At 45.0% G+C, this 144,179-nt stretch overlaps 2 protein-coding genes and 1 long non-coding RNA gene across 3 annotated transcripts in view; 1 reads left to right on the top strand and 2 right to left on the bottom strand.

Annotated features, from left to right (window-relative positions):
- Positions 1-377: 377 nt before the first annotated feature.
- Positions 378-102,264, bottom strand: LOC140733157 (CSC1-like protein 2; the record flags this gene model as incomplete). The annotated part of the gene is given in 21 exon segments (XM_073056088.1): positions 378-1,438; positions 14,800-14,862; positions 15,920-16,032; positions 21,774-21,941; positions 28,787-28,892; positions 31,392-31,554; positions 34,328-34,393; positions 42,089-42,175; positions 75,838-75,944; positions 78,357-78,510; positions 80,308-80,445; positions 82,395-82,528; positions 87,522-87,645; positions 93,113-93,193; positions 94,072-94,106; positions 94,108-94,143; positions 95,480-95,588; positions 95,968-96,019; positions 97,365-97,507; positions 100,191-100,228; positions 102,196-102,264. Coding segments are annotated over 21 exon segments (2,184 nt in total), but the record flags the coding sequence as incomplete, so codon positions are not given.
- A 23,758-nt stretch (positions 102,265-126,022) lies between these two features.
- On the top strand, positions 126,023-127,758 carry LOC140733162 (uncharacterized). Its single transcript, XR_012100235.1, has 2 exons — positions 126,023-126,592; positions 127,675-127,758. It is a non-coding gene; the product is annotated as an uncharacterized lncRNA (long non-coding RNA).
- Positions 127,759-140,303: 12,545 nt separating this feature from the next.
- LOC140733164 (left-right determination factor 2-like) overlaps positions 140,304-144,179 on the bottom strand; it is a 17,627-nt gene continuing 13,751 nt past the window's right edge. Inside the window, exons 3-4 of the mRNA XM_073056102.1 lie at positions 143,735-143,971; positions 140,304-142,089 (exon numbers count right to left, since the gene is read on the bottom strand). Coding sequence (XP_072912203.1) covers positions 141,759-142,089; positions 143,735-143,971 — 568 coding nt within the window. The 3' untranslated portion in view covers positions 140,304-141,758. The remainder of the gene's footprint in view (positions 142,090-143,734; positions 143,972-144,179) is intronic.

The following is a 144,179-nucleotide window of genomic DNA, read 5'->3' on the forward strand; positions in this document are numbered from 1 at the left end:
TATTTCCCATCCACCGATCTTTTAAAAGTTGTTATTGTACCCACCCCTACCATTTCCTCTGGCAACTTGTCCACATACCCACCACCATCTGTGTGGAAAAATTTGCTTCTCAGGTCCTCCATGTGTTGAATTCCTGTTTTCATTCCTGTTGAATGAAACTCAGTTGGATACCAAAAGGTATATTTAGTTACTCCCAGCAAAGTTAGTTCATTGGGATAACTGACTACTCCATACAAACAAAATGGAGTATTTACTTCAGTGCCATGAAGCAAAACACACTTCAGATATGGTTTGTTGCACTATGAATATTTTTGTTAATTTGTTGGATAGAGCAAGTAACTCAATTTCCAGAACTCCAAGAAGGCTTCACTCATGGATCTCTGCTAACCTGCATTTATTTCTGTCGCAGTGTCGGTCAGCAATGGCCTGGAATTATGACACGTTACACAACTAGTGGACAGCTAAATGTAACCCAGGAAATGACAGGTAAGGGGCATCAAGCCAAAAATTGTCCCAGATAAATATCAACATCATCAGAATTAAATTTACTCACATTTTTTTACTACTCCTTTGGAAGACAAGAATTAAACAGTCCAACCTTTATGTTAACCACTCATGATTAGTGACAAAATTGTTATGTTATTGTTGATTTCCCCTCTCCCTTGCACTCAGCACTAAATGAACTCAAGCAGCACTTGTTTTCTACCACAGGTTCCCCAGGATTATGCTCCTTTATTTCCAAAGTTAGTGCCCAAAATTGAACATATTTGGGGTTTTACACTGAGGAACACACCAGGGCTGCATCACAATCCCGCCTTAACAATACAATTTTAACTCCTCTCTGCAAACTGAGAGAGACACCACTTGCCCATGCATTTGGTTGCCATCTTTTGACTCTCATACACTGCACAAAAATAGGAAAATGTGCAAAATTCTGAAACCTTCTTAAGGATCCTTCCCAAATGGATTAACTGCATACGTTAACAGTCACTAATGCTAATCCTCAGGGCAGCCATGAAGTAAGAGTTGAATTACCTTTTTAAATAACATGGAAATTATGTGTATGTTGAGAAAACCATAGCAACAAAATCTCCATTGGCACTGGATGCTTGTGGTAACGTTGTTCAAGTAAATGAGCAGTCTAATACATCAGTACTTCTTGTGCCACAACCAACAGAACAGTATTGTAGGTGGGCAGTTGAAGTTGGATTTAGTTCATTTTCAAAACAGCTGTATTTTTTTATCTCTCTCCATTTCCACTATCTACTAGATATATTTGATCATTATCAACATTGTCCAGAGGAGTAACATCATCTGGAGATGGGGAGTGGGTCTCTTCCTGACTGCCATCTCCAATGGTACCGTATGTTGGATAGATTTCTGAGTTGAGGTGGCTCTGCTCTGTCTTAGTTGCTCGCAGGACTTTTGGGACGTAGGCCTGTCATGGAACAGAATGGGGAGAAAGAAGATCAAAGTTTAAATGTTGGTCTTTACAAAGTGCATTGCCCTTTCTCCAGCTGCAGGTGTTGCTCATGATAAATGCACCCAGTCTTGTCCTTTAGCCTCTGTAGAATGTAGACAAATTCCATCACCTCCTAAGTGTGTAAGATCAACAAAACCCCTTCATTTCTGGTTCTCCTGTGATCAGCACTGGAATGTTCTGGGCTGCCAATGACTCCCCCCGCCCCCCCCATCCCCAGATCATCCACTGAACAAGAAGCAAAGCAAAAAGTAAATGCTATTATTGAGTCAGTGAGCTGGGTCATCCACAGTCCTGTAATTGAGGGCCTGCTTGCCCAATGATCTGGCATTTGTTCCAGCCTGACCCTGCTATGGCTCCAGCACAAGGGCTGTCTTTGAATGGTTTTGGCATCCAATGAGGCCTATTGCTTGTTCTGGGCAGTCACAGTTGTCAGTGTGAGGGTAGCCACTGAATGTTTGTGAACATTGTGACATTTACAAGTACTGTATACAGCAAAGCAACTGAACCCAAGTTATTGTCTAAGTGTCTTGAAAATAGTTATTGTTCATGGAGTCATAGAACTGAAGACAGAAACAGGTCAATAGACAATAGGTGCAGAAGTAGACCATTCGGCCCTTCGAGCCTGCACCGCCATTTTGAGATCATGGCTGATCAATTCCTTATCAATACCCAGTTCCTGCCTTGTCCCCATATCCCTTGATTCCCCTATCCATAAGATACCTATCTAGCTCCTTCTTGAAAGCATCCAGAGGATTGGCCTCCACTACCTTCCGAGGCAGTGCATTCCAGACCCCCACAACTCTCTGAGAGAAGAAGTTTTTCCTTAACTCTGTCCTAAATGACCTACCCCTTATTCTCAAACCATGCCCTCTGGTACTGGACTCTCCCAGCATCTGGAACATATTTCCTGCCTCTATCTTGTCCAATCCCTTAATAATCTTATATGTTTCAATCAGATCCCCTCTCAATCTCCTTAATTCCAGCGTGTACAAGCCCAGTCTCTCTAACCTCTCTGCGTAAGACAGTCCAGACATCCCAGGAATTAACCTCGTGAATCTACGCTGCACTTCCTCTACAGACAGGATGTCCTTCCTTAACCCTGGAGACCAAAACTGTACACAATACTCCAGGTGTGGTCTCACCAGGGCCCTGTACAAATGCAAAAGGATTTCCTTGCTCTTGTACTCAATTCCCTTTGTAATAAAGGCCAACATTCCATTAGCCTTCTTCACTGCCTGCTGCACTTGCTCATTCACCTTCAGTGACTGATGAACAAGGACTCCGAGATCTCTTTGTATTACTCCCTTACCCAACTCTATGCCGTTCAGATAATAATCTGCCTTCCTGTTCTTACTCCCAAAGTGGATAACTTCACACTTATTCACATTAAACGCCATCTGCCAAGTATCTGCCCACTCACCCAGCCTATCCAAGTCACCCTGAATTCTCCTAACATCCTCATCACGTCACACTGCCACCCAGCTTAGTATCATCAGCAAATTTGCTGATGTTATTTTCTATGCCTTCATCCAAATCGTTAACGTAAATGGTAAACAGCTGTGGTCCCAATACCGAGCCCTGTGGCACCCCACTAGTCACCACCTGCCATTCTGAGAAACACCCATTCACCTTGGTAAATACCCTTGGTAAATCCATGCTAGCTCGGCCCAATCCTATCACTGCTATCTAGATATGCCACTATTTCATCCTTAATAATGGACTCCAGCATCTTTCCCACCACCGATGTCAGGCTGACAGGTCGATAGTTCTCTGTTTTCTCCCTCCCTCCTTTCTTAAAAAGTGGGATAACATTAGCCATTCTCCAACCCTCAGGAACTGATCCTGAATCTAAGGAACATTGGAAAATGATTACCAATGCATCCGCAATTTCCAGAGCCACCTCCTTTAGTACCCTAGGGTGCAGACCATCTGGACCTGGGGATTTGTCAGCCTTCAGTCCCATCAGTCTTCTCATCACCGTTTCCTTCCGAATGTCAATCTGTTTCATTTCCTCTGTTACCCTATGTCCTTGGCCCATCCATACATCTGGGAGATTGCTTGTGTCTTCCTTAGTGAAAACAGATCTAAAGTACTCATTAAATTCTTCTGCCATTTCTCTGTTTCCCATAACAATTTCACCCAATTCATTCTTCAAGGGCCCAACATTGTTCTTAACTATCATCTTTCTCTTCACATACCTAAAAAAGCTTTTGCTATCTTCCTTTATATTCCTGGCTAGGTTGCGTTCGTACCTCATTTTTTCTCCCCGTATTGTCTTTTTAGTTAAGTTCTGTTGTTCCTTAAAAACTTCCCAATCATCTGTCCTCCCACTCACCTTAGCTCTGTCATATTTCCTTTTTATTAATGCTATGCTGTCTCTGACTTCCTTTGTCAACCACTGAGGCACCTTTCCCCCCTTTGAATCCTTCCTTCTCTGGGGGATGAACTGATTTTGCACCTTGTACATTATTCCCAAGAATACCTGCCATTGCTGTTCCACTGTCCTTCAGCCCAACTCATCCATGCTGATCAAGTCTCCTTGAGCTAGCTGCATTTCCCTGCATTTGGCCCATGTCTCTCTAAGCCTCTGCCATCCATGTACTGTACTTGTCTAAATGTATTTTAAACATCATAATTGTATCTGCCTCCACCATTTTCTCCTGGCAGTTCATTCCATATTACCATTACCCTTGGGGTGTGCGGGGCATGAGTAAAAAGTTGCCCCACAGGTTCCTTTTTAAATCCTTCCCCTTCTTTGGGCTTGGAGGAATAATGAGAGAGAGAGAATGCTGTAACCAGGACTGAATTTAGATGATCCAATTACGTATTTAAAGTGGGAACAGGCTTGAAAGCATAAAGTATATTAAATAATACCTGGTCAGGTGTCATATCTCTCAGTGGGAGAGCATTTTGGAGATAGTGATCATAATGCTATCTCCTTTACAATAGCATTGGGGAGAGATAAGAACAGACAAGTTAGAAAAGCGTTTAATTGGAGTAAGGGGAATTATGAGGCTATCAGGCAGGAAATTGGAGGCTTAAATTGGAAACAGATGTTCTCAGGGAAAAGTACGGAAGAAATGTGGCAAATATTCAGGGGATATTTGTGTAGAGTTCTGTATAGGTACGTTCCAATGAGACAGGGAAGTTATGGTAGGGTACAGGAACTGTGGTGTACAAAGGTTGTAATAAATCTAGTTGAAAAGAAAGGTTTACAAAAGGTTCAGAGAGCTAGGTAATGTTAGAGATCTAGAAGATTATATGGCTAGTAGGAAGGAGCTTAAGAAGGAAATTAGGAGAGCCAGAAGGGGCCATGAGAAGGCCTTGTCAGGCAGAATTAAGGAAAAACCCCAAAGCATTCTACAAGTATGTGAAGAGCAAGAGGATAAGATGTGAAAGAATAGGACCTATCAAATGTGACAGTGAGAAAGTGTGTATGGAACCAGAGGAAATAGCAGAGGTACTTAATGAATATTTCAGTACCTATTCATATTTAAGATCTTATGGAAAAGGATCTTAGTGATTGTAGTGATGACTTACAGCAGACTGAAAAGCCTGAGCATGTAGATATTAAGAAAGAGGATGTGCTGGAGCTTTTAGAAAGCATCAAGTTGGATAAGTCACCGGGACCGGACAAAATGTACCCCAGGCTACTGTGGGAGGCGAGGGAGGAGATTGCTGAGCCTCTGGCGATGATCTTTGCATCATCAATGGGGATGGGAGAGGTTCTGGAGGATTGGAGGGTTGCGGATGTTGTTCCTTTATTCAAGAAAGGGAGTAGAAATAGCCCAGGAAATTATAGACCAGTGAGTCTTACCCCAGTGGTTGGTAAGCTGATGGAGAAGATCTTGAAAGGCAGGATTTATGAACATTTGGAGAAGTATAATATAATTAGGAGTAGTCAGCATGGCTTTGTAAAGGGAAGGTCGTGACTAAACACATTGATGAAAGAAGAGTAGTAGATGTATATGGATTTCAGCAAGGCATTTGATAAAGGTACCCCATGCATGGCTTATTGAGAAAGTAAGGAGGCATGGGATCCAAGGGGACATTGCTTTGTGGATCCAGAAAGCAAAGAGTGGTTGTAGACAGGTCATATTCTGCATGGAGGTCGGTCACCAGTGGTGTGCCTCAGGGATCTGTTCTGGGACCCTTACTCTTCGTGATTTTTATAAATGACCTGGATGAGGAAGTGGAGGGATGGGTTAGTAAGTTTCCTGATGACACAAAGTTGGAGGTGTTGTGGATAGTGTGGAAGGCTGTCAGAGGAGTTCAATCCAGTTAAGTGTGAAGTGGTTCATTTTGGTAGGTCAAATATGATGGCAGTTATATAGCATTAATGATAAGATTCTTGGTAGTGTGGAGGATCAGAGGGATCTTGTGGTCTGAGTCCATAGGACATTCAAAGCAGCTGCGCAGGTTGACTCTGTGGTTAAGAAGGCATTTGGCATATTGGCCTTCATTAATTATGGAATTGAACTTAGGAGCCGAGAGGTAATGTTGCAGCTACATAGGACCCTGGTCAGACCCCACTTGGAGTACTGTGCTCAGTTCTGGTTGCCTCACTACAGGAAGGATGTGGAAGCCATAGAAAGGGTGCAGAGGAGATTTACAAGGATGTTGCCTGAATTGGGGAGCATGCCTTATGAGAATAGGTTGAGTGAACTCAGCCTTTTCTCCTTGGACCAAAGGAGGATGAGAGGTGACCTGATAGAGGTGTACAAGATGATGAGAGGCATTGATCATGTGGATAGTCAGAGGCTTTCTCCCAGGACTGAAATGGTTGCCACAAGAGGACACAGGTTTAAGGTGCTGGGGAGTAGGTACAGAGGAGATGTCAGGGGTAAGTTTTATACACAGAGTGGTGAATGCGTGGAATGGACTGCTGGCACCGGTGCTGGAGGCAGATATGATAGGGTCTTTTAAGAGACTTTTGGATAGGTACATGGAGCTTAGTAAAATAGAGGGCTACAGGTTAGCCTAGTGATTTCTAAGGTAGGGACGTGTTCGGCACAACTTTGTGGGCCAAAGGGTCTGCATTGTGCTGTAGGTTTTCTATGTTTCTATGTTTTTTTCTAAGTGAACTTATAGTGGTTACAGAGTTACTGTTTTGGGTAACACTGTGGGAGCTCCTTCAATATAAAGACTGGTGAGGCTCACCACTTCTAGGGCAAGTAATAAATACTGGCCTTGTCAAGTGACACCCACATTCCAGGATATGGGGAGAGAGTATCCTAGGAGCCAATGTCTGCCATTCTTTGCATGTGGGTTGCCAAGCATGCATCAGATTTAATTTAACCTAGCCTAGCCTAGCCAGATTTAGTGGCTGGAAGGCCTGCAGAAGTTCACATTACTTCATGAACTCGAGGAGGAGCCCACAGGACAGGACAGTCAGCCACAGCTGATGGGGACTGGGCAAAGGCGGCTGGTTGCAAAGGGAAGGGAAGGGAAAAGTCGAAAGGTGTCATTAAGCTGGACAGAGTGCAGAAGAGATTTAGGTGGATGTTGCTAGGATATGAGGATGAGTTACAGAGAGCGGTTGAGCAGACCAGGACTTTATCCCTTGGGATGTAAAATACTAACAGGTGACCTTACAGAGGTGTATAAAATCATGAGGGGCATTGACAGGGTAATTGCACATACTCTTTGAACGAGCTGCCAGAGCTATTGTTTGAGGTGGGTATAACAACATTTAAGGAAAACATTTGGATAAATACATGGGTAGATAGAGACCTGGGGCAAATACAGGCAGATGGGACTAACTGAGGTAGGGACCTTGATCAGAAGGACAAGTTTAGAGATACAGTACCTTATCAGGCCTTTCTGCCCAATTTCATCCATGTGACCAATTACCCTGTGAACACAAGTCTGGAGTGTGGGAGGAAACCCAGACAGTCACAGGACAAGCATACAAATTTGTTATGAACAGCGGTAGAATTGAACTCACTGGTGCTGTAATGGTATTATGCTAACTACTTCGCCACTGCGCCAACCCCAAAATACATACATTTTAAAATGGATAAGTTAGTTTGAAGAGCTTGTTTCCATGTTATATTGTGCAGAGAGAAGAGGACTGATGGTTGGAGATGCAGAGAAATGAGAAAGTTGCAGTGGAAATACATGCACGTATATATTTCTTTACAACAAAGGCCCATGGAGTCACTGCACACCTATCAAATCTCTACCCCAATTAGTTCCCTGTGAAATATTCTGTCTTAACTGCAGCTAGACTCTCCTTCCACACATCTGCACTAGACGCAATTTACAGTGGGTGCAAATGGAAGCAACTGGTTGCAAACCCAGAGAGAATGTCAACACTCCTAACAGCACCAGAAGTCAGGATTGAACCTGGACCATGACAGCTTTGAGGTGGTGGCCCTAACTACTGCTATATCGTGTGCCCCTTTGACCTTCTAGAAGATGGTTGGGGAAGAACGTCTGAATCCTGTTAGAAATTAAGGATAATCAGTAGACTTCACAAACTAGAGCATATAGTTATTAAGGTTGGAGATGAAAAGCTTAGTAAGAACCTAAGGGGCATTTTATTTTATATAGCAGGTGGTAAATATATGGAACCACGTCTAGAGGAAATAATTGAGGTGGGAAAATTAGAACATTATGTGGACAGGTATATTGATGACGAGTTTAGAGAGATATGGGTCAAGTTCTGGGAAATCTTGAAGAAGGAAGTCGGAGGATCAGAACGGGAGTGCGGCGGGAGCCATTTTGATTTTTTTTCTTCTTCTCATCGGAGTTAAGAGAGTCGGGACTGCGCAAGCACGTAACGTCGGGCAGTGAAGCAGGGAAGATTTTAAAAGGACACAGCCTTAAACAGCGGGCAGTGGAGTGAGCCGGGAGCAGAGTGTAGGCTTAAGGACTTTGGCTCAACGGGCTTAGGCAGAAGCAGGCGAGGCAAGACAGGTTTAGTTTTCAGTTTTTCTTGTTATTTGAGGAAAGGGGAAGTATGAGCGTGAGGGCAGCTTGTTGTTCTCGGTGTCGGATGTGGGAGGTTCTGGAGTCTCCTAGCCTCCCGGACGTCCACATCTGCGCCAGGTGCGCCGAGCTGCAGCTCCTAAGGAACCGTGTTAGGGAACTGGAGCTGCAGTTCGATGACCTTTGTCTGGTCAGGGAGAGTGAGTAGTTGATAGAGAGGAGTTGCAGACAGGTGGGTCACGGTTAGGAGGGGGAAGGGGAAGAGTCAGGTACTAGAGTGCACCCCAGTGGCTGTACCCCTTGACAATAAGCACTCCTGTTTGAGTACTGTTGGGGACAGCCTACCTGGGGGAAGCAACAGTGGCCATGCCTCCGGCACAGAGCTCAGAAGGGTAGGGAAAGGAAGAGGAAGGCAGTAGTAATAGGGCACTCGATAGTTAGGGGGTCAGATAGGCGATTCTGTGGATGCGATCAGGAGACCCAGATGGTAGTTTGCCTCCCTGGTGCCAGGGTCCGGGATGTTTCTGATCACGTCCACGATATCCTGAAGTGGTACATATAGGTACCAATGACATAGGTAGGAAAAGAGAAGAAGTCCTGAAAGGAGAATATAGGGAGTTAGGAAGGCAGTTGAGAAGAAGGACTGCAAAGGTAGTAATCTCGGGATTACTGCCTGTGCCACGCGACAGTGAGGGTAGGAATGGAATGAGGTGGAGGATAAATGTATGGCTGAAGGATTGGAGCAGGGGGCAGGGATTCAAGTTTCTGGATCATTGGGACCTCTTTTGGGGCAGGTGTGACCTGTACAAAAAGGACGGGTTACACTTGAATCCTAAGGGGACCAATATCCTGGCGGGAGGGTTTAAACTAATTTGGCCGGGGATGGGAACTGGAATGATGGAGCGGAGGAGAGGGAAAACATAAATCGATCTAAGGTAGTGAGCAATAAGGATGTCAGGAAGGACAGGCAGGTGATGGAGCAAATTTGCAGCCATTGGGATGAGTTGCAATGCAATAAAGTTGCAGTGCAATCAATGAAAAAAGTACCAAATACTGGATTTAAGGTGTTATACTTAAATGCACGCAGCATAAGGAATAAGGTGGATGATCTTGTTGTACAGTTACAGATTGGCAGGTATGATATCGTGGCCATCACTGAGACGTGGCTAAAGGATGCATGTCTCTGGGAGCTGAACGTCCAAGAATACACAGTGTATCGGAAGGATAGGCAGGTAGGTAGAGGGGGTGGCGTGGCTTTAATAGTAAGAAAGATATTAAATCATTAGAAAAAGTTGACATAGGATCGGAAGGTACAGAATCTTTATGGGTTGAGCTAAGAAACCGCAGGGGTAAAAGGACCCTGGTGGCCTCCAAACAGCTGCCGTGATGTGGACCACAAATTACAACAGGAAATAGAAAAGGCTTGCCAAAAGGGCAGTGTTATGATAATTGTAGGGGATTTTAACATGCAAGTGGATTGGGAAAATCAGGCGGGCACTGGATCTCAAGAGAGAGAATTTGTAGAATGTCTACAAGATGGCTTTTTAGAACAGCTTGTTGCTGAGCCCACTAGGGGATCGGCTGTACTGGATTGGGTACTGTGTAATGAACCAGACGTGATCACAGAGATGGAAGTGAATGAACCCTTAGGAGGCAGTGATCATAACATGATTGAGTTCACTGTGAAATTTGAGAAAGAGAAGCTGAAATCCGATGCATCGGTATTTCAGTGGAGTAAAGGAAATTACAGTGGCATGAGAGAGGAACTGGCCAAGGTTGACTGGAAAGGGACACTAGTGGGAAGGACGGCAGAGCAGCAGTGGCTGGAGTTTATGCGAGATGTGAGGAAGGTGCAAGACAGGATATTCCAAACAAGAAGAAATTTTCGAATGGAAAAAGGATGCAACCATGGCTGACAAGTCAAAGCCAAAGTAAAAGCAAAGCAGAGGGCATACAAGGGAGCAAAAATTAGTGGGAAGACAGAGGATTGGGAAGTTTTTAAAAGCTTACAAAAGGAAACTAAGGTCATTAAGAGGGAAAAGATGAACTATGAAAGGAAGCTAGCAAATAACATCAAAGAGGATACTAAAAGCTTTTTCAAGTATATAAAAAGACAGTAGATATAGAACCGATAGAAAATGATGCTGGAAAAATTGTAATGGGAGATAAGGAGATGGCGGAGGAACTGAACGAGTATTTTGCATCAGTCTTCACTGGAAGACATCAGCAATATACTGGACATTCAAGGGTGTCAGGGAAGAGGAATATGCGCAGTCACAATTACGACAGAGAAAGTACTCAGGACGCTGAATAGTCTAAGGGTAGATAAATCTCCTGGACCAGATGGAATGCACCCTCGTGTTCTGAAGGAAGTAGCAGTGGAGATTGCGGAGGCATTAGCAATGATCTTTCAAAAATCGATAGATTCTGGCCTGGTTCCGGAGGACTGGAAGATTGCAAATGTCATTCCACTATTTAAGAAGGGGGCAAGGAAGCAAAAAGGAAATTATAGACCCGTTAGCTTGACATCGCTGGTTGGGAAGTTGTTGGAGTCGATTGTCAAGGATAAGGTTACGGAGTACCTGGAGGCATATGACAAGATAGGCAGAACTCAGCATGGTTTCCTTAAAGGAAAATCCTGCCTGACAAACCTAGTGCAATTTTTTGAGGAAATTACAAGTAGGCTAGACAAGGGAGATGCAGTGGACGTTGTGTATTTGGATTTTCAGAAGGCCTTTGACAAGGTGCCGCACATGAGGCTGCTAAACAAGAGCCCATGGAATTACAGGAAAGTTACATACATACATAGAGCGTTGGTTGATTGGCAGGAAACAGAGAGTGGGAATAAAGGAATCCCATTCTGCTTGGCTGCCGGTTACCAGTGGTGTTCCACAGGGGTCCGTGTTGGGGCCGCTTCTTTTTATGTTGTATATCAACGATTTAGATTATGGAATAGATGGCTTTGTGGCTAAGTTTGCTGATGATACAAAGATAGATGGAGGGGCCAGTAGTGCTGAGGAAACAGAGTCTGCAGAGAGACTTGGATAGATTGGGGGAATGGGCAAAGGAGTGGCAAATGAATTACAGTATCAGAAAGTGTATGGGTCATGCACTTTGGTAGAAGAAATAAACAGGCAGACTACTATTTAAATGGGGAGAGAATTCAAAGTTCTGAGATGCAATGGGACTTGGGAGTCCTTGTGCAGGATACCCTTAAGGTTAACCTCCAGGTTGAGTCGGTGGTGATGAAGGTGAATGCAATGTTGGCATTCATTTCTAGAGGAATAGAGTATAGGAGCAGGGATGTGATGTTGAGGCTCTATAAGGTACTGGTAAGTCCTCACTTGGAATACTGTGTGCAGTTTTGGGCTCCTTATTTAAGAAAGGATGTGCTGACATTGGAGAGGGTTCAGAGAAGATTCACTAGAATGATTCCTGGAATGAGAGGGTTAACATATGAGGAACGTTTGACCACTCTTGGACTGTACTCCTTGGAGTTTAGAAGAATGAGGGGGGACCTCATAGAAACATTTCGAATGTTGAAAGGCATGGACAGAGTGGATGTGGCAAAGTTGTTTCCCATGGTGGGGGTGACTAGTACAAGTGGACATGATTTGAGGATTGCAGGGCGCCCATTCAGAACAGAGATGAGAAGAAATATTTTGAGCCAGAGGGTGGTGAATCTATGGAATTTGTTGCCATGGGCAGCAGTGGAGGCCAAGTCATTGGGTGTATTTAAGGCAGAGATTGATAAGTATCTCAGTAGTCAGGGCATCAAAGGTTATGGTGAGAAGGCGGGGAATGAGACAAAAGGGGAGATTGGATCAGCTCATGATGAAATGGCAGAGCAGACTCGATGGGCTGAATGGCCAACTTCTGCTCCTTTGTCTTATGGTCTAAATGCATTAGCTGGAATATACATCTTGGTCAGCACAAATGTGAATGTGCTGAAGGACATCTTTCCCATGCTGTATAACTGACTTTGGGGTCTGTTGGAGTCGAAGGTGAGATGAGAGAAAGTCTCTTCTTAGTATGAGTGAGCAATAAGGGAATGTGGCTAAGAGTCCTGTTATTGATGATAAAAGGAGACATGGAACAATACTGCAAGAATACAGGCCCTTCAGCCCAACAAATCCATGCCAATCTTAGTGCCCACTAACTAATCCCAATTTCCTATATTTGACCCATATCCCTCCAAGCCCTACCACTCTATACACCTATCAAAGTGCTTTTTAGATGACACTACGTAACTCCAAACACTTCTTCTGGCAGCTCATGGTTTAATACTAAGGAAAACATTTTAAAGGATTTGGTGTGGAAAATCTTGTCATCAGGGCAGATACAACAGAGAAACAGATTGGATGAGGCACACTATCACAGGCATTGTTTGCTTTCTACCTCTTCCCTTCTCTGTAACATAATTTTTCCCACTTTCCCAGTGTTTGCAGTGACTTGTTGAATGTTCTGAAGCTTGTGGAATTATTTTGAAAATTTAAATCAAAATTTAAATTAGTTTTTAAAGCAGCAAATGTTTCCGCATCAACTGTGGCATGTTAATTGATGTAGACCCTGACAAAATTTGAAGGTCCAGGATTGATAAATCTTAAACAAACAAAAAATCTAAGTTAGGCTGTCAAACACATACTGCCACACAGTTTCCTGCTTTTCATCTTTGGATTAGCTTGCTGTGCTTTAGAAGTGATCAGAACAGAACAGAAATTTTAGCACTGTCTTCAAAGATGCCAGTGCCTTCAATCAACATAGTTAATGGCCCTTAAAAATGATTTGGATCGTCAATCTCTATCTCACCCCATCAATTTGCCCATTTTCCAAACTTCTCTCCACACATAAACCAACTCAACCAATATCCATCCTCTGTAAACGCACCAAGTAGACCACATCTTGCACATTTCCCTGTAAAGGAGCTATTCTGGCATTGATGGTGACTTGACTAGCAACTGGAGGCTGGAGAATTGATCTGGAGAAGGGTTCACAATTATAACTAATCTAGTTCTTGAGTGGGAATATTACAAATCCCCATTCCAAAATTCTGTTAAACTTTGCAATGTAGAGCATAGAAACAGATTAATAATCCATCTACTAGAGTAACTTGGGTCAAGCAGCATGTGTGTGGGGAGGGGGCAAAATTACCAATGTTGCAGATCGAAGCCCTGCAACAGTCCTTCCCCCACACCCCAAACAAATGCTTCTTGATCCACTGAGCAGCTCCTGCATATTGTTGCACCAGATGCTAACATGTGCAGTCTCATGAATCAGAGAAACATTATTTATGCTCTATGTGAGCATTCTCCCATCCTGAGCGCAATCAGTCAACACAATCTTCTATTTTCTTGTTCTTTACATCTTACCTCTTGTTTAAAAAGCTTCTAACACTATTCACCAGAACTGTTTTTCATGCCACTGGGTTCTTTCTGAATTCACTCTTGGATTTTTTCTAACTGCTTTGTATTGATGGTCTCACAAATGGAAGTATTGGGACTCATGAAAGCTTTCATGATCTTAAACACGCCATTAGACCATGCTTAAAGAAAAAGCAGCTTGCACTTCCACATAGAAGTGCCTTCCAGATTTTGTGATCATCCCTGATATTTTTTGTACATTCTCTGGTTCCTTTTTGCTTTTAATATGAAGGGATATGGATCAAAGATTGTTTAATCTGGTATTGTGTCGGCACAATTGGGGCAGAAAGGCCTGTTCCTGTGCTGTACTGTTCTATTTCAACCAGAGTTTGACAACAGTTTAGTAGAACCTCTCTGTTTTGAAGTAGAACTTGGTCATCAGTGCTTAGTCTAGTTATTACCTTTATGCACTGCTGCTTGATATTGAGAATAGGTTTTTTTTGCACTAATTAAATGGATTATCCTATACCCAGTTAAGTATTACAATGTCATAGAATCATTGGTGCTTATAGCATGTGAGGCCATTCAACATAAATGCATCTCTTGGTCCTTTTTAGCTTTTTGCAGTGTGTTATAATTGGTCCCAAATTCTCTCCCAGTAGACTAAATCTTGCAATTTTGTTTTAGGTGTATTGAAGGGCTAGGAGACACACAAATAGCTGTGCCACAAATCTAAGTCATGAAGTTCAGTAAACCCTGTCGGTATCATAGTTGGGTACTTTCCAATCACCAGTTCAGTACATGAGTGTTGGCTTAACTCAGTGTTGCTGTTTATAGCCATGATTATCTTCACCAATATCTTCTTAATGACACACATCTTGCATTTGTCAATTGGACTAACCATTTTTCTTAGTCATCAAAATGGTGACACTCCTCCCAGGTTATTACAAAGGATCTCAGTAGGCTGTTAGTGCCCACTGGTGACCTGCCTGCTGTCTATCGCTGACCTGTTACTGTACTTACTCGAGATTGCCAGGCATATGCTGTTCCTTCTGTTTCCGTCTCCTCAGTCAGCAGCTTCATTGCCTGGAAAAGGACAGATGCTGGTTACGAGCACTCTGCAAAAACACCCTACATGAGAGTGGGACTGTTTTCAGATCCCATGACCCTGTCCACCCCTCTTTCCTTTGCCAGTGATGCGTCTTCCAGTGTCCATATGTTGTCATAATGTTGCATATGTTGCATAATGGACACTGCAAGTGTAATCAGCTGGTTAACCACATCACAGCTGAAATTATGGACAGATTCACTGGTGAACATCCAAGGCTGAGATTTCCATGGATTTTTTTCAGTGCGGTGGTCATACTGCAGATTGTCTATGCAGGAATAGGTAATTTCAGTTGAAAAGGCAGGTAGTGCAGGAATCCACTGTGATTATTCATCTCTGATGGGGAAAGATAGCTTCTCAGGAAAAGGTAGCAGTAGGCATGTGTGTAGTGCACGGATGGTTTTGCTGTACAGTAAGGAAAAGGAATCGAAGGGCTATAGTAATGGATTCAATCAAAAAGGGAAGAGATAGGGTTTTATGCTGCCACAAAAGTCTCTTGATTGGTATCTTGCCTCCTTAAGGTCCAAGGATGTCTCATTGCAGCTGCTAGATTTTCTGGAGGAAACAGGTGAACAATTTATGGTTGTAGTACCTGTGAATAGAAAAAGCAATTGAGATCTGCAAACTGAAATATATGGAGGGAGATCAAAAGGTAGGACTTCAAAGGTAGTAGTCCAGGATTCCAGCAGGTGCAGATTTTCCCTTGTTTGTGACAAGACTAGCTGTATGCTGGTCAGAGGGGAAGGTAAGGGCTTGCATTCACACTGCAATAGTCTGCTTTATGGTGCACCTGTAATTTTAGGTGACTTTGACCTTATCAAATTAGCAACAGTATTTGATGGGTTTCTGCAGTGTATACATGATGGGCCTTTTTAGACCAATATGTCCAGGCTGACTGAGAAAGAAATATGTTATATATCCTGTTATGTGTGTGTCTGACCAAGATATTTGACACTACCCCCACCACCATAGTCAGAGTGCCCCATGGAGCACAGCACCTCTGCTGCCTTCTCACCCAGAGACCCATCAGCTTACCATCACGTTAATGGCGAAGTATTTAAGATAGTCTGTGCAGTTCAGAACGATGCAGATAACAATGGTGAGGATCACCACGGTGAAGGTGAAGATAGATGTTGGTGCACTCAGTCCTGGGGGAGCAAGAGAGAGGGGACTTAGGCACGGACTGAAATTCTATAGAAATAACATCCTTTGATCAGTCGCACCAACCATTCAAGTCTGTGAAGATAGTTATAGAAACATAGAAAACATTGAAAAACTACAGCACAATACAGGCCCTTTGGCCCACAAAGTTGTGCCGAACATGTCCCTACCTCGGAAATTACTAGGCTTACCTATAGCCCTCTATTTTACTAAGCTCCGTGTACCTATCTAAAAGTCTCTTAAAAGACCCTATCATATCCACCTCCACCACCGTTACTGGCAGCCCATTCCACGCACTCACCACTCTCCGAGTAAAAAATTTACCCGACATCTCCTCTGTACTTACTCCCCGACACCTTAAACCTGTGTCCTCTATCCACACGATCAATGCCTCTCATCATCTTATACACCTCCCATCCTCCTTCGCTCCAAGGAGAAAAGGCCGAGTTCACTCAACCTATTCTCATAAGGTATGCTCCCCAATCCGGGCAACATCCCTGTAAATCCCCTCTGCACCCTTTCTATGGCTTCCACATCCTTCCTTAGTGAGTGACCAGAACTGAGCACAGTACTCCAAAGTGGGATCTGACTAGGGTCCGATATAGCTGCAACATTACCTCTCAGCTCCTAAATTCAATTCCATGATTGATGAAGGCCAATACACCATACACCTTCTTAACCACAGAGTCAACCTGCGCAGCTGCTTTGAGTGTCCTATGGACTCGGACCACAAGATCCCTCCACACTCTTATCGTTAATACTATATTCTGCCATCATATTTGACCTACCAAAATGAACCACTTCACACTTATCTGGGTTGAACTCCATCTGCCGCTTCTCAGCCCAGTTTTGCATCCTATCAATGTCTCACTGTAACCTCTGACAGCTCTCCACACTATCCACAACACCTCCAACCTTTGTGTCATCAGCAAACATACTAACCCATCCCTCCACTTCCTCATCCAGGTCATTTATAAAAATCACGAAGGGTAAGAGTCCCAGACAGATCCCTGAGGCACTCCACTGGTGACCGACCTCCATGCAGAATATGACCCGTCTACAACCACTCTTTGCCTTCTGTGGACAAGCCAGTTCTAGATCCACAAAGCAATGTCCCCTTGGGTCCTATGTCTCCTTACTTTCTCAATTAAGCCTTGCTGAAATCCATATACACTACATCCACTACTCTTCTTTCATCAATGAGTTTAGTCACATCCTCAAAAAATTCAATCAGGCTCGTAAGGCCTGCCCTTGACAAAGCCATGCTGACTACTCCTAATTATATTGTACCTCTCCAAATGTTCATGAATCCTGCCTCTCAGGATCTTCTCCATCAACTTACCAACCACTGAGGTAAGACTCACTGGTCTATAATTTCCTGGGCTATCTCTACTCCCTTTCTTGAATAAAGGAACAACATCCGCAACCCTCCAATCCTCTGGAACCTCTCCTGTCCCCATTGGTGATGCAAAGATCTTCGCCAGAGGATCAGCAATCTCTTCCCTCACCTCCCACAGTAGCCTGGGGTACATTTCATCCAGTCCTGGCGACTTATCCAACTTGATGCTTTCCAAAAGCTCCAGCACATCCTCTTTCTTAATATCTGCATGCTCAAGCTTTTCAGTCTGCTGAAAATCATCACTACAATCACTAAGATCAGTGAATACTGAAGTATTCATTAAGTACCTCTGCTATTTCCTCCGGTTCCATACACACTTTCCCACTGTCACATTTGATAGGTCCTATTCTTTCACGTGTTATCCTCTTGCTCTTCACATACTTGTAGAATCCTGTGGGATTTTCCTTAATTCTGCCCACCAAGGTCTTCTTATAGCTCCACCTGGCTCTCCTGATTTCCTTCTTAAGCTCCTTCCTAGTAGCCTTATAATCTTCTAGATCTCTAATATTACCTAGTTCTCTGAACCTTTTGTAAGCTTTTCTTTTCTTCTTGACTAGATTTATTACAGCCTTTGTACACCACGGTTCCTGTACCCTACCATAACTTCCCTGTCTCATTAGAACGTACCTATACAGAACTCTACACAAATATCCCCTGAATATTTGCCACATTTCTTCCGTACTTTTCCATGAGAACATCTGTTTCCAATTTAAGCCTCCAATTTCCTGCCTGATAGCCTCATAATTCCCCTTACTCCAATTAAATGCTTTTCTAACTTGTCTGTTCCTATCCCTCTCCAATGCTATTGTAAAGGAGACAGAATTATGATCACTATCTCCAAAATGCTCTCCCACTGAGAGATCTGACACCTGACCAGGTTCATTTCCCAATACCAAATCAAGTACAGCCTCTCCTCTTGTAAACTTAACTACATATTGTGTCAAGAAACCTTCCTGAACACACCTAACAAACTCCGCCCCATCTAAACTCCTTGCTCTAGGGAGATGCCAATCGATATTTGGGAAATTAAAATCTCCCATCACAACAACTCTGCTATTATTACACCTTTCCAGGATCTGTTTCCCTATCTGCTCTTCGATATCCCTGTTACTATCGGGCGGCCTATAAAAAAACACCCAGTAAAGGTATTGACCCCTTCCTGTTCCTAACCTCCACCCACTCATAGGACAGCACATCACAGATATAGGTCCTTAGCAATAACCAGTCCATACCAACCATGGTGTCCATCCAGTTGGTCCCAGTTTCCTGCATTGGCCCATATCACTCTAAGTCCCACCCCTCCATGTACCTATCCAAGTGTTTCTTAAATTATACTATTGTACCTGATTCAATCACTTCTTCTGACAGCTCATTCCATATACCCACTTTAGATACTGGTGAAAAAGTTGCCCCTTGGGTCCCTTTTAACTCTTGTCCTAAACCTGCAATATTCCCCCTAGTTATGGGCTCTTCTATCTTGGGAAAAAGATGGCCACCATCCACCTTATCTATGCTCCCATAGTTTTAGACACTTTAAAAAAAAACTACCCCTCAATCTTCTGAGTTTCAAGAAATAAAGACCAAGCCTAGCCATCCTTCCCTAAACCATAGGCCCTCTACTCCTTGCAATATCTGGACTCTTTCTAGTTTAACATGATTGGTAGGATGCCTACCAATATACAAACAGACGTGGTGAGAGTTAACCTGTTCAGTTCAATTCAAGCTCCAATCCAAAGGTGTGGATAGGAATTTTCCCCCAGCCACCCTGTGAGGGGGAGATCTGATCCCATTGTTTGGAGGGCAGATTGTTGGATCAACACAGTCTTCCTTCCTCAAGGAGTGCCCCCTTATTTTGAGAGGACTGGCACACAAAAGCAAGAACATACTGCTTTACTATTGTAAGGCATTGGTCAGACCAGTTTTGGAATATTCTTAACAATTTTTGGGCCCATAGCTAAGGGTAGTGCTGGTACTAAAGAGGGTACAGTGGAGATTTTTGAGAACGATCCCAGGAATGAAAGGCTTAAATTGAGTGTTGGATGTCTTGGGGACCTGTACTTGTTGGAGTTCAGAAAGATGACGAGTGATCCTATTGAAACCTACCAGATACTGAAAGGATTGGGTAGACTGGATGTGGAGAAATATCCAGTAGCAGTAGGGTCTAGGATCTGAGGGCACAGCCTCAGATTAAAGGGACATCCCTTCCAGAACTAAGATAAGGAGGAATTTCTTTAGCCAGAAGGTAGTAAATCTGTGGAATTCATTACACAGAAGAGAGATTTGGAGGTAAAGTCATTGGGTGTACTTAAGGCAGAGAATGATAGATTCTTGAGTGGTGAGGGGTTGAAAGGTTTCAGGGAGAAGGTGGGAGGATGGGGTTGAAATTTTTTTTAAAATCAGTAATGATGCACCAACTCATCTAATTCTGCTCCTTCCACCTTGTGGTCTCATTGTATCTGGTCTTGATCCAGGAGTGACATGTCCAATGATCATCAGCTCTGAGAGAGCATGGAAACAGGTTCTACAGACAACTGGTCCATGCCAACCATAATTCACATATAAGCTAGTCCCATTTGCCTGTGTTTACCTATATTCCCTCTAAACCTTTCCTATCCATGTACTTATACAAGTACCTTTTAAATACTGTTAATGTCCCTGACTCAATGACATCTGTTGGCAGCTCAATCCATATACCGTACTGATCACCCTCTGGGTGGAAGATATTCCCTCTCCAGTTTCTATTGGATCTCTCCCCTTTCACCTTAAATCATGCCCCCTAGTTAAGTGGTTCTCAAAGTGGGCGATACTGCTCCACCCACCACCCCGGAGCCAATTGGGAGTTTCTAGAGGGCGATAAAAGATAATAGGAGAGGTGGGGCTGCTCAGTTACAAGGGGGCAGCTGAAGGATTACAAGATTAATTTAAGATTAATTACTTACAAGCATTTGATCTCCAGTAGCTCATAATTGATTACAATCATTACCTCATCTCTTGCGAATCCTCCGTTCTCTTCGATTTTGCTTGAAATGCATTATACTTATCAGAAAGCAATATACACTTCTGTATTTAGCATATCATGTGAAATCTTCTGTCAATCCAAGTTCAAGAGTGGGTAATCCACTCCTGAACACTGTAAGGAGTTGTTAACAGCAAGGATGGAGGAGAAACTGATCTCACTACGAAAAAGACTTTGAGCTGAGGCCGAGGTTCAAAAAAATCATATCAAGACTTTTGGTTGCAGAAAGAAACCTCTGAACGCTATCCTGCACTGTGCATCTTATTTAGTGGAGCAGTTTCAGTGCAGTCACCCACCTTCTTTCAAAGCAATGAAATATACTGAACAGGCGGATCTGACACTCCTGGGTGGCATTCAGCCCGATATCACTGCACCAAGCCCACACATCTCATTGAAAGGTGAAAAAACAATTAAATAATGAATAGTTGGACTACTGATGTATGCTCGACAATTGTTTTACTGTCATTAAAAAGTAACTTTATTTGTAGCTTTAAATAGATCTGAATATTTTGCCATTATTTGTCACTGATTTGAATTTTCAGTTCCTATTTGCATCATAAATCAAAATTCTTTATAGTTTTTATGTAATGGCCAGAAAAGGAGAGGGGTTACAGGAGATGTGGTTTGGGAGCCAAGGGAGCAGTAACCCGAAAAGGTTTGGGAACCACTGCTCTAGTTCTTGATTCCCCAACCATGAGATAAAAAAGATTATGTGCATTCCTGTATCTATACCCCTCGTGGTTTTATACAATTCTATAAGATCACTCCACATTCTCCAGTGCAACATTGAAAACACTACCAACCTGCCCAGTTCCTTGAGATGTAGCAACATCGTCATCAATCTCCTCTACCAGTGTTCTTGTCTATATTAATCCCCCTTTTCAGCATTCTTCATACTGCACAGAAGAAAATCTCTTCTGCCAAAACTGTCCACATCAAGCATCAAACACTCATTTATACTAAATCTGTGTTCTTCTTCTGCACCACCTCCCCTACCAGCCTTCACATCCAACCACCTGCACCGATTCTACCACTCGCCTACACGCTAGGACAATTAACCTACCACCCTACTTGTTGGTGGGATGTGAGTGGAAATCACAGCATCCAAATGAATCTGCATGGTCACGGGGAGAAGGTGCGCACTCCAAACAGCACCGCAGGTCAAGATTGAACCTGGGTCGCTGGAACTGTCAGGAGTGTCTCATCAATTTTTCTGTTACTCTCTTAACACTATCCGAGTGTTTTGGAAGTCTCTGCTCCAGGCAGTTTATTGGAATTACTGGTGAGGCACAAACAGGCAGAAGTGGACTTACCACCTCGGAGAATGGAGAAGAAGAAAAGCCAGAAGAGGCAGATGATGGGGGCCGCAGCAGCCTGTTTCACCACAGCAGTGTGCAGTCTCTGGCTCAGCTTGGCAGGCAGGTATGTGTAGTAGAGGTTGTACTTGTCCACCAGATACCGCAGCATTATGTAGATCAGTCCTAGTGAGGATCAAACGCATGACAGCAGCATTGGTATCCAAAACTATTTTGGAATACCCCCATCCCACCCCACACACCGCTTGTGTGCACACACACATACACACACACACACTTCATGCATGCACAAACTCATACCACACACCTCACAAGGAAGTTGCTGGAGTGGGCCTCTCAGCCCTTCAAGCCTACCCCCCGCCCCCCCATACGATATGATCATGGCTGATCCATGTTGGTCTTTTCTGTGTCAGTTCCCCATTTACCCCAATTCCTCAAATTTTCCAAATATTGATCTACCTTCACCTTAAATATATTTAATGATACGGCCTCCACCAGCATCAACGGAAGAGAATTCCAGGGATTCACCACCCTGTAGGTGAACAAAGTTGGCACACCTTGGAAGGGAATGGCCCCTGATATTGTCTCCATGTTCAAGATTCTCCCATGAGTAAAAACACCTCAACATCTGCCCTCTCTGGCTCGTGTAGGAATTTGTATGTTTGAACAAGGTCACCACTCATTCTCTTTTAAACATAAAGAGACAGATGTGCATACACTGTCCCAAAGGAATATTATAAGCAAGAGCACGTGCATTTCTGTTCCCACCATCCCCTAATCCAGCTCATCTGAGTTCCAGGAGTCCTGCAGCTGTGCCCTGGGACTCATCCTGTGACCTTTCTAGTTAGTGCAGATCAGCACACAGCAATGTGGGTGACAGGGTCAAGGAGAGCTGGGTTCCCTCACTGTAGACCCATGTCGGATAATCACTCCCCCACTTTCCCATGAGTGACCATGAGGGAAAAGTGCAGATTCTTCCACCTCCTGCCTAAGTGAAAAGGTAAAAGTACTCACTTGGCTGTAGGCACAGGCACCTCATACCGAGTCCCAGTCTGACACTGACTATAAGGCATACAAGCAGAATTAGGCCATTTGGCCCATCGAGTCTACTCCACCATTCCATCATGGCTGACTTACTATCCCTCTCAATGACACTTTCTTCCTTCTCCATGTAACCTTTGTGCCCTGACTAATCAAGAACCTATCAACTTTCACTTTAAATACATTCAATGACTTGGCCTCCCAAGCCATCTGTGGCAATGAATTCCATATAATTCTCAACCCTCTGGCTAAAGAAATTCCTCCTCACCTCTGTTCTAAAAGGACATCCCTCTATTCTGAGGTTGTGCCGTCAGTTCCTAGACTCACCTGCTACAGGGAACCACATCCACTCTATCTAGGCCTTTCAATATTCAATAGGTTTCAATGAGATCCCCTTTCATTCCTGGAATCATTCCCAGGAACCTCCACTGGACTCTCTCCAATTCCAGCACACCTTTCCTTAGATAAGGGCCTCAGAACTGCTCACAATACTCCAAGTACTGTCCGACCAATACCTTATAAAGCCTCAGCATTAAAACCTTGCTTTTATATTCTAGTCCTCTAGAAATGAATGCTAACATTGCATTTGCCTTTTTCACCACCAACTCAACTTAAAAACATAGAAAACCTACAGCACAATACAGGCCCTTCAGCCCACAAAGTTGTGCCGAACATGTCCCTACCTTGGAAAGTACTAGACTTATCTATAGCTCTCTATTTTACTAAGCTCCATGTACCTATCTAAAAGCCTCTTAAAAGACCCTATCGTATCCACCTCCACCACCGTTGCTGGCAGCCCATTCCACTCACTCACCACTCTCTTGAGTAAAAAAAAAACTTACCCTGACATCTCCTCTGTACCTACTCCCCAGCACCTTAAACCTGTGTCTGCTTGTGGCAACCATTTCAGCCCTGGGAAAAAGCCTCTGACTATCCACACGATCAATGCCTCTCATCATCTTATACACCTCCCATCCTCCTTTGCTCCAAGGGGAAAAGGCCAAATTCACTCAACCTATTCTTATAAGGCATGCTCCCCAATCCAGGCAACACCCTTGTAAGTTTCCTCTGCACCCTTTCTATGGCTTCCACATCCTTCCTGTAGTGAGGTGACCAGAACTGAACACAGTACTCCAAGTGGGGTCTGACCAGGGTCCTATATCGCTGCAACATTACCTCTCGGCTCCTAAATTCAATTCCATGATTGATGAAGGCCAATACACCGTACGCCTTCTTAAGCACAGAGTCAATGTGCGCAGCTGCTTTGAGCGTCCTATGGACTCGAACCCCAAGATCCCTCTGATCCTCCACACTGCCAAGAGTCTTGCCATTAATACTATATCCTGCCATCATATTTGACCTACCAAAATGAACCACTTCACACTTACCTGGGTTGAACTCCATCTGCCACTTCTCAGTCCAGTTTTGCAACCTATCAATGTCCTGCTGTAACCTCTGACAGCCTTCCACACTATCCACAACACCTCCAACCTTTGTGTCATCAGCAAACATACTAACCCATCCCTCCACTTCCTCATCCAGGTCATTTATAAAAATCACGAAGAGTAAGGGTCCCAGAACAGATCCCTGAGGCACCCCACTGGTGACCGACCCCCCATGTAGAATATGACCCAGCTACAACCACTCTTTGCCTTCTGTGGGCAAGCCAGTTCTGGATCCACAAAGCAATGTCTCCTTGGATCACATGCCTCCTCACTTTCTCAATAAGCCTTGCATGGGTTACCTTAACAAATGCCTTGCTGAAATCCATATACACTACATCTACTGCTCTTCCTTCATCAATGTGTTTAGTCACAACCTCAAAGAATTCAATCAGGCTTTTAAGGCACGACCTGCCCATGACAAAGTCATGCAGACTACTCCTAATCACATTATACCTCTCCAAATGTTCATAAATCCTGCCCTCTCAGGATCTTCTCCACCAACTTACCAACCACTGAGGTAAGACTCACTGGTCTATAATTTCCTGGGCTATATCTCTACTCCCTTTCTTGAATAAAGGAACAACATCCGCAACTCTCCAATTCTCCGAAACCTCACCCATCCCCATTGATGATGCAAAGATCATTGCCAGAGGCTCAGCAATCTCTTCCCTTACCTCCCACAGTAGCCTGGGGTCATTTTATCCAGTCCCGGCAACTTATCTAATTTGATGCTTTCCAAAAGCTCCAGCACATCCTCTTTCTTAATATCTACATGCTCAAGTTTTTCAGTCTGCTGCAAGTCATCACTACAATCACCAAGATCCTTTTCCATAGTGAATACTGAAGAAAAATATTCATTAAGTACCTCTGCTATTTCCTTCGGTTCCAACTTGCAAGTTAACCTTTAGGGAATCCAGCACAAGGACTCCCGAGTATCTTTATGCCTCTGATTTTTGAATTTTTCCCCTATTTAGAAAATAGTCTACACCTCTATTCCTTCTACCAAAGTGCATGACTATACACTTCCCTACAATACATTCCATCAGCCACTTACTCGCCCATCATCCCAATCTGTCTGTCCTTCTGCAAACTCCCTGCTTCCTCAACAATTCTTGCCCCTTCACCTATCTTGGCATCATCCGCAAACTTGGCCACTAAGCCATAAATCCCATCATCCAAATCATTGACATATAACAAAAAGGAGTCCTAAAACTGACTCCTGTGAACACCACTAGCACTGGCAGCCAACCAGAAAAGGCCCCCTTTATTCCCATTCTTTGCTTCCTGCCAGTCAACTAATCTTCTATCTTTCCTTAGTACCATGGGCTCTTATCATGGTAAGCAATCTCATGTGCGGCAACTTGCCAAAGGCCTGAAGGAAATCCAAGTAAACAATATCTACTAACTTTCCTGTGTCTGTCTTGCCTGTTACTTTCCTCAAAGAATTCCAACAGATTTGCCAGGCAAGATTTTCCCCTTAAAGAAATCATGCTAACTTTGGCCTACTTTATTATGTGCCTCCAAACACCCCAAAATCTCATCCTTATGATGAACTCCAACATCTTCCAAGCCACTGAAGTCAGGCTAACTAGTCTATAGTTTCCCTTCTTTTGCCTCTCTCCTTCTTAAAAAGTGGAGTGGCATTTGCAATTTTCCACTCCTATGAACCATTCCAGAATCTAGTCATTCTTTAAAAATTATCACTGTCTTGAGTCAACAGTGCATGACATTCTTGAGATGCATCAAGAGATGGGCAGGTAACAGTTTTGAAGAGCTTATTAGAACTTCTCAGATTAAGGACAGATGGAAGAGAAGATCATGATCACCCACATCATATGACACGGCACATAATGAATGACTTAGTGCCTCCAAAATCTCTTTAGATATCTCTTTCAGAACCTTGGGGTGTGATCCATGTAGTCCATGTGACTCATCTACCCTCAGACCATTCAGCTTCCCAAGCACTTTTTCCTTAGTAAGAGTAAGAGCAACTACACTCACTTCTGCCCCTGACTCTCAAATTTCTGGTATACTGCCAATATCTTCCACAGTGAAGACTGACACAGAACACTGAAGTTCTTCTGCCATTTCTTTGGCAAGTTGCCACACATGAGATTGCTTACCAAGGTAAGAGCCCATGGTACTACAGGAAAGATAGAAGATTAGCTGACTGGCAGGAAGCAAAGAGTGGGAATAAAGGGGGCCTTTTCTGGTTGGCTGCCAGTGCTAGAGGTGTTCACAAGAGTCAGTATTAGGACTCCTTTTTACTACCTTTCCAGTGTCATTTTCCAGCAGTCTGATACATAATGTCACCTCTCTTACACATTCTATATATCTGAAAAAACTTCTTTTACATCAATGGTTAGCTTACCTTTATATTTCATATTTTCTCTCCTTAGTTGGTTTTAAAAGCTTCCCAGTCCTCCCATTTCCCTCTGTTTTTTGGTCTCTTTTATGTCCCCTCTTTTCCTTCGACGCTATCTTTGATTTCCCTTGTCGGTCACAATTGTCTCATCCTCCCTTTCGGATGCTACAGATTCTATGGGATGTATCTATCCTGTGCCTACTGAATTGCCCACAGGAACTCCAGCCATTGCTGTTCTGCTGTCAGCCCTGATAGTATCCCCTTCCAATCAACTTTTGCCAAATCCTCTCTCATGCCTCTGGAATTCCCTTAATTCCACTGTAATATTGATAATCCAATTTCTCCCTCTCAAACTGCAGGGTGAATTATGTCATATTATGATCACTGCCTCTGAAGGGTTACTTTACCTTAAGCTCTCTAATCAAATCAGGGTCATTACATAACTAACACTCAATCCAGGCTCAACCACGAGCTGCTCTAAAGAGCATCTCATAGGCTTTCTACAAATTCCATCTCTTGGGATCCAGCACCAACCTGACTCTCCCAATCTACCTGCATATTGAAATCCCCCATGACTGTTGTAACATTGCCTTTTTAACATGCCTTTTCAATCCCCTGTAGTAATTTATATCTCGCATCCTGGCCGTTGGTCAGAGGCAAGTACGCAACTCCCATCAAGGTCTTTTTACCCTTGTAGTTTCTGAACTCTACCTACAAGGATTCTACATCATCCAATCCTATGTTGCCCCTTTTTAAGGATTTGATTTCTTTTTTTTTACCAACAAAGCCACCACATCCCCTCTGCCAACCTGCCTGCCCTTTTGAAACAATGTATATCCTTGGATGTTAAGCTCACAACTATGATATTCTTTCAGACATGATTCAGTAATACCTCCAATGTCATAACTGCCAATCTCTAACTGTGCTACAAGATCATTTACCTTATTTCTTATATTGCATGCATTCAGATATAACACCTTCAGTCCTGTATTCATCACCCTTTTTGATTTTGTTCCCATGTTATACTTCAACTGATCCCACTGACTGCACTTTTGCCCTCTCATCTGCCTGTCCTTCCTCACAGTCTCACTACACACTGCATCTACTTGTATATCATTTGCCCCATCGTCAGCCCTATCACTCCAGTTCCCATCCCCTGCCAATTTAAACCCTCCACAACAGCTCTCGCAAACCTGCCCACAAGGTCCTTTTTGTACAGGTCATACTTTCCCCAGAAGAGATCCCAATGATCCAGAAATCTGAAATACTGTCCCCTGTACCAATCCCTCAGCCATTCATTTGTACTATCAGCCTACTCCTGCCCTGTCTAGCATTTGGTACTGGGAATAATCTGGATATTTACTACCTTGGAGATCCTGCTCAGGACCTCGACCCCCTTTTCTACCTTTGCCATTGGTGTCAATGTGCACCAAGACCTCTGGCTGCTCACCTTCCCTCGTGAGAATATTCTGCAGCCACTCTGAGACATCCTCGACCTTGGGAGGCATCACACTATCCTGGCAACTCTTTCACAGCCACAGAATTTCCTGTTTGCCCCCCTAACTATCAAGTCTCCTATCACTATCGATCTACCTCTCTTTACCTTCTCCTGCTGAGCCTCACAGCCGGCCACAGTTCCAATGTCTTGACTGCTGCTGCCATGCGCTGACAGGTCATCTCCCTCAGCAGTATCCAAACGGGTATACTTGTTGCTGAGAAGAATGGCCACAGGGAAACCCTGCACTAACCACTTATTCCCCTTACTTCTCCTAGTGGTCATCCATCGACTATCTGAAGCCTGCACGCTGGGTGTGGCCACCTCAGTAAAAGTCTCATCTATGAGGTTTTCAGCCTCCCTGATGGTCCTGAGTGCATCCAGCTTCAGTTCCTTGACCTGGTCAGTCTGGAGCTGACACTCATCCCTTGGAGGAAGAGAGAACAGTAATGTGGACATCCTTTGAGGAGGGCTTCATGTGTTCTGACCAGGGACTGGAAACAGCTTCAAGAAAAAGCAGTAAGGCCTCTCATACCACAGCAGCAACAATGCTCCAAGAGTGCATCACTGGCTGGGTGTGCCGAGGCTGTGAATCAATGCAAGTCTGAATTTTCTATCAGAGAGGCCAAAACAAGCAGAGGTAGCACTGTGAGTGTGTCCTTACCAAAAGGAACGATGATAGGGCAGGTAATGCTGTATGCAGTCACCACCGTGAAGATGCACAGTATCCACGCGTAATTCAGTCCAAACTCAAACGGATACGCCTGATGCTATGGGACAAGGAAATATAGATGTTATGGAGAAACTACCTACCTTATCTGTACCAGTCCTAATTTCAGCCCTCTACCTTCTCTACTACAAGACAGACAAACCCAGGCTCTCCTTGTAATTGAGACTATCCAGCCCAGGCATCCTCCTCTGCCTCCATAGTACATCCGTATAAATTTGTGAGAGCCTTTGATGACATACAGAATCTCCTCGAACTCCTAATGAAATATAGCTGCTGCCATGCCTTCTTTCTATTTGCTTCAATATGTTGGGCCCGCCCAGGATAGATCAGAGATGTTGACACCCAGATCTTGAAACTGTTCACCCTTTCCACAACCGTCGTTGTGTGTGTGTGTTCTCCAGACTTCCCCTCCCTGAAGTCCACAATCAATTCTTTTGTCTTGCTGACATTGAGTGCAGGGTTGTTGCTGTTTCACCTCCTGACCAGCTGAGACTTTTCACTCATGTTTGACACCACATCTCCACCTGAGATTCTGCCAACAACAGTGGTGTTATACACTAATTTATAAATGATGTGTGAGCTGTGCCTAGCTAGTCATGAGTGTAGAGAGAGTAAGCAGAGGGCCAAGCACACATCCTTGAAATGCACCTGTGTTGATTGTCAGCAAGGAGGAGATATCATCACTAACCCATCGTGACTGTAGGCTTCAGATGAGGAAGTCAAGGATCCAGTTGCAGAGGGAGTTAAAGAGGGTCCAGTGTTGAGGTTTGTTGACTAATACTGAGGGATTGGCAGTGTTGAAAACTGTAACTGATAAACAGGAGGGAGGTACTGCTGTTGTCCAGATGCTCCAAAGCCCAGTGGAGAGCTTGTGAGATTGTATCTGCTGTAGATCGGTTGTGACAGTAGGCAAATTGCAGTGGGTCCAGTTCCTAGCTCAGGAAAAAAGTTAATTCTACCCAGAACCTCTCAAAGCACTTCATCACAGTAAATGTGAGTGCCACCAGGCGATAGTCACTGAGGAACCTCACACTGCTCTTCTTGGGCACTAGTATAACTGATGTCATTTTGAAGCAGGTGGGAATTTCAACTGCAGCAGTGAGAGACTGAAAATCTCCGCCAACACGCCAGCCAATTGGTTGGCCCAGCTTTTCAGCACCCGGCCATCTGAGGCATTGCAAGGGTTCACTCTCTTGAAAGATGTTCTGAAGTCAGTCTCCAAGACAGATCACAGAGTCGCTAGTTGCTGTGAAGATTCACAGTGATGAACGACCCTGTAGTTTTATTCTCCCTTTCAAAGCATGCATAGAAAGCATTAAGCACATCGGGGAGAGAAGCATCAGTACTATTTATGCTGTTAGGTTTTGCCTTATACTTTAAAACAATTCTTGGCAATAATGAAGCCTATACACTTTAATAATATTAACTCTTGTAATGACTTTGTGTCTGCAATTCCATACAGCAAGATAATTTAAGGATATATAATACAGATAATTACTACTTAAGGTACTTTATTACTTAGAATGAAGAAGATTGAGGGGAGATTTGATAGAGGTATACAAAATTATGAGGGATGTAGATAGGGTAAATGCAAGCAGGCCTTTTGCACTGAGAATGGGTGAGACTACAACCAGAGGTCATGGGGAAGGGTGAAAAGGTTAAGGGGAACATGAGGGAAAGCCTCTTCACCAGAGGATCATGAGACTGTGGAACGAGCTGCCAGCACAAATGCTGCATTCCAACTCAATTTCAACATTTAAGCAAAGTTTGGATAGGTATATGGATGTTAAGGGTATGGAGGGCTATGGGACCAGTGCTAGTCAATGGAAATAGGCAGTTTAAATGTTTTCAGCATGGACTAGAAGGGTCAAAGGCCCTGTTTCTGTGTTGTACTTTTCTCTGACTTGTAGGAAGTAATGGCCTGCAAACCCTGCCACAACAGTCTTGCATTTGTTCTTGTCTCTAACTTTACACGGAATTGCCTCTTGTGATGGCCTTCTGTTGATTGCACCTGGACTTCTTGTAGGGCTCTGGGTCACTGATCTCAAATGCCATGGATCTAGCCTTCAGCAGTCTGTGAATCTCCTGTTCACCAGCAAGTTCTGTTTTGGGTACACTCAGTATGTTTTTGAAGGCACACACTCCTCCAGACAGGTCTTGGTAAAATCTGTGACAACCGTTCACCCTGAATACGGATCAGAACACTGACTGAAAGCAGTCCTGTAAGTGCTCCTGTACCTCACCACTGGTGTTGCAGTTCTCAGTCTCTCCCTGTATACCAGGAGTAGAAGTACAGTGAAGTGATTGGTCTTGTTAAAGTGTGGACTTGATTGTGGTCCAGCAGTGATCAAGCGCATTCCACAGGTGTCATGTTGCTCACAGACTCCATTCAGCATTACTGTACCCCTTGTGGGAGATGAACACCAGCCCAGGTGTTGCCCTGTTTTTACAAAACCAGGGGCTCTGAATGCCTTCCCACCTCTCCTTTCCCTCAGCAGCTCATTCGAAAACCTGAGGCAAACACAGAACCAGTACTGACCTGTTTGACAACTTTCCTGTCAGCTGCTGATTTGGCCATCAGCATCCTGAAGGTGTAGAGCAGGAGCCCGGGCAGGCGCAGGAGTTCCATTGAGTTCCCAATGAAGGCTGCCGCGATGACATAGTTCACAAAGAAGGCACCCTGATCAGGGAGGAATACGCACCTGGGAACAAGGAAAGTGCTGGCATCAGCAACCCTGCATCCAAGCTCCACACCCCACAGAGGTTCCACAGGGAACTGAGGGCAATGGGGAACTGCCACAGAAGAGGAGTCACTAGCCTGCAGAAATCAGCCAAGAGGGGGGCAGGTCTGAGGGCCTGAGTGGTCTACGCCTGCTCCTGTTTTCATGTGATACCCTCCCCATCATCTCAGGGCAAACAGCTCTGGTAGATGTGCTCTGCTCAAACCCAGCTTCAGGCATCTCAGGCCTCTGCCCCACTCTGTCACAGATCCAAGGGCACAGCCTCAGCATAAAGGAAGACAGACCCTGTTAGAACAAGGTGAGAGGGAAGCTCTTCAGCCAGTGGGTTGTGAATCTGTGGAATGCATTGCCACAGAGGGCTGTGCAGGACAAGTCATTCATTGTATTTAAGGCAGAGATTGAATGGTAAGGCAGTTAAAGGTTTTGGGAAGGCAGTTAGGGAATGGGCTTGAGAAGAAAATTCAGCCATGACTGAATGGCACAATAAACTTGATGGCCTGAATGGTGTAATTCCACTGTTGCATCTTATGGGGTTGGACAGGATGTGAAGGAGTCCAGAATTAAGAGTGACCCATTAAATGTAAAGGGGTAATTCATTTAAGAGAGATGAGGTGAAGCTCTGAGTCTATTTATAATGTAAAGGGAGAAGTGTTCAAGATTAGCAACAAGATAAAACGTTAGCTGATGTAGGGTTGAGATTACAGTCAGATCAGCCAGAAACCTACCCAATGGCTGCCCAGCTCAGGCCCTATTTGCACATTTGTGAGCTCCTTGTTCATCGCTCAGAACACCACCCCTCATATGATTCCCACACAGTACAGAGAGCTGTACTTCTCCTTCCATTTCCACCTCTCAGCCACCCCACCATTCATAATCTCTCTCAGACATACCCTAAACATTTCCCCATTGCTCCTTCCCTTGTCCACACAAGCATCTGTGTACGAGCACCAGCTCAAGAAGGCAGCATCTATCAGCAAGGATGTCCAGCATCCTGCTCTGCCATCTTTTCTCTGCAGGACGTACAGAAACCCCAAGTACCACACCACCAGGTTCAGGAACAGCTGCTTTCTTACAGCCATTAGGTACTTGAACCGACCTGCGCAACCAGAACCCTACAGCAGCAACAGAACACCTCTTACACCATTCCTCCATCGTGAATCCACGTGTATGTTCCACCAGCAACCCATCTTGCAAGCTCTATTTTACATACACTTCCATTTTAAGACAGACATGTTGAAAGCAGGGAATGGAGGGGTATAGATAGACCACATGCACAGCATAAATTGACACCACAGTCAACACTGACATTGATGGCTGAAAGGCCTCTTCATGTGCTGGACTGTTCCACGAATGGGTTGATTGGTGTAGAAGCTAGGACAGTACAGCATAAGAACAGGCCCTTCAGCCCATCATGTCTGTGATAAACACAATGCCAAATTAAATTAAGTCCTATCTACTTGCACATGATCCATATCCTTCCATTCTTTGCATATTCACGTGCCTATCTAAGTACATGAGTCTGTCAAAGCCTCCTGAATGCCTCTGTTGTATCTGACTCTACCACCATTCCTAGCATCCACCACTACGTTTCAAAACAAAAGTGCACTACAGGAATAGCTCCTTTAAATTCCCCCCCCCCCCCTTAAAGCTGCCCTCCAGTATTTGGCATTTCTACCTGGGACCCTATTTATCCCTCTAATAATTTTAGAGAGTTCTATTAGTTTTCCTGTCGGTCTCTGACGGTCTGGGGAAAAAGCTATTTTGTCCCACAATATTGAAAAGACATTTGGGCAGGTATATGGATGGGAAAGGTTGGAGAGATATGGGCCCCATGTGGGCAATGGGAGTAGCTCAGGTAGACAACTTGGTCAGCATTGACAAGATGGATAACTCTCTGACTCCCCAGTGTGTAACTCAATGAGTCTTACCCAATTACCCATCCTTCAAGTACACTCTGTCCTACTCCATCCCATTAAACACAAGCATGTGACCTCTGAATGTATTCTCTTCAATGTAGGCTCCAAATCCTACAACTGTTGGATGTCATCCTTACTTCCAGTAAGATAGCGGCACGATTGGTCACATTGCCTTCTATGGGGTCAACAAAAGGTGTTATTATCTTTTTTTAAAATGTATTTTCATGATCACAAGACCATGCTGGACATCAGGAACTGAAAGTACTGCAAGTCTACCCCACGATCGAGTTGCTCGTTGGTGCGGACTGTGCAGCCGCCTGTGTCAGAGGAGTCGGTGGGTGAAGGAGGTGTGCAGTCTAACAGCAAGTGACGGTCTTAGTCACTTGTGATCGCCAGACCCTGTTGGACATTGTTAGTGTGGAAAGCTGCAATTCCGATTCACTGATTTATGGGTGGACGGCAGCCGAGCTGCGTGGCCTTGGTCGTAGCAAGGATAAGGCCTCGTGCCTGGGAGAGGGGCTTTGGAGTCGGCGTCCAAGCTGGAGGTGATGCTGCTCTCCGGTGTTCACTCAGTAGAAGACAAGCCATATTGTCTATGGCAGACTGCTGCAACTTTCATCTACTCAGGGTCTTGGACTATATTTTCTGTGTGATTATATTTTACTGATATCTCATATGTGCTCGCTACCTCATATGCACTATATGTGCTTTGTGCGTCGTGTGACTGTTGGTATTGTGTTTTGCACCTTGATCCCCGAGTAACGCTGTTTTGTTTATCGAATGACAAATAAACTTGAACTTGCAGACTGGTTACTCACTCAAATCTGATCTTGCCTTTCTCCAGAAAATGTTTGTCAAATAGCCAGCGGAAGAAGACGTCTAGGCTGCAACAGAAAGAGAAAGAAACAATGAGTTAGTTACTTTGTGTATGGTATTGAATAAAGATTGAATATTAAAAGGGCTCAGTCAGCACAGGCCAATGAGACTTGCTGAATGTCAGAAAAGAATGAATTGTTTCATTACAGAAAAACCAGGTGACTGCAATAAGACATCATTTTACAGAGAAAAGGAACAGGTCAAAGTAGTTGGAGAAAGACAGTAAATGCTGGAATCTGAAGCAACAATTGTGGTGGGAAAGGAATTGCAGATATTTTGGGCTGACAGTTTCTGATCCAGGTTTTGACCCCCCAATGACAACTTCTCCCCCTCCACAGTTGCTGCCCCACCTGCTAAATTCCTCCAGCAGATTGTTTCTTGAAGCCAAACTGGCTTAAGCGTTTCTTTCTTTTTCAATCTTTTTATCAATATCAACATGATAAGATTAGTACATAGATAATGGGATTACAAACTTACAAAATTAAAATGAACATAAAAGGATACATAAGCAATAAGTACATTATAGTTGTCTTCCCAAATCATGAATGATACAAATATCATATAAACAAAACAAAAAACTAAGTAATTCATGTTGAGAAAAAGAAACAAAAATATTAATACCCTAAGAAAAACTAAACTATTAAGAAAAAAAAGGAGAAAAAAATTTTTTTTTAAATTAAAAAAAATAAAAACAAATAAATGGGCTGTTTATAGTATCTATTAAAAAAATTACAAAATCATCAGTGTCCCCAACTCCAATCCTCTCAACATAAATATATATAATCAAAACCGGAAAAACAAATAGGATTGGAACAGGGTCAAATTACATCATGTGAAAATATTGAATAAATGGCCTCCAAATCTTTTCAAATATAATAGAAGGGTCATATACGACACTTCTAATTTTCTTCAAATTTAGACATAACATAGTTTGAGAAAACCAATGAAATACGGTAGGGGGATTAATTTATTTCGAATACAACAAAATAGATCTTCTAGCCATTAATGTAAGAAATGCAATCATCCGACAAGCAGAAGAAGATAAATGGATTGACCCCATCATTGGTAAACCAAAGACTGCAGTAATAGGATGTGGTTGTAAATCAATGTTCAATACCGTAGAAATAATATCGAAAATGTCTTTCCAATATTTTTTCAAAAGCGGACATGACCAAAACATATGAGTTAAAGAAGCTATCTCAGAATGACATCTGAAACATATAGGATTTATATGGGAATAAAAACGAGCCAATTTATCCTTGGACATATGAGCCCTGTGCACAACTTTAAACTGTATCAATGAATGTTTAGCACATATAGAGGATAAATTAACTAATTGAGGAATTTTATCCCAATTCTCAATAGGGGTAATAAAGTTAAGTTCTCTTTCCCAATGATTTTTAATCTTATAAAAGGCCTCTGAACGTATTTTCATAATTATATTGTAAACATTTGATATTACACCTTTCTGAAAAGGATTTGGTTCTAACAATTTCTCCAAAATACCCGAAGAATCAAGATTTGGAAAGGTAGGAAGTACAGTGTTTAAGAAATTCCTAATCTGTAAATATCTAAAAAAAAATGAGATCTGGGCAAATTATATTTATTAGATAATTGTTCAAAAGACATAAAACAATTATCCAAAAATAGATCAGAAAATCATAGTATTCCTTTAGTCTTCCAAGCTGAATAAGCTTGGTCCATAATAGAAGGATGAAAAAAGAAATTGGATACAATAGGAATAGTTAAAACAAATTGATTCAATCCAAAAAATTTCCGAAATTGAAACCATATACGTAAAGTGTGTTTGACTATCGGATTGTCAATTTGTTTATGCAATTTAGAAAGAACAAAGGGAAGAGAAGTCCCTAAAATAGAACCCAATGAAAATCCTTGTACAGATTTAGTTTCCAGATTTACCCAATGAGGGCTAGGAGATAAATCCCAATCCCTTAACCAATATTTCAAATATCGAATATTAATTGCCCAATAATAAAATCTAAAATTAGGCAATGCCAATCCACCTTCCTTCCTTGCCTTCTGTAAATATCTTTACCTAATCTAGGATTTTTGTTCTACCATATATATGAGGAAATTTTTGAATTGTCAAAAAAGGATTTTGGAATAAAAATTGGTACCGCTTGAAATATATATATAAGAACTTGGGTAAAATAATCATTTTAATAGCATTAATCCGACCTATCAGAGATAAAGACCATTTAGTGAACAAACATTTAATCTAATCAATTAAGGGTAAAAAATTAACCTTGAATAACTCCTTATGATTTTTTGTAATTTTAATCCCTAAGTATATTAAAAAAGTCATTAACTAATTTAAAAGGTAAATTTCCATAAATTGGAACCTGTCTATTTAAGGGGAACAATTCACTCTTACTAAGATTCAATTTATACCCGGAAAAATTACTAAACTGAGCCAACAATGATATAACTGCAGGAATGGATTTCTCAGGATCAGAAAAATATAACAACAAGTCATCTGCGTATAATGATAACTTATGTATATCCATCCCACGAGTGATGCCAAAAATGTTAGGTGATTCTCTGATAGCAACTGCCAAAGGTTCCAGAGCAATATCAAATAATAATGGACTAAGAGGTCAACCTTGCCTGGTACCCCGAAATAAACAAAAAAAGGGAGATCTTTGATTGTTAGTAAAAACCGAGGCTACTGGAGTATGATATATCAATTTAATCCAGGATATAAATGTCCTAATATTGAAAAAAGAATAGCGATTTTTAATAAAACCAGTTTGATCCTCCGAGCTAATTTGAGGTAATACCTGCTCCACCCTGGTCGCCAGTAACTTGGACAAGATCTTGGAATCTACATTCAATAAGGATATTGGTCTATAGGATGCACAATCAGTAGGATCTTTATCTTTTTTCAATATTAAAGAAATGGAAGCTCTATAAAAAGATTGTGGCAATTTACCTAGTCTAATTGCTTCTTCAAAAACCTTGCATAACCAAGGAGAAAGAGTAGAGGAAAATCACTTTAAAAATTCCACTGTATACCCATCTTGACCTGGTGCTTTCCCAGAATTCATAGAGGAAATAACACCTTTAATTTCTGCATCCGTTAGAGGAGTTTCTAATATTAAAAGTTCTTCTGATGATAATTTTGGAAAATTCAATTTCCCAAGAAAATCATGCATGGTATTAGGATCATGAGGAAATTCAGAATGATACAGAGAGGTATAAAAGTCTTGAAAAGATTTGTTTATCTCATCATGGTCAACTGTCAGTTCACCATTCTGTTGATGAATCTTAATAATCTGACGTTTAACCGAAGCATTTTTCAATTGGTTAGCAAACAGTTTACCCGATTTATCACTATGTATATAAAAATCAGTTCTGGTTTTCGTTAATTGATTTTCAATCGAAGATGTAAGTAACAAACTGTGTTCCATTTGAAGTTCAACCCTTTGTTTGTAAAGCTCTTTACTAGGAGCAATCGAATATTTCTTGTCAATTTCTCTAATCTTATCAACCAATAAAAGAGTTTCCTTCTTAATACGTTTTCTCAAACCAACAGAATAGGTGATAATCTGTCCACATATATATGCTTTAAAAGTGTCCCAAAGTATTCCGCAGGAAATTTCATCCATGAAATTAGTTGAAAAGAAGAAATCAATCTGTTCCTTCATAAATTTAATGAAATCCGGATCTTGCAGTAAGGTAGAATCAAATCGCCATTGCTTAGTACTAGAAGCATTATCCATTAATTTAATAGAAAGTTTCATTGGAGCATAATCAGAGATGGCTATAATGTCATAATTACAACCAGTTACAGATGGAATAAAATGAGAGTCAATAAAAAAAGTCAATTCTCGAGTAAGAATGATAAACGTGAGAAAAATGAAAACTCTTTGTCCTTAGGATGCAGAAATTTCCAAATATCGAAAATTCCATTATCAGTCAAAAAAGAATTGATGTAAGTGGCCGACTTATTTGGTAAAGTCTGAATGGATATAGATCTATCCAGCAAAGGATTTAAACAACAGTTGAAGTCACCGCCCATTATTAACATATATTCATTTAGATTAGGTAGAGAAGTAAATAAAGACTTAAAGAAATCAGGATAATCCACATTTGGAGCATAAACATTAACCATAGCAACCTTCTTATTAAAAAGTAACCTAGTAATTAACAAAAATCTACCACTTGGATCCGAAATAATATCGTGTTGAACAAAAGCAATAGAGGAGTCAATAAAAATTGGAACTCCCCGTACTTTAGCATTCGAATTCAAATGGTACTGTTGATCCTTCCAAAACCTAAAAAACATTGATTATCCTCTTTCCTCACGAGTTTCTTGTACAAAAATAATATGCGCATTCAGTCTTTGGAATACTTTAAAAATCTTTTTCCGTTTAATCGGATGGTTTAAGCCATTAGTATTCCAAGAAACAAAATTAATGGTCTGAGCCATATTTCTAAAATCAACCCTTTGGTATATAAAGAGTTAACCAAAGTATGAAGTCATGCACACGGAAGATGAACAAAAATAAGGGGAGGACCCAGAAATGACGACACGGCAGACATTTTAGTAGTTTGAAATCAGCCCAAATGAAAAAACTAGAAAAACTAATAAAAAAAGCAATAGAATTAAAAGGGAACCCCCCCCCCCCGCCCACCACCCACAGAAAAGAGACCCTCCTGAGCCTGAAAAAGGCCAGGAAAAAAAGAAATTGTGAGACTAAATCTACCCCCATGTCTCCAGAAGGCGACTCCAGATATATAAAGGAGGAAAAAAAAATCCACCCAAAAAGTAATTAACACTATACTAAAACAGACTTCTTAATATAATTGCTAGTAAAAAAAATATAAACACTGGTAACTTATAAATCGTGTTAAAACCCGAACAAATAAAAGTTAGGATGTGATAAGAAAGGCATTATAGGAAGAAGACGGCGAAATTTTAAAAAAAACAAGAAATATTTTAGAAAAGAAACCGCCATCTTAGTTACACAAAAAATGAAGATATCAAAACGTTAAAAAAATTCACCTTCAAAGGATTAATAATAATAACCAAAAATAAAATACAATGGTTAAAGTAAGTAAATTTAAAAGATCAGTATGTCGATAAAGAAAAACTTTAACTGGAATATAAAATGTAAAATAAACCTACACCAATAGTCAGAAACAAAATCTGGTTTTGGAAACAAAAACTATCTTGTAACGATCAAAACCATACATGAGAATCCAAAACAGTAGGATAGTTCTCATCCAGAAAGCTTCGAGCATCAGATGTGGAGAGAAAAACACGACGTGGTGCATTCAAAGGCGAGATTCTAAGTTTCGCAGGGTTTAAAAGCGCTGGTTTTAGGTTTTTCTCATAACATTCAGACATCAAAGGTTTAAAATCGAGCCGTGCCTTCATTACTTCTGGGCTGAAATCCTCCATGAGCCGAAAGTGGAATTCTCTCAATTTAATCATCCCTAAACGCCGAGCCAAACGAATAAGGTGCTCTTTAACATGCACATAATGAAATCGAACAATTACAACCGGTGGTTTAGATGAAGAACTTGGTGATCAGCGCATAATTCTATGGGCACAATCAAGTAACGGAGGACTGTCTGGGAATACAGAAGGGAACGCATCCTTTAAAAGTTGAGCAAAATACTTCGAGGGGTCCCCTTGTTCGATACCTTCCGGGAGACCAAGTATGCGTAAATTCTGTCTTCTAGACCGATTTTCAAAATCAACACTCTTGGCTTTAAGTATTTCCAACTGTTTAATCGCCGAATATAACTTCTGCTCCAGTTTCTCGATTTTCAAGTCTCGCTTCCGAGTGTCCTCTTGCAGAGTTGCGATTAGAGATTGATGCTGTTTAACTTCATGATCAATCTTATCCTGAGAATCCTGGAAAGCCTTTAAATCTGCTTTGAAAGTTTGTCATTGTTCTTCAAATTTTTCATTCAAGAGCTCCAATATCGTATCAGAAGTCAATTCAGTACGGTTAGGATCAGTCTTTTTTTTCTTTCCATTGCCGTTAGAATCTTCCCCAGGGTCTCGCCCTTTAGATCTTAAAGCCATTTCAGTACTCATTTCTTCAAAATTCAGAGTACCCTCTTAAAGATAAGTCCAAAAAGTAACAAGAATCTTCTGGTGTAGGTAAAAATAAGTTAAATAATGGTGATCATAGGTTAAAAAAGTAAAGGTTATGGAGCGAATCTAAAACAGTGCTCACTCCATGAGCGTCTCCTGGTGACTCGGCTGAAGGGTTTGAGGGTGGGTGGAGTTATGTTCCACGTAGATCGTCAGAGTGGTTCTAGGTGGCTGTGGACTCTGAGATGCCCCCTGAAAGGTCAGGGAACTACCTGATGGTACCAGAATCGTTACTGTACCTGCTCAGCAAACTATAGGAAGGATTCCCCCCCCCCACCCCCCACCCATATTCTCAAAGGCAGTCAGGGATTGGCAATAAATGCTGACTTTCCACAGATGACCAAAAAGAGTTGAAATCCTGGGAGAAAGAAAAGTCACATTTCTGCAATGCTCTTCATGACCTCAATATGCTCCACACAGTTCACACTGCAAAGAAGAAAGCTTGGAATTGCAGCCACTGCTGGATTATAGAAAATGTAGCAAATTGCTGCAGCAATAAGTGAACTGGTATGAAATACTCTTTGGTATAACTGGATAAAGTTACAGCACCAAAACAGGCCCTTCAGCCCACTGAGCTCATGCTTACCGTCAAGCACTGATCATATTTTATTCTCCCCAAGTTCCCACCAACTCCACCACTCACCCAAATATTCCTTCCCTAATGTGGCAATATGCCTGATGTCTGAATGGCTATAGAATTGAATGAGAGAAATTGTGAATAATTTAGTTCAGCTCTTAATTTATACTTCCGCAGAGTGGCACAGCGGGTGAAACCACTGCCTCACAACCTCAGGCTTGATGCTGACCTCCGGTGATGTCTGTGTGGAGTTTGCATGTTCTCTCTGTGACCATGTAGGTTTCCCTTGTGCTCCAGTTAAGTCCCACATGCCAAAAAGCATGCAGGTCTCTAGGTTAACTGGCAGCTATGAGATTAAAATGGGATTAGCATAGGATTGGTGCAAATGAGTGGTTGATGGTTGGGGTGCAGTTAGTGGATCAAAAAGCCTGCTTTCGTGCTGTTTATGACTTGTCAAACACAATGAACTATTTAATTATCAAGACAGACAGACAGTGGAATTGAGTTTCCAAAACTGAGCATTTAAAATTCCTCCACAAACCTGTCAAATTGTTATAAAAGCAGCTGCTCCATTAATGGAGGAGGCTTTGTCACCAGTCTAACCTACCTGCACCCCTTTCTTCAATGATGACAAGTACTGCCATCTGGTGACCACTCAAACCCCAAAGTGGAGTTTGTTGCCCTGTGCACAAGTACACAGGGAACAAGAACAATAAAAAAAAGTTTAACTTGCAGCAGCATCACAGGTACATAGCACATTATAAACAACATTCTCAAGAGAAAGCATAAAATAAACACAAATCAGAACCAAAAAAAAGTCCACTGCAGTTTGACATGGTCATGGTGATGGGTGGCAATTACAACTGTGCAGGTTCAAGAACTGAATGATTGAAGGGAGCCTCTCACTTCAACTAGAAATGAATGATGTGGGCTTTGGACTAATCACATATCCGGATTAAAATTCAAAATCCTTGGTGTTAATGGAGGCCTTACCTTGTTAGACCCAGCGATGGCAATATCAGCACCATTATAATGAGGAAGGTGTAGAGTTTGTGCATAGTGAGCCGGTTTTCAGCAGACCTGTTGGGGTGATGAATTTAGAAATGTGAGGAGAAAATTTCAGACAGTAATCAAATCTCTGAAAAAGCAATGATTATCCCTCTCTTCTCAGTTTAGCAAGAGGGCATTCAGTGGGGCAGTTAAAGCCTACACGTGTCCTTGAGAAAAGCTTACCATGCCTGTCCATTCTGATCACCCACTAATCTCCGCATAAAAAATTGTCCTGTACATCTCCCCCTCTCACCCTTAATGCATGCCCTCTAATATTAGACATTTCGACAGTGGGGAAAAGATACCAGCTGTCCGGTCTAACTATGGCTCATAGACGCTTATAAACTTCTATCAGGACTCCTGTCGGCCTCTGCCCCTCCAGAGAAAACAACACACATTTGTCCAACCTCTCCTTTATAGCTCATGCCTCTAATGATGACAGCATCCTGATTAACTCCTTCTGAAGCCTCTGCACAGCGTCCACATCCTTCCTATTATGGAGTAATCAAAAGTAAATTTATTACTTCAGATATTGCCTAACCAGAGTTTTGTGCAACTGCAACATCATTTCCTGACTCTTGAACTCAATACAAATAATAAAGGCGAATATGTTGTATGCCATTTTTATCATCCCATCAATCACTTTCAGGCTACATCCACACGAGATCGGATAATTTTGAAAACACCGGTTTTGCGTAAGAACGATAGGTTTTTGAAAACACTATGCGTTTTTGAAAATATCTCTATCCACACTGAAACAGAGATTTCAGCGTATCTCCTCCTCCTGCGCATTCGCAGGACACATCTACCGAAAACAAGCGACATACTTGGTGTCGAATCTCACTGTAAAAGCGCGTGTTTGTGTAGTTACAGACTAGAAAAACTTAAAACGACGGACAGCTGTTGGCTCTCGCGCAGGAGAACCTAAAACTAAAAAAAAAAACACAAATACTGGAGCGTACGGCGGCAACCAACAGGGAGTTCACAGACAGATTGACCCGGCTGACGACGAACATTGAAAAACTGACTAACTCTGTTATATTAATAAAGCACCTTGTTAAATGTATAAAACATGTCTGCATCAGTGTTATCTTGTATTTCCATACAATGTTACATTAGGCTGTTACACATCTATTGTCAAAGTACTTGCATAAATAGGTAAACCACCTTCATATGAGCAAGGACAGAAAACGGCAAAGTGAGTACAGTATACTTATTTATTCAGTAAGTTATGGGTCAAACTATTTGGTGAGTACATTTCTAACTCTTCTGGCTTCAGTCTCATTGCCGTCTGTTCTGAAATTGTTAGGTTGCGTTCAAGAAAACAATGAAATAGCACGCTGCCGTCTGATAGCGTTTTCAAAAGTCTCCAGTTACCCCATCTACACTGATCTGCCTGAACAGCGTTTTCAAAAATATCCAGCCTGGAAAGCGTTTCTGAAAAGATCCGGTTTCGGGGGATGAAAACGCCGTTTTAGAGTGGATGGAGTGTAAAAACGAAGAGAAAAAGCTTCGGTTACGGATTTATCCAGCATAGTGTGGATGTAGCCTCAGGGAGCTATGGGTCTTGGACCTATATGGCCCACACTGCTACGAGTCCTGTGATTAACTATACCATCTCAAAATGCAACACTTCACACTTTCTACATGTCCTGCATTTCAGCTTTCTACCTAGCTCTCTAAATTCTCTCTTTAGGACCTCCACTCTTCCAACAATGGAATCTCCTATCACCACTGCATTTCTTCTTTGTTCCTTCTCTTCTGAGCCACAACGCTAAAGATCCAGTTGCTGCAGCTCCCCTGGTATGTCGACCCTACCCCAACAGTATCCAAACGATATATTTGTTATTGAGGGTAATGGTCACAGGGTTACTCTGTACCAGCAGCCTATTTCCCTTCCCTTTCCCAACAGTCGTCCATTCACCTGCCCCCTGCAACCTAGGGGTGACTATCTCCCTGTAGCTCCTGTTTATCACCTTCACAGTTTTCCTTATGAGTCAAAGGTCAACGAGTTGCAGCTCCATTTCTTTAACACATTCTCCAAGGAGCTGCAGCTCGGTGCAGAAGCTAAAGGTCTCCCAGAATTCCTACATAACCATTTAACAATTACAGCACGGAAACAGGCCATCTCGGCCCTTCTAGTCCGTGCCTATGCTTACACTGACCTAGTCCCACTGGCCCGCACTCAGCCCATAACCCTCCATTCTTTTCCTGTCCATTTACCTATCCAATTTTACTTTAAATGACAATACCAAACCTGCCTCTACCACTTCTACTGGAAGCTCGTTCCACACAGCTACCACTCTCTGAGTAAAGAGATTCCCCCTTGTGTTACCCTGAAACTTTTGCCCCCTAACTCTCAAATCATGTCCTCTTGTTTGAATCTCCTCTACTCTCAATGGAAAAAGCCTATCCACGTCAACTCGATCTATCCCCCTCATTATTTTAAATACCTCTATCAAGTCCCCCCTCAACCTTCTACACTCCAAAGAATCAAGACCTGACTTGTTCAACCTTTCCCTGTAACTTAGGTGCTGAAACCCAGGTAACATTCTAGTAAATCTTCTCTGTACTCTTTCTATTTTGTTGATACTGTTCCTATAATTCAGTGACCAGAACTGTACACAATACTCCAAATTCAGCCTTGTACAATTTTAACATTACATCCCAACTCCTATACTCAATGCTCTGATTTATAAAGGCCAGCATACCAAAAGCTTTCTTCACCACCCTATCCACATGAGATTCCACCTTCAGGAAACTATGCACCATTATTCCTAGATCACTCTGGTCTACTGCATTCTTCAATGCCCTGCCATTTACTATGTATGTCCTATTTGGATTATTCCTACCAAAATGCAGCACCTCACACTTAACAGCATTAAACTCCATCTGCCATCGTTCAGCCCACTCCTCTAACTGGCCTAAATCTCTTGGCAAGCTTTGAAAACCTACTTCATTATCCACAAAGCCACCTACCTTAGTATCATCTGCATACTTACTAATCCAATTTACCACCCCATCATCCAGATCATTAATGAATATGACAAACAACATTGGACCCAATACAGATCCCTGAGGCGCACCACTAGTCACCGGCCTCCAACCTGACAAACAGTTATCCACCACTACTCTCTGGCATCTCCCATCCAGCCACTGTTGAATCCATTTTACTGCTTCAATATTAATACCTAACTATTGAACCTTCCTAACTAACCTTCCGTGCGGAACCTTGTCAAAGGCCTTACTGAAGTCCATATAGACAACATCCACTGCTTTACCCTCGTCAACTTTCCTCGCAACCTCTTCAAAAAATTCAATAAGATTTGTCAAACATGACCTTCCACGCACAAATCCATGCTGACTGTTCCTAATCAGACCCTGTCTATCCAGATAATTATATATACCATCTCTAAGAATACTTTCCATTAATTTACCTACCACTGACGTCAAACTTACAGGCCTATAATTGTTAGGTTTACTCTTAGAACCCTTTTTAAACAATGGAACCACATGAGCAATACGCCAATCCTCCGGCACCACCCCCGTTTCTAATGACATTTGAAATATTTCTGTCAGAGCCCCTGCTATTTCTACACTAACTTCCCTCAAGGTTCTAGGGAATATCCTGCCAGGACCCGGAGATTTATCCACTTTTATATTCCTTAAAAGCACCAGTACTTCCTCCTCTTTAATTGTCATAGTTTCCATAACTTCCCTACTTGTTTCCCTTACCTTACACAATTCAATATCCTTCTCCTTAGTGAATACCGAAGAAAAGAAATTGTTCAAAATCTCCCCCATCTCTTTCGGCTCCACACATAGCTGTCCACTCTGATTCTCTAAGGGACCAACTTTATCCCTCAGTATCCTTATGCTATTAATATAACTGTAGAAACCCTTCGGGTTTATTTTCACCTTACTTGTCAAAGCAACCTCATATCTTCTTTTAGCTTTTCTAATTTCTTTCTTAAGATTCTTTTTACATTCTTTATATTCCTCGAGCACCTCATTTACTCCATGCTGCCTATATTTATTGTAGATCTCCCTCTTTTTCTGAACCAAGTTTCCAATATCCCTTGAAAACCATGGCACTCTCAAACTTTTAACCTTTCCTTTCAACCTAACAGGAACATAAAGATCCTGTACCCTCAAAATTTCACCTTTAAATGACCTCCATTTCTCTATTACATCCTTCCCATAAAACAAATTGTCCCAATCCACTCCTTCTAAATCCTTTCACATCTCCTCAAAGTTAGCCTTTCTCCAATCAAAAATCTCAACCCTGGGTCCAGTCCTATCCTTCTCCATAATTACATTGAAACTAATGGTATTGTGATCACTGGACCCAAAGTGCTCCCCAACACATGCGTCCGTCACCTGACCTATCTCATTCCCTAACAGGAGATCCAACACTGCCCCTTCTCTAGTCAGTACCTCTATGTATTGCTGCAAAAAACTATCCTGCACACATTTTACAAACTCATCTCACACAAAGAACAAAACATAGCGTCTGGAGCCATTCTTACTGCCCTTAGTAACACTTACAGATGAAGAATGAGCAAGAAAAAGCTTAACAGCTACTTACATTGCCCACGCCTGTTATCATCCAAGCCTATTGTACCAAAGCCAAAAGTTGCCCCATTCTAACACAACCCCAACAATGAATTATCACAGATGATTATCACCACCTACACGGGTAAGGCAACAAACCAGATGTATAGTTGGGGATAATCCACAAGTCACAAGCGAGGGGCTGAATGACCTGGGTCTGCAGCAACATCCCTGTGATTCTAGGTCACGGAGTTTGTGGGGACGCTCTGTTCACAGACAGGCTGCCACATTTCCCATGTTACATCAGTGCCAGCACCTCAAAGTATCTCATTGTCACTTGAACTCAGAGCTCTCTCCCTGTGTTCTTATTTTTAAGTAATAAATATTCAGGGTCCTCCTGGCACAAGCTGTTCTAATATTTAACAGAAATCAGCAAACGCAAAGATGGGAAATGAAACAAATTCAGAAAGTCCTGAAACTGCACCATTTCAACTGAAAAGAGCAAAGTAAGGTTCACTCATTGGCTTCTTAAAAAAGAGAAAAGCAATTACAGTATTAGGAAAGTGCAAATGAGGAAGTGCCAGTAGCAGAATGATTTACACAAAGCAGTAAGCACAAAATGCTGGAGGAATTCAGCAGATCAGGCAGAATCAATGGACAGGAATAAACTGCTGACTTTTGTAGCGGAGGCCCGTCTTCAAAGCTGGAAAGGAAGGGGGAAGAAGCCAGAATAAAAAAGGTGGAAGTAAGGGGAAATAGTACAGTACATGATGGGAAGTGGTAGATGAAACCAGATGAGGGGGAAAGTCGGTGGCTAGGGGAGGATAAGAAATGAAAAGTTGGGGGTGATAGGTGGAAGAGGTAAGGTGCTGAAGGAAGAGGAATCTGATGGGAGAGGAGAGTGAGAGTCAGTTTAAACAAAACCAGAAGTAATTCAAAATAATGTCACTGATGTTGCTTGTGGGGATGTTATCATTGAAGTTACATTGCTTACAGTGAGGTTTGGTGTTAGGATGCAACGTTCTTGCTTACTAATCACTGATAACAAGCAACAGAACGCATCAGGCTCTGGGAAGTTGATGCAACGTTGTATCTCACTTTGAGAAAATATGAACACAGGAGCAAGCATGTCTTACTGCAGCTGTCAGGTTATGGTACAGAGGCATGAGAGCAGCAAGCACCAGATTCAAGGACAGCTTCTATCTCACTGTTATCAAACTCTTCAAGGGTCCTTGCATACACTACAGGTGAATTATTAATCTCACAATCTTCTTAATCAGAGCCCTTCAACTTTATTTGTTTATCTACACGTTCTCCATATCTGTTACACTATATTCTGCACCGTTATCTTTTTTCCTACCTCAATATACTTCTGTATGGTATGATCTGCCTGGATGCAATGGAAATGAAATGTTTTTTGCTGTATCTCCGTGCACGTGATAATAATAGACCAAGTTCAATTATCACCATCTTGTAATGAAAGATGACTTTGGCATGGAGCGTATGCAGTGAAGGTTTATTCCTGAGATGGTAGGACTGATGTACAATAGAGGATGACCTTGGCATGGAGTGTATGCAGTGAAGGTTTATTCCTGAGATGGCAGGACTGATGTACAAGGAGAGACTGGAATAGTTCAATAGATCTCAGAGAAACTTATGAAGTTCTATCCGGTCCAGACAGGCTAGATTCAGAGGAACTCAGTGGGCTGAGCAGCATCTGTGGAAGGAAAGGCGTTGTCGATATTTTGGGCCAAAAACATGCCTCAGGATCTACATTAATTCCATCTCTCAGCATTTGGCTCACGACATCCCATGACTAGGTAATTGAAGTGTTTGTCTACACACTTAGTAAATACTGTCAGCGATTACTTCCGCCACTCTTGCTGACAAGTGTGTTCCTGGTACTCTTCACTCAAATCCCCTCGAAATATTAGTGACCTCGGGTGGAGGAGCTGACTAGTGACCTCAGGAGCAGGAATTGATTAGAAACATAGAAAACCTACAGCACAATACAGACTCTTCGGCCCACAAAACTGTGCTGAACATGTCCTTACCTTAGAAATTACCTAGGGTTACCCATAGCCCTCTATTTTCCTAAGCTTCATGTACCTATCCAGGATTCTCTTAAAAGACCCTATCATTTCCACATCCACCACTGTTGCCGGCAGCCCATTCCACGCACTCACCACTCTCTGAGTAAAAAAACTTACCCCTGACATCTCCTCTGTAACTACTTCCAAGCACCTTAAACCTGTGCCTTCTCGTGTTAGCCATTTCAGCCCTGGGAAAAAGCCTGACTATCCACACGATCAATGCCTCTTATTACCTTGTACACCTCTATCAGATCACCTCTCATCCTCCGTCGCTTCCAGGAGAAAAGGCTGAGTTCACTCAACCTATTCTCATAAGGCATGCTCCCCAATCCAGGCAACATCCTTGCAAATCTCCTCTGCACCCTTTCTATAGTTTCCACGTCCTTCCTGTAGTGAGGCGACCAGAACTGAGCACAGTACTCCAAGTGGGGTCTGACCAGGGTCCATATAGCTGCAACATTACCTCTCGGCTCTTAAACTCAATCCCACGATTGATGAAAGCCAATACACCGTATGCCTTCTCAACCACAGAGTCAACCCGCACAGCTGCTTTGAGCGTCCTATGGACTCGAACCCCAAGATCCCTCTGATCCTCCACACTGCCAAGAGTCTTACCATTAATGCTATATTCTGCCATCATATTTGACCTACCAAAATGAACCACTTCACACTTACCTGGGTTGATTATTGACCTCGGAAGCAGGAACTGATTATTGACCTCAGGAGGAGGAAACCAGAGGTACATGAGCCAGTCCTCATCAGCGAATCAGAAATGGAGAGGTCAGCAACTTTAAATTCCCAGGTGTTATCATTTCAGAGGATCTGTCCTGGGCCAGTGCCAAAATGAAGAAAGCATGGCAATGTTTGACATTTTTAATCTCTCCTTCTCCCAATGTAGAGTGCCCTCCTGCTTCAAAACATCCACCATGTCCCTGCAGCTAAAAAGACCAAGGTAACATGTCTGAACAATTGGCGTCCTGTCGCACTCACCTCAATAATAAGCAAATGCTTTGAGAGATTGGTCAAGGACTACATCTGCAGCATGTTACCACACACACTGGACCCCCTAAAATTCATCCACCAACACAAGCGATTGACAGATAACACAATAGCCACAGCTCTACACACCGTCCTTAGAAGAAGGATGCTTATGTGGGAATGCTGTTCTTGGACGACAGTTCAGCATTCAACACCATAATTCCCTCCAGGCTCGATAAGAAGCTCAGAAACCTCGGCCTTCACCCTGCCTTGTGTAGCTGGATCCTAGACGTCCTGTCAGATTGCTGATAGGTGGTAAGAGGGGGCTCCCTCACCTCTGCCCCTCAACACAGGAGCCCCTCAGGGCTGTGTACTAAGCCCCAGCCTTTACTCTCTGTAAACCCATGACTGTGTCACCACCCACAGCTCCAGTCTGCTAATTATATTTGCTGATGACACTACATTGATTAGCCTAATCTCAGATAATAATGAGGCAGTTTACAGAGAAGAAGTCATCACCCTGACACAGTGGTGTCAAGAAAACAACCTCTCCCTCAATGTCGCAAAAACAAAGGAGCTAGTTGTGAACTACAGGAGGAATGGAGACAGGCTAGCCCCTATAGACATCAACTGATCTGGGGTTAAGAGGGTGAACAGCTTTAAGTTCCTCGGCATAAGCATCACCGAGGATTTCATGTGGTCTGTACATACCAGCTGTGTGGTGAAGAAAGCACAACAATGCCTCTTTAACCTCAGAGAGTTGAAGAAGTTTGGCGTGAGTCCCCAAATCCTAAGAACTTTCTGCAGGGGCACAATTGAGAGCATCCTGGCTAGCTGCATCACTGCCTGGTAAGGAACTGTACTTCCCTCAATCGCAGGACTCTGCAGAGAGTGGTGCGGACAGCCCAGCACATCTGTAGATATGACTTCCCACCATTCAGGACATTTACAAAGACAGGTGTGTAAAAAGGACCCGAAGGATCACTGGAGACCCGAGTCACCCCAACTACAAACTGTTCCAGCTGCTACCATCTGGGAAACAGTACCACAGCATAAAAGCCAGGACCAACAGGCTCCAGGACAGCTTCTTCCACCAGGACTTCAGACTGATTAATTCATGCTGACAACACTGTATTTCTATGTTATATTGACTATCCTGTTGTAAATTATATTTATCATAAATTACTATAAATTGCACATTTAGACGGAGACATAACGTAAAAATTCTTACTCATCATGTATATGAAGGATGTAAGTAATAAAGTCACTTCATTTCAATTCAGTTCAGTGCCTCCACTGTCTTAGACTTTTACAAAGTTTTGGCACGTCATCCAAACCTGTATCTAATTTCTATAGAGGTGTAATGGAGAGTACATTGACTGGCTGCATCGTGGCCCGATAGGAAAATATCAATTCCGTTGAATAGAAAATCCTACAAAAAATAGTGGATATGGCCCAGTCCATCATGGGTAAAGCCCTCCACACCACTGAGCACATCTACACAGAGCGTTGTCACAGGAAAGCAGAACCCATCATCGGGGACGCCACCACCCAGGTTGTTATCCCTTTTCACTGCTGCCAACAGGAAGGAGGTCAGATGCCTCAGGACCCGTGTCACCAGGTTCAGGAACAGTTATTTCCCCTCAACCAACAGGCTCAACAAGAGGGAATAACTTCACTCGCCCCATCACTGAACTGTTCCCACTCATTCAAGGACTCTTCATCTCATGTTCTCTATTTATTGCTTATTTATTATTACCTCTTCTCTCTATCCCTTTTGTATTTGCATAAATTGTTGACTTTAGTACATTGATTGTATGTCCGTCCTATTGGGTGCAGTCTTTCATTGATTCTATTGTGTTTCCTGTATTTACTGTGACTGCCCACAATAAAACGAATCTCAGGGTTATAGTAGTAGGCAGCCGTCAACCCCAGGGGATCATGGGTTTGTGCCTCTGCTGGACTGTGTCCTCTCCAGGGCGCAGGCCGGCAGTAACCCATGCAGCGGGTTCCAACTTTCCACGTCATTGATGTAGTCCGAGGGAAGGGCAAGTGCTGATACAGCTCGGCACCAGTGTCAACACAGAGGTTGCCAGAGTGAAGTTGTAAACAACATCAAACTGCCTTCAGGACACCATATACACACACACACACACACACACACACATTGGTAATAAATTTACTAAGAACTATGAAATATCTTACATTTATTCTATGTTCTCTAACGTTATCTGCCTTTGATACAGGTGAAAGCTGCCGTCTACTCCATCTGCAGCCCTCATAATGTTATATTCAGTTCCTCAATCGCTCCAGGGGAAAGAAACTTCTGCAGCCTTTTTCCACTTCCTCTTTTCAGTCTGACCTTGTAATCTTGAGCATCTTCTGATTTCACTTTTAGAACTCCAGACTTTGTAGCTTTTATTCCTTCTATGTCTTTAGCTGTTAAAATGGCTTAGTTAGACAGAGGTTCTAAACATGTATTAAAAGTAAAGCTTAGCAGGGGCAGAGCTCTGAAGGACACTAACTTAGTTTAGAATGGCCACAGCACTGAAGTACCCCATTCTGTGCCGGCTCTTTACTAGAACCACTCAGTTGTCCCATCGTCGATCTCATCTCTTGTACACTTTGCTCCACTACATATTTATCCAATTCCCTCTCAAAGGCCACTACGGAAATACCATAATGTACCTGCATTCCAGACTGCAACCCCATACGGCATAAAAAGCTTTTCCTTGTGCCACTCCTGACATTCCTCTTGCCACATGATGTCCACAACCCCTCCTTCAACGTGACCAATATCCTTTATTCCACATTGTTTCTCCTCTTTATTTCCGATCAAAAAGTATCATCCCACACTTCTCCAGAGTAAACTTCATCTGCCCGTTCCACTGGACAGGTTAGGGGCTGCAACAATCGCTTCAGTATCCTCTTCGCAGTTCACAACACCGCTAGGTTTTGTGTCATCCATAAATTTATACGTTGGGGCTTGAACTTCCAATTCTTTGTCATTAATACAGGTTTTTTTTTTAAAAACAATTTGGGAAACAATCCTCTGGGAAATAGAAGTATTCGCCTCTCTCCAGTCTAAAAAAGCAACCATTCTTCACAACAACCCTTTGTTATCTGTTACTCAGCCAATTTCAGAAAGGTAAAGTTTGTTCAGATGAGGCAAAGACTTCAGAAAGTAAACTGGAAGGAGGTGCTTGGTGTCAGTTAGTTGAGGAACAATGCAGTTGATTGAAAGAGGTAGTATACACAGTGCAGGAAATGTTCACATCCAAGGTCAGGAGAAGCAATAAAAACAACAGATCAACTACATGGATGAATAAAGATATACATTAAAAATATCACTGAAGAAAAGACAGCTATATGAGGAATACAGAAAAAATAGTAATGATGTTAACCATAGGGTATATGAAGATATAAGAGCTATAGTCAACAGGGAAATTCAGATTGCCAAAAGGCAGGTTGAGAAGGATATTGCTGATAATGCTGAGATTGACCCCAAGAGATTTTTCAATACTTTAGTAGTTAAAAAAAAAATCAAGGAGGAAGTTAAGTGTACAGGTTTCCCCCACTGGCAGAGCGTTCCTATGAAACGGTTCGTAAGCCAGAATGTCGTAAAGTGAAGAAGCAATTACCATTTATTTAAATGGGAAAAATTTGTGAGCATTCCCAGACCCAAAAAATATCTACCAAATCAGTTCAGTTCAGTTTCAGTTTATTGTCATTTAGAAACCACAAATGCAATGCAGTTAAAAAATGAGACATTCTCCAGAATGATATCACAAAAGCACACAACAAAACAGACTACACCAGAAAATCCACATAACGTTTGGTAATCCCCAATCCAGAGTCCGGACAGGCTGCTGCATATTGATATCGCGCTACCATCATAGCGCGTTCCCCGGAAAGGAGCTCCAAACCCATCAGACAAGACTGCCCAGACACACCGTCAGGAGACCAACTCTACCACCCAAAATCATGCCAAATAACACATAAAACCTAAAATAACAGTAACATATAGTAAAAGCAGGAATGATCTGATAAATACACAGCCTATATAAAGTAGAAATACGTTTCTGCAATCATTGCAGCACTGTCCACCGCAGCAAAAATCTCACGCGAGCGCTCTCGGCAGAAGCACTCTCTCCAGTAACCTTTAAGCTATGAAGCTGCCGAATCATACCAAATAACACATAAAAATACACAGCCTATATAAAGTAGGAATAATGTATGTACAGTGTAGTTTCACTTACCAGAATCGGGAAGACAGCGAGCACACTGATGATGGTGTGTTAGGCTGAGTCATTGGAGGTTGGGGTGGTGGGACACTGGGGTGTCATCTCATCGTCCTCTGTTTCCATCAGGGTAGGCAGGTCATCTTCTTCTATGTCTGCCTGCCTCGATGTCAAAGGTCGAGTTTCATCGTCTGCTGTGGCAGATGTGGAAGGCTTGAAAAACGACAGTATGCTTGATTGCTTAGCCTTGCGCATTTTTCTATCATACAGTTCTTTGTAAGCACTCAAACCATCCTGCAAATATGCCCTAAACCTATGTACCCTTTCAAAATTAAAGTCATACTTTTCTGCAATCATTGCAGCGTTGTCAATCGCAGCGAAAATCTCACGCAATTGCTTCCCGTTCAGTTCCTGGACGACATCACTTTCGGGCCGTTCACTACCGCGTTTGGTTTCGATTGTTATCCTTTCCTCTTCATCTATCAGTTCTTGGTCATGGGATGCCAAAACCTCTTCAACATCATCTTCGTCAACTTCCACAAACCCTTAGCCAAACTCACTTTGTCCTTACTTCATTCATCATGATTGAAACATTTAATTATGTCTAGTTTTGTGCTAAGTGTAACACTCTTACGAGCTCTTTTAGGCTTTTCCTATACCTTAGAACTTGCTAACGGATGCACAAAATAAATTGATATAAAGCACAGATGCTCACAGACACATGTTTAAGCAATGCCGGCTAGAATGCAGTTCCGGGGGAGGAGCTCGGCTGCTCGGGGCGCGTGCTGCCTTTTTGCGTAACAGTGAAAACACCTTCTGTTAGTGAAAACAGGTAACTAATGTAGGTCTTTCGTAACAGCGAGGTGTCATAAAGCGAACGTTTAAAAAATGGGGGACACCCGTATTAGGAATAATAATGGGGTGTTAAATTATGTAGAGAGGAACATAGCAGAAACTCTTAACTCATATTTTGCTAAAGCATTCACGAGCAAAGCTGTTAGCAATATGCCATTAAGCGTAGAGAAAAATAAGGTTGTTTTAAGTCACTTAAAGATCTTAGAAAATGAGGTCCTGCTTCAGCTGAAATGCTGAAAATTAATAAATCCCCAGGGCCAGATAACATATATCTAATGGTACTAAAAGGCTGTGATTATATATGCAAACCCCCTAACATGTATTTTCAAAAGTCATTGAAGACTGGTGAAATTCCTAAGGACTGGAAATGGGCTAACATTGTCCCAGAATATAAGAAGGGTACCACCCTGGTAACTATAGACCAGTAAGCTTAATGTGTATCGCAGGCAAGATAATGGAAACAATAATAAAGAATGAGCTGGAAAAGCAGCTCATAAGAACAGGCATGTTAGCAGAAAGCCAGCATGTGTTCAGAAAAGGGAAATAAAACTTTACTAATATGCCAGAGTTCCATGAAGAGGTAACTAAAATTTCATTTCATTTTTCAATCTTTTTTATTGATTTTCAAATAAAGAATATACAAATCGAAAGAGGAGTTTAACAAGCAGACAATATAAAAGACATATAAACAGCAATAGTAAAAACAGAAAGTATATACCGTAGATTCCGGATTTTAAGCCGCTACTTTTTTCCCACATTTTGAACAGCTTTGAACTTTGCGGCCTTTAATACGGAGCGGCTAATACATGATTTTTTTCATGCCGCCTCGTAAACATTTTGCCTCATAACAGTAGACCAATAAAATTGATGAGTAGTTCACAGAGGTCCAATGAAATTGTACGATAAATCAAGCGCACTTTCACAATTAAATTATTGTAAATCAGTCATTTGTACTCACCCTCATCAACATGGAAAACACTCGAAGAAAAGCATTGTGCTGCCTTTATGGCAGTTATTTAGTTTATAATATTTTCGCTTAGTAATTCATTTTCTAGTTAAAGTTAGAAGAGTTTTAACTATATTTGTTTTCTGTACTACATCGCGGGATGCTATGACGTCACACCCGGTTTCGCGGTGTCTTGTGGGAAAAATGCCGTTTGCGATAAACGGAAAGGCGGGGGTCGAGCGGCGGAGCGAAACGCTGCTTTTAAGTTAAAGGCGATCAATAACTTTTCCTGGTAGGCTGCAGTATATATATTTTTTACCAGTCGTTAGGAGATATTGGAATGTTGTTCAGTAAAGAAGTATACGCAACGTATATTTAAAAGTAGCCGCGTTACGGGCACGGTTCGAAAAAAAGCATTTGCAATATGTATTTGTTTTTGTTACCATATGGATTTAATTAAAAGTTAAAAAATCCTCACGTGTAATATCTTTCTGTGTAAATATCTCATATTACAACGTGGGACACCTGCGGCCGAAAATCCGGTGCGGCCTTTACAATTAAAAAATTGATTTTATTTCTAAAATTAGAGCCAGCGGCTTTTAATCAGGTGCGCTCTGTAGTCCGGAATCTACGGTAATATCAAAATCAAATAGGTAATATATTATGCTGTTATATATACAATGGTCAGAAAGAAATTACAACTCCTCATAGCAATCATAAAAAAAGATTGGAAATTTTATTGATAAAGAAAGAAAAATCCCACTAACTAAACTGAAACAAAAAAAAAGAGAAAGAAAAAGAAAGATTGGGCAGTCCAATTGAGGATAAACTTTAAAAAAAGAGAGAGAGAAAAAAACACATCCTTCTAGTCATCTCCGAACCTTCATGGATAAGGATTTTCTCCAAAGAGAATAAAGAAAAATAAATAAATAAAGATAAATTAAATCATGTGAAAATATTGAATAAAGGGTCGCCAGACTTGTTCAAAATTAAAGGATGTATCAAATGTCCGGCTTCTAATTTTCTCCGAGCTTAGACGTGACATAATGGAGGAGAGCCAATAGAAAATAGTAGGTGAGTTAGATTCTTTCCAGTGTAGCAAAATAGCTCTCCTAGCCAGTAAAGTTGAAAAAGCTATCACATGGTGGGCGGAAGCAGACACTTTGCTTGCTTCCTCTGGAATAATCCCAAAAATTGCTGTAAGTGGATTAGGTTGAACATCCATATCTATAACTTTAGATAATATTCCAAACACATCCCTCCAAAAATTATTTAAACTTACACATGACCAAAACATATGGGTTAGAGTAGCCACTTCTGTGTTACATCTGTCACAAATAGGGCTTATATTCGGAAAAATATGCACCAATTTATCTTTAGACATATGGGCCCTGTGTACTATCTTAAACTGAATTAAAATATGCCGTGCACAGATAGATGAATTATTGACTAAATAATAAATTTTACTCCATTGATTATCTGAGAGTGAATGTTGAAGTTCTACTTCCCAGGTGCGTTGAACCCTATCATAAGGCGACATGCGAGCATTCATTAACTGTTTATAAATGATAGCTATTAATCGTTTTTGAAAAGGTTTAAACTGAAAAATAACATAAGACAAATTTAAAGAGCAGGCCAAGGGGTAATTCGGTAAAAAATCACGTAAAAAATTCCTAACGTGTAAATACCTGAAAAAATGTGTATTAGAGATATCATATTTATCCATTAACTGTGAAAAAGTCATTAAACAGTCTTGTAAAAACAAATCTAAAAAAGTTTTTATTCACTTAATTTTCCATGTTAGAAAAGCCTTATCCAAAGTTGATGGTTTAAAAAAGAAATTAGAATAAATATTACTAGAAAGTAAAAAATCATTTAATTCAAAAAATCTACGAAATTGAAACCAAATTTTTAAAGTATGTTTAACAATAGGGTTAAGAGCTTGTTTACCTATTCTGGAGAACGAAAAGGGAAGAGGAACTCCTAATAAAGAAGCTAACGAAAACCCCATTACTGAATTGTCCTCCAACTGTAACCATGAAGGGCGATCTTGATCGTCTATATCATAAATCCAAAAAGTAATATAGCGAATATTAATTGCCCAATAATAAAATCTAAAGTTTGGTAAAGCCAGTCCTCCATCCTTTTTTTTGATTTTTGCAATAGAAGTTTATTCACTCTAGAGCTTTTATTATTCCAAACATAAGACAAAATCAGAGAATCTATTTTATCAAAAAATGTTTTTGGAACAAAAGAGGGAACTGCTTGAAATATATATAAAAATTTCGGTAGAATAACCATTTTTATAGCATTTATTCAACCTATCAATGACATCGACATAGGTGACCATTTGGAAAGCACCTGTTGAGTATATTCAACTAAAGGGAAGAAATTATACCTATATAGGTCTTTAAAATTTTTTGTAATTTTGATACCAAGGTAAGTAAAATGGTTTTTGGCAATATTAAAAGGTATTTGATCATAATAATCAAAATAATTATTAATAGGAAATAATTCACTTTTATGTAAATTAAGTTTATATCCAGGAAAAAGTACAAAATTCCATAAATATAGATAACATAGAAGGAATAGATTTCTTAGGATTTGAAATGTAAACTAATAAATCATCCGCGTATAACGAAACTTTATGTAATTTATCCCCTCTCCTAATACCCTGCACAGAATTAGAATCCCAAAGAGCAATAGCAAGTGGTTCTAAAGCCAAATTAAATAATAAAGGGCTAAAGGGACAACCCTGACGGGTACCTCTATATAGAAACACAGAAAATAGGTGCAGGAGTAGGCCATTCGGCCCTTCGAGCCTGCACCACCATTCAGTATGATCATGGCTGATCATCCAACTCAGAACCCTGTACCTGCTTTCTCTCCATACCCCCTGATCCCTTTAGCCACAAGGGCCATATCTAACTTCCTCTTAAATACAGCCAATGAACCGGCCTCAACTGTTTCCTGTGGCAGAGAATTCCACAGATTCACCACTCTCTGTGTGAAGAAGTTTTTCCTCATCTCAGTCCTAAAAGGCTTCCCCTTTATCCTTAAACTGTGACTCCTCGTTCTAGACTTCCCCAACATCGGAAACAATCTTCTTGCATCTAGCCTGTCCAATCCCTTTAGAATTTTATACGTTTCAATAAGATCCCCCCTCAATCTTCTAAATTCCAGCGAGTATAAGCCTAGTCGATCCAGTCTTTCTTCATATGAAAGTCCTGCCATCCCAGGAATCAATCTGGTGAACCTTCTTTGTACTCCCTCTATGGCAAGAATGTCCTTCCTCAGATTAGGGGACCAAAACTGCACACAATACTCTAGGTGCGGTCTCACCAAGGCCTTGTACAACTGCAGTAGAACCTCCCTGCTCCTATACTCGAATCCTTTTGCTATGAATGCCAATATACCATTTGCCTTTTTCACTGCCTGCTGTACCTGCATGCCCACTTTCAATGACTGGTGTACAATGACACCCAGGTCTCGTTGCACCTCCCCTTTTCCTAATCGGTACCATTCAGATAATAATCTGTTTTCCTGTTCTTGCAACCAAAGTGGATAACCTCACATTTATCCACATTAAATTGCATCTGCCATGAATTTGCCCACTCACCTAACCTATCCAAGTCACCCTGCATACTCTTAGCATCCTCTTCACAGCTAACACCACCGCCCAGCTTCGTGTCATCCGCAAACCTGGAGATGTTGCATTTAATTCCCTCGTCTAAATCATTAATATGTATTGTAAACAACTGGGGTCCCAGCACTGAGCCTTGCGGTACCCCACTAGTCACTGCCTGCCATTCTGAAAAGGTTCCGTTTACTCCCACTCTGTTTCCTGTCTGCCAACCAGTTCTCTATCCACATCAATACCATACCCCCAATACCGTGTGCTTTAAGTTTACACACTAATCTCCTGTGTGGGACCTTGTCAAAAGCCTTTTGAAAATCTAAATATACCACATCCACTGGTTCTCCCCTATCCACTCTACTAGTTACATCTTCAAAAAATTCTATAAGATTTGTCAGACATGATTTTCCTTTCACAAATCCATGCTGACTTTGTCCGATGATTTCACCTCTTTCCAAATGTGCTGTTATCACATCTTTGATAACCGACTCTAGCATTTTTCCCACTACCGATATCAGACTCACCGGTCTATAATTCCCCGGTTTTTCTCTCCCTCCTTTTTTAAAAAGTGGGGTTACATTAGCCACCCTCCAATCCTCAGGAACTAATCCAGAATCTAAAGAGTTTTGAAAAATTATCACTAATGCATCCACTATTTCTTGGGCTACTTCCTTAAGCACTCTGGATGCAGACCATCTGGCCCTGGGGATTTATCTGCCTTTAATCCCTTCAATTTACCTAACACCACTTCCCTACTAACATGTATTTCCCTCAGTTCCTCCATCTCACTAGACCCTCGGTCCCTTACTATTTCCAGAAGATTATTTATGTCCTCCTTAGTGAAGACAGAACCAAAGTAGTTATTCAATTGGCCTGCCATGTCTTTGTTCCCTATGATCAATTCACCTGTTTCTGACTGTAAGGGACCTACATTTGTCTTGACCAATCTTTTTCTTTTCACATATCTATAAAGGCTTTTACAATTAGTTTTTATGTTCCCTGCCAGCTTTCTCTCATAATCTTTTTTCCCTTTCCTAATTAAGCCCTTTGTCCTCCTCTGCTGGACTCTGAATTTCTCCCAGTCCTCAGGTGTGCCGCTTTTTTTTGCTAATTTATGTTTCTTCTTTGGACTTGATACTATCCCTAATTTCCCTTGTCAGCCACGGGTGCACTACCTTCCCTGGTTTATTCTTTTGCCAAACTGGGATGAACAATTGTTGTAGTTCATCCATGCGATCTTTAAATGCTTGCCATTGCATATCCACCGTCAACCCTTGAAGTATCATTTGCCAGTCTATCTTAGCTAATTCACGTCTCATACCTTCAAAGTTACCCTTCTTTAAGTTCAGAACCTTTGTTTCTGAATTAACTATGTCAGTCTCCATCTTAATGAAGAATTTCACCATATTATAGTCACTCTTACCCAAGGGGCCTGGCACAACAAGATTGCTAACTAACCCTTCCTCGTTGCTCAATACCCAATCTAGAATGGCCTGCTCTCTAGTTGGTTCCTCGACATGTTGGTTCAGAAAACCATCCCACATACATTCCAAGAAATCCTCTTCCTCAGCACCCTTACCAATTTGGTTCACCCAATCTATATGTAGATTGAAGTCACCCATTATAACTACTGTTCCTTTATTGCACGCATTTCTAATTTCCTGTTTAATGCCATCCCCAATCTCACTACTACTGTTAGGTGGCCTATACACAACTCCCACCAGCGTTTTCTGCCCTTTAGTGTTATGCAGCTCTACCCATATCGATTCCACATCCTCCAGGCTAATATCCTTCCTTTCTATTGCATTAATCTCCTCTCTAACCAGCAACGCTACTCCACCTCCTTTTCTTTCCTGTCTATCCCTCCTGAATATTGAATATCCCTAGATGTTGAGCTCCCATCCTTGGTCACCATGGAGCCATGTCTCTGTGATCCCAACAATATCATATTCATTAATAACTATCTGCACATTCAATTCATCCACCTTGTTATGAATGCTCCTCGCATTGACACACAAAGCCTTCAGGCTTGTTTTTACAAGACTCTTAGCCCTTATACAATTATGTTGAAAAGTGGCTCTTTTTGCTTTTTGCCCTGGATTTGCCTGCCTGCCACTTTTACTTTTCACCTTACTACTTTTTGCTTCTACCCTCATTTTACACCCCTCTGTCTCTCTGCACTTGTTCCCATCCCCCTGCCACATTAGTTTAAGTCCTCCTGAACAGAACCATCAGGTCCCGGAGCTTTACCTAATTGCGTAGAGGATTTAGCCTTGGCCATCTCCTCTTGTTTAATAGGTGCATCTAACATGTCAGCATCTTGAATCGAAATTTGAGGTAAGTTTAACCTTTGCAAAAATCTATTCATAGTAATATTACTATGAGAGAATTCAGATTTATAAACATTAGAATAAAAGTCCATAAATATCTTATTAATTTCATAAGGATCTAAAATTTCTGTTCTATCTGGTCGGCGAATTTTTAAAATCTGTCTTCTGACCATCCCAGCCTTTAACTGACCCGCTAAAAGTTTGGCAGATTTTTCCCCATGTATATAAAATAAACTTTTAGATTTAAAAAACTGCTGTTCAATGGGAAAGGTCAGAAGTAAATCATACTGTGATTGAAGTTCGACACTTTCTTTATATAGGTCTTCAGTAGGTTTAACTGAATACGCTTTATCTATCTGTTTAACTTTTTTAATAAGCACTGACAATTCCGCTTTAGTTTTCTTTCTCAAGGCTGCTGAATATGAGATTATCTGTCCCCTAAGAAAAGATTTCAAGGTGTCCCATATAACCAGATTTGACATTCCTTCAGTTGTATTAAATTCAAAAAATATAGAAATTTGCTCCTTAATAAAATTAACAAAAGCTGGATTCTGTACCAAAATAGGGTTCAATCTCCACTGTGAAATTTTCAAAAATCTATCCAGAAGCTTAAGGGTTAACTTTAAAGGCGCGTGATCTGAAAGCGCAATGATGTCATACACACATTCAACAACGGAGTTTAACAGACGTGTATCTAAAAAAAAGTAATCAATTCGAGAATATTTGTGATGGACGTGTGAGAAAAAAGAGAAATCTTTATCATTGGGGTGTTTATATCTCCAAATATCGACAAGGCCATATTCTAATAAAAAAGAGTTAATACAAGCTGCCGCTTTATTAGGAAGCGACGGATTGGTTGATGACCTGTCAATCGCCGGATTTAAGCAATAATTAAAGTCACCACCCATGATCAGCTTATATTCATTGAGATTCGGTAACTCTGAAAAAAGTTTCTTTAAAAAATCGGAATTATCTACATTAGGTGTGTATACACACACCAGAGCTACCCTTTGCTCGCATAATAAACCAGTAACAATTAAATATCTTCCAATCAAATCAGTAGTAGTATTAAGGTGTACAAAAGGGATTTTGGGGCTAAGAAATATAGAAACGCCTCTTGTTTTACTATCCGACAGTGAGTGAAATAAAGGCCCTTTCCAGAAGCGGAAAAACCTATCCTCATCCTGTTTTCGTATATGATTTTCTTGCGCAAAAATAATATCAGCATTAAGTGTTTTTAATTTCTTAAAAATCTTTTTACGCTTACTGGGATGATTGACACTGTTCCAATTCCAAGATATTATATTAATTTTATTAACATCCATGTTTAAAACTGAGTTTAATATTATATAAAAGAAATGTTACGCAAGTACAGATTAAACCAAAAGGCGCGGGTACAACCAGAAGGAGTGACGCATTTACGAAAGAGAAATCCATCAAAAGAACTGCCCAATCAAGAAAAGAACCTACTCTAATAGACCCCTCCCCCCTCCCCCCACCCAATAGATAGAAAGGAAGGAACCGATAGGCAGGTCCCATGCTAACCAATCACCTTAACCCTGTTCTCCAACTTGCAGCTCCATATATAAAAAAAGCAAAAATCCCACAGAAAATAGCCATAATAAAAGTCACAAACAGAATTCAACTACTATAATGTTGTGTCTAACATTAATAAAAACATAATCAACAATGGCCATCTTAGAATCAGCTAAAGTAGCTTAAACACATATTCAAAAGAAGGAATAAATCCGAGCAAATAATATTACAAACAATATTCTTTCTCTCAAAAAAGAAATGAGTATATATATATATATATAACAGACCTAAAACTATAAGTATTGAAACAAATAAAAGAAATAAAAAGATTAATGCACAACAGGTCCTACATGGACCACTAAAGTACAATACTATAAAGGTTCCCTACAAAACAGTTATATATGTACTAATTATTAATAAGGTAAAATTAAATTAAATTGACCACGTCCCATACCAGAGAATAAAACGGTTTAGCATGTACTTAACTCAGAAGCTCCATAAACAACTCATACAGCAGATGCTTCAAAACTGCCTATTGAATAATCGGTGTAATTTAATATTTTATTCAGTAGGCTTAACTTTAAGGTTTTTAATATACTCCCATCCCTCCTGAGGAGAGTAGGTTCTCAATGGTTGAGATTTTTCAGGAAAAATTGTCAGCTTTGCTGTAAAGCAAAGAGAGGGATTTAAATCTAATTTATACATTTCACTCACAACTTCTCGATATTTCTTTCTTTCGGCAAAGATTTCGGGAGGATAATCTTCAACTATACGAATCTGTGTTGAATTAAAGAGTAATTTCCATTTCTTTCTGGCTTCTCGAAGAATAGCTTCTTTAGTTGTATAATAATGCAAAGAAAGTACAACTGTTCGAGGACGTAATTCGGCTGAATGCCCAGAGAATGGAATTCTGAGAGCTCTGTCGATTAAGGGGCTAGCTTTCAGGGTCTCATTGAAAAGCGAGTACAGCATATCTGAAAAGAATTTTAACAGATTGCCAGCTTCAGTATTTTCAGGCAGTCCCAAAATACGCAGATTCCTCCGACGCCCTCTACTATCTAAATCAACCATTCTTTTCTTCGTTTTAGATCGTTCCGAGGTAATTCCATTGATTTTCTTTTCCATCGAAGATATCTTCATTCCTTGATCTTTAATAGTTTGCTTGAATAAATCATTCTCACTCTCGATTCGGGCTGTAGTCTCTTGAAGTGTTTAAAATTGAGAGTCCAAGTTTTTCCAGAGTCTTGAATCGTAGAAATAGCTTTTTCAATCCAAATTCCGACTTCATGTCTTGTATTGAAGAAAATATTCCCGCTAGTGTAACAGGTTCCTCCGCTTTCTTGGTTTGTTCCATTTGTTCTATTTCATGGAAAGTCTTGCCACTTCTCAATTCAACACCAGAATGACTTTTTTCGGCCATTATAATTAAGTCGTAAATCCTTCAGTAGAAGTAGTAAGTCATCAAAACTAAAAGGGATCTGGTAGTGGGATATAAAATATATTAAAAGAGAGAGAGCCTCTATAAATACTACCTACTCCATATGCTGCAAAATGGAGTTTGACTAAAATTTATGATAGCAATAGGGCAGTTAGAAACAGAAAACCTACAGCACAATACAGGCCCTTTGGCCCACAAAGTTGTGCCAAACATGTCCCTACCTCAGAAATTACTAGGCTTACCTATAGCTCTCTATTTACTAAGCTCCATGTACCTATCCAGGAGTCTCTTAGAAGACCCTACCGTATCCGCCTCGACCACCGCTGCCGGCAGCCCATTCCACGCACTCACCACTCCCTGTGTATAAAACTTACCCCTGACATCTCCTCTGTACCTACTTCCAAGCAACTTAAAACTGTGCCCTCTCGTGCTAGCCATTTCAGCCCTGGGAAAAAGCCTCTGTCTATCCACACGATCAAAGCCTGTCATCATCTTGTATACCTCTATCAGGTCACCTCTCATCCTCCGTCACTCCAAGGAGAAAAGGCAGAGTTCACTCAACCCAATCTCATAAGGCATGCTCCCCAATCCAGGCAACATCCTTGTAAATTTCCTCTGCACCCTTTCTATGGCTTCCACATCCTTCCTGTAGTGAGGTGACCAGAACTAAGCACAGTACTCCAAGTGGGGTCTGACCAGGGTCCTATATAGCTGCCACTTTACCTCTTGGCTCCTAAATTCAATTCCATGATTGATGAAGGCCAACACACCATATGCCTTCTTAACCACTGAGTCAACCTGCACAGCTGCTTTGAGTGTCCTATGAACTCTGACCCCAAGATTCCTCCACATTGCCAAGAGTCTTACCATTAATACTATATTCTGCCATCATATCTACCTACCAAAATGAACAACTTCACACTTATCTGGGTTGATCTCCATCTGCCACTTCTCAGTCCAGTTTTGCATCCTGTCAATGTCCTGCTGTAATCTCTGACAGCCCTCCATACTATCCACAACACCTCCAACCTTTGTGTCATCAGCAAACTCACTAACCCATCCCTCCACTTCCTCATCCAGGTCATTTATAAAATCACAAAGAGTAAGGGTCCCAGAACAGATCCCTGAGGCACTCCACTGGTGACCAACCTCCATGCAGAATAAGACCCATCTACAGCCACTCTTTGCATTCTGTGGGCAAGCCAGTTCTGGATCAACAAAGCAATGTCCCCTTGGATCCCATGCCTCTTTACTTTCTCAATAAGCCTTGCATGGGATACCTTACGATATGCCTTGGTGAAATCCATATACACTACATCTACTGCTCTTCCTTCATCAATGTGTTTAGTCACATTCTCAAAAATTTCAATCAGGCTTGGAAGGCACGATCTGCCCTTGACAAAGACATACTGACTACTCCTAATCATATTATACCTCTCCAAATGTTCATGAATCCTGCCTCTCAGGATCTTCTCCATCAGCTTACCAACCACTGAGGTAAGATTCACTGGTCTATAATTTCCTGGGCCATCTCTACTTCCTTTCTTGAATAAAGAAACAACGTCCGCAATACTGTGGAACCTCTCCTGTCCCCATTGATGATGCAAAGATCATCGCCAGAGGATCAGCAATCTCTTCCCTCGCCACCCACAGTAGCCTGAGGTACATCTCATCCAGTCCTGGCGACTTATCCAACTTGATGCTTTCCAAAAGCTCCAGCACATCCTCTTTCTTAATATCTACATGCTCAAGCTTTTCAGTCTGCTGCAAGTCATCATTACAATCACCAAGATCCTTTTCCATAGTGAATACTGAAATATTCATTAAGTACCTCTGCTATTTCCTCCGTTTCCATACACACTTTCCCACTGTCACACTTGATAGGTCCTATTCTTTCACATCTTATTCTTTTGCTCTTCACATACTTGTAGAATGCCTTGGGGTTTTCCTTAATTCTGCCTGCCAAGGCCTTCTCATAGCCCCTTCTGGCTCTCCTGATTTCCTTCTTAAGCTCCTTCCTATTAGCCTTATAATCTTCTAGATCTCTAACATTACCTAGCTCTCTGAACCTTTTCTTTTCTTCTTGACTAGATTTATTACAGCCTTTGTACACCACAGTTCCTGTACCCTACCATAACTTCCCTGTCTCATTGGAACGTACCAATGCAGAACTCCACACAAATATCCCCCGAACATTTGCCACATTTCTTCTGTACTTTCCCTGAGAACATCTGTTCCCAACTTAAGCTTCCAATTTCCTGCCTGATAGCCTCATAATTCCCCTTACTCCAATTAAATGCTTTTCTAACCTGTCTGTTCCTATCCCTCTCCAATGCTATGGTAAAGGAGATAGAATTATGATCACTATCTCCAAAATGCTCTCCTACTGTGAGATCTGACGCCTGACCAGGTTCATTTCCCAATTCCAAATCAAGTACAGCCTCTCCTCTCGTAGGCTTATCTTCATATTGTGTCAAGAAACCTTCTTGAACACACCTAACAAACTCCACCCCATCTAAACCCCTTGCTCTAGGGAGATGCCAATCGATATTTGGGAAATTAAAATCTCCCATCACAACAACTCTGTTATTATTACACCTTTCCAGGATCTGGTTCCCTATCTGCTCCTTGCTATCCCTGTTACTATAAAAACACCCAGTAAAGTTATTGACCTCTTCCTGTTCCTAACCTCCACCCACAGAGACTCCGTAGAAAAGCCCTCCATGGCGTCTAGCTTTTCGGCAGTCATGACGCTATCTCTGATCAATAATGCCACGCCCCCACCTCTTTTGCCTCCCTCCCTGTCCTTTCTGAAACATCTAAAACCTGGCACTTGAAGTAAGCATTCCTCTCCCTGAGCCATTTGAGTCTCTATAATGGCCACCACGTCATATCTCCAAGTACTGATCCACACTCTAAGCTCATCCACTTTGTTCACAACACTCCTTGCATTAAAGTAGACACATCTCAAAGCTTTCGGGCTGAGCGCATCCCTTCTCTATTACCTGCCTATCCTCCCTCTCTCACTGTCTACAAGCTTTCTCTATTTGTGAGCTAACCCCCTCTTCCCCAGTCTCTTCAGTTCGGTTCCCTCTCCCCAACAATTCTAGTTTAAACTCTCCCCAGTAGCCTTAGCAAACCTCACTGCCAGGATATTGAGCAACCCGTCCTTTTTGTACAGTTCACACCTGCCTCAAACGAGGTCCCAATGATCCAGAAATTTGAATCCCTGCCCCTTGCTCCAATCTCTCAGCCACACATTTATCCTCCACCTCATTCTATTCCTATTCTCATTGTCGCGTGGCACAGGCAATAATCCCAAGATTACTACCTTTGCGGTCCTGCTTCTCAACTTCCTTCCTAACTCTCGGTTGATATCATTTACTTGGGACTTTCAGAAGGCTTTTGACAAGGTACCCAACGAGAGGTTAATGATCAAATTACAGGAGGTAGGGTTCAGGGAAAGGTGTGCAAATGGGTGCAGAATTGGCTCAAAAACAGAGAAAAACAAGTTATGGTGAGAGGATCATTCTCATACCCAGAAGGTGATAAAAGTGGGGACTGCAGGGATCAGTTTCGGGGCCACTGCTGTTTTTTAATTTACATTAATTGTTTGGGCAAGCATTGAACAAGTAAACCAGTCAAGCTTGCCAATAATACAAAATAAGGGGAACGAGCTGATAACATTCAGGCAACAGAATCAATACAGTTAGATCTAAACAAAACCCAGATGTGGGCAGATAAATGGCAGGTGAAATTTAATGCAAGTGAATGTAAAACATTTACATATGTGAAGTAGAAATACTGTAACTATACAGTAGGGGTCTCGAGTTAGAAAATGCCCTGTATGAGGAAGGCTAATAGAATGTAGATCTATATAATGCACTCAGTGGAGTTCAAGTCTGGAGAAATTCTCCTGAAGCTGTATAATGCGCTTGTGAGGCCACACCTTGAGTATTGTGTACAATTCTGGTCCCCATATTGTGCGAGGGATGTGAAGACACTGGGGAGAGTTCAGAGACTGCAACTGGTCTCATTCCATGTCTGCAGGAATGAGCCATGAAGAAAGATTGAAAGAATTAAGTTTTTTTTTTTTAGCCTAAGTAGACGTAGAATGAGAGGAGACGTGATAGAAGTGTTCAAAATCATTAAGGGTACAAGTAATGTGGATGGCAGCTGCTACTTTAGAATTAATCCATCAATGAGGACACAGGGCCTTAGGTGGAGACTGGTTAAGGGGAGATTTTAGACAAACACCAGGAAGCATTTCTTTACCCAGTGAGTTGTGGACACATGGAACAAACTACCTAGTTGTGTAGTTGAAAATAGTACTTTAGAGACTTTAAAATTTAAACTCGAAAGCTACTTCAACACACTATGTGAATAAGAATTTGGCAAGCTTTATTGGGCCAAACAGCCTATTCTTGTCAAAAACTTTCTAATGTTCTATGCTATCAATATGCCTTGTGTGTTATATGCTTCAACTTCACTGATAAGCCAAGTATGTAGCACCTATCAAAAGTTTGCTGGGAGTTCATGTACAACACATCAACTGCTTTACTCTAATTAACTCTCTCCATTACCTCAGCAAAAACTCCTATTGAAGTAGTTAAACCTGAAATGAAAACAGAAGGTGCTGTTCTTGCATTTTTATTTTAGATTTCCAACATCAGCTTTTTTTTTTGTTTTAAACTGGTTAAACAGGATTTGCATTAAGACACACACACACACACAATGCTGGAGAAACTCAACAGGACAGGCAGTATCTTTGGAGAGGAATAAGCAGTTGGCATTTTGGGCCAAGACGCTTCACCAGGAGGTACAAAGAAATACACGAACTGTAATGAAATTATCTGTACGGATGGTGCATAGAAAAAAAATTTTCATTGGACCTCATGTACTGCTCTCTGTGTGTGAAGCAGCAACCAAACTCCACTTATCTGAAGGTGGGAGTAAGGATATGGCATCCAAACTCCTGGTGCTTTATTTGGGCAGCATGTACACGTACAATTGAGTTAGAGTAAAAAGATGATGATGTACAATAGCGCAAGCAAAAGGAAGACAACAGAGTCCTGAGCAAACGTGCTTCAGTCTGACTGAAAAAACCACTGGAACAAAATGGCTGCAGTCCTCACCTGGTCCAACCGAATTTCAAATTTAAAGTCGGTAGCGCAATCAGCATCAAAGTTGACAGGGCGATATTTCAAAATAGAAGTGCAAACAACATGTGATTACCAATTTTATTAGCAGTACACGGCAACCGGACAGGTACAGACAGCACACAGAGTGGCCCACGTGCCTGTGACCCTTCTCAATAAACCTGATGGCTTGACGAGGCACAGACATTTGAGTTCAAGTTCCGCACTGAGCTGAGAAGTTTCTGCTCAGCCTTCTGCTTCCCCCAGCGTAGCATTAGTCTTCCCATTGGTCTGTGAGCTGAGGTGATCTCATATTAAAATATAAAAATCCAGAAATCAAAAGAACCTCAAAATTTATGTCAAACAAGTAGATACAAAAACAACAGCTTAATTCCCCCCAGTGCAACGGTACTTTCCAACCAGCCTTCAGTTATCTGCCTAGAAAAAGGAATTGGGCTCCATCACAAATAAATAGAGAAATTAGTTAATTGGGGGAGAGAGCGAGAGGGAGGGAGGGGGGGAGGAGAGAGGGATGGGGAGGGGAGAGAGAGGGGGAGGGGGGAGGGGAGAGAGGGGGAGGGGAGAGAGGGGGAGGGGAGAGAGGGGGAGGGGAGAGAGGGGGAGGGGAGAGAGAGGGGGAGGGGGGGAGAGAGGGGGAGGGGGGAGGGGAGAGAGGGGGAGGGGGAGAGGGGGGAGGGGAGAGGGGGAGGGGAGAGAGGGGGAGGGGAGAGAGGGGGAGGGGAGAGAGGGGGAGGGGAGAGAGGGGGAGGGGAAGGGGAGAGGGGAGAGGAAGGGGAGAGGGAGGGGGAGAGGTGAGGGAGGAGAGGGAGAGAAAATAAACAATCCTATGTTACTAAAACATGAAGCAATCTTGCTGCCCCCACCCCCCAATCAGGTGGGAGAAGAAGTGGAAATAAGGAGCAGGGAATAGTGTTAATTCAATTACTCCCCTGAGAGCTATCATGGACCCAAGGGCCTGAATAGCTTTTTCCATTAAGATTAAATGAAGGATTGTGCCATACTACAATTTGTAGCATGGCAGGACAGATATCCTTTAACTTCCTGTATGGCATTTTCTCCAAGAATAGAATTATAGAATGGTCACATCACAAGAGGAGGTAATTTGGCCCAAAAGTATCAATGCTGCCTCTCTAATTAAGCAATTCATTAGTTTCTCCCACTAGACTTTTCTCCATTCTTGCAAATTTTCTCCACCATACATTTACCTACTAAAAGGCCTTAATGGAACCTGCCTCTGCAATATGTGCAGCCAATGCACTCCAGATTCCAGCCAAACTCTGCATAAATTATCATCCTGTCACTATCGATTCTGCTTCCTTTTATGTATATTAGATCTGTGTCTTCTAGTCTTCAATCCCTCCACCACTTCCCACTTGAGTCTAGAACTCTCAATATTTTATAAATGTTATCAAATCTCCTCCTCAGTATCAGACCTACAAGTATCTGGGAGTACAGTTAGACGAGAAGCTAGACTGGACTGCCAACACAGATGCCTTGTGCAGGAAGGCACAGAGTCAACTGTACTTCCTAAGAAGGTTGGCGTCATTCAATGTCTGTAGTGAGATGCTGAAGATGTTCTATAGGTCAGTTGTGGAGAGCGCCCTCTTCTTTGTGGTGGCGTGTTGGGGAGGAAGCATTAAGAAGAGGGACGCCTCACGTCTTAATAAGCTGGTAAGGAAGGCGGGCTCTGTCGTGGGCAAAGTACTGGAGAGTTTAACATCGGTAGCTGAGCGAAGGGCGCTGAGTAGGCTACGGTCAATTATGGATAACTCTGAACATCCTCTACATAGCACCATCCAGAGACAGAGAAGCAGTTTCAGCGACAGGTTACTATCGATGCAATGCTCCTCAGACAGGATGAAGAGGTCAATACTCCCCAATGCCATTAGGCTTTACAATTCTACCGCCAGGACTTAAGAACTTTTTAAAAGCTATTATTAATGCTTTTTGAGATAGTGATTTAGATGCATATCATATTTTTTACTGAGTTAAGTATTGTATGTAATTAGTTTTGCTACAACAAGTGTATGGGACATTGGAAAAAAGTTGAATTTCCCCATGGGGATGAATAAAGTATCTATCTATAAAGTATCTATCAGTATTCTCTAATGCAAAGAAAACAGTTTCAGTCTCCCTCATCTATCCTTGCAACCATTGGTTGTTATCCCAAGAATGTTTTTTTTAAACTGCAGATTCTGGAAATCTGAAATAGAAATAGAAAATCCAGGCAATATCCATGGATGCTGATATTGTCACCATTTTAGATCCAAGATCCTTCGTTAGAACTGGGAAAGAAAGAAATCCTAGAGTGTTTTTAACCTTCTTAGTACACCCTATCCTCATTATATGCGGGGGGATACGTTCCTCACAGTCGACGCATAATGTGAAAATGCATAATGTGAATAATTATTTAAATGGAGAAAATAGGGATGCATTCCAGAGGGCTTCCTAAATATGTTTTATCTGTAATTTATTCACATTTTCATATCAATACGACACAAACACAGTACCACAAGGCAACATTCATATTATATTTCATCAATTTAAGGTAACATTCAATATAATAAATCACAGAAAGTTAGCATACTAGGGTGTACAGTACTCACCAACAGTGGCAAGTGTGTTCGCTCCGGGAGAGGAGTGGTTGTTGTGGTTTCAGGCAGCCTTACATGGATAAGGTGGATGGTTGTGGTCATCAGGATCATTGAGACAGAAAGGGGTGAAGGAAGACTCACAGAACGGCAGCAGGCGATGACACTGGTTTGAAGAAAGTGGTGAGGGTTGTTTGCTTGGCAGCATTTTGTTTTTCAGCATAAATTTGCTTGTAGGGAAGAAGGGTTGATGGCAGGGAATGACTGAAATTCTGACTCCGTTCTAAACTTGGGTCCATGTCCATCGCCATTTGTGCCAAGTGTTCCGACTTCCACCATTCCCTCACCGTTGGGAAACTCCCGGGATTTTCAAAATCGTCTGTTGCAGCATCTGAGAGATAGTTCACCATAAAAAAAACCGCCTTGAATGTGGATCGCACCTTGGTCGAGTGGTTGAATCAGTGATGTTGTGTTAAGCAGCAGGAAACGCACTGTTATGTTAGTATGAATGCTGTCCAAATGTTTAGGATGGGCTGGCGCATTGTCAAGCAACAAAAGAACTTTAAGGGCAAGATTCTGTTCCCGGCAGTAGTGTCTCAGAGCTGTGTTACCTTCACCTGATGCCGCACTGTTTATAATTTCCAACTTTTTTTCCAAGTGTTAAAGCGGTTCTCTGCCGCTCGGCTGATGGCCCGGGACATGACATTGGATGCTTAGGAGGCATAGTTAAATATTTCAAGCACAAAATCACTGCACCATAAGTAAAACCAACAAAAGTTTAAGAGTGCAAGATCGCACATCCACATCTTGCCAAAACCAATGCGAGACTGGCGGGAGCGAGATTGTGAGGCGCGCACACCTGACTTGTATTGGTGGGAAAGCAGAGCTTCTCGTCCCAACAGTGAGACTGTGAGGCGTGTGCACGTGACGTACTGGCGGGGAAAACAGTGCTCCTCGCATAACTGTGAGTTTTGGACGCATATAAGGAGACGTTGGTAGAAACAGGTTCTTCGCATAACTGTGGATCCGCATTGTCTGAAGACACATATAACGAGGATAGGGTGTATGTGTAATGTGTTCATGGTAAAGTTGTAGAATACGCCTCTCTCTCCCTGACAATCTGTGAGCATCCATCTGCAAGTTCCCTTGTTTTGTCCTGAATGGACACCACTCTCCCACCTTTATTACTTTTAGACTCATTGTACACCGTTGGATTCATTTCATGCTGCTAACTCGTCATTCCTCATAAACCCTCTTTACCTCTCTCCTTCAAAGTAAATTTACTGTTAAAGTATGTATACCTTACCAAATACTACCCTGAGATTCATTTTCTTGTGGGCATTCACAGTAGATACAAAGAAACACAACAGAAACAACGAAAACTACAGACAAAAAACATGGATAAACAAGCAACATGCAAACGTAGACAAACAGTGCAATTACAAAAATAACTAATAATAATAATGATGATAAATATAGTCCTTGAAAGTGAGTCCATCATCTGTAGAATAGTTCAGCATTGAGTCAAGTGAAGTTATCCCCCATGGTTCAGGAGCCTGATAAAGGGTAATAACTGTTCTTGAATCTGGTGGTGTGGAACTCGAGGCTCCTGTACTTTCTTCCTGATGGCAGCAGCAAGAAGGCAGTATGGCCTGTTTGGTGCAATTTACATGATGTTCTTTTGTAATGACTAGTACCTGAAACCAAACTCTCATTGTCCGCAGCCACTTTTAGAATTATCACTCTGTCCACCATCTTCATCAACTAGGACAGTAGTTCACAACCGCTTTTATGCCATTAACCAAAGGGTCCATGAACCCCAGACTGGGAACCGCTAATCTAGGGAGCTCTAGATTTGTCCCTTACAGAAATGTACCTCAACTGTATCTGAACCATCGCTTCCTTTAGACCTGCCTGTTGTTCCTTCTCACCTCTGAATTCACTATTATTTTATTGAAATCGGACTTCCTTTTCCTAGTCTCTTTAGTTGGGATTGCTCCTTTTATTTTTCCAAAGTTAACCAAAATCAAATGACATTGTGATCTCCTAATTCTTAGTGTCCGTCACCCACCTCATTGACCAGAGACAGGTGCACCAATGCTGTCTCACTCTAACCAGAAACACACTGCTCAAGAAAATTACCTGGACTATTTACAAAATAATTCACCCACTCTGCCTTTACAACTATGTCACTTTATAATTGAATAATTAAAGATCCTCCATTGTCATCAACTCCTCTGTCTCTCACTCATTAACTCATAGAACATGACCAGTGAATGTTACAGGTCTGCTTTCTCTGACCCATATCTGTAACCAGATATATAATCCACATGACTTCTATGTTTTTATCAGTGTAATATTTTCCTTAAGTAATAATACTCCAATCTCTTCCCTACCCTTGCTGAATACCACAGGCACCACAGCAGTGTAGCGATTAGCACGATGCCTTTGAAGCACAGGGTGTCAAGAGTTCAATTCTGGCACCATCTGTAAGGAGGGTCGGTACGCCCTCCCAGTGGAATGCATGGCTTTTCCCTGGGTGCTCCAGTTTCCTCCCACAGTCCAAAGACGTGCCGGGTAGGCTAATCAGTTATTGTAAATTGTCCTGTGATTAGGTTTGGGTTAATCAAGTTTGCCAGGGTTGCTGAGGTAACATGTCTCGAAGGACCAGAAGGGCTCACTGTATTGTGAAATAAATGAATTGATTAATTAATTTCATTGGGAGATAATTAAGGGCTAGTCATGCCCCATTGTGAGTGAAGCTTCTGTCATTGCCACCACAGTACATTCCCTGGGAAACCAATTTTATTCCCCACTGTGTTCACAAAGTAGAGAGCAAGCCAGGCTTGGTTCCTATATCAATTCTATTTTCACTCAGACAGGTAAAATCCTCATGTTCACCTATTTAAGTGAGAGCTGTCTCCCATTTTCCCACATTAAAACAGTGTCAACTTCCCACAGTGTCAACTTTCCTCACTCTGATCCAACTCTGTCGCGCACATTCACTTCCTCCACTTCCCAGTGCTTTCTGACTAACATGACTTCAGCCAATACCTTGCACTAATGCCATTTTCTTATATAGGCTTTCATATATACCCACTCACCTGATCCATAACCTTCAAAACCAGATTCTAATACTGCCTTTCACTGGTTGTATTGCTAACAACCGGGCTGTAGGACATACCCAACGGGTCAAACAGTACTCATAGAGGGCTAACCCAAAAAACACATCGCCATTCCTAGGGGAGCCAGACAGTGAGAAATGAGGAGAGAGGAAGTCTCTAAAATCAAAGTGCAGGAGAGTTGAATTGAAGGAGGGAGCTATTCCCCTTACCTTGTCCAGTGGCCCACAAACACGGAGGAGTAATAGACGATGGTGGGCAGCAGAGCCGAGAAGGACCAGAGCAGCAGGGTGGGGAGAAACTTGTTGATGACAGGGTACTGTGTTTAAAGGAAGTAGGTGAGTGAGGATTAGAGCCAGTATTAAAAATTACATTTATCACATGTACATCAAAACATACAGTGAAATGCATTGCTTGCATCAAGGATGTGATGGGGGTAATTCGCAAGTCGCTATAAATCTGGTACCAACATAGCATGCCCACCCCACTGACCCCAACATGTATGTCTTTGGAAATATGGAAGGAAACTGGAGCACCCGGAGGAAATCCACGTGGTCAGAGACAGAACATACAAACTCCTTACAGACAGTGGCAGGAATTGAACCCAGATCTTACAGTAGGCATGCTGTTAAGCATTGCACTAATCACTACGCCATCCCAAAATAAATAATTTATAACCAATCCATTAATAGATTCCTGGTCACACAGGCCCTTCAACACAATTCATCCATACTCACTGACATATCCTTCTCCACTAGTCCCATTTGTTCACACCTGGCCCATACCCTTCTGAACAATTCCGATCCAAATGTCTTCTAAATGTTAACGTACTTAGATAGATAGATACTTTATTCATCCCCATGGGGAAATTCAACATTTTTTCCAATGTCCCATACACTTGTTGTAGCAAAACTAATTACATACAATAATTGCCTCTACCACTTCCTCTGGCAGCCCATTCCATAAACAGAGACCCCACCTTCTGTGTGGAAGAAGTTGTCCCTCGGGTTGAATTCAAATCACCATGGCAACCAGTGCTCTAAGTTACTGGGCTGAGTCAGGCCGTTTGAAAAGCACTGACATTTGTGTTGACTGGAGAAAGGTGCGAGTGTCTGAGAGAGGGATAAAGGTGCAGGCCTAATCCGTCAGAGGGAGGGGAATGGAGGGAGAGGAGTGAAGGGGGTGAGGGTTGGGGATTGAAGTGAGAGGAGGCAAGTGAGAATGTGTCAGAACTTGTGGGGTGGGCAGGGGAGTGTTAGAGGATTAAAGGGGGAAGAGTGGAGAGGTAGTTGAAGGGAAGGAAGAGGGGGAGGTAGAGAAGGGAAAGGAGGACAGAGAACGAAGGGAGAAGTAGAAAGTGGTGAGGGAAGGGAAGGAGAGTGAAGAGACAGGATGGGAGAGGGAAGGGGAGTGAAGGGTCAGGTTGAGGGGTAAATGTGAGGGCCCGCAGGAGGACGGAAGGGAACACTCTTTGATCCTTTGGAACAGTTAGTTCTCAGGTTCAGTCCCTGGACTGGTAGGAGTCGGAGAGATTCAGGAAGGGGCCAAGGAGGTAACATCAGGCAACATGATGGTACGATAGGTCGTATCACCGTCACAGATCCAGCGACCTGGGTTAAATCTTCACTTGGTCAGCAAGGTTACAATAAAGGCAAGATCACTGGAGTTTCCCACGATTGCTTCCATCTCCATCTCCTCCCACACAGCAAGGGCTGTCCAGAGTGCCACTGAAATCGCCAGAGAGTCACTGGCACACTCCAGGAGGCAGCACCAGTTTACCTCATTTCAAAGATGGACAGGTTAGGGTTAGTAAGCTGTGGGCATGCACTGTTGATGCTGAAAGCACGGTGGCACTTACAGGTTGCCCCCTCTGGCTGTGCTGGTCTTTGAGGCAAAAAAATGCAATTCACTGTATGTTTCCATGTTTCTATGTGCACGTGACAAGTAAAGTTACCCCTCTTTTCTTTAAAGAGTCCATCTTATAGGTGAAGAGAACTAGAGAACTGCTGAATACTCTGTGAGATAATTGCTGTCCTTGAGCCTGGTGGTATGTGCTTCCAGGCTTTTGTATCTTCTGCCCAATGGGTTGGGGAGGAGAGAGAGTGTTCAGGGTAGGTGAGGTCTTCGATTATGCTGGAGTGTTTTCCCCTCGATGCCCATTGACTTTGGCTTTACCAGAACTCCTTGGTGCCACACTTGGCCAAAGTCTGTCTCGATATCAAGGGCAGCCACTCCCACACCACCTCTGGAGTTCAGATCTTTAGTCCACATTTGGACCAAGAGACTTACTTCCTGCAATCAGGAATGAAAGTGAGCAGGAACAGATTGCAACATCTAAGCAGGAACCTGCCAGGCCAAAAAGATTGTTATGGTCTGTGACAGGGGCTCATGCACACCAGACGAATGTAGGTCTAAAGGAGAAACTCGCAGAAAATACAACGAAGTGGGACACAGCAAAGAGCAAGTCAGGCAGAGAAACATAAATGGTCCGCCCAGGGAAGAGATAAAAATGAGGTCTGGAGCAAAGTAGTCCTGGTGAAACTGGGCATCAATGGGCAGGGTATTGGTGGGGAAGGTCCACTCGATTACACCCATCATTCTGCTGATAACTGAAATCAGACTGGTGACTGTACCGCAGGATAAACTGCAGAGGGGTGCAGGGGGAATCAGACTGATGACTGTACCGCAGGATAAACTGCAGAGGGGTGCAGGGGGAATCAGGTTTACTTACATTGAGGTAATAGATGGGCCGGGTGATGTTGAACTGGTCAATGGTGGAGAGCATAATGGATGGAGTGGTGAGAAAGAAGAGCAAGATGAAGACCAGGAAGTTGACGAGGAAGTAACGGACCCACCAGTGACTGCCCTGGACAGAGAGGTTTTCCCTGTTGGAAACAAGAGACAACAGTAAGGCCATGATATAGGAGTACAGGAATTAGGCTCATCGAGACTGCTCTGTCATTAAACCACAACTTTTTTTTCCTCTCAACACCATTCTACCACCTTCTCCCCATAACCCTTAAACCCCTTACTAATCAAGAAGCTATTCATCTCTGCTTTAAATAGCCCCGGTGACTTGGTCTCCAGCCTCCCCCCCCCCCCTCTTTCCCAGGAAAGCAGCCAACATCTCTCCCATCCCAATCAGAAGATACGAAAACCTGAGAGCATGTACCACCGGGCTCAGAGATGCTGTAATCCGACTGTGGACTGGACCTAAAGAACCAACCCTTCATCTCCCAATCCACCTTGTCATGGCCCTTGCACTGACTTTCTCTGTAACTGGAACACTAGATTACGCATTATGCCATGTACTTATGTATGGAATGGTCTGTCTGGGTGGCATGCAAAACAATATCTTGATGGTATCTCAGTACGTGCGACAAGAGTATGCCAATACCAATACCCTTGGCCAAGCATCCCATCCAAGTAATTGCCACCTTCCCGTTCCCATTCACACTGGCTCATCCAGTCTATTCTCTGGTCAATGGTGACAACCGAATGTAGGAGACTTCGAGAGCCAAGAGTGTGACACTGAATGGGAGATCACCCTCCTCCATTAACAGCCCACCTTCTCGACAGGCACCTCCCTCCATCAACGGTATCCTCTCTGTAAACCACTATCCATACAGGGTCCCTGAAAGCAAGTTATGCTTCATGTTCATGAAATCAAAGGTGTAACGAAATAATAACGTAGGTGAGCCTGTTTTACGTCCATCCCGGTCACAAAAATTCACAAACTGCTCTCCAAATATTTAAAATATTGAATAACTCTCATGGAATTTAGTAGCAGGAGGCAGCCGTCAATCCCAGGGGATCATGGGTTTGCGCCTCTGCTGGACTGTGTCCTCTCCAGGGCGCAGGCCTGGGCGGGAAGATTTAAAGAACCGGCTGTTGCCCGTACAGCGGGCTCCCCCTCTCCACGTCACTGATGTAGTCCAAGGGAAGGGCAAACACCGATACAGCTTGGCACCAGTGCCGTTGCAGAAGTTGCCAGAGTGAAGCTGTAAACAACAGCAAACTGCCTTCGGGACCCCGGCTCCAGATTTCTTCCCCGGGGTTTAATCCCGAAGCCTCTCCCATGGGTGGGCATGGCCACAAGGCAGCGGTGGTTTAAAATCAGAGTCTTCCTTCTCCTGTGGAATTTACAGGTAAAGGAAATGCATAAACAAACACAACTTTTTTCTGATCTCATTCCTTGAGATGTCAGACGACGTATCTTTGTGAAAGGTTCTGAAGGCATTTACCACAGAGACATACATTCATACAGTCCAGGAAAAGCTCCTTCAGCCCAGCCATCCCATGGCAAACAAGATCCCATCTAACCTCCAAAACCTTTCCCATATGTGTCCAAATGCCTTTTAACAGTATTGTACCCACCTCTGCCACTTCGGCAGCCTCTACCATTACCCACCACCCTCTTGCCCCTTATGTCCCTTTTTAACTCTTTCCCCTTTCACCTCAAATCCATACCCTCTAGTTTTATACCCTACCCTGGGACCATTCATCTTATTTACACCCCTCATGATATTTTGAAATTCCACAAGGTCACCGGCTCAGCCTCCTTCACTCCACTGAAAATAGTCCCAATATCCGGATACTTCTCATCCCACAAGGAGTCCATTCCCGGTAACATCCTAGTGAGTTGTTTTTGCGCCCTCTCCAAACTGTAATCACGTCCTTACCAGTAGATGTTCTGGGGAGCTGGTGCGTAGGTGACATTCCACTTGGAAACTGCGAGGGTTTTACTGTAAAGCGACAGCTGGCTGTCTGCCCAACAGCTGCAGCCATGACACCGGAGGTTGTTGAAGTCCCTCAGGACTCTGCCGAGAGAGAAAGAGGTAGAGCCTTGTACATCCAAACAAGCCTTTCAGCTCAGCCAGCCTGTGCCGCCTCAACTCTATCTGCGGTGGGACATTCACACACACACAATGTGAAACATAGAAAACCTACAGCACGATACAGGCCCTGCGGCCCACAAAGCTATGCCGGACATGTCCTTACCTTAGAAATTACCTAGGGTTACCCACAGCCCTCTACTTTACTGAGCCCCATATACCTGTCCAGGAGTCTCTTACAAGACCCTATCGTATTCACCTCCACCACTGTCACCGGCAGCCCATTTCACGCACTCACCACTCTGAGTAAAGAACTTACCCCTGACATCTCCTCTGTACCTGCTTCCAAGCACCTTAAACCTGTGCCCTCTGGTGCTAGCCATTTCAGCCCTGGGAAAAAGCCTCTGACTATCCACACAATCAATGCCTGTCATAATCTTATATATCTCTATCAGGTCACCTCTCATCCTCCGTCGCTCCAAGGAGAAAAGGCTAAGTTCACTCAACCTGTTCTCATGAGGCATGCTCCCCAATCCAGGCAACATCCTTGAAAATCTCCTCTGCACCCTTTCTATGGCTTCCACATCCTTCCTGTAGTGAGGCAACCAGAACTGAGCACAGTACTCCAAGTGGGGTCTGACCAGGGTCCTATAGAGTTGCAACATTACCTCTCGGCTCCTAAACTCAATCCCACGATTGATGACAGTCAACACACCGTATGCTTTCTTAACCACAGAGTCGACCTGCGTAACAGCTTTGAGTCGCCTATGGACTTGGACCCCAAGATCCCTCTGATCCTCCACACTGCCAAGAGTCTTACCATTAATACTATATTCTGCCATCACATTTAACCTACCAAAATGAACCACCACCTCATAGTTACAGTACAGCACAGTAACAGGTCCTGCAGCCCACATCTGTGCCAAATTAAACTAAACCTCTTCCACCTACACATCATCTATACCATATATGTCAAACTCAAGGCCCGCGGGCCAAATCCGGCCCGCGGTGGAATTATCATTGGCCCGCAAGATAATATCTAATTACTATTAAAGCTGGCCCCAGTAATCGAAGCGCCTATGGCGTATGATATGGCTAATGCTGAGTTTATTCAGGTACCAGGTTTTCAGGGTTTTTAGTGTTTATTCGGCAGTCTTGCTCGGCAGTCTTCTTCATAAGAAACGAAATTTGTAAAGTGAAACACTTTGTAGTTATAGCAGAAACTGAGACACATGAGAGCAGGCTGAAAAAACGGAGGCAACGAAAGCTGCGTTCGCACGCGTCCGACTGATCCGGCCCGCATGAAGCTGCATTTTGCTCAATCCGGCCCATGACCTAAAATGAGTTTGACACCCCTGATCTATACCCTCAATTCTCTGCATTTCAAGTGTCTGTCTAAAAGCCTCTTAAATGCCATTATCATAACTAATTCCATCACCACCCCAGCAGCCTGTTCCAGTCACCCACCACTCCCTGTGTAAAATGCTTTTACTGAACATCTCCTTCCTCACCTAAACACAAGCCCTCTAGTATTTAATATTTGTATCCAGGGAAAACCATTCTAACTGACAACCCTATCTATGCCTCTCATAATTTTATAAATTGCTGTGAGGTCTCCCCAGTTTGTCCTACTTCTCCAGGTGGTGTGTACTCTCTATTCTAGGCAGCATCCTGGTAAACCTCTTCTGCTTCCTCTCCAAAGCCTCCACATCATCACTGTAATGGGGCAACCAGAACGGTACACAATACTCCAAGTGCGAGAGGGCAGCATGCTCTGTCCATCTCTGGACTGCCAGTCCAGATGTTTCTGCTAAACCCAACACACAGGTTCTCACTGCCCCTTCCTGTTCAGTAAGGCAGCTTCAGACAATAATTAACAAATTCGACATCAACAAGCTGTTTACTAGATCCCTCAGTTTCAGTCCCAGACTCACAGCGTTGCCATGGTTTCATCCTGGAAGGTGACGAAGGCCAGTCCGAGTGGTTTTCTTCCCACCTCATCTCTCTCCTGGATGAATTCATCATGTAATTCTCTCTCCAGTTTTGTGTAATACTCCACTGCGTCTATCTGTCAAAAGGGCAAGGAGTGTCAGTAACCATTCCCGACTTGATAAGCACTGAGTAATAGTTCCGATGGGTACCAACTTGTGATTGTGCTGAGCTGATCATAGGTTCATTCAGCAATACTGCACAGAAACAGGACCTTCAGCCTAACTCATCTATTCCCATCAGAATGCCTAATCGCCCATGTTTGGTCCATATCCCTCTAAACCTTTCTTATCCAAGTAGCTGTCCCACTGTTGTTTAGAAGTTGTTATTGTACCTGCCTTAGCCACTTCCTCTAACAGATTGTTCCAGACAGGGACCACCCTCTCCATGAACAAGCTGCTTCTCGGGTTCCCTTTTAAATCTCTGCCCTCTCACCTTAACATTCTAGTTTTCCATTCCTCTTCCCTGGGGAAAAAAAAGACTGTTTGTATTCACCTTCTCTGCCCCTCATGATTGCATACACTCTTACAAGCTTTATACACTTCAGCAGCGGGCTAAGAATGAGGCTCAGTGACCTGGTTCATTTTAACATTAACTTTTAGAAGATGCACCACATTTCCGGCTGGTGTTAAATTCTGATCCTATAGTTCTGTTTCGTTTAATGTATGAGTAAATTATGTACATTAGTAAGTCAGATAGAATGTAAATTAGTATAGGAAGGACGTGGAGGATTTGGAGAAGGTACAGAGGATGCTGCCTGGATTAGAGGGTATGTGCTATATGAAAAGGTTGGACAAACTTGGATCATTATCGTTGGACCAGCGGAGGCTGAGGGGATACCTGACAGAGATTTATAAAATTATGAGAGGCAGAGAGAGAATATTCAACCAGTATGATTTCCCAGGGTTGAAATACCTAATACTAGAGAGCATGCGCTTGAGGTGAGAGGGGCTCAGTTCAAAGGGAATTATTGGGCACTGTTTATTTGCACAGAGTGGTGGGTGACTGAAAAACCAGGGTGGTAGTGAAGGCAGATATTATAAAGGCCTTTAAGAGGTTCTTAAACAGGCAATCGACATGCAGAGAATGGCAGAACGTCTGGATAAAGGGGATAAGTTCAGTTAGGCATTTAATTACCAATTGTGTTAGTATGGCACAACCCATGGTCCTACAAGACTATTCCTGAGCTCTACTCTTCGATGTTCTATGGGATGAGAGTGTTGCCCTACCAAAAGAAACCAGTTTGGTCTGTATTCCTTGGAGGTTAGAAGAATGATTTTATTTAAACATGTAAGATACTGAAAGGGCTTGACAGGGTAAACACAGATGTTTTTACTGGTGGGAGGCCTCCGCTGCCTGGATCGATAGTTGATGTTCCGTGAAGGCTTGCGTGCTTCATCAGGCAATGCCAATTCAGGGCCGTCTATGTCGGAACGGCCATGGACGGGATGCCAGACACAGATCGATCCAAACCCAGCTCCTGGACAGGACGGATTCATGTCTGCCCCTCCTAGGCTACACCATATAACTAACAACTACTAATGGGAAAGTCTCAACAAGGGGGGTACAACTACAAACAACAGAACTGGAGTAGCACATGTACAATGCTTTGTAAGAGCCAACTGGGAATCCTGTGGTAATTCACCTCCTAGTTCCCTGAAGTCCCTCACCACCTATACGGCTCGAGTCAGGAGTGTCATGGACCACACTCTCCTTGCCTGGAGGAGTACATCTTCAACAACACCATACAGCACATAGCGACCCACTTGATAGGTAACCCATCCAAAACCAGTCACTGTCTCCACCAGCAACCATCTACATGATGCACTGCACCAACTCAGCAAGAGCACCTTCCAAACCCACAACCTGTATCAGTTAGAAGGTCAAGGGCAGCAAAAGCACCATCCACACCTGGAAATCTACTGCTGTTCCTTCACCTTCTCTGGGTCAAAATCCTGGAACTCCCCCCTCAGAGCAACGTGGGAGCACCTTCAACAAAAGGACTGCAGCAGCTGGAGAAGGCAGCAGATCACCCCCACCTTCTCAAGGCCAATGAGAGAAGGGTAATTAAATGCTGGCTCAGCCAGCAAAGCCCACATTGCTGAATGAATTTTAAAGAGAAGAAGCCAGTCATTTAAAACTGAGTTAGGTAGAAATTTCCTCTGGCAGCTGGTGGTGTACCTCCCAGATTTGCTGCCAAGGCAGCAGTGGAAGTTGGATTGTTAGCAGCATTTAAAATGTGGAGTTGTTAAATACTTTTCAGGTTGAGGAATAAACGGATATTCCAGTTACCACATTATCATCCAGATCATTGATGTAGATGACAAACAACAATGGACCCAGCACCAATCTCTCTGGCACACCACTAGTCACAGGCCTCCAGTCAGAGAGACAACCATCTACTACCACTCTTTAGCTTCTCCCACAAAGCCAATGTCTAATCCTACTTACTACCTCATAAATGTACTTCAAACTTTGAACGCTAAGCAACTGAACCTTCTTGACCAACCTCCTGTGCAGGACCTTACCAAATGCCTTACTAAAGCCTACGTAGAAAACATCCACTGTCTTGTCATCATCAACTTTCCTGGTAACTTCCTCAAAAAAACTCTATAAGATTGGTTGGACATAACCTAACACACGCAAAACCATGTTGATAATCCCTAATCAGTCCATATCTATCCAAATACTCATATAACAAGTCTCCTAGAATACCTTCCAATAACTTTTCCACTACTGTGGTCAGCTCACCAGTATATAATTCCTAGGTTTATTTTTAGAGCCTTTCTTAAACAGCAGAACAACATTAGCTATCCTCCAATTCTCCAGTAGCATGATCAAATTAAATGGTGGGATAGGATAGAGGGGCCAAGTGGCCTGCTCCTGTTCCCTGCGTCCTGTGTAACACTCCATTCTGCATTCTGTTACTGCCTTTCCCTTCTCACTACCTCGATGAACTGATGGTTTGAATTGATCTGTATGGATGTCATGCAAAACAAAAGTTGTCACCTCAGTGCGTGACACTGAACAAAGTTACCCAATTGTAAAAAAAAACACACAAGGAAAAAACATTCACAAAGGAATGGCTTCCTTGCGCAAATCAGTTAAAACTCAACACCATGATGCAAGGTTGGTGAGTGCTCAGTGAAATTTAGCTCTAGGTCGCCGAGCTTCCACCCACATGCAAAGCCAACAATGGCCACAGTTCTCTCAGAGACATCACACGGACAGGATAATACCCACTGAAATTATACAGAGTGAAAAACTCAAGGTGAGAGGTGAAACTAGGAGGGGGAGGGATGAAGTAAAGAGCTGGGAAGTTGATTGGTGGAAGAGAAACGGGGCTGGAGAAGGGGAGTCTGATAGGAGAGAACAGAGGCTAAGGAAGAAAAGAAGGGGGAGGAGCACCAGACGGAGGCAATGACCAGGCAAGGAGATAGGGGGATGGGAACGGTGAAGGGGTGGGGGGAGAACCACTACCAGAAGTCTGAGAGATCGATGTTCATGCCATCAGGTTGGAGGCTACCCAGATGGAATGTTAGGTGTTGTCCCTCATCAGGACAATAGAGGAGGCCATGGATGGACATATCGGAATGGGAATGGAAAGTGGAATTAAAATGGGTTGCCACTGGAAGATCCCACTTCTTCTGGCAGATGGAGTGTAGTTGCTCAGTGAAACAGTCTCCCAATCTATATCAGGTCTCACCGATATACAGGAGGCTGCACTGGGAGCACCAGACACAGTAAATGACCCCAACAGACTCACAGGTGAAGTGTCACCTCACCTGGAAGGACTGTTCAGGGCCCTGAATGGTAGTGAGGGTGGTAGTGTAGGGGTAGGTGTAGCACTTGTTCCTCTTGCAAGGATAAGTGCCAGGAGGGAGATACTGGGGACGAATGGACAAGGGAGTCGTGTAGGGAGTGATCCCTGTGAAAAGTAGAAAGTGGAGGAGTGGGAAAGATATACTTGGTGGTGGGATCCTGTTGGAGGTAGCAGAAGTTTCAGAGAATTATGCGCTGGACATGGAGGCTGGTGGGGGTGGTAGGGAAGGACAAGAGGAACCCTATCCCTGGTATGGTGTCAGGAGGATGGGGTAAAAGCAGACGTGTGTGAATGGAAGAGATGTGGTTGAGGACAATGCTGATGGTGGAGGAAGGGAAACCCATTTCTTTGAAAAAGGAGGACACCTCCTTCATTCTAGAAGGAAAAGCCCCATCCTGACAGCAGATGTGGCAGAGACGGAGGAATTGAGAGAAGGGGATGGCGTTTATACAAGCAACAGGGTGGGAGGAGGTATAGTCCAGGGAGCTGAGAGAGTCTGTGGGTTTACAATAAACATCAGTAGATAAGCCGTCTCCAGAGACAGTGAGATCAAGAAAGGGGAGGGAGGAGTCGGAAATGGATCAGGTAAATTTGAGGGCAGAGTGGAAGCTGGAGGCGAAGTTGATGAAGTCAACGAGCTCTGCATGGGTGCAGGAAGCAGCACCAACGCGGTCATTGAAGTAGCGAAGGAAAAGTACAGGACAGACACCACTGTAGGCTTGGAACACGCAGCCAACAGAAAGGCTGGACCCATGCAGGTGCCCACGACGACACCTTTTGTTTGAAGGAAGTGGGAGGGGCCAAAGGAAAAATTACTAAGAGTGAGGACAAGTTCCGCTTGGTGGAGGAGAGTGGTGGTAGAGGGGAACTGGTTGGGTCTGGTGTCCAGAAACAGAGAGCCTTGAGGCCTTTCTGGTGGGGGTTGGAGGTGTATAGGGACTGGACATCCATCGTGAAAATAAGATGGGGGCCAGGGAACTAGAAATCATTGCAAAGATCCAGAGCATGTGAGGTATCACAGATGTAGGTGGGAGGGGACTGAACTGGGGAGGGATAAAACAGAGTTGAGGCAAGCCAATATGAGTTCAATGAGGCAGGGAAAGGTGAAACAATGGGTCTACCTGGACAAGTGGGTTTGCAGACCTCCTCCCCTCCCCAACACAGGAATAGCTGCTGCTGGGGTCTGTCCAGTGGTAACTGGCTCACCCTCAAACCCTCACACCTCCAACTCAGCAAACCTCCTGCACACCTGTTCACATCCTGGGAAGCTGCAGCAGCAGAAATGTCCACAGGGCTTGGGGTTGATGGAGACGCTCTTGCCTTGGTTCTGCAGCATCCTGCTGTAGTACACCCGGCTGCGGCCTACCTTAATCCTGCAGGGAATCAGAAGTACACAGAGGTAAGGACCTGGTCCACCGACCCCTCCCAGTACAAAGCATTCGCCTCCAGCACCCCACTGTGAATGTCACGTTAACAGATTGATAGAGAAAATGGCGGTTTAATTTCATGTCACTCTTCTCATTGGTTGAAACTCACAGGACTGGGGTATCTGGGTGCTGGTCTGACACCATAAATTCAATAGGAAGCATTCTTCAACTGTGCAGGGATACAGGGCCTTGTTGGCTAGATACAGAGACCCCATGGGGGTCGGGTGCATTGACACCGTGGGGGAGCTGTTACAACACTACTTCAGAACAGCCACACAAAGCCATTTCACAATGCAGTCAACTTTGTTTTAATTATGTTGTATAAAGTCCTTTTGAACGTTGTGTAGCTGATGCTCTCATTGATTTTCACTGCAAATATGCACATGATAATAAACCCAATTTGATTTGCCATCAAGCATCAGTGGCAGATATGAAACTGGAATCACAAGCTGAAACCTTTGTATATCCGAAACCTCTCAAACCTCCCCTGGTCCCCGTCATTGTAAATGTTGGAACATATTCTACGATAGTTGGGAGATCACGGACATGCTCTCACTCTCTTTCCCAGGATTGGAGAATCAAGAACATGAGCGGGGAAAGATTTTAATAGGAACCTCGGGGGCAAATGGATTTTTTTTTATCCAAAGGTGGAATAACCTGTTTAGAGGTAGTGCCTGAGGCAGATACATTAACAACATTAAAAAGACAGTGGCAGGGACATGGACTGGAGACGTTTAGAAAGCTATGTGCCAATCTACGGTAAATGGCACGGGTTTGGATGGGATATCTTGATTGGCATGGACCATTTGGGCCAGCTGGCCTGTTTGCATGTTATATAGCACTGTGACTTTTAGGGACTGGCCTGACCAGCAACAGTCATCCCATGTGTACATTACGACAAAACAGCCAAAACTTTAATAAGTGAAAGTTGTAAATATTCATCTCAAATTAATCCCAATCTGTCTACACTTCCCACTGCATTGGAAAGGCAGCCAACATAATCAAGAGCCCCTCCTACCTCAGTCATTCTCTCTTCTCTCCCTCCCATTGAGCAAAAGATACAAATATCTAAATCTGCATATCACCAGGTTCAAAGACAGCTCTGTCCCACTGTTATCAGACAGCTGAATGAACCTCTCGTACACTATACACTACTGTACATACTCTCATACATCTCCCAATCTCCTTCATCGTGACCCTTGTAATTTATTTGTCCACCTTCACTACAGCTGTAACACACGTTGTCCTTCTTTTACCTATTGTACTCCCTTGGTGTCCTTGTGTGATCTGTATGGATAGCACACTAACAAAAGACTTCAACTTTATCTCCGTATACGTCAGTAAAATAAACCATTTACCAATCCAAAGGTGTTTAATCAACAGCTTCATCCAGTGTTCCACTTGTCAACAAGCCAGCAGTGACATCTGAACCTATCAGGTCTTTCCTGTAGTTGTTGGAATATTGGCCACGTTGCCCACTGCCCTCCTGGTGGACACAGTGAAAATGGGACCACTGGCCATCTCCTTTGGGAATGTGCATTTGCCGGTATGTTTTGGGATGAGCTGTATCAATCTTCACCCTGTGCACCGTGGGGCGCCACAGTATCGAACACCACTGGGGATCTACAAACACAGAGGGAGACTCTGGTCTGCACAAAGCCCACTGGTGTTTAGAGGCAAAGCGTTGTCCACTGAATGACACTAACCAGTACTGACTAAAGTCCAAGACAGGGTGCTGGCCAAGGCACTGAGGTTCTGTACAGCTACTGCAAGAGCCTCCCTGAGGAAGAGCTCAAGTTAAAGACCATCCTGCCACTGCCCTCTGAGTGGTTGGAATCCGTGCTGGAACCCACTGAACTCTTTGCTTTGGGTTTGTAAAGGAATGGTATCTGATGCAGTCATAGAATCATCAGGCCATATACATGTCCTTCAGACCAACTCATCCATGCCAACAAAGATACCCATCTATGCTGGTCCTATCTGACTGCGTTGAGCCCATTTCCCTCTAAACATTTCCTATCCAAACCTGCCCATATGCTCCTTCAATGTCATTAACGTACCTACTCCAACCTCTTCCTCAAGTAATTCATCCTTCTGGGTGAGGAATTTGTCCCTCAGGGTCCCCTCTCCCCTTAAACCTACCTACTCTACTGCTGCTTCCCCAGCTCTGTGTGCACGCACCACTATCCACCCTACCATTCACCCTATCTATGCTGACACACTAGTGTCGAGCAACAGGATCTGCATGCCATTCTGAAAATGTGATTGTAATGTTCTGTGCTAAGTATGGTTCATTTTAAATGAATGATGTATGCTTTAAGATTTTTAAAGTAACCTTAGGGAACATCGATGGAGCATTCCCCAGCTGTGCATCACCACTCAACCCATTACTGTGCTAACTATACCACCTGCCTCTCTGCCCCAGCCTCAGTTCCCTGGTAAAGGCCACCAATCGTCTGGTCTCCGGCATCTGTCAGTGTGTTCCAGACGCAGACAGCCAGATGAACAGAGCCTCACTTCAACTGGTGTGTTCTGGAATACAATCACCCAGATAAACCCTTTCTCATCTCGAGTGTCTGTTCTAGAACACAAACACTGGGGTAAACATGCCTTCTTCGTGGGCAGCGATATCTGGGTGGAAATGTGAATGCGTTCTCATCTCTCTTCTGGTCCTTGCAAGCCATGCTGAGCGACTCCCCAGGCAACGGAACAAACTTAGACTATCAGATTCCTAATGATTTTCAACAGTTCAGTGAAATCTCTTCAGGGCAATTCTGGCTCTAGGAAGAATGGTTTTCAACAACGCACTGTGATCCCATAGACAGGAGACACAAAAGGGCAGCAGGTGTGTTGGAACACCACCAACTGCGCGTTCCCCTCCAAGTCCGACACATCTACCATCATTCCTTTCTTGTCGCTGGTACTGAAAGCCAGAACTCCTCCACAAAGGCACTGTGAGGTGGAGTGCAGCAATAGAGAGGGAGGTCACCCCTCACCTCCTTCCTCTCAAGGCCAGTAAATGTCAGTCTGACCAGCAGGGCCCTGATCCCACATACTGTACAACTGGGAAATAAATTACAAGCAGCTGCTTCCACACCCTCCATTTCTCTGACCACAAACGCCTGTCAATTACACCAGATTAGGCTGCAGCCACTCCTGTGCCACCTCATCATTCCCCTGAGAACGCCACCTCTAGTCTTCAAGAGGCATGCGCCCAAACACTGTGGCAGCTTCATCCAGACCCACGAACGGTGACAGGAGACCAGGGTCAGGGCAGATGTGACCACAGACAGGATGGCACCGCTGGCAGAGCTGCTGCCTCAGAGTGCCAGCGAACTGGGTTCAATCCCAACCTCAGCGACGGACTGCTTTTGTACGATTCTCCCTGTGACTGCACGGGCTTCCCCTGGCGTTCTGGTGTGGGCTAGTAGGTTAATTAGCTGCTGAGGGACAGAATCTGGGGGTTGATTGGAATGTGGGATTGGTGTGAATGTACCTTGTCAGAGCCTCGCACCTTCTCTGTAACTGTGACACTATATCATTTATTTATTTACTTAGTGACACAGTGCGGAGTGAGCCCTCCCAGCTCCCCCCCTCCCACACACAGCCATACTGCCCCAGCAACCCCACCTCCCCGATTAACCCTAACCTAAACACGGGACAATTCATCTAGCCGATACTCCATTGGACCGTGGGAGGAAACCGGAGCACCCAGGGAAAACCCACACATTCCACGGCGAGGACATACCGAGACTCCCTACAGAACGGCGCCGGAATTGAACTCTGAACCGCAGGACGCCTCGAGCTGTAGTAGTCCCACACTAACCACTACACTACCATAGTGTCCAAAATATTTTTTTCCCAGGAAACCCTGATAGAATTGGCTTGTCTGGAAAATAATGTTCAGAATTTTTCTTCAGAGTGATCTTATCAATGGCATCGTGTTCTGCATGTCACGCGATGGAAGTACATCCTCTGCACTTTCATCTTCTTTTCACCTGAATACTAAGTTGAGGTGGGTGATGGGGGTGGAGATACATCTCTACCAAAGGAGGTGTAAAGCCCTCCTTCCCTCCGCTAGCCTGCAGGCCACCCTTGGGCAAAGCGTAGCACCTCCTTAGCACCCCACTTCCGATCAGGGTCACATGAAACGATGGGAGCAGGTGATGCAACAGCTGGTGCATATCAAAGACCTGGTTATGTGACCACTGACACCAGGTAATCTCTGGAGTATTGATAACGACTGGGGTCACCCACCTGGTAAAGACAACGCCCTGAAGAAGGCAATGGCAAACCACTTCTGTAGAAAAATTTGCCAAGAACAATCATGGTGATGGGAAGATCATGATCGTCCACGTCACACGACACATCACAACGACTGCCTATGTATGGGGTGACCTGCAGAGTGAGGTGCCTTGGTACATGTGATAACAATAAACCAATAACCAGATGTGATTGACAAGAAGGGAGCAGGGAAAGCTAACTCCAATTGTCCTCAACTGGACAGAGTCCAAGGCAAGGCCGGGGAAAGTGGAGTCACTTCAGAACTAGACAGGATTTCCCTTCTCTCAACATGATGGGTTGTAAAGTTCAGTAATATTGTGGTCACTTTCACCATTGATAATTCCTATTATTTATTTTATTATAGATTTTTACTTCATACTTTGGGGGGAGCTATGAAGTAATTGGTAAGAGTCGCTGCCTCACAGCGCCAATGACCCATGTTTGATCCTAACCTCAGGTGCTGTCTGTGTGTGGAGTTTGCACATTCCCCCTGTGACCACGTGGGTGACCATCTCCCCACCCCCAGGTGTCCCAGTTCCCTCCCATGCCCCAAAGACACGCAGGCTAGTTATTTAATCAGTTGCTGTAAATTCCTCCCAGTTTGCAGGTGAGGGGTAAAATCTGGGAGGAGTTGAAGGAATGTGGGGAGAAAAGGTCACAGGGGAAGTTAGTAGGGAGAATGATCGTGCTATGAGCCAGCAAGACTGAATAGGCTGAATGGCCTCTTTCATTAGGAAACAGAACAGTATGGCACAGAGACAGTCTCTTTGGCCCAGAGTATCACACTAATTTAACTCAATCCCATCTGCCTGCACATGGTGTTTAACCTTCTGCGTTCTGTCTGTTCATGTGTCTGTCTATATGCCTCTGAAACATTGCTATCATTTTATTCTATAAAATTATACATTTATTCAGTGACCTGAATTTAGATTCCCAAGCCACCAGCTTGAACTGTTAACCTGTGAAACCACCATTATCTAGATGAAGGTCCTCGTCCAAATCATCAACTGTTCATTTGATACTGCCATCCCCATTGAGACCCCCGAACGGTCTGCCCGGGTCCAGAACCAGCAGGATACAAAGACCCTTAATCAGCATGATGAAATCTCCCATACATTAAATATCTCACCTCCTGGCGTCCAGATCCATCAGTCTTTCCACATCGTAGCACAGCTGAACCTCCAGAACCGTGCACATCGGGTAGGCTTCCCTGACAAAGGGAGGTCAGAGTCAGAAGCACAGCCTCAGGCAGCTACGGAATCGACACAGCGGCTCGGAAGGGTGCTAGCTATTGTTGCCATGCTGATGATCACCATCAGAAGACCAAAACACCATCATCGTACTGTGAAACAGCCAGCAAGTGTACGGGCTCCTCAGGGTCTGAAGTGGGACTGCAGGGATTAGGCTACAGAGTGAAGCACCCTCCACACTGTCCGATCACACAGTCCCAGGACAGGAACAGAGCAGTTGGATACAAAGTGAAAGTTCCTCCACACAGTCCCAGGGCAGGGACAGAGGAGTTACATACAGAGTGAAGCTCCCTCCACACTGTCCCATCACACAGTCCCAGGACAGGAACAGAGCAGTTGGATACAAAGTGAAAGTTCCTCCACACAGTCCCAGGGCAGGGACAGAGGAGTTACATACAGAGTGAAGCTCCCTCCACACAGTCCCAGGGCAGGAACAGAGCAGTTGGATACAAAGTGAAAGTTCCTCCACACAGTCCCAGGGCAGGGACAGCGGAGTTGGATACAACTCCTCCCACAGTGTCGCATCACAGAGTGCCAGTGTTAGATACAGACAGAAGATCCCTCTACACTGTCCCATTGCTCACTCCCAGGGCAGGGACAGAGGGTTTAATTGCAGAGTGAGCCTCCTTCCACACTGCCCCTCACGCCACCCAAACAGAAGGAAGCATGCTCTACACACTCCCAGAGCAGGGACAAAGGGGTTAGATACAGATCCCTGTAAAGAGACTTCACCAATCCCAGACATCAGACTACACCTTCCCGAGAGGCCACTCCCCCCATGACACTGACAAGCTGGTGGACACCCCGTAAGGATCAGGAGCTCCCTCCTCCTGCCTACCTGAAGTGCCTGGCTATGATCTCCTCTGTGGCCTCCCTTGGGTATCCTCGTTATAAATAAAGTGCAGTTGACCTGGAAGAAGGCACACAGGATTAGACAGTGACCTGGACCAAGGAATGATGTGTTGTGTCAGATGAGAGTGCCAATAATCACTAGTTCAGGGCAACCCCTCTCCACTCAGGGTCTAACCCATCTACAGTCAAGCCGGCACAGTTTCCAACTGTGCCAGGGGTGTGTCCAAGGGTTACCAAAAACCAGATGATTTAAGTCACATTTGGGCATGGAACAGAGGAGAACATCAATGATTAACTCTACACACAACAGTGCCAAGAGCTGAGAGGAACAGAGGGCATAATTTAGGTGGAACAGTGGCACAGTTGGTAGAACCGTTGTCCCACACTGCCAGAGACCCAAGTGCGATCCTGACCTCAGGAGCTCACTGTGTGGAGTTCGCACATTCTCCCTATGACTGGATGTGCTTCCCCTCTGGATTTTCCAATTTCCTCCCACATTCCAAAGCTGTGCAGATCAGTAGGTTAATTGGCTGCTATAAATCGCCCCTGAATTGTTGGTGAGAGGTAGTTCCTGGAGGCAAGTGGGGGGGGGGGGGGGGGTAGAATAAAAGGGAATCAGTGTAGGGGAAGGTTGATGACCAGGAGCGGACTTGGTGGGCTGAAGAAAAAACATGGAAGAACTAAAGAAGGGAAACGTCTATTTTTGCATAAACACCGAAAATCATCATCAGAAGACTTCAGAACCAGGCATATACCCACAGGTACTGCTGGCTGCCACTGACAGTGTGCAGTTCGCTGAAAGAGGCGTCACAAGTGGACGGGGGTAGAGAAGAAGGCATTTAGCACGCTGGCCTCAATCAGTCAGGGCAGAGAGTTTAGGAGTTAGGAAGTTACAGATATACAAGATGTTGGTGAGGCTGCAGTTCGGGTATTGTGTAGTTTTGGTCACTCTGCTAGAGGAAAGATACTATTAATCCAGAAAGAGTGCAGAAATGATTTACCAGCATGTTGCCTTGACTTGGGGCCTGAGTTACCAGGACCGGTTGCAGAGACTAGGACTTCATTCCCTGGAACACAGAAGATTGAGGGGTGACCTGATAGGGGTGTATAAGCTCATGAAGGGAATAGACAGGGTGAAACCACATTTTTCCCCGGGAGGGGTTACTGAAAGCAAGAGGGCATAGGTTAAAGATCAGAAATGAGAGATTTAAGGGGGACACCAGGAGCAGCAGCTTCTCGCAGAGGGCGGGTACATATTTGAAAAGAGCTGTCATTGAGGCATTAGCAGCTCTCAAAGGAGATCAAGCTGCAAAGTAGAGCTTCTGTAAAACGGGTGCCAGAAGATGGACGTTTGGAAGAGCAGGGCCCGAAAGGCATGGAACATTCAAACTTACCACATCATCCTCTCTGTACTCCATGGAGGAGGTGTGGTGCCTCAAGACAAGAATAGTGAGCAGGAGGTAGATGACAGCAAAAATGGTGTGAACCCAGAGAATGTCATTACTGCAACATAAAGCATCAATCACATTACTCAGAATGATTTAGGTTTAAGAAATATTCACCATAGTTCATCAGAATATCAAACTCATCCTCCATAGAGCTGGCAACAGGCCTGGGGCCTACAGTAGACTAGACCCACAGCCTGTAACAACATTGCAGATAATGGACAGGGCAACTTTTCCAGGTTTTCCCATTCATCATTGTCTCTTGTGAATCACCATGAGTTCACTTGAGCTTAAATTATACTGTCTTGGCCTTGAGGTTCCTCATGGGGAAATTCTGCCAATTCTGGGCTCTCTGACACAGAACGGCCATATCCTCCCAAAGCCTACAACAGTAGGCCGCAGTGGCATCACCCAGGTCAACATCTTTGAATACTTACTTAAATTTTATGTTTCCTATGGTTGTTCTCCCGAAGTTTTCAGGGTCATTGTCTGTAGGTCAAGGGAGGAAAAAGAGAGAGAGGCTTGTAATGAACAAGACAGTACAACGGATGTGCATACAGGAACAAACGTCCTATCACTGATACATAGTTCATGGAAACAGACCCATCAGGCCCACCCCATCTATCATCTATTTGCATCCACTCAGATCAAATCAAATTCAAGTTTAATTACCATTCAATCCGAACGTGAAAACAGCTGAACGAATCAGTGTATGAAGGGGAAGCAACAGAATACAGAACAAAGTGTTACAGTTACAGAGCAGTGCAGGTAGACAATAAAGTGCAAGGCCATCACAGGGCCGATTGTTAGGTCAAGACCCCACCTTATGGAACTAGAACAGTGGGATAGAAGCTGTCCTTGAGCCTGGTGTGACATGCTTTGGGGCTTCAGTATCTTCTGCCCGATGGGAGGGGTATAAGGGAGATTACTCTGGCTGCTTTACCGAGGCAGCGAGGAGCGTAGACATAATCTATGAAGGTGAGGCTGGTTTCTATGGTGTGCAAAGCTGTGTCCACAACTCTGTGGTTTCTAGCAGTCACACACAGAGCAGTTGCCACAACAAGCCGTGATGCAGTGGGACAGCCCTGCCGAAGGGGTCCCGGTACGAAATGTCCACTGTTTACTCTTTACCATAGCTGCTGCCTGGCCTGCTGAATTCCTCCAGCATTTTGTGCATGTTGCCCCAGATTTCCAGCGTCTGCAGATTTCCTCCTGTATGTGATGCCATGGGATAGGCTGTTTTTGGTCTTGCATTTCTAAAAATTAAAATCTCATTACTCTGAGGCGATGAGAGTTAGCAACTTCCTGACTTTTCGGGGGGTCAACCGTTGACAGTGGGAATAAAGTGTCATTGGGGTAGAGCATACAGTGTTTTTCCCAGGGAAATGAGGGGGCACAGGTGAGAGATTTAGAAGGGACATCGGGAGCAGCTTTTTCACACAAAGGGTGGTGTGTATTCGGAATGAGCTGCCAGGAGCCGTGGTTGAAGCAGGCACGTGAGCAACATATACAAGGTAAGTACATAGATTGGAGAGGTTTAAGAGATATAGGCCAAACATGGGGTAGTTGGGACTGGCTCACTGGCCTACAGCATGGACCAGATGGGCCGAAGGGCATGTCTGTGTGCTGAGCATGAAAAGAGCACCAAGGTAGGAAACTGTGGTGTCCAGGCTCAAGGTGGACTGAATGGCCTATACCCTCGCACCCAGTCTTTCAGCCCTGATAAAAGAACTAACTTTCCGTAGCACCTGCCACACCCCTCTGAGGACCACCCAAAGATGCAACCTTCGACACGCAGGGCAGGGCACACAGCAAGATCCCCGCCCCCACCTACCCAGCAAACTGCCGGACAGGTTGACCGGGAGGATGATGCCGATGGACATGACACTCATGGCTACCAGGATTAAGATGAGGTGGCGCTGGAAGGAAAGGTAGTACATGGCATCGTCACCACACTGCTCCTGCAGTTCACTGTCCCTGTCGAAAACACGGGGGGTTGGGGAGAGGGTCAGGACAGAGAAGCACATCGTAAATCAAAGGTCTGTTCCCCCATCCAAAATATTGTAGCCGCAGCCCCCCCCCCCCCACCATACCCCATGCCCTGCTCACAGAGCACATCTCCACTGGTTGTTTTGACTCCTTCCCACTCCCTTCAGCAAGACCAACCACAGGGAAACCCCCACCCTCCACCCTCCAGGATTGGTCACCTCCTAACGTTCAGCAGCTAGACAGTCACACGCCCAGAGAAGTCAGCGCTGCTTTCTGGTAATAAGGGGCAGACTGTGGGCAGGGCCTGGTGTGGTTGTGGCTTGTGGGCAGAGTTTGTTGTGGCCAGGTTTGCTGTAGGGTGAAACATGCTGTGGACAGTGCTTGTGGTTGTTGGAGTGATCTATTGTAGGTGTCGCCTGTTGTGGGTGGGACATTGTTGGAGTGATTTATTGTAGGTGTGGCCTGTTGTGGGTGGGACATTGTTGGAGTGATCTATTGTAGGTGTGGCCTGTTGTGGGTGGGACATTGTTGGAGTGATTTATTGTAGGTGTGGCCTGTTGTGGGTGGGACGTTGTTTGAGTTATCTATTATAGGTGCGGCCTGTTGTGGTGGGACGTTGTTGGGAGTGATCCGTTATAGCTGTGGCCTGTTTTTTTCCCCTCAGTAATAGAGAACATAGAACGGTACAGCACAGGAACAATCCACTGTGTCTTTGCCGACTCTGATGTCAATTTCAGCTAATCCCATCAGTTTACCTGTCAGTTAACCAAGCTGTGACAAGTCACTACTTCATCTAGTTCCACGATCATCCCTGGCAGTGCATTCCGGGCACCCAGCACTGTTTGTACAAAATCCTGACCCCTGACCCCTCATCTCACTTTAGCTTTCCCACTCTCACCTCAAAGCTACATCCTCTAGTAACTGACATCTCCATCTTTGGAAAGAAACCCTGTTATGTACTCATAATTAAATAAACTGCTATCAGGTCTCCCCTTGGCCTCTGACACTCCAGTTAAAACCAGTTTTCTCTGTAGCATCAGAGGCCAAGAGGATACCTGACAGAAGTCCGATCTCTCCTTATAGCTCACTACTTCTGATCCAGGCAGCATCCTAATGAATCTCTTCTGCACCCCTTCCAATACCTCCACTTTCTCCCAGAACTGCACACAGTACTTCTGAACAAAGGTTTTTTTATACAGCTGCAACAAGGGGATCTGAGGGGTAAATCTTTTACAGAGTCTGGAACCCACGGCCACAGATACAATCATTGACATTTAGACAAGACACTTCAATAGGCAAGGTGAAACTGACCTATATGCAGACAAATGGGCAAAATGGTCAGCAGAGACATGGTGGGCCGAAGGGGCCTGTTTCTGTACTGTACAACCCTAAGAGTCGATAAAATAAGGACAAGGGAATGGGTCTGATAGAAATGCTCTCCCCGATGACAGTATGGGCCCAGTGAGACAAATGGCTTCCTTCCCTGTGTTACAGCACAAACACAGGCCCTCAGACTGACTGGTGCATGCCAACAAGATTCCTGTCTGAACTGCTCCTATCTGCCCACGTTTGGGCCATGAACCTCTAAACCTCTCCTATCCATGTACCTGTCCAAGTGGTTCAAATGTTATTAATGTACAGGTTCTGGCCTCAAGTGCTTCCTCTGTCAGCTCATTCCATATTTGCACCACTGTCTGGGTGGAAAGGGTACCAATTAAATCTCTGCCTCATCTTGAACCTATGCTCTCTGGCTCAATCACCCAGCGCTGGGGTTAAAGTCAGTGTGCATTCACCCTGTCTCTGCCCTTCACAATTTTATTCACATCTATCAGATCATCCCTCATTCTCCTGCTCTCCAGTGAAGTCCCAACCCGGGCAGCCTCTCTCCTAACTCAGTCCCGGGGGTCCCAGCAAAATGCCTGCAAATCTCAGCTTAATGACATCATTCATACAGCAGTGTGACCAAAACTGGACACAATACTCCAAAAGCAACCCCGCCAAATGCCTCGTACAACTACATCACATCCCAGCTTGTCCACTCAACATCCTGAATGATGAAGGTCTGTGGGTCAAAAGCCAGGCGTGTGAGAGAAGGAAGACTGTGGGGCGGGGGGGGGAGAGAGAGGGGGAGAGAGGTGGGAGAGAGAGGTGGGAGAGAGAGGTGGGAGAGAGAGGTGGGGAGAGAGAGGTGGGAGAGAGAGGGGGGAGAGAGAGGGGGAGAGAGAGGGGGAGAGAGAGGGGGAGAGAGAGGGGGAGAGAGAGGGGGGAGAGAGAGGGGGGGAGAGAGAGGGGGGAGAGAGAGGGGGGAGAGAGAGGGGGGAGAGAGAGGGGGGGAGAGAGAGGGGGGAGAGAGAGGGGGGGAGAGAGAGGGGGGAGAGAGGGGGGGAGAGAGAGTGGGAGAGAGAGGGGGAGAGAGAGGGGGGAGAGAGAGGGGGGAGAGAGAGGGGGGGAGAGGGGGGAGAGAGACACACACACACACACACAGACAGAGGGAGTTAAACGGAGGGAGGGAAGGAGGGAAAGAGTGAGAGTGACAACCTGCTCTCCACTGAAGACACTTATCCCTATGCAGCCTCCACACACTCCCAAGTGCCCACTTTTGCCTTTACATCCGAGAGCCACGCAGAGAGAGAGGTGGAACTGAGCCGCAGTGGACAGGTCTGGTACTCACTTCAGAGTGAAGATGTTCAATATCCACGAGCAACAGCCCTGTGGAGAAAGGCAGAGTTGGTCAGTATTGCCACACTCCCGACATAGCCCAGTCACAAGCACCCCCCGCCCCTCAGGTAATAACATCCTCCTCCAGACACTGGAGTGCTTTGGTAATAATGAGGAAGGGGGGATCTTTATCATTCTTCCAAAGGGAATTTGAAGTGAGAGTTCTGCTAATTCCCTCAGATCACAAAGTAGCCTCCTCCCCACCTTGCTCTAGTAATGTCCCTTTGGAATCTCACCCAGAATGTTGGAGGCGGTGTGGGGAGAGCAGGGAAAGTGTGGGGGGGGGGGAACAAGGAAAGGAGAAGGATGTGCAGCAGAGAGTCAGGAGGTGAGAGTGAGGGAGAGAGGGATAAGATGAGACTGAAGTGGAAGAGAGTGGGGGAGGGCAGACCGAGAAGGGAAGTGAGGAAAAGGGATGTGAGGGAGGGAGAGTCCGAGGAAGAGAGGAGAAGATCAAGGGTAAACACGAGAAAGTCTGCATATGCTGGACCACAGCCACACACACAAAATGCCGGAAGAACACAGCAGGTCGGGCAGCATCTGTGGAAATGCATAAATGGTCAAAGTTTTGGGCTGAGACCCTTCTTCAGGACCGGAGAGGAAGGGGGTGATGCCAGAATAAAAAGGTGGGGGTGAGGAAGGAGGATAGCTAGAAGGTGATGGGTGAAGCCAGGTGGGTGGAAAGATCAAAGGCTGGAGAGGAAGGAATCTGATAGGAGAGGAGAGTGGACCATAGGAGAAAGGGAAGGAGGAGAGGCATTGGGGGAGAAGATAGGCAGGTGAGAAGAGGTAAGAGCCAGAGTGAGGAATAGAAGAGGGGAGGGGAAGGGAATTTTTTCAACTATGAGGAGGGTTTGATATTCATGCCATCAGTTTGGAGGCTATCCAGAACATCCCACCCCACTAATCTCCTTTCTGGCACTTATCCCTGCAAGTGGCCTAAATGTTACACCTACCCGTTCCTCTCCTCCCTCACCTCCACTCTGGGCCTCAAACGGTCCATCCACGTGAGGCAACACTCCACTTGTGAATCGGCTAGGTTCAGCGCTCCTGAAGCAGCCTCCTCTACACTGGTGAGACCCCGTCATAAAATGGGGGCTGCTTCGACAAACACCCCTGCTCCATCTGCCAAGCGCAGAACCTCCCGTTTGGAAAAACATTTTCATTCCGTTTCCCATTCCAACCCGACTTATCCATCCATGGCCTCCTCTTTTGCCAACATGATGGCTACCCTCAGGGTGGAGGAACAAGACCTTATATTCCATTTGAGTAGCTTCCAATATGATGGCATGAATATCAATTTCTCCTTCAGTTAAAACGTTTTTTCCCTCCCCCTCTGCTTTTCTTCTATTCATCCCTCTGGCCTCTCACCTCTTCTCACCTACCTATCACCTCCCCCTGGGTCCTCTCCTCCTTCCCTTCCTCCTATGGTTCACTCTCCTCTCCTGTCAGATTCCTTATTCTCCAGCCCTTTACCTTTCCCACCCACCTGGCTTCACCCATCACCTTCTTGCTGGTCCTCCTTCCCATCCCCCAGTCTTTTTATTCTGGCTCCTCTCCGGTCCTGATGGAGGCTCTCGGCCGGAAGTGTTGACCTTTTACTCACGTCCATAGATGCTGCCTGACCTGCTGAGTTCCTCCAGCATTTTGTGTGTGTTGCTCAGGAGAGCAGGGCAATGGGGATGGAATACCGAGGGGAGAAAGAAAGAGTGGAGGACAGGGTGGCCAAGAGGAAGGATTGTGTGGCAGTGAGTTAGCAAAGACAGGAGTAGAGGGTCAGAGAACAAATGGGGAGGGGAGCAATGGAGAGAGGTTAGTGGGAGTAGGTTTAGAGGAAGGATGGGAGTGAGGGAGGAAGAGAGGGGGAATAAGAATGAAGTTTCCGGAACACAAGAGAGAAGCAGTGACCAGCGTGCACCAGTGCAGAAGCCCGGGGAAAGGGACATATTATTACTTACAACATCTTTTAAGAGGCGTTCATTGTGAGTGAGGAAAGCCGTTTGATCGTGGGGGCAGAGTCCACATTCTCACTGCAAGCGGAAAAGGCTCAAAATCAGAACACCCATCACTTCACCTCTGTCCCAGTGAGGGCTCACTCACCCTCACCCCTCCCTCTGTCCCAGTGAGGGCTCACTCACCCTCACCTTCCCTCTGTCCCGTCTGAGGGAACACTCACCCTCACCCTCCCTCTGTCCCGTCTGAGGGCTCACTCACCCTCACCCTCCCTCTGTCCCAGTGAGGGCTCACCTCACCCTCACCCTCCCTCGTCCCGTCTGAGGGCTCACTCACCCTCACCCTCCCTCTGTCCCAGTGAGGGCTCACTCACCCTCACCCTCCCTCTGTCCCGTCTGAGGGCTCATTCACCCTCACCCTCCCTCTGTCCCGTCTGAGGGCTCACTCACCCTCACCCTCCCTCTGTCCCGGTGAGGGCTCACTCACCCTCACCCTCCCTCTGTCCCAGTGAGGGCTCACTCACCCTCACCCTCCCTCTGTCCCGTCTGAGGGCTCACTCACCCTCACCCTCCCTCTGTCCCGTCTGAGGGCTCACTCACCCTCACCCTCCCTCTGTCCCGTCTGAGGGCTCACTCACCCTCACCCTCCCTCTGTCCCAGTGAGGGCTCACTCACCCTCACCCTCCCTCTGTCCCGTCTGAGGGCTCACTCACCCTCACCCTCCCTCTGTCCCGTCTGAGGGCTCACTCACCCTCACCCTCCCTCTGTCCCGTCTGAGGGCTCACTCACCCTCACCCTCCCTCTGTCCCGTCTGAGGGCTCACTCACCCTCACCTTCCCTCTGTCCCGTCTGAGGGAACACTCACCCTCACCCTCCCTCTGTCCCGTCTGAGGGCTCACTCACTCTCACCCTCCCTCTGTCCCGTCTGAGGGCTCACTCACCCTCACCCTCCCTCTGTCCCGTCTGAGGGCTCACTCACCCTCACCCTCCCTCTGTCCCGGTGAGGGCTCACTCACCCTCACCCTCCCTCTGTCCCGGTGAGGGCTCACTCACCCTCACCCTCCCTCTGTCCCGTCTGAGGGCTCACTCACCCACACCCTCCCTCTGTCCCGTCTGAGGGCTCACTCACCCTCACCCTCCCTCTGTCCCAGTGAGGGCTCACTCACCCTCACCCTCCCTCTGTCCCGTCTGAGGGCTCACTCACCCTTACCCTCCCTCTGTCCCAGTGAGGGCTCACTCACACTCACCCTCCCTCTGTCCCGTCTGAGGGCTCACTCACCCTTACCCTCCCTCTGTCCCAGTGAGGGCTCACTCACCCTCACCCTCCCTCTGTCCCGGTGAGGGCTCACTCACCCTCACCCTCCCTCTGTCCCGTCTCAGGGGCTCACTCACCCTCACCCTCCCTCTGTCCCATCTGAGGGCTCACTCACACTCACCCTCACCCTCCCTCTGTCCCGGTGAGGGCTCACTCACCCTCACCCTCCCTCTGTCCCGGTGAGGGCTCACTCACCCACACCCTCCCTCTGTCCCGTCTGAGGGCTCACTCACCCTCACCCTCCCTCTGTCCCAGTGAGGGCTCACTCACCCTCACCCTCCCTCTGTCCCGTCTGAGGGCTCACTCACCCTTACCCTCCCTCTGTCCCAGTGAGGGCTCACTCACACTCACCCTCCCTCTGTCCCGGTGAGGGCTCACTCACCCTCACCCTCCCTCTGTCCCGGTGAGGGCTCACTCACCCACACCCTCCCTCTGTCCCATCTGAGGGCTCACTCACCCTCACCCTCCCTCTGTCCCAGTGAGGGCTCACTCACCCTCACCCTCCCTCTGTCCCGTCTGAGGGCTCACTCACCCTTACCCTCCCTCTGTCCCAGTGAGGGCTCACTCACACTCACCCTCCCTCTGTCCCGTCTGAGGGCTCACTCACCCTTACCCTCCCTCTGTCCCAGTGAGGGCTCACTCACCCTCACCCTCCCTCTGTCCCGGTGAGGGCTCACTCACCCTCACCCTCCCTCTGTCCCGTCTGAGGGCTCACTCACCCCTCACCCTCCCTCTGTCCCGTCTCAGGGCTCACTCACCCTCACCCTCCCTCTGTCCCATCTGAGGGCTCACTCACACTCACCCTCACCCTCCCTCTGTCCCGGTGAGGGCTCACTCACCCTCACCCTCCCTCTGTCCCGGTGAGGGCTCACTCACCCTCACCCTCCCTCTGTCCCATCTGAGGGCTCACTCACACTCACCCTCACCCTCCCTCTGTCCCAGTGAGGGCTCACTCACCCTCACCCTCCCTCTGTCCCGTCTGAGGGCTCACTCACCCTCACCCTCCCTCTGTCCAGGTGAGGGCTCACTCACCCTCACCCTCCCTCTGTCCCAGTGAGGGCTCACTCACCCTCACCCTCCCTCTGTCCCGGTAAGGGCTCACTCACCCTCACCCTCCCTCTGTCCCGTCTGAGGGCTCACTCACCCTCACCCTCCCTCTGTCCCAGTGAGGGCTCACTCACCCTCACCCTCCCTCTGTCCCAGTGAGGGCTCACTCACCCTCACCCTCCCTCTGTCCCGTCTGAGGGCTCACTCACCCTCACCCTCCCTCTGTCCCGTCTGAGGGCTCACTCACCCTCACCCTCCCTCTGTCCCATCTGAGGGCTCACTCACACACACCCTCCCTCTGTCCCGTCTGAGGGCTCACTCACCCTCACCCTCCCTCTGTCCCGTCTGAGGGCTCACTCACCCTCACCCTCCCTCTGTCCCAGTGAGGGCTCACTCACCCTCACCCTCCCTCTGTCCCGTCTGAGGGCTCACACACCCTCACCCTCCCTCTGTCCCGGTGAGGGCTCACTCACCCTCACCCTCCCTCTGTCCCGTCTGAGGGCTCACTCACCCTCACCCTCCCTCTGTCCTGTCTGAGGGCTCACTCACCCTCACCCTCCCTCTGTCCCAGTGAGGGCTCACTCACCCACACCCTCCCTCTGTCCCGTCTGAGGGCTCACTCACCCACACCCTCCCTCTGTCCCCTCTGAGGGCTCACTCACCCTCACCCTCCCTCTGTCCCAGTGAGGGCTCACTCACCCTCACCCTCCCTCTGTCCCGTCTGAGGGCTCACTCACCCTCACCCTCCCTCTGTCCCGTCTGAGGGCTCACTCACCCACACCCTCCCTCTGTCCCGTCTGAGGGCTCACTCACCCTCACCCTCCCTCTGTCCCAGTGAGGGCTCACTCACCCTCACCCTCCCTCTGTCCCGTCTGAGGGCTCACTCACCCTCACCCTCCCTCTGTCCCGTCTGAGGGCTCACTCACCCTCACCCTCCCTCTGTCCCGTCTGAGGGCTCACTCACCCTCACCCTCCCTCTGTCCCGGTGAGGGCTCACTCACCCTCACCCTCCCTCTGTCCCATCTGAGGGCTCACTCACACTCACCCTCACCCTCCCTCTGTCCCGTCTGAGGGCTCACTCACCCTCACCCTCCCTCTGTCCCGTCTGAGGGCTCACTCACCCTCACCCTCCCTCTGTCCCGTCTGAGGGCTCACTCACCCTCACCCTCCCTCTGTCCCGTCTGAGGGCTCACTCACCCTTACCCTCCCTCTGTCCCAGTGAGGTCTCACTCACACTCACCCTCCCTCTGTCCCGTCTGAGGGCTCACTCACCCTTACCCTCCCTCTGTCCCAGTGAGGGCTCACTCACCCTCACCCTCCCTCTGTCCCGGTGAGGGCTCACTCACCCTCACCCTCCCTCTGTCCCGTCTGAGGGCTCACTCACCCTCACCCTCCCTCTGTCCCGTCTCAGGGCTCACTCACCCTCACCCTCCCTCTGTCCCATCTGAGGGCTCACTCACACTCACCCTCACCCTCCCTCTGTCCCGGTGAGGGCTCACTCACCCTCACCCTCCCTCTGTCCCGGTGAGGGCTCACTCACCCTCACCCTCCCTCTGTCCCATCTGAGGGCTCACTCACACTCACCCTCACCTTCCCTCTGTCCCAGTGAGGGCTCACTCACCCTCACCCTCCCTCTGTCCCGTCTGAGGGCTCACTCACCCTCACCCTCCCTCTGTCCAGGTGAGGGCTCACTCACCCTCACCCTCCCTCTGTCCCAGTGAGGGCTCACTCACCCTCACCCTCCCTCTGTCCCGGTAAGGGCTCACTCACCCTCACCCTCCCTCTGTCCCGTCTGAGGGCTCACTCACCCTCACCCTCCCTCTGTCCCAGTGAGGGCTCACTCACCCTCACCCTCCCTCTGTCCCAGTGTGGGCTCACTCACCCTCACCCTCCCTCTGTCCCGTCTGAGGGCTCACTCACCCTCACCCTCCCTCTGTCCCGTCTGAGGGCTCACTCACCCTCACCCTCCCTCTGTCCCATCTGAGGGCTCACTCACACACACCCTCCCTCTGTCCCGTCTGAGGGCTCACTCACCCTCACCCTCCCTCTGTCCCGTCTGAGGGCTCACTCACCCTCACCCTCCCTCTGTCCCGTCTGAGGGCTCACTCACCCTCACCCTCCCTCTGTCCCAGTGAGGGCTCACTCACCCTCACCCTCCCTCTGTCCCAGTGAGGGCTCACTCACCCTCACCCTCCCTCTGTCCCGGTGAGGGCTCACTCACCCTCACCCTCCCTCTGTCCCGTCTGAGGGCTCACTCACCCTCACCCTCCCTCTGTCCCGTCTGAGGGCTCACTCACCCTCACCCTCCCTCTGTCCCAGTGAGGGCTCACTCACCCTCACCCTCCCTATGTCCCCTCTGAGGGCTCACTCACCCTCACCCTCCCTCTGTCCCAGTGAGGGCTCACTCACCCTCACCCTCCCTCTGTCCCGTCTGAGGGCTCACTCACCTTCACCCTCCCTCTGTCCCGTCTGAGGGCTCACTCACCCTCACCCTCCCTCTGTCCCGTCTGAGGGCTCACTCACCCTCACCCTCCCTCTGTCCCAGTGAGGGCTCACTCACCCTCACCCTCCCTCTGTCCCGTCTGAGGGCTCACTCACCCTCACCCTCCCTCTGTCCCGGTGAGGGCTCACTCACCCTCACCCTCCCTCTGTCCCATCTGACGGCTCACTCACCCTCACCCTCCCTCTGTCCCGTCTGAGGGCTCACTCACCCTCACCCTCCCTCTGTCCCGGTGAGGGCTCACTCACCCTCCCTCTGTCCCATCTGAAGGCTCACTCACACTCACCCTCACCCTCCCTCTGTCCCGTCTGAGGGCTCACTCACCCTCACCCTCCCTCTGTCCCATCTGAGGGCTCACTCACACTCACCCTCACCCTCCCTCTGTCCCAGTGAGGGCTCACTCACCCTCACCCTCCCTCTGTCCCGGTGAGGGCTCACTCACATTCACCCTCCCTCTGTCCCGTCTGAGGGCTCACTCACCCTCACCCTCCCTCTGTCCCGTCTGAGGGCTCACTCTCACTCACCCTCACCCTCCCTCTGTCCCAGTGAGGGCTCACTCACCCTCACCCTCCCTCTGTCCCGTCTGAGGGCTCACTCATACTCACCCTCCCTCTGACCCATCTGAGGGCTCACTCACCCTCACCCTCCCTCTGTCCCAGTGAGGGCTCACTCACCCTCACCCTCCCTCTGTCCCAGTGAGGGCTCACTCACCCTCACCCTCCCTCTGTCCCATCTGAGGGCTCACTCACCCTCACCCTCCCTCTGTCCCGTCTGAGGGCTCGCTCACCCTCACCCTCCCTCTGTCCCATCTGAGGGCTCACTCACCCTCACCCTCCCTCTGTCCCGGTGAGGGCTCACTCACCCTCATCCTCCCTCTGTCCCAGTGAGGGCTCACTCACCCTCACCCTCCCTCTGTCCCATCTGACGGCCCACTCACCCTCACCCTCCCTCTTTCCCAGTGAGGGCCCACTCACCCTCACCCTCCCTCTGTCCCGTCTGAGGGCTCACTCACCCTCACCCTCCCTCTGTCCCGTCTGAGGGCTCACTCACCCTCACCCTCCCTCTATCCCAGTGAGGGCTCACTCACCCTCACCCTCCCTCTGAAATTTGACCACACCCAAAGTAGTACAGAGACAGTCAAAAGAACAAATCCCAGCGCGGGGAAAGGGGAGTCACCTGGCGTTGTCGGAGACCAGGGCAAGACGTCCATAGTCCCAGGCTGTCTTCCTCAATACAGCAAATATTATGATAATCAACTGCAGAAAACAAAACAAGAGTCAGTACAGATCTCTCTCTGTCACTCTCTCCCTCTCCCCTCTCCCCTTTCCCTCTACCTCTCTCCTCCCTCTCTCTAACTCTCTCTCCCCCTCTCCCCTTTCTCTCTACCTCTTATCCCTCTCTCTCTCACTTTCACTCTCTCCCCTTTCCCTCTACCTCTCTCCCTCCCTCTCCCTCTGCCCCTCACTCTCACTATCTCTCAGACACACTCAAGGACCAGCTTCTATGCGTATTGTGTACAGTTTTGGTCACCCTATCATAGGGCAAGCATCCATCGGCTGGAAAGGTGCACAGGAGATTTATGAGAACGTTGTCAGAACTCAGAGGGAGAAGTTGGACAGACTAGGATTTTTTTTTAGAGTGAAGGAGACTGGGGATTGACCTTATAGAAGTGTATAAAATCAGGAAAAACATAGTTACAGTGAGTGCACAAAGTCAAGTTTACTGTCATTCACACAAGTATATGCACGTACAGATGTAATGAAAAACTTATCTGTAGCAGGATCAGAGGCCCATAGCACTAAATACATAACAGTCACAAGAAACATGTAAATTAAACACAATTAAACAAGAAAGACTACAATAGAACAAAGCAATCAGGGACAGGGAATAAGTTTAAGGTGAGAAGGGAAAGATTCAACGAGACCTGAGGGGCAACTTCTTCACTCAGGCGTATATGGAATGAGCTGCCACTTAAGTGGTAGAGGCACCTACAATAACAATATTTAGGAGCTGTTTGGACAGGTACACAGATGGGGAAGTTTTGGGAGGATATGAGGCAAATGAAGGCAATGGGCTGAGTGTTGATGGGCATCTTGCTCAGCACAGACAAGCTGGGCCAAAGGGCCTGCCCCCATGCTTTATAATTACGCTAAAATGGCCTTCAGCCTCCAGCATAATTAGTAGCTGTAACTGGACTGTGAAACCAGTGTTCTCGATGGGAACTCAGTGCTCTCGATGGGAATCCAGTGTTCCCGATGGGAACTCATGCTGTAACAGGAAATGGATGTGGTGAAGTCAACAATGTCACTGTTCCCTTAACACATGATTGTGGGTGTGCGAAATGACACTATAATGTTCAGACACAGAACAGTACAGCACAGGAACAGGCCCTTCTGCCCACAATGCGGTGCCGAGTCAGCTAAAAGGTAACTCAAAAAAACCAAAAAACTAATCCCTCCTACCTACACAATGTCCATGTCCCTCCATCTTCCTCATATTCATGTGACTATCTAAACATCTCTTAAAAGCCTCTAATGTATTTGCCTCTACTACCATACCAGGCAGCGCATTCCAAGCATCCTCCACTCTCTGAGTAAAAAATGTACCCTCACACCCCCTTTGAACCTCCCCCTCACTGTCAATGCATGCCCCTGGTATTAGGCATTTCTACCCTGGGAAACAGATACTCCCTACCCACTCTGTCTATGCCTTTCAAAATCTTATTAACCTCTATCAGATCTCCACTCAGCTTCCGACACTCCAGAGAAAACAACCCAAGTTTGTCCAACCTTTCTTGATAGCACATGCCCTCTAAACTAGGCAGTATTCTGGTAAACCTCTTCAGCGCCCTCTCCAAAGCCTCAACATCCTTCCTTTAGTGGGGTGTCCAGACTGTGTGCAATACTCCAGTTGTGGCCTAACCAGAGTTCTATAAAGTTGCAACATAACCTCCTGACTTTTGAACTCAATGCCTTGACTAATAAAAGCAAGCATTCCATAAGCCTTCATAACCACCCTATTGACCTGTGTAGCCACTTTCAAGGAGCTGTGAACTTGAAGTCCAAGATCCCTCTTGCCCTTAATAGTGTACTGTCTGCTTGCATTTGCCCTACCAAGGTGCAACACCTCACATTTACCTGGGTTAAACCTCATCTGCCATTTCTCTGCCCATATCTGCCACTGATCTATACCGGGCTGTATTCTTTGCCAGTCATCTATGCTCTCCACAACTCCACCTATCTTCATTTCATCTGCAAACTTACCAACCCACCCATCTACATTTTCATCCAGGTCACTTATATACATCACAAACAGCAGAGGTCCCAGCACAGACCCTGCAGAACACCACAGACCTCCAGCTCAAATAAGTCCCTTCAACCACTGCCCTCTGTATTCTAGTATCGTACTTTACAAATTCATTCAGTAATTTCCTTGATTCCTTGAGCTTTTTGTTTGTACGCCAGCCAGGTAGATCAATCCACACCTCAGTACATCAAGACAGCATAAGGAAAAGCAATAACTGATTAGTTATTGTAGAGTTACAGTTATGGAGAGAGTCGGTGCAGTAGACAATTCGGTGATGAAGTAGGCTAACAGATTAAGAGTTCATCTTCAGTCTATGAAAGGTCCAAAAGTTGATAACTTTGGGATAGAAGCTGTCCTTGAGCATGGTCAGTCTTTAGTATCTTCTGCCCATTGGAAATGGGGGAACAGAGAATGACTGGGGTCCTTGAACATGTCGGCTGCTTTCCCACGGCAGCAGGAAACGTAGGGAGAGTCCACAAAAGGAAGGCTGGCTTGTACAACGCACTGAGCTGTGTTCACAATTCTTGGCAATTTCTTGCGGCCACAGGCAGAGCAGTTGCCCTACCAAGCCATAGTGCATCTGGATAGGATGCTTTCTATCGTGCATGTGTAAAAAATCGGAGAGCTTCAATAGGGATATTCCATTGGCCTTCTGAGGAAGGATGTCCTTTATTGATTGTAGCACTGACATGGCTAGAACCAGGACAAGACTGCTGCTAAGTGCCTTGTTCTTCTGAAGAATGTATAATTTATGCTAGTTTAAGTTTATGTTAACTTGTGCTTGTCCTCATCTTGTAGTGTGCTGTGCTGCTACTGCAATGAGCTAATATTCGTGGCATTTCTATACTGGGTATGTATACTCATGACAACAGTAAACTTGAATGTGGAGAAATTAAACAAGAAAGCCAGCCAGTCGCTCTTGAAAGCAAACAAGATCTGATAAGGCTCTGCAGAGGTTCCAGGAAAATAAACAGGGGGAACCAGAACATTGCAACCGGCTAAAGAACAAAGGCATTCTTTAAGAGTTATTGAAAATACTGAGGATTGTTTTGAACCAATTTAATTCATATCACAGACGGAGACTATCAAAGTAATTACTGTATCTGAGCATTAAATAACAAGTCTTGGCAGTACACCAGGAATGTTTACAAGATCCACAGTTCATCCCACTTCCTGCAAAAGACTTGGACTCTAATAAACTGACCACCCCATTTGCAGACATTTGAGGTCACCAGACATTCCCATGACATCCTGGTTGGTTGAGTTCTTGACGGACCCAGGGTACGTAGGACAGTATAGCACAGGCTTTCGATCCACAGTGTCTGTGCTGAGTACGATGCCCAATTAAACTAAGTCTCTCCTCATCATCCACATTCCTTCATGCTCTGCAAATTCATACATCTGTCCAAAAGCCATTTAAACACCACTATCGTATCTGCGACCACCAGCACCCCTGGCAGCCCATTCCAGACACCCACCACTCTGAGTAAAATAAACTTCTCCCCTTTGAACATACCCCCTTTCACCTTAAATATATATCATCTAGTATTAGACATTTTGACCCTAGGAAAAAAGACTACCAGTCCACCACAGCCATCCCACTCATAATCTTATAAACTTCTGTCATAGCCCCCCTCAGCCTCCAGTGGTCCAGAGAAAAACAACACAGGTCTGTCCCCCCTTCCAACCTCTTGATGGAACATGCCCCCTAACTCACTGGCAAACCTCTTGCCACACCTTCACCAAACCTTTCACATCCTTCCTACGTTGGGGCGACCAGAATTGAACGAAGTGGTCCAGATGTGACACTGACTCTTGAATAAACTCTAACTTGCACTTTCCCACTTACCTGCTAAGCCTCCCCATCGTTGTCCCAGATGGTCCCTCGGCAACGCGCTTTGCTTACCCAGAATATGATGAAGTAAATGAGGAGTACAGTGGGAATGCCCCCGAAGCTGTTCCTCTGCACCACCACTGGTTTTCCCAGTGGATTGAAGCAATCGGTGCCGTTGAATATCGTCACGCTCGACCCTCCGTGGATTGCGGGTGCAGAGGTTGTTCCTAATGTGGTGGATGGGACTGTCAACGCCATCTTCTGACCCTATCATTTAAGAAACAATCGCAACAGATCAAATTAACGAAGAACTGGTGACTGCCTCCATCTCTGCCACGCCCCTTGACTGATACAGAGTTGTCAAGAAAAGCTTGCCGATTAATTTGCAAGAGTCCAGGCTGGTATCCCAGGAATATTTAACTGAGGAAACTGGGAGCTTCTTAAAGGGCAAGCACGTCTGCTCTGAGGAGACTCAGTAACTAATGGAGACAGATCCCAATTAACTGGCAGGTAAACATGAGAGAGGGAAAGAAGGCAAAGAGACATTTTCTTTGCAGACAAGTTGCCAGGAGGGGCAGGCCTCCCCAAGGGGACTTGCAAGCAAGTCGAAAGATACACACTTGAAAAGGGGCAAATGTGGGGGGTCATGTGAAGAGGTGAGGTCCGAGGAGCTAATCACAAAAACAACAGGCTGCATGGCTTCCTTTATGATGTAAGGTTCTGAGGTGACTCTAAGGTTCTTGCTTCCAAGGTAGGTGATTGGTTCTACTGGGGTAACTCAGCAAAATCTCTGAGAGTAACACCAAGAAAGACCCACAGTCCAGCACCACTGCATGAGGTTTTTATGTGGCTGCTAGAGGAAGATAGTGAGTCAGGAGCACCTGTGGGAGCTGAGGGGCAGTTAATGCTTCAAGCCGAGACCTGAAATGTCAACCTTCTCTCTGCCTCCACAGATACTACCTAACTCAACAAGTTCCTTCAGCAGATTGTAGTGTCGCCCAGATCCCATCATTTGCAGGTTACTGTGTCTTTATGTAGTAAATGTGCCTTGTTCTGAAACAAGAAAATTACTGACTGAACTTATGAAGCTGGTCCACAGGTGGGGACAATTATTACGTCTCACACACTCACGATCATTTCTCAGGTAACTGTGATGGTTTCTAGAAGTCTCCACATCCATTTCCTGTCACAGTACGAACTCCTACCGAAAGCACTGGGTTCACAGTCCACTTAGTTATGCTGGAAGCTGAAGAATACTTTCATCATTGCAGACCATCTCACAATCACAGAGTTCTACAACACGAAACAGACCCTTTAGTCCAACTCCTTCATGCTGACCAAGTTGCCGAACTGAACTAGTCCCATGTGCCTGCAATTGGCCCATATCCCCCTGAACCTTTTCTATCAAACACCACTTCTACCCACTGTTTAGGACTATTGAATAGTGCCCGAGTACAGTATGATTCAAGATTGTTGAGTGTCATTTCCAGTACACAAAGTGTAAAGGAGAATGAAGTAACTGTTACTCCGGATTCAAGGCAGTTCGAAAAAAACACAAGATAAAGAACACAATAATAAAAAAAACACAGTAAATATAAATACATAAGATTTATATACATAGATTGCTAGACTCGGCTTTACAATCTACCTCGATATAGCCTTGCATTTTACTGTCTCCTTGGACACTGTAACACTATATCCTACATTCTGTTACACGAGGAAATCTGCAGATGCTGGAAATTCAAACAACACACACAAAATGCTGGTGGAACGCAGCAGACCAGGCAGCATCTATAGGGAGAAGTACAGTCAACGTTTTGGGTACCAATTCCCCCTGGCAGCTCGCTCCACAGACTCATGTGAAAAAGTTGCCCCCTTTTAAATCTTCCCCGCCCCCACGCTAAACCTATGCCCTCTAGTTTGCCCTTGTAGGGGTGTATAAAACTAGAGGGGGTAGGTTTAAAGTGAGAGGGAGGGAATCCAAAGGGGATCTGAAGGGTAAACTGTTCACACAGAGATAAATGGGATCTGGAATGAGCTCTCAGAGGAGATGGTGGAACCAGGGTCAGTAGTGACATTAAAGAAGCATCTGTACAAATATGTGAAAGAGCAGGGCATGGAGGCATGTGGAATTAATGCAAGCATGTGGGATTAGCAGAGATGGGAATGGTGCTCAGCACAGTCATTTTGGGCTTCATATCTGACGAAGCATTGTGCATGTGTTATGTCTCAGGGCCAGTACTAAGTGGAGTTTAGAAGAACAAGGGGAGATCTCATTCACACCTACCAAATACAAGAAGTCCTGATGAAAGGTCTTGGCCCAAAATATTGACTGGATATTCCTTTCCATAGATGCTGCCTGGCCTGCTGAGTTCCTCCAGCATTTTGTGTGTGTTACTCTACAAATACCAAAAGGCCTGGATAGGGTAGCCATCAAAAGAATATTTCTGTTAATAGGAGAGTCTAGGATCTGAGGACACAGCCTCATAATTAAGGGACATCCCTTTCAAAGTGAAATGAGGAGGAATTTCTTTCAGCCAGAGGGTGGTGAATCTGTGGAACTTGTCACGGTGGAGGCCAAGACATTGGGTATATTTAAGGCTGAGGTTCAAAGGCTCTTGATTGGTAAGGGGCAGTTGAGGGATTATGGGGTGATGGGCTGAATGGTATCACATTCCTATGGTCTTATGACTAAAGGGCCCATTCTTTTGCTTTGCCACTTTATAACTTTATGACCTGGAGATACGTCAGCCCACAGCTCGAACAGTTTGCTCAATACTACTGAATGTTCAGCAATTTTCCCTCATTCCTTCTAACTTCCAGTTTCAGATTAGAGCTGTTCCTGGGCTGTCACATGTACCCTCTACAGCAAAGACTGATATAAGATTACTTAAATTCATCTGTTATCTCTTTATTTTACATTAATTTTGGCTCACTTGCTGTAAGTCTTTGTTCATGCTATAGAAACTCACGCAACCTGTTTTCATAGTTCTAATTTATCCTTCAGTCAACATTTTTCTTCCTAATCCGTCCTTCCTTGTTATTCATTACATTTATAAGATACTCTGTCGCCCATCTTTCAGCAATTACTTGTTTTCTTTTCAAGTATGGGACTATCTTTAACCCTTTTTGACCATGGGCCTTTTTCTAGGAACCTTGTATCTATTCTGAAAGGCGTCTGTCAGTGCCTGCCACTGCATTCCTACTGGCCCAATGCTGATCAAATTTGCCAGTTCACGTTAGCTAGCTCTGCTGTCATGTCCCCCACTGATGTCCTGATTTAATTACTAAAAATTCAACCTATTCTTCTCCCCCTCAATTCAACCATGATTGTTAAAGCCATGAGGTGCCTTCATTACAAGGTGATTAATCCTTGCAAAGCAGCACAGGACTAGCAGAGTCTGCACTCTGGTTGGCTCCGGAATGTTCTTCTTCCAAAGCCTTACTCTGCAATATATCTACAGATGCACACTGGAGACATTCTGGTTGGTTGCAACACTGCCCGACCTGGAGGTTCTAATGCACAGGGAGTTTAGTCTGAGCCGGTTCCATCTCAGGACAACCTGCCCCACCACAGCGGACATCTTCAAGAGCTAGTGTCTCAAAAAGCTGCATCTGTCATTAAGGATACTCGCCGTCTGGGCCATGCCCTCTTCTCATTGTTACCACTGGGAAGGAGCCTGAAGATCTGTACACTGAGTCCAAAAAATATTTATGGAAACATTTCAAAGCTTCCTGTTCCTACTTCCTTTTTTCAATTCAATAAATGGTTTAAAAGCCCACACTACAGCTTTGGCTGGTTACAGCATGGTCTGATCAGGAAATTTCAATGCACAGGAATGCAGGAAGCTGCAGAGTGTAGTGGACTCATCCTGAACACATCCCTCACTACCATCACAAGTATCCACACGAGGGCAGCTTTGGCATTACAAATGCCCACCATAAGGACTATGCCATCGCCTTGTCACTACCAGGCAGGAGCTACAGGGCCCAGAGCCTCTCACCACCAGGTTCAAGAACAACTACTCCTCCTCAACCATTTAGTTCGTCACTTAAATTTGTGAGCTGGAATGTAAAGGGATTGAATCATCCTGTTAAAAGAAGGAAGGTACTCTCACATATTAAACAACTCAAAGCTGACATTGCTTTCCTTCAAGAAACTCATATTCGTTGTTCTGATAACTCCCGGCTTCTGTCAAAGTGGGCGGGTCAGCATTTTCATTCATCCTTTGCCGCTAAAGCTAGGGGGGGGTCTCCATCCTTATTAACTCAAATATTCCTTTTGAACTCCATAATAAGATATCTGATACAAATGGCCGTTTTATTATTGTTTCTGGTAAACTATATAATACTAAAGTTGTTCTAGCAAACCTGTATGCCCCCAATTTTGATGATGTTAATTTTTTTGAACTTTTTTTTCCTCACTACCAGACTTAAACTCATACTCTCTTATACTGGGTGGTGACTTCAATTGTTGGTTGGATCCTAATCTGGATCGATTGTCCTCTGTTACTAGACCACCTACTAAATCTGCCTTAGCTATCCAATCGTTTCTCTCTAATTATGGTATCTCTGATACATGGCGTTTTCTTCATCCCACTGAGAGATTATTCTTTTTTTTCACATGTTCACCATACCTTTACTAGAATTGACTACTTCTTACTCGATAACCAACTCGTTCCATTTGTCCATTCTTGTGATTATCAGAGTATACTGATTTCTGATCATGCCCCAATTACTCTCTCTTTAAACTTTCCTGGTCTCCCTCAGAGGAATAAACACTGGCGGTTTGATTCGACTTTATTATCGGATGATGATTTTCTAAAATTTATTAAGGATCAGATAACCTTTTATTTTAACACTAATACATCACCTGAAGTGTCATCCCAGATTGTCTGGGATGCCATGAAAGCATATCTGAGGGGTCAAATAATCTCCTATACAGCAAATCTTAATAGAAAGTCCTGTGCAGATCGATTAGACCTCATTAATCAGATTAAAGAATTGGATCAACTGTATGCTCAAACTAAGAATCCTGCTATACAAGAAGCGTGTAGAACTTCAAGCTAAATTCAATCTTTTGTCTACTCAACCTGTCGAACGCCAACTTCTCGAAAGTAAGAGTTGCTTTTACATTCATGGTGACAAATCTGGTAAATTTCTAGCCAATCAGCTGAGGCGTTCCAAAGCCAAACAACATATTACAAAGATCCGGAAGGAGAACGGAGACTTTACATCGGATCATTTAGAAATTAATGATGCATTCAAAAATTTCTATTCTTGACTTTACTCCTCCGAATCTTTGAATGACAATATCTCTGTTGATCAATTTTTAAATAATCTGAATATTCCTTCGCTTCCATCTGATTTTAAAGCCAAACTTAATGCGCCTATATCATCAGAAGAAATATCTTTTGCAATTTCTGCATTGTCCTCAGGGAAATCCCCTGGACCTGATGGGTTCCCCGTAGAATTTTATAAATCATTCTCCTCAGTTACTCTCAGTATTATCTGACTCGTTTAATTGCGGCAAATTGCCACCCTCTTTTAATGAGGCATCTATTATTCTTTTATTAAAAAAGGGTAAAGACCCAACAGAGTGTTCCTCGTATAGGCCGATCTCTTTGCTTAATGGTGATGTTAAAATCTTGGGCTAAAGTTTTGGCTTATAGATTAGAAACTGTTATTCCCTCTATTATCTCTGATGACCAAACTGGTTTTATTAAAAACCGTCTTCCTTTTTTTAACATTCGGCGTCTATTCAATATTTTATATTCACCCCCAACTGGGATTCCTGAATGTGTTATTTCTCTCGATGCGGAGAAAGCATTTGATCGTATAGAGTGGAACTACCTTTTTGCAGTTTTAGAAAAATTTGACTTCGGTCAAAGTTTTATCTCTTGGATCAAATTGCTGTACTTGTGTCCTACTGCCTCTGTTTTAACTAATTTTCAGAAATCCCAGTTATTTAACCTCAAACGTGGCACCCGTCAGGGATGCCCTTTAAGTCCCTTTCTCTTTGATCTGGCTATGGAACCTTTGGCGATAGCATTTCGAAATTGTCCTGAATTGACCGGGATCTGGAGAGGGGGTGTTGAGCATAAAGTTTCTCTTTATGCTGATGACTTATTACTTTTTCTTTCAAATCCGTCTACATCCTTACCTCCAATGTTTTCACTTCTTGACCAGTTGAGCCAGTTCTCTGGCTATAAACTTAATTTACATAAGAGCAAACTTTTTCCAATTAATAAAGAAGCACAAGAATTAACATTTCGTGATCTCACTTTTAAAGTAGTCTATAATCAATTTACCTATCTTGGGATTATAGTCACAAGGAAGTTTAAAGATCTCTTTCGTGAAAATTTTGCCAACCTTGCATATACTATAAAACAGAGTCTGGTACAATGGTCACCTCTATCTATGTCGTTGGTAGGTCGTATTAATGTTGTTAAAATGTATGTTCTCCCTAAACTTTTATACTTATTTCAATCAATCCCAATTTTTATTCCTAAATCTTTTTTTGATTCCTTAGACTCTATTATTTTGTCATATATGTGGAAGAATAAGCGCTCTAGAATTAATAAAGTCTATCTCCAAAAACCTAAAAAAGAGGGTGGCATGGCTTTACCTAACTTTCGTTTATATTATTGGGCAGCTAATATACGTTGTGCTACCTTCTAGTCTTTTTTCCATGGCCAACCCGAGTGCCCTAACTGGGTGGCAATGGAGTTGAGCTCCACTAAAGAACTATCTATCTCTGCACTTCTTGGCTCTGTACTCCCTAGTAGTTTGTCCAGATTAATAGTTAATCCTCTTGTTAGACACACTTTGCGTATATGGGCTCAGTTCAGGAAATGCTATGGTTTCCATGGTTTTTCCGTTTCCAGTCCTGTCGTACATAATCACCTTTTTCTACCCACTACGTATGACTCAGCATTCCATGATTGGTATAGGAAGGGCATTAGACATTTTGAAGATCTTTTTATTGATAATCGCTTCGCTTCTTTCCAACAGCTCTCTGCTAAGTTCAATCTGCCCAATGCTCATTTTTTTAGATATCTCCAAATTAGACACTTTATTGTTCCTTTAATTCCTAACTTCCCTGAAATGCCTGAGAAAAATGTTATGGACTTTTTCCTTTCCATTAATCCACTAGGTAAAAGTTTAATATCAAGTATTCAAGATAAATTAGCAGCCTTACGACGTGCCCCTGTGGATAAAATTAAAACGGCATGGGAGCAAGATTTAAATACCTCCTTATCTGATGAGACTTGGGACTCGATTCTCAATCGGTTAATATAACCTCTCTTTATGCTCGCCATTGCCTCTTACAGTTTAAGATTGTTCATAGAGCCCATATGTCTAAATCTAAACTATCCCGATTTTACCCTAACATCAGTCCGCTTTGTGATAAATGCAAAAGGGGCGAGGCCTCTCTCATTCATATGTACTGGTTTTGTCCTAGCTTGGAGAAATTTTGGAAAGATGTCTTTATAACGCTATCATATATTCTGAATCACCACCTAGAACCAAACCCTTTAATTGCTCTGTTCGGTTTCTGGGGTGAGACAGATTTACGTCTGAGTTCGTCTAAGTATCGAATATTATCATTTGCCTCTCTCCTGGCTAGACGTTTAATCCTCCTTAGATGGAGAGATGTTGCCCTGCCCACGCATGCTCAATGGCTTAATGATATTATGTCCTGCTTGGACCTTGAAAAAATTCATTATTCAGTTGTGCCCTCTTGTCCTAGGCTCTCCCACCATCCTTTCCACATCTACTCTGTCTAGGTCTTTCAACATTCAAAAAGTTTCTGTAAGATCCCCACCTCATCCTTCTAAATTCCAGTGAGTACAGGCCCAGAGCCATCAAACACTCCTCGTATGACAACTCTTTAATTCCAGAATCATCCTTGTGAACCTCTTCTGAACCCTCTCCAATGCCGGCACATCTTTTCTCTGATGAGGAGCCCAAAACTGTTCACAATACTCAGGTGAGGCCTCACTACTGCCTAATAAAGCCTCAGCGTCACATCCTTGCTCTTGTATTCTAGACCTCTTGAAATGAATGCTAACATTGCAATCGCCTTCCTCATCACCGATCTATCTGCAAGTTAACTTTTTGGGTGTTCTGCACACAAGGACTCCCAAATCCCTTTGGATCTCAGATTTTTGGACTTTCTCCCCATTTAGAAAATAGCCTGCACATTTATTTCTACTACCAAAGTTCATGACCATACATTTTCCAACATTGTATTCATTTGCCACTTTCTTGCCCAGTCTCCTAATCTGTCTTAAGTCCTTCTGCATCCTACCTGTTTCCTCAATACTACCTGCCCCTCCACCAATCTTTGTATCATCTGCAAACTTGGCAACAAAGTCAACAATTGACACTGTACATTCCATTACAGGTGACTCACACGTTACAGGAGAAAAAAGCCTGTATCGCGATTTTCCATAATGCCAAGCCAGTTTGTCCACGTGTCAAGAAATGCAAGGAGAAAAATAATTAATTTTGTATTTCTTTGTTCACTCTTTCCACACATACTGTGGAGTGGTGTGGTAGCATAGTGGTTAGCGACCCGGCTTCAATTCCTATACATCCTCCCCATAACTGTGGGGATTTCTTCCAGGTGCTCCGGTTTCCTCCCACAGTCCAAAGACTGTGGTTAATTGCCAATCAGGTTCTCTCCCCCATTCAATCATGGCTAATTTATTGCTGTACATAAGTACTCTGAGGTAGTAAAATTGAAAGAATACAGAATATAGAGTTACAGTTCCAGAGAAAGTATAGTGCAGATAGATAAATAAAGTGCAAGACTAGGAGATCTATACTCCATCTTTTAACATATCAGATGTCCATTCAGGAGTCTGATAACTGTAGGACAGAAGCTGTCTTTGAGCCTGATGTACGTGTTCTCAAAGTTTTGTATCTTCTGCCCGACAGGAGAGGGGAGAAAAGGGAAAGACTGGGATGAGAGGGGCCATTGGTTGATTTCCTGAGTCAGTGAGGATCGTAGATAGAATCAGTGGTGGAGAGGCTGGTGTGCAGATGGACTGAGCTGTGTTCACAACACTAGAATGTCTGGGAAGACCAGATAGGGTGTTTTCTAGAGTGCATCGGTAAAAATTGGTAAGTCAACAGGACATGCCAAATGTCCTTAGCCTCCTGAGGTCAATTAATGTCAGACTGGGAGGGAATGGGTGATTCACTCATCTGCTTCTGCTTTGGGTGAACTGGAAGGATTTTGCAGGGACAGCTTTGGTAGCAATTCCAAACAAGAGAAAATCTGCAGATGCTGGAAATCCAAAACCAGCCACACAAAATGCTGGAGGAACTCAGTAGGCCAGACAGCATCTATGGAAAAGAGTACAGTCGATGTTTCAGGCTGAGACACTTCAGTAGGACTGGAGAACAAAGATGAGAAGTCAGGTGAGGGGGGCTGGGAGCAAGAAGTACAAGGAGGTAGGTGATAGATGAAACCAGGAGAGGGAGAGGGGTGAAGTAAAGAGCTGGGAAGTCGACAGGTGAAAGAGATAAAGGGCTGGAGAAGGGGGAATCTGATACAGAAGGCCATGGAAGAAAGGGATGAGGTGGAGCACCAGAGGGAGGTGATGGACAGGTAAGGAGATGAGGCGAGAGAGGAGAGGGAAGGTGAGGGAATGGAGAATGGAGGAGGAGTGTGGTAGCAGTTACCAGAAGTTCGAGAAATCAATGCTCACGCCCTCAGGTTGGTGGTTACCCAGACGGAATATAAGGTGTCACTCCTCCAACCTGAGTGTGGGCTCATCGCAGCAGTAGAGGAGACCATGGACCGACATGTCGGAATGGGAATGAGAAGTAGAATTAAAATGGGTGGCCACCAGGAGATCTCACTTTTTCTGGTGGAGCCATCTCCCAATCTACGTCAGGTCTCACCGAAATACAGGAGGCCACACCAGGAGCATCTGGTACAGTAGATTACCCCAACAGACTCACAGGTGAAGTGTCACCTCACCTGGAAGGGCTGTTTGGGGTCTTGAATGGTGGTGAGGGAGGAGGCGTAGGGGCAGGCGTAGCACTTGTTCCACTTGCAAGGGTAAATGCCAGGAGGGAGATTAGTGAGAAGGGATAAATGGACAAGGGAGTCGCATAGGAAGTGATCCCTGTGGAAAACAGTGGGGGGGAGGGAAAGATGTGCTTGGTAGTGGGATCCCTTTGGAGACAGCAGAAGTTACGGAGAATCATGTGCAGGACGCAGAGGTTGGTGGGGAGGAAGGTGAGGACAAGAGGAGCCCTATCCCCAGTGTGGTGGCAGGAGGATGGGGTGAGGGCGGACATGTGCAAAATGGAAGAGATGCAGATGAGGGCAGTGTTGATGGTGGAGGAAGCGCAGCCCCTTTCTTTGAAGAGATAACATCTCCTTAGCTCTGGAATGAAAAGCCTCATCCTGAGAGCAGATGCAGTGGAGACGGAGGAGTTGAGAGAAGGGGATGCCATTTTTAATAGTAACAGGGTGGGAAGAGGTATAGTCCAGGTAGCTGAGAGAATCAGTGGGTTTATAAAAGTTACCAGTGGATAAGCTGTCTCCGGAGACAGAGACAGAGGGATTGAGAAAGGGAAGAGAGGTCTCGGAAATGGACCAGGTAAATTTGAGGGTAGAGTCGTCGATGTGGCGCAGGAAAAGCTGGGCAGTGATGCAGCGTTTACTTGGAACATCAACTGTTCCACGTAGCCGACAAAAAGGCAGGCATAGCCGGGACCCACGCGAGTGCCAATGGCGACACCTTTTGTTTAAAGGAGGTGGGAGGAGCCGAGGGAGAAATCATTGAGAGTGAGGACCTGTTCCGCCAGACGGAGGAGCGGTGGTGGAAATGGTCAGGTGCCTGCTGAGGGCAATCCAAGTCTTGGAGGCAAGTAGAGGGCAAATCACCTCTGCCTGGCAGACCATGAGGTTTCTGCCCAGCACCGGGGATCCTGAAACAAACACCTAATTCTAGCCTTTGCAGTAGAGTACGGGGTGGACCAAGGAAATGTCAACGTCGTGTAAATGCAAGATACACATCGGCACGAGTGTGGTGTGAAACTTACTGGCAGCAGCATCATGGCATCATAGCGTCAGATAAACAGCACCCGCAAGGAAATCATAAATTACACAAAGTTTCAACAAGGAAGAATGCAATTAAAGCAGAAAGAGCCACTGTTAGTTTAAAGTGGTGAAAATGATGGATAGTGTTGCCAAACTACTGGTTACAGTTGTACAGGTTGGTTAAGGAATCAAATGTTTGAAGGGAAGCAGCTGTTTTTGAACCTAATGCCATGGATTATCGGGCTTCTGAACCTCCGGCCTAATGATAGCCACAGAAACATGACGTGGCCCAGATGGTGGGGAATCTTTGATGATGGAGATAGTCTTCCTAAGGCAATGCCTCCTGCAGAAACTACTAATGGTGTGCCCACGATGTGTTGGTTGAGTTCACTATTCTCTGCAGTTTCCTGTGCTCCTACACATTCAAATTGCAACTCCAAGTCATGCTGCAACCAGTCAGGATACTGAAAACAGCACATCTGTAGAAGTTTGTTAAGAGTGCTTGGCGGCAAGATTCATAGATGTGATATGTGGAATTGCATTGCTTTACCGGATCCTGTGACCGCTCAGAGAGGGAGGAAGGGAACGTTCAGGGTGGTCCTGCGAACTTCAAGGCCATGCATCAGAAGCACACGGTGGCCCTGCGTAAGTGACAGAAGGAGCACGCCTCCTCAGAACTGCCCACCTTCCTTCTGCCCCACCCCTGGAAGAGTCTGCGCTTCCAGCTCAGCCTCATCATCTTAAGGGAATGAATTGAGGAATCATACAGCTTGGAAAAAGCCCATTAGGCCAACTCATCCATTCTAACCAGTGAGCATCGTTCCACATTAACCCCACACCCAGCATTTGGTCCATCCCCCTTCAACGCCTAAGTGGTCCAGACACCTCTTCAAGGCTATCAGCTTCAACCTCACTCTCCATACTGTAGTCCAGGTACTTGCTACGCTCTAGGTGAAACAATTCTCACTCATATGCTGTCTAAAATTACTTCCCCTTACACTATGTCCTCTAATCTTCCTCTGATATGGGGTAGAGTTTCCAGCAGTCCATATCCCTCACAATTTTATATACTCCAAACATGTTCCCTCTTAACCTCCTCTGCGCCAGAGGGTATAGACCCAGCCTCTCCTCAGCTCTATCCCAGTCAACATCCTGGTGAATCTCCTCCACATCCTCTCCAGTCCTGTCACACCCTTGGTGTGGTGCAGCCATTACTCCAGCTGAGCTCCAGGAAGTTGAAGCATAACCAACCTCTCTCTATAATCCATGCTTTCCAAGGCAGTTTGCAAAGGGGATGGGGCCGGCAGATGGATACACAAAAATGGCCCGTTTCTGCAAAGTTTTAGATAGATAGATAGTTAGATAGATAGATACTTTATTCATCCCCATGGGAAAATTCAACTTTTTTCCAATGTCCCATACACTTGTTGTAGCAAAACTAATTACATACAATACTTAACTCAGTAAAAAAAATATGATATGCATCTAAATCACTATCTCAAAAAGCATTAATAATAGCTTTTAAAAAGTTCTTAAGTCCTGGCGGTAGAATTGTAAAGCCTAATGGCATTGGGGAGTATTGACCTCTTCATCCTGTCTGAGGAGCATTGCATCGATAGTAACCTGTCGCTGAAACTGCTTCTCTGTCTCTGGATGGTGCTATGTAGAGGATGTTCAGAGTTATCCATAATTGACCGTAGCCTACTCAGCGCCCTACCGATGTTAAACTCTCCAGTACTTTGCCCACGACAGAGCCCGCCTTCCTTACCAGCTTATTAAGACGTGAGGCGTCCCTCTTCTTAATGCTTCCTCCCCAACACGCCACCACAAAGAAGAGGGCGCTCTCCACAACTGACCTATAGAACATCTTCAGCATCTCACTACAGACATTGAATGACGCCAACCTTCTTAGGAAGTACAGTCGACTCTGTGCCTTCCTGCACAAGGCATCTGTGTTGGCAGTCCAGTCTAGCTTCTCGTCTAACTGTACTCCCAGATACTTGTAGGTCTTAACCTGCTCCACACATTCTCCATTAATGATCACTGGCTCCATATGAGGCCTAGATCTCAACCAGCTCTTAACCTTCAGCAACGTGGCATGAGGTGCTACTGCCCCACAGCTCCTACTACACCAAATGGACGTCCTGACCTCCTTGTGCAGAGATTACAGAGTACACCTGTGACTGTGTGCCCCCGGTTCCTGGCCACATCCCAGGGACCATAGGTTAATTGTGCTGCTGTACATTATCCATACAGTAAAGACACAAGAAACTCCAAATGCTGGAATCTGCTGCAGAAATAAAAACCGCTGGAATAACTCAGTGGATGAAACGGCCTAGGTGTAGGAAAATTAACTGTCAGGGTTTCAGATCAGGACTAATAAAAGTACTGGGGTGTGCTGATAGAAAACTGTCAGGGAGAACAGGTTACCGTGGAAATTTAGAGAGGCGAATGGGATAGCTGCGTGATCCGCCACAGATTTGACGGGCTAAATGGCCTCCTATTCCCTAAACACTAAATATTTGTAAGGCCGTTATCAGAACGGTTTATGCAAGCTCATTGCGGCAGTTTCGTGAATTAAAACTTCCAAAAAAAAACACTTCATTTTCCGCCGAGTTGGTCTGAGACCTCCCTCGTTAACAAGGATTTCTAGGAAACGGAGAACGTTAACCACAGATAAGTTTGTTATGCACATGGGACCTTAAAGCGCAGTAAACAAAGTTATAGGGGCGACTGGAGAAAGTCCCTCCCTCTATGCCCAGGCAGCCCCTTCTCCTCTCCCCAACTCGAGGAGTTCCGGGCCGAGGAAACTTTCACCCAGAAGTTCGCGTCACAGGCGTGGGAGCTCGCACTAGTTAGTCTCGCCGCGGGTAAACCCGGAGTGGAGTCCCGGTGTTCATGCAGGAGCAACCCTCCGCAGCCCGGCTGACGTGGCGGTAAACCCTTCGCGATGCACCATACACTGTCCCCAAACCCACTCGGCCCGGATGTCCTGGTACCGCTCGCTGGGGTAAATGACTCACCCGACGCCCTCGGCGGCCGACCTCTCAACTTCTCCCTCCAGCCAAGGCAAACATTTCAGCCGATCATGCGCGCTTTCTTTGTCTAACCTTATCCCCCACCCACACTCAGAAGTCAGCGAGCGGTGTGGAACAAGATCCGAGGGCAATCTCGCAGTAAACACAAACTGCTGATTCCCCACCAGCACTGCGCCTGCGCAGGCGCCAGTTGCTGAAGATCTGCAGGATCTGTGTGGACACACAGCAGGTTGGGTAGCATCTGTGGAGGGAGGCAGATAAACAAGAGAAGCTTCTTCCAGCAGAAGTGATAGAGGCAGGTTCGATTTTGTTATTTTAAAAAATTGTATAGGTATATGGACAGGAAAGGAATGGAGGGTTATGGGCTGAGTGCGGGTCAGTGGGACTAGGTGAGAGTAAGCGTTCAGCACCGACTAGAAGGGCTGAGATGGCCTGTTTCCGTGCTGTAATTGTTATATGGTATGATCCTTGTTTCCTAATCCTTAAATGTAGGCTTCCTCCTTGTTTGAAGTACTGAAATCCATATAAACCACACCCTCTGCTCTATCAGCAGTTTGTTTTGTGACTTCCTCAAAGTATTCAATCAGGCTCATAGGCAGAGGTCACAAAGTCACACTGACTATCTCAAATCAGACTATGCTTTTCCAAATGTCAGGATTCCTGTCTCTAAAAATCTTTTCCAATGGTTTGCCACCACTGTTGCAAGATTCACTGGTCTGTAATTCCCAGGATTATTCAAATTACTTTTCTTGAATAAAGGAAAAACATTTGGCACCCTCCAATCTTTTAGTACTACTCCCATGGCCAGTGATCACTGCCAATGTTACAGCAACCTCTTTCCATACTTCCAGTAATAACCTGGGGTATATCCCATACGGCCCCAGAGACTTATCCATCCCACTGGTTTTCAAAGTTGCTTCATACCTTCTTTCTTAACATCGACACGTTCACCTGTTGCACTACGTTAAGCATATCAGACTGCTTTATACTGAACTCACATTCATCAAGGCCCCTCTCACTGGTGCAAGAACTCATTAAGGACCTCTCCTACCTCCTCTGACTCCACGCACACATTTTCTTCATCTCTGATCAGTCCTACCCTCACTCCAGTCAGACTTCTGTTCTTCACCTACATGTAGAATGCCTTGGGGTTTTCCCTAATCCTACTCAACAAGACCTTCTCATGTCCTCTTTAGCGTTCAAAGTTTTCTCCCCCCCACTTCTGAAGGGAAAACAAACCTTGTTCCTCTTTCCACAGAGCAACAAAGTTGAGCATCAACTGAGTGTTGGGGAGGTGAAGGAATTGGTAATGGATTATTAATGTCCTATGTAATGAGGTTCAGTGAAAAATCTTGGTTTTGCATTCCTTCCATACAGATCATTTCAAAAAGAAATGCAGACAGCTGGCATAAGAAGACAGAACAGCAACAGAATGCAGAATAAAACATTACACCAAGTCCATTCTTAAGCTCCTTCTTGGCTACCTGTAACTCTCTAGAGAACAGTATGTTCCTTGTTTCCTAATCCTAAGTAAGCTTCTTCCTTCCTCTTCTTGCATGGAAGAGAGCTGGCAAAAAGAAACTATCGACATTCAGAATGATGAAGAAGCAAAACTACTTTTCAAAACTGTCGGCTTTTGTGGTATGTGACTACACTGTCATATGAAATTCCTTGGTCTTTGGAGAAGAGCTGAACTGCTCTTCATTGCATTTCCATCTTTCTACCTCGTTGAAAAAGGCTTCAGTGCTGTGAACCAGGTACTCACAAAAAAAACAGAAGCCGCTTGGACATTGTTACACATGGGGTCTTAAGGCTTTTGCTGTCACAACTTAAACCAGATATTTCAACTCTTGCTAAAAACCATCAAGCTCAAGGATCACACATGTCTTTACTCTGTGGGGGCCTAATAAAGTATATTGTGCCTAAGAAGGACATTGGCAAGTATGAAGGGGCTTTAGGGGGGGCATTGGGCTAAAAAAGATTGGGAAACACTGTTCTAGCTTAATCACAGGACAATTTACAATGAGCAATTAACCCACCAACCGGTACATCTTTGGACTGTGGGAGGAAACTGGAGCACCTGGAGGAAACCCACATGGTCATGGGGACTCCTTACGGGCACCAGCAGGAACTGAACCCGGGTCTCTGGTACTGTAAGGTGCTGTGTTAACCACTACGCTACCATGCCAACCCGTGTTGTAGTTGTGTGAGTAAGTGGTGAGGCCACGTGTGGAGTACAGTTTTAGTCACCCTGTTACAGGAAAGATGTGGTTAAAATGGAAAGAGTGCAAAAAAGATTCATGAGGATATTGCCAGGTCTAGAGGTCATGAGTTATAGGGGTTGGCCAGGCTGGCTCTTTCTTCCCCGGAAAGTAGGAGAATGAGGGGCAACTTTATGGAAATGCTTAAAATTATGAGAGCCTTGATAAGGTGGATGTTTGCAATCTTTTTCCCAGTGGAGGGGAGTTCAGAACTCGGGGGGCACAGGTTTAGAGTGAGAGGGAATGATTTAAAAGGGACTGGAGGGTGACTTTTCACTCAGAGGGTGTGAGTATATGGAATGAGCTGCCAGTGGAAGTGTCTTAAGCAGGCACAATAGTACAATTTAAGAAGCACTTGGACAGGAACACGGAGGGAGAGGGGAGGGGAGGAGCGCAGAGGGATGTGAGTTGAACAGGAAATTGCAACTCGCTAGTTAGGCACCATGGTCAGCATGAACTTTTTGGGATTTATATTTACAGTTGCATTAACCATTGGGGTGAGAATGTAATTGGCATGGATAGTGAATTTGCAAATTATACCAAAATTTGCGGTACAGTGGAGAGCAAAGGGAATTAAGGGAATCTAAATTTACAATGGGATAGCAATTAACTGGCAACGCAGATGGAACTTAACTCAAAAAAAAGTGTGACATTCTACACTTTGTAATTTAAACCAGGGGTCAACTTACAGAGTGAATGGCAGGGCCCTGGGAAGTGTGGCAGAATGGGGAAACCAAGGGATACAGGTACACAGTTCCCTGAAAGTGGAGATACAGATGGACAGGGTGCTGAAGAAGGCAATTGACACGTTTGCCTTTGTTGATGAGGGCACTGAAAGCAGGAGTTGGTCGCCATGTTATAACCGTTATAAACTTAGGAGTTTTGTGTGCAGTTCCACTCCACGGCTTTTTGAAAGTTTGTCATTAAACTGGAAAGGGTGCTGTAAAGACTGAGGATGTTACCGTGACTGGAGGGCTTGAGTTATCGGGAGAAGCTGGAGACTGGGACATTTTTCCCTGGAGAAGAGGAGGCCGAGAGAGAAAAGCTTTATCACACAGGGAGTGGCGGATAAGCGGAATGGGCAGACAGAGGAAGTGTAAGAGATGAGTACAATTACAATGTTTAAAACATATTTAGGCAGGTTCATCGGTAAGAGAGGTTTAGCCGGACATGGGTCAAATGCAGGAGAACAGACAAATGGGACAACTTGGTTGGAATGAACGTGTCGAGTCAAAGGACTCTTTCCATTTTGTATAACTCTATCACTTGGGTTGGTCCACGTCTCCATACCACAGGAATATGTGGAGGGTTTGGGAGGGGGTGGAAGATGTTCACCGGGTGGTTGCTCGGATTGGAGACTGGACAAACTTTGATTATTCTCTGTTGTGTAGGAGGCTGAGGGGAGACCTGATAGTTCATACAGACAGTGTAGACAGTCAGAGTCTCTTCCACAGATGGAAACGTGAAATCCTAGAGGCCATGGCTTTAATGTGAGGGGGGAAAGTGTAAGGGAGTTTTAGAGACAAGTTATTTACAGTAGGTTCCTGGACACGCTGCTAAGCAGATATGATCACAACGGTTAAGAGGCAATGATACAGACATACGAACCAGCAGTTGTTTTTGTGTTTAATATCTCAGTAATATTTGACTAATATTGTAAATATATTGTTTGAGCACTCCTTGCTGTTTACATAATTCATTATGGGTTATATAATATAACAGTATATATATTTCCCCCCTCACATTAAAGCCATGGCCTCTAGGATTTCACGTTTCCATCTGTGGAAGAGACTCCGACTGTCTACACTGTCTGTATGAACTTGTATCAATTCTCCCCTCAGCCTCCTACACAACCGTCCAGTGCATCACTGGCAGCAAGGTGCCTACCTGCCTTCAAGGACATATACTCAGAAAGGTGCCAGAAAAGGGGTCAGTAACACAATGAAGGATCCCAACCACGCTGCTCATGGACTGCTTGTCCCAATCCCATCGCGGGTGCTACATAACGTCTACACCAGACTCAAAAATACAAACCCCATTTCCAGAAAAGTTGGAATATTTTCCAAAATGCAATAAAAACAAAAATCTGTGGTATGTTAATTCACGTGAACCTTTATTTAACTGACAAAAGTACAAAGAAAAGATTTTCAATAGTTTTACTGACCAACTTAATTGTATTTTGTAAATACACACAAATTTAGAATTTGATAGCTGCAACACACTCAACAAAAGTTGGGACAGAGGCATGTTTACCATTGTGTCACATCACCTTTCCTTTTAATAACACTTTTTAATCATTTTGGAACTGAGGATACTAATTGTAATAGATTTGCAATTGGAAATTTTGTCCATTCTTGCTTGATAAAAGACTTCAGCTGCTCAACAGTCCGTGGTCTCCGTTGTCTGATTCTCCTCTTCATGATGCGCTATACATTTTCAATAGGAGATAGATCTGGATTGGCAGCAGGCCAGTCAAGCACACGCACTCTGTGTCTACAAAGCCACACTGTTGTAGCCCGTGCAGAATGTGGTCTGGCATTGTCCTGCTGAAATAAGCATGGATGTCCCGGGAAGAGACGTCGCCTTGATGGCAACATATGTCTCTCTAAAATCCTAATATACACCTCAGAGTCAATGGTACCTTCACATACATGCAACTCACCCATGCCGTGGGCACTGATGCACCCCCATATCATCACAGATGCTGGCTTTTGCACCTTTCGCTGATAACAATCAGGATGGTCATTTTCATCTTTGGCACGGAGAACTTGATGCCCGTTTTTTCCAAAAACTAGCTGAAATATGGACTCATCTGACCATAGCACACGGTTCCACAGTCTTTCGGTCCATCTGAGATGAGCTCAGGCCCAGAGAACTGGCCAGCGTTTCTGCATAGAGTTGATGTATGGCTTCCTCCTTGCGTAATACAGTTTCAAGTTGCATTTCTGGATGCAGCGACAGACTGTGTTAAGTGACAATGGTTTTCCGAAGTACTCCCGAGCCCAGGTGGCTATAATTGTCACAGTAGCATGACGGTTTCTTAGGTAGTGCTGCCTGAGGGCTCGAAGATCACGCACATTCAACAGTGGTTTCCGACCTTGCCCTTTACGCACTGAGATGTCTGAATTCTCTGAATCTTTTCACAATATTATGTACTGTACATGTTGAAAGACCTAAATTTTCTGCAATCTTGCGTGGGGGAATGTTCCTTTTGAACTGACTAACAATTCTCTCACGAATTTTGGCACAAAGGGGTGAGCCACGACCCATCCTTGCTTGCAAAGACTGAGCCTTTGATGGACGCTACTATTATACCCAGTCAGGATACCTCACCTGCTACCAATTAGCCTGCTTAATGTGGAGTCGTCAAACCGGTATTACTTGAATATTCTGTGCACTTTTCAATCTTATTTTAACTCTGTCCCAACCTTTGTTGAGTGTGTTGCAGCCATCTAATTCTAAATTTGTGTATATTTACAAAATACAATTAAGTTGGTCAGTAAAACTATTGAAAATCTTTTCTTTGTACTTTTGTCAGTTAAGTAAGGGTTCACGTGAATTAACATATCACAGATTTTTGTTTTTATTGCATTTTGGAAAATATCCCAACTTTTCTGGAAACGGGGTTTGTAGTTACTTTTCCCAAGCAGTAAGTCTGATCAAAACCAACACCCACTAACCCATTCCTCCCCACCCCAAATCATCACTATCATATCAGTTCCAGTCAGTCACCTTATGTACAGACACTCCTGTGCCTAGCGTCACTCTACAAACATGCAATCTATGTATATTTATTTATATAGTGTTTTTTATTACGTTATTGAGGTTTTTTTTAGCTGCATTGGATCCAAAAGTAACAATTATTTTGTTCTCTTTTATACTTGTGTATAAAAGTGTTGGTGCGTGGCCTAGTGGGCAAGACATCAGACTAGTAACCTGAAGGTCACTGGTTCGAGCCTCAGCTGTGTTTGTGTCCTTGAACAAGGCACTTAACAACACATTGCTGTGACGTCACCGGTCCCAAGCAGCATGGGTCCTAGTGCCCTTCCCTTGGACAACATCGGTGGCGTGGAGAGGGGAAGGCCTGCAGCTTGGGCAACTGCCAGTCTCCCATACAACCCTGCCCAGGCCTGCGCCCTGGAAACTCCAGGCGCAGATCCATGGTCTCTCGAGACCGACGGATGCCACCAATACTTGTGTACTGGAAATGACATTAAGCAATCTTGATTTTGACCTTGAACTTTTTTACACAGAGTCCTGACAAATGAAGGCTGCTGGGCCAGGAACCTCCCTCACCTCTCTGTCTACCTGTGTCCCTACTTTCAGAAAACCATGTCCATGTCTGTCTGCTCTCCATGGCCCATGCATGGAGATCAGAGTACTCTGTAAGTCCTGCCCTGGTTTAACTTCTCAAAGTGCAACCCACAAGTTAAATTCCATCTGCCATTCCTTGGCCCACTTCCCAGTGGATCCAGATCCTGTTGTAATCTCAACAAACTGCAACACAATGTTGGATGAGGATGGAGAGGAGAGGTGGGAGGGGACAGTAAGAGATAAGCTAGGATACAATGTGGAGGGCAGGAGGAAGGGTGTGAAGAGTAGGGAGTGCTGGCTGAGGTGTAGGTGATGGGTAGGGGAGGGTGATGAGGGAGCAGAATGCCAATGAGGAAGGGGAGATTTAGGAAAGCGGGGAAAGTGAGGGGGGGGGCGGGAGGAACAACACACACAAAATACTGGAGGAACTTGGCAGGTCAGCAGCATCTATGGGAAAAAGTACAGAAGCTGACAAGGTATGATGGGGGACGGGAGGCAGTGGGGGGGAACGGGAAGGTGAGGGGTGTGAGAGTAAAGGAAGGATGGTGAAGGAGGGCTTCAGGTGGTTGAAAGCTCTCCCAGCTGGGAGGTAACAATTCCCCCACTGGTACTTTGCCACTTTGAGGGGAGACACCCTGTGACTCACACCGGCCTCCCTGTTTGAAGGAGTCGTTCAAGGCCTCTGCTCAACAGGGAGCACCAGCTGCTATTACACTCCTTCTCCAGTGAGGGGCGTGCATCTGCCCAGGACAGCCCACAGCCTAGTCTCCCTCAGTGCGTATTGAGTTTAGACAAGGAAATCTCAATTGACAGCCTTTTCAATAAAATGTGGATTGTTCAGTGATGATATCGGCTCTGGTCCCACAGCCAACATCAATTCTCATGCACAGGATTGATTAGATTTCATCCTCCCTCCAGATCAACCCTATCACCTTAATCAGCTGCTAATGTGGCAACTTGAAACCATGTGTAGAGGGTGGGGAATGGGGTAGGGAATTCCTGGAGAAAGCTTCCCATCACAGATTTTGTGGAGTCATAGAGCCATACAGCCCAGATACAGACCCTTTGACGCTCCGAGCCCATGCTATCCACATTGCCCATCCAGCTCGTCCCAATGTCCTGCATTTACTCCACATCCCATTAAACCCCCTCTTTAAGATGTATTGAGGAGAGCATCACAGTTATACTGTGGAGATATTACAGTTGTATTACATAGAAAATAGGTGCAGGAGTAGGCCATTCAGCCCTTCGAGCCTGCACCGCCATTCAGTATGATCATGGCTGATCATCCAACTCAGAACCCTGTACCTGCTTTCTCTCCATACCCCCGATCCCTTTAGCCACAAGGGCCATATCTAACTTCCTCTTAAATATAGCCAATGAACCGGCCTCAACTGTTTCCTGTGGCAGAGAATTCCACAGATTCACCACTCTCTGTGTGAAGAAGTTTTTCCTCATCTCGGTCCTAAAAAGCTTCCCCTTTATCCTTAATTGTGGAACCATGTGTATCATGGAGACATTACGGCTGTACCGTGGAGGCATTACGGTTGTGCTGTGGGACATTATGGTTGTACCGTGGAGATATCATGGTTGTACCGTGGAGACATTACGGTTGTACCGTAGAGACATTACGGTTGTGCTGTGGGACATTATGGTTGTACCATGGAGACATTACGGTTGTACTGTGCAGACATTATGGTTGTACTGTGCAGACATTAAAGTTGTACTGTGCAGACATTAAAGTTGTACTGTGCAGACATTAAAGTTGTACTGTGCATATCTTCACAGTTGTACTGTGGAGACATTACGGTTGTACCGTGGAGACATTACTGTTGTGCTGTGGGACATTATGGTTGTGCTGGGGGACATTATGGTTGTACCGTGGAGACATTACGGTTGTGCTGGGGGACATTATGGTTGTACTGTGGAGACATTACGGTTGTGCTGTGGGACATTATGGTTGTACCGTGGAGACATTACGGTTGTGCTGTGGGACATTATGGTTGTACTGTGGAGACATTACGGTTGTGCTCTGGGACATTATGGTTGTACTGTGGAGACATTACGGTTGTGCTGGGGGACATTATGGTTGTACTGTGGAGACATTACGGTTGTGCTCTGGGACATTATGGTTGTACCGTGGAGACATTACGGTTGTGCTGGGGGACATTATGGTTGTACTGTGGAGACATTACGGTTGTGCTCTGGGACATTATGGTTGTGCTGTGGGACATTACGGTTGTGCTGTGGAGACATTACAGTTGTACCGTGGAGACATTACGGTTGTACCGTGGAGACATTAAAGTTGTACTGTGGAGATATCATGGTTGTACTGTGGAGACATTACTGTTGTGCTGTGGGACATTACGGTTGTGCTGTGGAGACATTACTGTTGTGCTGTGGGACATTACGGTTGTGCTGTGGAGACATTACAGTTGTACCGTGGAGACATTACGGTTGTACCGTGGAGACATTAAAGTTGTACTGTGGAGATATCATGGTTGTACTGTGGAGACATTACTGTTGTGCTGTGGGACATTATGGTTGTACTGTGGAGACATTATGGTTGTACTGTGCAGACATTAAAGTTGTACTGTGCATATCTTCACAGTTGTACCGTGGAGACATTACGGTTGTGCTGTGGGACATTATGGTTGTACTGTGGAGACATTATGGTTGTACTGTGCAGACATTAAAGTTGTACTGTGCATATCTTCACAGTTGTACCGTGGAGACATTACGGTTGTGCTGTGGAGACATTACGGTTGTACCGTGGAGACATTAAAGTTGTACTGTGGAGATATCATGGTTGTACTGTGGAGACATTACTGTTGTGCTGTGGGACATTATGGTTGTACTGTGGAGACATTATGGTTGTACTGTGCAGACATTAAAGTTGTACTGTGCATATCTTCACAGTTGTACTGTGGAGACATTACGGTTGTGCTGTGGGACATTATGGTTGTGCTGTGGGACATTACGGTTGTGCTGTGGAGACATTACGGTTGTGCTGTGGAGACATTAAGGCTGTACCGTGGAGACATTACGGCTGTACCGTGGAGACATTACGGCTGTACCGTGGAGACATTATGGTTGTACTGTGGAGACATTATGGTTGTACCGTGGAGATATCATGGTTGTACCGTGGAAACATTACGGTTGTACCGTTGAGACATTACGGTTGTGCTGTGGGACATTATGGTTGTACCATGGAGACATTACGGTTGTACTGTGCAGACATTAAAGTTGTACTGTGGAGATATCATGGTTGTACAGTGGAGACATTACGGTTGTACCGTTGAGACATTACGGTTGTGCTGTGGAGATATCATGGTTGTACCGTTGAGACATTACGGTTGTGCTGTGGAGATATCATGGTTGTACAGTGGAGACATTACGGTTGTACCGTGGAGACATTAAAGTTGTACTGTGGAGATATCATGGTTGTACCGTGGAGACATTACAGTTGTGCTGGGGGACATTACGGTTGTGCTGTGGGACATTATGGTTGTGCTGTGGGACATTACGGTTGTGCTGTGGAGACATTACGGCTGTACCGTGGAGACATTATGGTTGTACTGTGGAGACATTAAAGTTGTACTATGGAGATATCATGGTTGTACCGTGGAGACATTACAGTTGTGCTGGGGGACATTATGGTTGTACCGTGGAGACATTACTGTTGTGCTGGGGGACATTATGGTTGTACTGTGGAGACATTACGGTTTTGCTGTGGGACATTATGGTTGTGCTGTGGGACATTACGGTTGTGCTGTGGAGACATTACGGCTGTACAATGGAGACATTATGGTTGTACCGTGGAGACATTATGGTTGTACCATGGAGACATTACGGTTGTACTGTGCAGACATTAAAGTTGTACTGTGGAGACATTAAAGTTGTACAGTGGAGACATTACGGTTGTACCGTGGAGACATTAAAGTTGTACTGTGGAGATATCATGGTTGTACCGTGGAGACATTACTGTTGTGCTGTGGGACATTATGGTTGTACTGTGGAGACATTATGGTTGTACTGTGCAGACATTAAAGTTGTACTATGCAGATATTAAAGTTGTACTGTGCATATCTTCACAGTTGTACTGTGGAGACATTACGGTTGTACCGTGGAGACATTACGGTTGTGCTGTGGGACATTATGGTTGTACTGTGGAGATATTAGGTTGTACTGTGGAGACATTACGGTTGTGCTGTGGGACATTACGGTTGTACTGTGGAGACATTACGGCTGTACCGTGGAGACATTTAGAGTTCATTCCACGTACCCGCCACCCTCTATGTGAACAGGTCACCCCTCTGGTCCTTTTAAATTTTTTCCCCTCTGACTCTAAATGTATAAATGCCCCTCTGCCCTGGCATTGAGTTACTATTTACCTCATCCACGTGTCTCACAATTGTAAACATCCCCCTTCATTCTGAGGAATTAGAGACCTAGTCTAGTCCCGGCAACACCCTTACATCCTGAGACTGCGGGAAGAGGATGGAGAGAAAATTTTGTTAGGAGGGTGTTGAGATAGGCCTGGAGTCCAGGTTACAAAGGCAGGGAAGGAGAGGGGCTTGTGTTGCACAGATGACCAGCGACCATGACAGAGATGGACAAAGTCTTTCCAAGGTCACAGAATTTAGACGGTCCCCCATGACAGACACTGTCTGTTCACACAGAAGCGTGGAAGTCGCTCAAACTCGTTAACCCTCCCTTTGTTGTCTTGATGAGCTCTGGTCTCAGAATTTAAGGTTACAACAGACTATACTCAGATTCAGCCTTTCTGTGGTTAAGTATTTCCAGTGTCTGTGCTAAAGTTCAGCTCCCACTTGTGACCCTTCCCATCTCTGTGGACGCCCCCTGCTCCAGATCTCCAAAGCCTCTACCTTCCTCCAAACATACCTCCCTCAAGTCCCTCTGTGACTGATGCCAGTGCCCTCAGCTGCCGAGCCTGAAACTTCAGGATTTTCCCCTGAACCTCTCCACATCCCTCTCCCCAAGTCTTTTATCATGATTAGCTCCCTACAAAAGCAGATGTTATCTTATAGAGTCAGAGCAAAAAAGGCAGGCCATTTGGCCAGCTATGCCCATGCTGACCCCTTTTGTCCATCCACCCCATTTATTGGAGGGTGTCACTTTAGTTTTGGGGTATGAGGAAGTAAGAAGGTTTGTGAGGAAAGTTAGGTTTGTGAGGAAACTTTTTTTTACAGTGGTGAGTGCCTGGAACAGGCTGAGCTGCCAGGGGAAGTGAAGGTAGATACAACTGAAACATTTACAAGACGGTTGGACAACCACATGTACAGGAAGGAAATGGAGGAATATGGTTCACATGCAATTTAATTTGTCATCTTGGTCAGCAGAATGCTGGCTGCAGAGCCTGTTCCCATGCAGCACGGTTCTACGTTCCAGGTCTCTATCCACCTGTAACATATCTATTTAAGTGTCCATCTAAATGTGGCGATTGTATTTGAAGCCACCTCCTTGTTCCTGATATCAACAACCCTACAATTTATTAATGCCCCTGTGACGGCTGTGCTGCCACATTATTGCGGACTGAATACAGTAACTGACTAATGAAGCAAGGACGCTTGCAATGCGAAGGAAAGAGAGGACAGCTCAGATGGCTGGATACATTGCACAGATCTAAAGAAATGCAGGCCCTTCAGCCCCACATCCATGGCATGCTAGCCCACAGCCAGAATCAGATCAGGTTTAATTTCACCGGTGACACTTATTGACCTTGCGGCAGCAGTTCAATGCATTACAAGATAAATAAATCTTTACAGTTTAGTTTGTTTTTTCTCAGTCATCTCCTGAGGCCAAGATCAGACCAGGGTCTCTGGCACGGTGAGACAGTGGTTCTACTAGCCGCTCTACTGCCCTCTGGGACCTAACTCTCTCAGTGCCCTGTTATCACAGTCTGGAGTACTTTACAGATCTTTGCTGTATCTCACTGTAAAGCTACCAACATAATCAAAGAGCTGAGCTACTTTGAACACTCTCTCTTCTCCCCCCTCCCCTCCCCCCGCACAGAAAGCATGTATCACCAGGCCCAAGGGCAGCGTCTACCCTGCTCTTATAAAACTCTTCTCCCCCCTCCCCCCTCCCCCCGCACAGAAAGCATGTATCACCAGGCCCAAGGGCAGCGTCTACCCTGCTCTTATAAAACTCTTCTCCCCCCTCCCCTCCCCCCGCACAGAAAGCATGTATCACCAGGCCCAAGGGCAGCGTCTACCCTGCTCTTATAAAACTCTTCTCCCCCCTCCCCTCCCCCCGCACAGAAAGCATGTATCACCAGGCCCAAGGGCAGCGTCTACCCTGCTCTTATAAAACTCTTCTCCCCCCTCCCCCCTCCCCCCGCACAGAAAGCATGTATCACCAGGCCCAAGGGCAGCGTCTACCCTGCTCTTATAAAACTCTTCTCCCCCCTCCCCCTCCCCCCGCACAGAAAGCATGTATCACCAGGCCCAAGGGCAGCGTCTACCCTGCTCTTATAAAACTCTTCTCCCCCCTCCCCCTCCCCCCGCACAGAAAGCATGTATCACCAGGCCCAAGGGCAGCGTCTACCCTGCTCTTATAAAACTCTTCTCCCCCCTCCCCCCGCACAGAAAGCATGTATCACCAGGCCCAAGGGCAGCGTCTACCCTGCTCTTATAAAACTCTTCTCCCCCCTCCCCCCTCCCCCCGCACAGAAAGCATGTATCACCAGGCCCAAGGGCAGCGTCTACCCTGCTCTTATAAAACTCTTCTCCCCCCTCCCCCCGCACAGAAAGCATGTATCACCAGGCCCAAGGGCAGCGTCTACCCTGCTCTTATAAAACTCTTCTCCCCCCTCCCCCCGCACAGAAAGCATGTATCACCAGGCCCAAGGGCAGCGTCTACCCTGCTCTTATAAAACTCTTCTCCCCCCTCCCCCTCACAGAAAGCATGCATCACCAGGCCCAAGGGCAGCGTCTACCCTGCTCTTATAAAACTACTGGACAGGACTGCCCTTTCTTTGTAATGCAACATTCACGAGGAAATCTGCAGATGCTGGAAATTCAAGCAACACACACAAAATGCTGGTGGAACACAGCAGGCCAGGCAGCATCTGTAGGGAGAAGCGCTGTCGACGTTTCGGGCCGAGACCCTTCGTCAGGACTAACTGAAAGAAGAGATAGTAAGAGTAATATTCTGCATTTTGCCCTTGTACAACCCCGATGTAATGATGCGGTGAAATGCATAAAGACTGTGTGCTTTCAGCCTATCTATGACCCTCACGATCTCATAGACCGGATCAGGTCACCTCTCAACCTCCCACATTGCAGGTAGTCTGTGCAGCCTCTCCTTGTTACTCAACCCCACCCTCAATTCAGACAACACGCTGGTAAATCTTTTCTGCACTCTTTTAGGTTTAATAACATCTTTGGTATTACAGTTTGACCAAGACTGTAGACAGAACAAGTGCAACTGCATCAATTTAAGTTCCTAATTCGTACTCAATGTCAGGGCCGATGAAAAGCAGCATATCAAACACTGTCTCCGCCAGCCGGTGAACTATGCCCTTGCACCTCTCAGCCTCCGTTCCATTACACTCCCAAAGGCCCTACAATTCACTGAGGAAGCCCCACTCTGACTGGACGGCTCAGAGAGAAACAGACGGAGAGGTAATACTCTGGGACCTTCCGACTGCCAAGAGGCCAAGAAAGAGCAACAGCAAGTAGAATGAAGCATACGTCACACCCCTTTCATCAATTGACTCAATATATACTTTAATTCAGGATTTATCTACAAATATCACACATGAATTAAAATCTGCCCATGAACACATGGAGATCCAGTCAATCCCCACACAACGAGTGCATTTGGGGAACCTGTATTGACGCAAAGTCCACATTGTAGGGCCCCCTGTCTGAGGCCGTGTGGGACTAGAGAGGACACGTAGCAATTTTACTCTCCCCTACGGTCGAATAACCAAGGACAAAGCTGCCATGTTAAATCACACTTGAAGTTCATGGTTCAAAATACTCCTCGTTCTGTTGACCTGCAGATAATTATTCCCTCCCAGACTTTCCTGAGTGTGACCACTCTCTCCCTGTACAATCACCAGGTCAATACTACACGGACATAGAGAAGCCCATCTTAACCCCAGCCAGTCTGGTCCTGTACCCCTACACTTGTAACTCCAAACCCCATGCACAAAGCTAAGCATTCCTCCCCCCTCAAGTGTTCAATGTCTGTGTAGTGAATACCGCTGCTGAAACAAAACGCTGTGCAGTGTCATTAAGTGCTTCCCACATTGGGGCTGAGTTCCCTTTACATGGGGTGTTTGTGATACAGTTCAAGGTATCAGACAGTGCTGTCGTTTTTCAGTGCCCTGACACATGGGCCAAGGGCAGGGCTCTAAAATCAGCGGACACACAATTGGGCAGGAATCTGAATAACAGTTGCCCTGGCAAGTTAAGGTTAATGAGTGTGTAAAGCCAACAGAAGTGTAAGCGTGAGACTGCTTACTTAAAACCCATACTGTCTGTTCAATCCAAAGCAGGAACGTTTGATATCTTGTGCTTTCTCCAGTATCCACACCAGCGCGGTTCAGCTGAGGAGTAAGTCAGCCACCCCAAAATCTAGCATCTTCCAGGAATGCCAACTCTCCTGCAGAGTCTGACTGAAGGAAGCAGATCTGATGAGGCAGTTCCACACCTCCAAATGAAAAACCCTCCACTTTAGAGGGGAAATGCAACAACCCTCCCTGGCTTAAACCCCCTGTCCTTCCAGCTGGCATGACCACTGAAGAGGTGGGAGAGCCACTGGTAACCATGGTGACATAGTCAGCCAGGCCTACAGGGGAAGTAGGGCAGCGGGGTGGTGTCAAGGGTGAAAGAATGGCACCGTCCCATCTGGCTATAAGACTGAGATGTTGTCGGTGCTGCAGCCACACTTCTCGGTGATCATGTTGGGGAACTCAGCCACCTCAATCTCCGTGTAGTCGCCCTTCTTCACCAGGTACATCATGGGAAGCGAGGCACTCTCCACCGCCACACAGCTCCTCTCTCCATAGACAAAGGGCCACCGTGGCTGCTTGCACCCCCCAACGCAGTGGAAGGCCTGGTAACCAGGGGGCTCGATGATCCAGTACTGGGTCCACTCCAGCTCCCGGAAGTTGATGAAGTGCTCCTGCCTGCAGCACGTCCCACTCCTCTGAGTCGGGCTTCCCCCACAGTCACCGGCGGCACTGAAAACAGAGCACAAGGTGGGTCATTTACCAACGCTGTGACTCCAGGAGCTGTTTCCCACAGGGCTGGAAAACAGGAGCTGAACTGGGACCAAGGAAAAGGCACCAGTGTCTTTACCTTCTTACGGAGTGAACACTAACACTGAAAGCATCTGGAGTGGTTGTATCATGGTCTGGTGTGGCAATTCAAATAGGCAGAAATGTACGAAGCTGCAGAGAGCGGTGGATTCCACCCAGTACATCTCAGGCACATCCCTCCCCACCATTGGTTCTATCTACAAGGAGGCATTACCTCCAGAAGCAAGCATCTACCATCATAGATCCCCAGCATTTTCACAGCTGCCATGGATAGGAGGTACAGAAGCCTGAAGTCCCACACCACCAGCTTCAGGAACTGTCACTTCTTCACCCATTCTGTTCTTCAACCAACGGGCAAGACCCTAATCACTACAGTTTAGCAATGTGATCACCTGGCACTAAAGTACGACTTTCTTGGATCCAATTGTGCTCTTCCTGCATAATTTATGCTTTTCTTGTGATTGTTGTGTGTCTGATGTTATGTGCCTGTGATGCTGCTGCCAGTAAGTTTTTCTTGGCACTTGTGCATTTGACAGTAAACTCCGCATTGGCTCTGAATAACAGAGCAGTGGAGAGTGGGAATGAGGAGTAACGAGTGGCAAATGGAGTTTAATTCTGTTAACTGCGAGGTGTTCTACACCGGAGGGAGTGCCAAGGAGACTGACTGCAACACGAGGGACTGAGTTACAGAGAGAGGCTGTGACGTTTTTGATTGGAGCAATGGAGAATGAGGTGACCTTTTAGAGGTGTATAAAGTCATAAGGGGCATAGATAGGGTAATTTTTCCTGGAAAGGAGATTAAGAATTAGAGAACGTAGCTTTCAGATGAGAGGGAAAAGATTTAATAGGAACTTCACGAGCAACTATTTCACCCAGAGGGTGGTCCATATAGGGAATGATCTGCCAGAAGGAGGGGTTGAGGTAGGTACATTAACAAAACTCAAAAGGCACTTGAACAGGTATGTGGATAGGAAATGTTCAGAGGGCTAGGGGACAACTATGGGCAAATGGGACTACCTTAGATGGGCTGAAGGGCCTGTTTAAATGGTCAGTGAGTCTATGACTCAATAAGTCAACTGCGCAAGCCCCCCAGCCTGCTCTGTCCTTTAGTAGATTCTTGGCTCTACGTGGAACAAAACAGCAGATGGACAGGGTAGAAACGTCCATTGCTGGAGGACACGGATGCAAGGTGAAAGGGGAAAGTTTGAAGTGAACGTGTTGGCTAAGTTTATTAGAGAATAATGGCTGTTTGGAATACACTGCCAATAACGGAAGCAGATACACGTGATGGTGATGTTTAAGCTTTTAGATAGACACATGTACACATAGGGGATGGAGCAATGTGGCTCGTGTGCAGGCCGAGGGGATTTAGTGGAGATATCGCGGGCCTGTTTTGTGCTGTGCTGTTCCTGTTGTATGCCCTATGTTGTAACTTTATTAAGAAGGTACAGTGGTGGGAGGAGGCAAACGTCATCGATGGGAATTTCCCAGTGGTCACCAACCCTGTCGAGTTTCCCGGATCTCTTTGACTCTCAGCTGTACCAATGCCGAGGCAAAGGGGACTTACCCATATTCACTGAAGTTGAGAGTGTAGAGAACCAGCTCTGGTTTCCCGAGCATCCGGTCAGTGGGATCCTGGGAGGTGAAGCGGACGAACCTGGCAAGTTCGGCTGCGTGTCTGCCCGGCCGCTCAGCTTCGATCCACACCTCCAGGTACATCTGGAGCTCCCTACTGTTCTGCCAGTAGTGGACAGCTTGGGTGACATCGAACATCTTCCAACCGGAATCGAGGATGGGGACCAGCCTTTTACAGGAAAGAGACACCATGCTCTTCAGTCAACAGCAAGTATCCGGTGCCCAACACTAACCCTCAGAAACACGATCCCACTTCACCAGCCAGCGAGTGACCAGGCTCCCAAAGCCAGCCGTGGCATTGCACAATGAGCTAGCTTGGGCTCAATTGGCCAAATGGCCTCTGCTTTCTGCTACAAGATTCCACGGTGAGCCCAGTA

The sequence above is a fragment of the Hemitrygon akajei genome, chromosome 9, assembly GCF_048418815.1.
Source record: "Hemitrygon akajei chromosome 9, sHemAka1.3, whole genome shotgun sequence".
Taxonomy (NCBI): Eukaryota; Metazoa; Chordata; class Chondrichthyes; order Myliobatiformes; family Dasyatidae; genus Hemitrygon; species Hemitrygon akajei.